At 36.6% G+C, this 144,179-nt stretch overlaps 6 protein-coding genes across 9 annotated transcripts in view; 5 read left to right on the plus strand and 1 right to left on the minus strand.

Annotated features, from left to right (window-relative positions):
* The first annotated feature begins 21,484 nt into the window (after window positions 1–21,484).
* On the plus strand, window positions 21,485–50,339 carry LOC109047816 (transcriptional repressor p66-alpha-like). 3 transcript variants are annotated; one of them, XM_042711832.1, is made up of 11 exons: window positions 21,485–21,908; window positions 40,038–40,296; window positions 45,205–45,331; window positions 45,454–45,582; window positions 45,677–45,748; window positions 46,210–46,329; window positions 46,408–46,596; window positions 47,710–47,971; window positions 48,052–48,479; window positions 48,563–48,782; window positions 50,130–50,339. In XM_042711832.1, exons 1-11 carry the CDS (start codon window positions 21,569–21,571, stop codon window positions 50,261–50,263), a joined length of 2,280 nt encoding a protein of 759 aa, XP_042567766.1. In that variant the 5' UTR covers window positions 21,485–21,568; the 3' UTR covers window positions 50,264–50,339. The 3 variants fall into 3 exon arrangements, with proteins under 3 accessions (XP_042567766.1, XP_042567768.1, XP_042567767.1); XM_042711834.1 differs by lacking the exon at window positions 21,485–21,908 and adding an exon at window positions 23,106–23,263; XM_042711833.1 differs by lacking the exon at window positions 21,485–21,908 and adding an exon at window positions 38,722–38,873.
* A 1,926-nt stretch (window positions 50,340–52,265) lies between these two features.
* On the minus strand, window positions 52,266–53,227 carry LOC109047837 (testis-specific serine/threonine-protein kinase 6-like). Its single transcript, XM_019065516.2, has one exon. It carries the CDS (start codon window positions 53,225–53,227, stop codon window positions 52,436–52,438), a length of 792 nt encoding a protein of 263 aa, XP_018921061.2. The 3' UTR covers window positions 52,266–52,435.
* A 3,749-nt stretch (window positions 53,228–56,976) lies between these two features.
* On the plus strand, window positions 56,977–92,157 carry LOC109048471 (yjeF N-terminal domain-containing 3-like). Its single transcript, XM_042711835.1, has 6 exons — window positions 56,977–57,163; window positions 82,446–82,554; window positions 87,835–87,945; window positions 89,701–89,814; window positions 89,924–90,074; window positions 91,170–92,157. Exons 1-6 carry the CDS (start codon window positions 57,105–57,107, stop codon window positions 91,364–91,366), a joined length of 741 nt encoding a protein of 246 aa, XP_042567769.1. The 5' UTR covers window positions 56,977–57,104; the 3' UTR covers window positions 91,367–92,157.
* A 1,241-nt stretch (window positions 92,158–93,398) lies between these two features.
* On the plus strand, window positions 93,399–108,867 carry LOC109057197 (cartilage intermediate layer protein 1-like). The gene is made up of 10 exons (XM_042711836.1): window positions 93,399–94,729; window positions 99,978–100,073; window positions 100,589–100,858; window positions 100,970–101,152; window positions 101,918–102,070; window positions 102,158–102,475; window positions 102,571–102,679; window positions 102,766–102,923; window positions 104,102–106,530; window positions 106,617–108,867. Exons 1-9 carry the CDS (start codon window positions 94,666–94,668, stop codon window positions 106,516–106,518), a joined length of 3,768 nt encoding a protein of 1,255 aa, XP_042567770.1. The 5' UTR covers window positions 93,399–94,665; the 3' UTR covers window positions 106,519–106,530; window positions 106,617–108,867.
* A 26,832-nt stretch (window positions 108,868–135,699) lies between these two features.
* On the plus strand, window positions 135,700–137,235 carry LOC109057200 (granzyme-like protein 1). Its single transcript, XM_019074406.2, has 5 exons — window positions 135,700–135,824; window positions 135,910–136,066; window positions 136,254–136,377; window positions 136,593–136,820; window positions 136,920–137,235. Exons 1-5 carry the CDS (start codon window positions 135,770–135,772, stop codon window positions 137,115–137,117), a joined length of 762 nt encoding a protein of 253 aa, XP_018929951.2. The 5' UTR covers window positions 135,700–135,769; the 3' UTR covers window positions 137,118–137,235.
* A 4,073-nt stretch (window positions 137,236–141,308) lies between these two features.
* Window positions 141,309–144,179, plus strand: part of LOC109067176 (granzyme-like protein 1) — a 5,579-nt gene continuing 2,708 nt past the window's right edge. The window contains exon 1 of one of the 2 annotated variants that reach the window (XM_042711839.1): window positions 141,309–141,482. In XM_042711839.1, the coding sequence (XP_042567773.1) occupies window positions 141,428–141,482 (55 nt within the window). In that variant the 5' untranslated portion in view covers window positions 141,309–141,427. Of the gene's footprint in view, window positions 141,483–141,603; window positions 141,743–144,179 lie in introns of those variants that run through there. The other variant, XM_042711840.1, reaches the window with a different exon arrangement.

Here is a 144,179-nt window from a genome sequence, read left to right on the forward strand (position 1 = left end):
TGAGAGAGCAGTTTGAATCCTTTTTCCACCTATTCAATGATGGTTTTCCATGATTTTTTTAAGGACACCACTATTCGAGAGGCTCGGAAAAGGACATGGCCTTGATTTGTAGGTGAAGGGTTTGGCACTTAACCTTCCCAGGCACTTTGTAATGGCTTTCAACATTGACAATGGCACTTGATTGGTATTAATAACATTGCAGAGAAATCGAGGACAGTGCGAGATGGAGAAGTTCCAAAAAGTTGCTCCCACAAGGCTGCAGATCCATTGGGATGTGGACAACTAAAACGTGGCCTGAACTAGATGTTAACAATTCAAAAAGTGGAGTGCTGGTGGCAGTGGATGGTTCCTGTATCCTTGGATGCTCAACGGGAACAATTTGGATTCGGTAAGCAAAGATTTCAGTAATCTGTATGCTTGGGTTAAGTAATGTTAGCTTTATGTTGTGTTGTAGTTGCTGGTTGAAGGTCCTGATTTGCATTATGTAAAACAAACAAAGTGCCAGACAATTGTATAGATACCCGTCATCCTGTCACGACTCCACTTGGTAGCGCATTCGACAAAAACGCCATCTTAAACGCTGCCCATCTGCCTAATCAAGGGCGATTATTTGGCTTCCAGATAATTGCATTTGAATATGCTTATTCCCCTTGTATATTATTGGTCGGGCCAGTAATTTATGCTGCTTTTGAAACACACAGGGCATATGTGCCTGTTTCCTTGATTGCTTGTATCCTTTTACAGTCTGTCTGTCTTTATGTTAAGCTGCGGTAGCGTTCTGTCATTCGAAATGGAAGAAAAATATGGTGTTAACACACACAAAGCATCTGATGCCTGTGCCATCTGTGACATCTGCAACTGGGTAGTCTAGCTACGTAAATCCCTCACTCGCAGGGCCCGGTTCCAGACAGCCTCCCATAATGACCTCATTAGCATGCACAGCACTCCTCACCATAGGCCCTGGTGCACTGCTGTGCCGTGGGACCCGACAATCCGCGCCCTTCACACAAACGCTTGCCGGGCAACATTGTGTTCCTCCTTACAATACAAAACTTCACACTTGTTTTATTACAATCATGTCAGAGGAGCTGAAGATCTGAAAGGGGCTTAGGCAGTTAGCCTGCATGCTCAGGGAGATGTCTGAGTACAAGTCTGTGGGGTTTTTTTTAGCTGCGCCAATAAAGTGGTTATTTGGTTGAGTCAGATTTTATTCATTTACATTTTTCTTTCAATTGACTTTAAGTTGAATGGAATGTATTAACAAAAACACACAGACCTTAAAGTCCTCAATAATTAGGGGAACTTTTGTTGTATCTGTTGTATCAGTTGGCCTTCTTCTTCTTCTTCTGCTCTTGAATCTATGGCAGCCCATAGAACTGCTTGTGGGAAAGTTGTAAATTTGGCACACTGATAGAGGACACTCTCAACATTAACCATAGCAAGTTTGGAGTCTCTAACTCAAACTCTCTAGCGCCACCACTTGTCCAAAGTTTCACTCATGTTTATGCTAATAACTTTTGAACCATAAGGCACAAAATCGATGGCGAGAATAAACAACAAAAACCAAAAATTGAAAATTTTAATTTTTATTTCTATTTTCAATATTTAAAAAAACTAAAAACTTACTTTTTCGATCTTGTCCTAGACGGTTTGTTTGATTTTCGCCAAAATTGGCTTAGATCATCTTCAGACCATGCTGGCAAAAAGTTATGGAATTCAAGTTGATTAGTCAAACTGTTCTTGAATAACTGCAAAACAAATTTGACGAAAAGCATGCAAAAATGGATTGGAGGCTGTATCTCCGCAACAGTTTGGTGTATTGAGACCAAACTTAGAGTGTGTTATAAAAAGCATGAACTGAGACTACCTGAAGTGTTTCTTGTTGCTGTGCCACCTAGTGGTCAGGAGATATGAGAAATGCATATTTTTGCATATAACTTCTGAATGGTTTGGCCAAATATCACAAAACTGACTAAACAAATGATAACCAGTTTTCCCATGTCAGCCATTTTGGATGTCTGCCATTTTGAATTTTTTTGTAAAATGCTTTTGGTGAGTGAACATATATCTGTGCTAAACTTATACTTGGCCTCACAGAGTGGCGAGTAAAATCTGAGAATTTATTAGCCATTGGCTAATATTAGACATCATTTAGTCGCCCAGAGTGAAGATTTAGTCGCATATGCACATATGATTCTATGCATAGCTTTGACATATTTACACCAAACTTTGTATGTGCCATTGTCATTTCACACTGACCACGCCACATCAATCTGGTAACAGCGCCACCTATTGGTCAAGAGTGATAAACCATTCATTAACTATTACTTAAGAAATTTCTAAAAATGCTAATAACTTTTCATTGCATTAGCCTATTGTAATGAAACTGGTCTCAAAATATTAATTGGTTCATGCCGACAGCACACATACCAATTATACCATAGTCAGCTAAACTTCCTATCCGCCATTTTGATTTATGTTGAAAACATACTTTTTCAAACTCCTTCTCAGCTGTAGGTCCAATTTTCACCAAAATCGAATCAGATCATTTTCAGACCGTGCTGACAAACAGTTATGGATTTCATGTTGATAGATGAAACCGTTTTCATACAGCGCCACTACAAATTTCAGGCTTGATGCTAAAATGACTGCTGTATCTCTGCAAAGCTTTGACATAATGACACCAAACTTTGTGTGTGCTATTATCACATCACACAGAACACAGCACAGTACATTTCATAACAGCGCCACCTATTGGTCAAAAGTGATAAGCCAATAAATCATATTACTAGTAGTTTTATATGATTTTTCAGCCGTTTGGACTTAAATTATCTTAAAATGGCCTAAATTACTCATTCCTGCAGTTGGTCTGATGCTTGCTTCTGTAGTGCTTGGCCCCATAATTGCTGCTTGCAGCTATATTTTAGCTTGAAATTGTAGCATCGTAGTAGCTGAAACCGTCTAGATCCGATTAAAATTTGTAATAGTTTGCACCAGATGGCTAAATGATTTGTAAATGTACTTACAAAAGTGTACAACCCTAAACCTAAACCTTGTAAATGTAAAAGGGAAAAAAATCATATAGCACCTTGAGCCAAGTCATAGTATCTTGCGATTTTGCCATCTCGTCTGACCATACGGAAGTACAAAAAAGGTTTTTGCAAAGATTGCGTTACAATTTTTACATGTAAGAGAAAGGAATGAGATCACTTCACCCAAATCGGCACGCCTATGCACAGGCTCAGTCTGTGGTCAGGAGAAAAAAGGGCGCTGCGTCTGGCCACTTGGTGGCGCTGCAAGCTGAAAAAAAGGGAAAAGGAAATGAAACTGCACGACCAAACAGACATGAAAACACCTGAAACGCTGGGGGATGGTAGGACCCTCCCCCGTCTGCAACGTCACCAAGCCTCGCCCCGATCGGCCCGACGGTGACTCTGCTGCGGCGGAGTAGAATAAAGTGCAAATTGCAAATTTATTTTTGGTTGTTGTTAAGGAGGACACAACATTTACTTGCTATGTTGCTCAGCAACTTAACAAATTCATATTGAATGTTCATATTTTAGCTATTTTACATATTTGAGTTCATCCAATCAGAATTTAGAGGGATCGGTTTTATATTATTAGGTTGTATTGTTTTTTTCTCTCTTTTTTTCTTTCTTATTTTGCTTTGGTTACCTTTTTAAAACTAGCCATTTGGATGCTAGTGACAATAATGTGCTGTTAGCTGTCTAGAATAATAGTTTCTCATATTGGTCATTGTTTGTGGTTCATAGGTGGGATATGTCATGTGGGTGGGGTGATTTGGTTTAAATTGGGAGGAGAGGGCAGTTAAATTTTTGGGTGAGTGGGGGGGTGGCTTATGCGTCTGTCTGTACAACTTGATGTCTAAAATGCATATTAGCAGCAGAGCTGTACGTCTGGGTCAGTCAGTCTGTGTTCGTTCCATATTTGCATATTTACAACAGCTGGGGAGCCCATATGTTTTAGCCTGAACCAGACAAAATTATATATAGCCTGACACGCTCGCAAGGCTACTGCACCCCATGGTCCCCCTAAACAAACACACACACACACACACACACACACACACACACACACACACACTGCAAATCTTGTGCCATTCAAGCTCTCTTCAAAACACACACACACACACACACACAAAAAAGGAAAACCAAAAAGCTTTTATGCTAATCGCAGCATTAGTCATGCGTGTGAGTACACTAGTGCAATTATGCATAATTCAACACAAAGCTAGGCAGGGAGGCTGAGTACAGTAAATCCTGTTAGTAGCCTGCAAAGGCGGGAAAGGAAAGGAGGGGAAGGAGGGGCGAGTGTTACGCCCATTAGGTGCCAGAAGAAAGGCCACGTTTTCACCAGGACCCAGCGATATGTTAACCTCCCACCCCTGCTGTACAGGTGTAGACTTATGGTGGACAGCACAAGATTTAGGCATCACAAGATGTTGATTTGTTGATTCGATTTGTCCTGTCTGTGCGGATACCGCAGTTAGTTTCACATTAAAGGATTAGCCACTCCAAAATTGAATTCTGTCATCATTTACTCACCCTCATGTCATTCCAAACATGTATGACTTATTTTGGTTTGAACAACTAAATGATGACGAGTTAATGATGACTAAAATTAAAACAAGTCTTTGAATTAAATTATTAGAGCTGAATTTATCTAATTTGTTCTCATAACATTTATTTCATTTCATTTTATTTTAGTTGAGCCTTTCAATTAATTCATCAATTAAATGTAATTTAAATTTAGAATTGCCTTTTTAACAACAGCTACCAGGCTTCAGCTGTTGTTCTAATAACATGAAACCATATTTTATTTTATTTTTTATCATTTTTATTTTATTTTTATTATCATGTTTTATACTTTATATTTTATTCTATTATATTCATTTTCTTTTAGAGCCTATCAATTAATTTATTAGAGCTACCTTTTTATTATCTGTTGTAACAGCTACCAGGCTTCAGTTGTTCTCACAACATGAAACCATACTCCTTCCGGCTGTCTTACATACCCACTTGTAAAGCTTTTACACTTTTACCTTGAAGGCCTGTAAGTCTTAAAACTTAATAACTGGGCTGAACTATCTCAAACGAGTGGTATCCTGGCTCCAACACTCTATCAAAATATAAAAAATGACAACATAAAAAATCCCTTCCCTGCCTGTCTGCCATAAGCTTTTCTCCAATTCCTGATTACCCTTGAAGAAAAACAGTCAGACCATTTTTTTTTTTTTTTTGCATTTCCATGAGCATATGAGAGCGTTGTGGCTCCCCTCTTTGCGGAGACGGGCTTATATGTTTAATGTTTTGATGTTAGCCATACTTCAGCGCTATCTCAATGTTATGAGGGGGATTCTATGCTCTGAGTGCCCGCTGCTTTTATTTGCTTGGTTATTGATTGAATGTGGTCCACCCACAGAAGTAATAGTTGCTAAAAGCATTTATTGGCACTGCTCAGTTCTGCCTGGGTGATATGCAGCTTTTTTATTTATTTATTTTATTCCACCTGTGATCTGAAAAGTGGCTAGCCAGGCTAAAGACTTCTAAGGGATTCTGGCAACACAATATATATATATGTGTATTCATAATATTTCATAATATTTTAAGCAGATTTACCTTTTACCACAAAGCACTCATGAACTTTTTGTATAACAACTTTTAGCATTTAGCATGCTACCATGCTGTGTTTATGGAAAAAAGACCTTAATAATTGATTTTGTTGTGAAAATGTAGCGTACTAGTGATCTGAAAAGTTAATTTCTTAATGCTTGGCATTTTAGTTGATAAAGGACACTTCCTTTTCTATTTCTTAAAGCCAGCAACCTTCTAAATGACTGTAAACGTTTTCCCGTGTGCAGGCCTATTACCAGCTCTTTTTATAATGTTTTAAGATATTTTTAAATGATAACTTTCTTTATTTGTTAAATAAAGCTGATTAGCATGTAGCATACTAGTCTAAACTGTTTTGTTCCTAATGCTTAGTATTTTAGCTGATTGATTTAAAAAAGGATATTTGTTCAGAATCACAGAACATTTTTTATGACACATCTATTTAACGTCAAAGTTTTACTCTTTATTTTGTTCTAGCGCTAATAAGCTATTTCCAAGATCAAGTACAATACATCAGCATTATCAAAAGCATAAAATTGTGCTTCACCTTGATCTAAAAAAAAAAAAAGCTACCGGCCCTTTAAAAACACTCTAGCGTTGACCACAGCTGATTACAGTTGGAGGGAAAACAGGCGTTTATCCAAGTCACTGATTATGTCATTTTTAAGCCCTCAAAACACAGCGCTGTTTGCGGAGTGTGTGGGGCACGGAATTATGAAGCGAGAAGTGGTGTGTGTGAAGGAGAGAGTGGGAAATGGGAATGGAGTGCTGTTTTTGTATGATTAAACTGTCGGCTCGGTGGCACAGGCCACGTTGAAGAGCCGGGCCTGAGATTTGACCGTAATGAAAATGCCCCCGAACTGCACCCCCCACCATTTCAAAACGTTGCTTCAGACCAGCTCGGGTCTGTCTGTACGCTGAGAAGAGAAAGGAGACGGGGAACAAGATAGACAGACAGGGAGAAGGAGAGGGAATGAGAAAGTACCGTTCCGTAGCAAATGGTTTTGTTGGTCGCACGAGATGTAGACAGATGTAGACAGAAAGTGTAAGATTGGGGTGAGGGTCTGACAAGTAACTTCAAATTAGTGTTGAATTTTTGTGTTGTACCTCATATCCTGCCATTAAAGGGATTGTTCACCCAAACTTAAAATTCTGCCATTATTTACTAACCCTCATGTTGTTCCAAACCTCTATGACAATTTCTTCTGTGGAACACAAAAGAAGATATTTGGAGAAATTTCTTTTCTTTTTTTTCTTCTTTTTTTTTTTGATGCATACAATGGAAGTCAATAAGGTCCATAATGTTGAATGGCTTCCAATAGTACTTGATAGTATCTTCTCTTGTGTTCTGAAAGTCCTACAGGTATGGACTGAATGAGGGTAAGTAAATGATGACAGAATTTTAATTTTTTGGTGAACTATCCCTTTGATGTTTTGTTCACACTGCACACAAATTCAATTTGTTTTCAATCCAGGTTTTAGGACTGATTGTCCATTTTTTTTTTTTTTGCAGATGATAAAATCTGATCTATTTGTTTGAGTTTTCCTCTGTTCTTGTTCATCATGACATCTACTGTAGTTGCAGTGTTAAACTCACAAGGAACATGAGAGAACAGAAGCAAGCCGGTTTGCACTTTCCTGCGTGTCTTGTGTCTAAAACTGCTTACTCGTTCACTACATAGTGAATACCACATAGTTCAGGAGAGAGTGATGTAAAATGAGTGTATTCAGACAGCTTCATATGAAATAACACATTTTATATGGTTTTATACAGATTTAGTGTTTTGAATGACAAAAAATTACTTCAAACGTTAGCATTCACACTGAGATACATTTTAATCTGATTTCACACCACATTTGGATCATATTAAAAAACATCAGATTTCACGTGTTTTTTGTTGTTTAGACTACACAAAACGAAACCGATTTGAGTCAACATACCAAATATATATATGTAAGCAGCATGTGCTTATGATAAACAGAACTGTATCGTTCCTTGGTGTGGATGCTAATATAGTTTTCTGTATATTTCTCGTTCTTGGTGTGAATGGGCCTTAAACGAGGAGATAATAGTACACCAAGCACAGTAAATTTTTTTCTCCCCCACAAAGACTGTCTAAATATCGTCTCGGTTGAGCGTGGGAACGAGTAAAAGTGTCAAATATTCAATCATTCGCTGGCTAGACGGCCCAGCTGCTCTATTCAGCTGCAGGTGAGGAAGGACCCTAGAGGTCAAGGTCAGGGGATTTGTTGTATGGTCAGACGTCTCGCTACACCCTGAAACGTGTTTGACTAGCAAATAAGGGGGTGCTTATTACTGTGGATTCTTTTCTGTGCAAACCTGGCAACTGTTTTTTTTTTTTTTTCTTAAAAATCTGTTAATTTACAAGATCATGAGCTTGTTTTAAAGAAGTTCACGGGAATTTATTTCTAGCATCGGTCGCAAGGAGGCATCATCGGTTTCACCGCATTTGTTCCCGCTGTCCGTCTCCTGCAGTGTAAACAATGATACCCCTTTAAGAGGAGGGCTTTTCTTCCTCTCAACATGTTTCTCCAAAGAAACCAAGTTTTTGAATAGCAAACGAAGACACCAGCCCACCCTCTGGAAGATTCCATTATTCATCTCCACCTATGCTTCATTAGCTCAGCTGAAAAAGTCCCCCCCGTGCCAACCCCCCCGTTTCCAGCATCTCAATGGATCGGTCCCCATCTTTCCCAGAGAGGCCCCTCTTCCTTGTCCTTCCCCGTTCCCCCTAATCGTCTCAGCTCGCGCTGAAATCAAGCTTAGAAACGCCGCTGTTGTGAGCCTCTCTCTTTCCTTCCCCCCTTTCCGGCTCATTCTCTCACCTAGCTCACACATGCATGCACACCCACCCACCCACTGCTTAAATCCCTATCAGCATGTCAACAAAATGTCCGCCCAGCTGGGGTTGACACTCGCTCGCCTCTGGGGCTTCACCTCCTCCTCGCTGACCCCCCTCAAGCCCTCGTGTTCATTTGTTCTATCTCTAGAGCTGCTCTCGGACTCAAGTATATGATGTTATTTTTTTTTTTAAAGAGTAATTGGTTCTTACAGAATCCAGCACTTGTGCACCTTGCCCGTTTTTAACCAAAATATGGCTGATATAATGCTGATAAATATCAATATTTTCTAAAAAGTGACTCTAAAAAATGAGAAAACTCTAGTTATTGGTATTGATCTTAAAGTGCCCCATTATGTTATTTTTAAGGTTCCTAATATAGTTTTGGGAGTTTCCTACAACAGGTTTACATGCAAAGATCAAAAAACTTTCGTTTTCTCATAATATACATTTAATTTCATCTGAATTCTCAGTGATTCATAAACAATTCGTTCGAAGGAGTTCGAAGATTCAATCTCTCTGAACCCTTCCTTTCCGTGAGCCTACTCTGCTGTGATTGGTTAGATGGTCTAGTCCTTTTTGATTGGTCTACCGCGTTCAGTGCATGCAGTAGACATTGCAGAGAATTAATTTTATACTGTTAACATGACGGAGAAATGTTCATAAAGACGCTGATGAGCTGCCATTGAGGAAAGCCACTAAAAGTGCTTGTCCTTTTTGTTTCTCCTGATAACTCAGGTTACACACCACACATTCTTTTTAGTAATCTGCCTACGTGTTCTGCACGTTATTATTACTAATATTATTATTAACAACAACAACCTTTTTACATTTGTTTAAACATTTTACAGGTGAAAATTAAGAAATATATTAGATATGAATTAACACATTTTAAATGTTTTATTTATTATTTTTATTAACAACAACAACAACAATCTTTTTATGTTTGTTTAAATATTAGACATGTACAGTATAAGTTGAGTACTGAATTATGTTTTTTTTTAAAGACATATATATGTCCTTTTATGTTATCCTGTATGTTCATGTGCATTTGCAGAAATTTGCAGTTACCATATTGGCATATTTTTGATGTTACCTGGTGTAGTCAGGTTGATTCAGTCATATTAATAGTCATAGTAATTTTGACTTGTTACCTGACAAACAATATGTTTACAGTGCACGCACATGATGCACTATTTCTGTACTTGCATTACATTCAATTTTACCTTTGTATAATATTCTGCCACATTCTGTTCTGCTCAGCAGCTCTTTTCCCATCTGGATTGTTCTGTTATGATTACATAATTATGGGATTGCAGTAAGATCGTGACACTGTGGTGAATATGTGGCTGATTCAGTCGAGATGCTGTCTGATTTGTATGTATAGTATGATTTTTTTTGGACACTGTCTTGCTCGGTGAAGTCTCAGCGGTGCTTAGTATCTGCCAGCTTAGCGCAATTTTCATGTAAATGTATTCAGATGAAGGCAAGCAGGGAGACCACCAGCTTTGCTGGATCTTGTGTACCAGAATACAGCTGTCTGTAAAAATGAGTTGCATCTCAGCAGTAGATTATGAGAAGAAGAAAATGCCTGTATTGCCAGAACAGGTCACATAAACCCCCAATAAACCGCAACTGAAAGTAATTACATTCATCTAATGCGCTGTGATCCACAGTGAATAATGAGTTTTTATGTTTTGCTCCCGGTACGTCAACTCCGTTGTTTTGCATTTCAGACAGGCACATTGCAGGCAGCCATAAGGAAGTATACAGGGGTCCTCATGCTGTAAGTGGAGAGAGAGGGGCGAGGGAGGGAGCGTGATGGTCTATCGTACAGTACTTGTTCTGTCCGAAATCTAAAGTGAATGACTAAACAGACAGCGTTTTATGTATGAAGGTTCTTTTTAAGGAAACTTGTTTCAGATAGGCATTTAAAGGTACCATAAAATCACATCTAATGAGCTAAAGAAAACACAGATGAACTTTAGAGATACGCAAGCACATATTGAGTGAAAAGAATGCTTTATGTATAGAAAATGAATCATAAGAAAAATAAATTATGGACATTTATTAATAAACTTGAAATCTGAGTATTCAGGCACATTTGAATCGGGTTTGTAAACAAAATTTCATAATTTTATTGTTGTTTCGACTACACAAATCTATGTTTACATCGGAAAATGAAACATAGGTTAAAATAAAAATATAGACATTTGTTAATGAACTTGAAATTATTGTGTTCATTATGCTTTGGTAGCCAGTACAGAAAAAAAAACAGCTTTTTTAGCACATTGATGCAGACATTTGTGTTGTTGAAACGCCAAAAATACAAATGAAATTCAATGTTTATAAACTTCATTTAAATGTGGAGTGAAATCAGATTTAAATGTGTCAGTGTGAATGCTCAGATTTCATGTAAGTTTACTAATAAATGTCCATATGTTGCAATTATGACTAAACGAGGAGAAATATCACAGATAATGGCTGTCACAGTACACCAAGCACAATAAATAGTTCTCTCCCCCACAAAGACGGTCTTAATATCATCTCAGGAAGCGACTTAGCATGGGAACGAGTAAAAGTGTCAAATATTCAGTCATTCACTGGCTAGACGGCCCAGCTGCTCTATTCAGCTGCAGGTGAGGAAGGACCCTAGAGGTCAAGATCAGGGGGGTTTGTATGGTCAGACATCTCGCTACACCCCAAAACAGATTTGACTAGCAAACAGGGGAACACACAGGATGTAAATGTGCATTTCACTGCAGACCTGGCAACCCTAGGGAAGTCTTTGCTTACATAGAGAGAGTACATAGAGAATAGTTGTTATAAAGCAGTGTTAAACAGGGGAACAACGCTCGGTATGAGCCCCCCTTTATGGAGAGAGTGGTGTCATTGGGGACTGGATGCTTTTCTCCACTGGCCTTGCCTGGTGTCTCTCTCTCATTCACCTGCTGGTCATGGTTATTTATAGCCCACATTATACCTGATTGATGCAAACAGTGATCTAGTGGCATGTATTTTACCGCCTTTCTTCTTTGAAAAACACAGCTTGCGCTTAGCATCATAATATCAATAGAATACAAACATGATATTAAATATATTTTATTTTAATACTTTTTGTTTTTACCCATTTAAGTGATTTTTATTTACATGCCAGGTCAAGACAGTTATTTCATCATAACTGTGATAAATTATTTTTAATAAAAAAAGTAAAAAAAAAAAAAATGTTTAACATGTTTTAAAATAACCATGCTAAGAAACATTATATATTAATAAAATATTTATTTTTTAAATGTGATAAGTAATTCTCTTATTCTTCTGATAATTAGGTATACATTTTAAAAACATGAATTTTTATTAATATATATTTGTATTAATGATAGATCTTGAAAAATTATACTTTATTAAAATATTATTTAACATTTAAAAATGTTAGATTATTAGAAATATTAGATTACATATTTTATTTATATGTATGTTTATTGTGTTTTTAAAATACATTAAAAACCTTTTTAATAATAATAATAATAATTAAATTATGATTTAATCTGAATGATAAATATTTAAAACATTTTTATAATTACATTTATTTCTTAAACATTTAAATAATAAATAATAACATAAACATAATATTTAAATTGTCTAGTGGCTAGTGCATGTGCTCTGACACATTAATCTGTGGCGCTCATCTGGATGGTGCAAATTCAAGTCTGGTTTACAACATTTCTAGCCATCACTTCCTTTCCTCTCTCTTGGCAGTATGTATCATTAGGCAAAAAATCCAAAACTAAATAAAAACGAATGCAGGTCATTTCAGCTGCATGATTCCCGGCTCCTCCTCTTCCCTGCAGAGTGATGCAAGTAACCAGTTAGCAAGCTATGTAAACCTTTTTCATTGAGTCCACCGGATATTTGTCAGTCCGAGCGTGAGCATATGCTTCCTTCATCCCATACGGGCCTCTTCTGCACCACCTTTATTTCATGCACCGCTCCTCATACGAGCCGATTCATGACTGAGTGATGCAGAATTATTATGCCGCCAACAGCTTGCCTCAAATAATAGGACCCAGGAGCTGCAGCAGAAGTCCAGGGGGGTTAACCAGCGCTTTCCCCCTCACCCCTCACAGTCCTGGACTCAAATCTTAATGGGCCATCAGACAGTACTGTCTGAATTGAGGACAAGGCACCCCCCTCCACAGAATCTCTGCCTTAGTCGTAGGCGTGCGTTCTCTCTGTGTGTGGGGGGTGGGGGATGGGGGGGGAAGAAGGGCGATTCCTGCCCCCACCCAAACGCTGGGTACATAAGACCATCTCCTGACGACTTTGGTGCGACGTGTCCTCCCAAACGACTCCATACGCTTGCTAGCTTAGCATCAAGCTAGCTGTTTGTTTACAGTCTGAGAATTCAAATGAATCACATTCATGACTCTCGTCCAATAAAACACGTCCTGTTTTGGACACTAGCTGGATAATGAGCATTGTATCTCAATAGTGTAAGATAAAATTGACAAACCATGGACATTTTTTTTCTTTTCCTTTTTCTCTTTTGTTTCTTTTTCATTTAATTTAGTACAATAATATTATGAATTTCATCAGAAAAATGCTGCTTACATAGCTGCAGGTATATCTGATTGCATTTTTGCAACAGAATACATATAGCATTTATAACCATTTTAAAAGGCCTTCTTATATATGTGTGTGTGTGTGTGTGTTTGTGTGTGTGTGTTTGTGTGTGTGTGTGTGTGTGTGTGTTACAATAAAATGATGGAAGCCATGTTTGATGAACATCATATCCACCCACCATGACTTTGTACCATGACCAAGCAGACTAGACGTTGCGCACTGATGATTAAGCAGGGTCAGTCGTTGAGCTGTCTGCATCTCAATCCCCAGAGGTGATATTAAGCACCCTAGACTGGAACCAACAAGCACCCCACCCCCACAGCCCTGGGGTCAATCCCAGTGCCCAGACAGTCCTTCCCCTGACCCCTGTCTGGCTCTAGGCTCGGGGTCAAACATCACGGCTGATAAAGTCTGCTTCCCCGCCCCTTCAACCTGCATGCTGGTAAACACACTCATGCTGTGGCGTGGCGGCGGGAGGGCAGCACACACTCAGCGTCATCCCCGAACACGAGACACTGAGCATCCCAGCTTCTGTGTGCTGTCAATCAATTCTCAACCCCTCCCCTCTCATCCGAGTCTGTGCTCAAGCCACACCTCATTCAGATGCTGTACAGTGAACGGCTTGGCGATTTGCAAAAAGATACTGATATGCTATAAAACATAGGCTATAATAGGAGTTTGTATTATATTTTTTTCAAATGTCATGAGTCAAACTGATACTAATTCTGTCATATTTTCTTGTGTCTCCTCAGGTTTTGGACTAAATCATGATGCCAGGATCAGCACAGACCATCACTGGAGATGTTTGTCCTTTTTTCTTTATTTAATTACTGAATGTAACTGTTTTTTAAGAAGACTGTTTGTGTTGTCCGTATCGGATCTCTCTTTTTTCATCAAGTAAGTATTATTGGACAATACAGGTAAGTTCATTGTTTGAAAAAGAACGATTGTAGAAATGTACAGTACAAAGGACAATTAATAATAATGAGACTTACTGCCAACTTAAAAACTGATTGAACTTAATCATAGATAGGTATTCAGATATATAGATGGACAGGTATTCAGAAATATATTTATATAGATTGTTACATATTCACATAGGTATATAGATATTCATATAAATGGAAAGATATTCAAATATATATTCAGATATTCATATAGATGGAGAATCAGATAGATACTCAGACAGAAATTCAGACAGATATATATATATATATATACAGTATATATATATATATATATATATATATAGAGATTAAGATTTTTACATAAAGTTTTTATTTTGTTTGCTATTGCTGTAAGCTATTCCATTAAAGTGATTCCTGCCTAACTGTCTTGTATTAAAGATAAAAAGTGCTTAATTAAATTCTTAAAAAGAAATGTTTGTTACCTGTGTGATCTTTTCTTTATTTTTATTGTTTATTTAGATCTTTTAACAGTCTTCATGAATGAGGTACATTTTGATGTAGTGTTTCAAAGCATTAGAGTCACAAACCCCAATTTCTTTTTGTTGTGAGAATAATACGTATTATAACATGTTTTATGAACTATAATATAATATAATATCCCATAATGAAACATAGCTCTTTTCAAACACCTTAAAAGCCCTGTGGTGATTTTGACCTGAACCTTCCTAAAAGGTCACAATCTTCTTAAATGCATTTAACAGTTAAAATCTTACAAATTTGACAAACTGTTGAATTGCTATTTAAAAAAAGACTGCAGTAAAAATATTATTAGCCAATGTTTATTACCAACAGTGTAATACAACCCTACCTGTTATTATTTGATATGGTGAATATCAAAATTCTACATTTTCTACATTTAAGTTTATAACACTATTACTAATTTTGGCATTTTTATTTTTTAATTGCATTTTAACATTTATATTACTGCTAGAAATGCCAATTTTTCTAGAATAGAAGTGCCAATTTTTCAAAATTGAGATTTATACATCATCTGAAAGCTGAATAAATAAGCTTTCCATTGATGTATGGTTTATTATGACTGGACAATATTTGCCCGAGATACAACTATTTGAAAATCTAGAATCTGAGGGTGCAAAAAAAAATCAAAATACTGAGAAAATCACCTTTGAAGTTGTCCAAATGAATTCTTAGCTGCACATATTACTAATCAAAAATTAAGTTTTGATATATTTACTGTAGAAAATGTATTAAATATCTTCATGGAACATGATCTTTACTGAATGTCCTAATGATTTTTGGCATAAAAGAAAAATCTATAATTTTGACCCATACAATGTTCTTTTGGCTTTTGCTAAAAATATACCCCAGCGACTTAAGACTGGTTTTGTGCTCCAGGGTCACATTTAGTAACAGGGTTGCAAACTTGCAAACCTCATACAAAATGAATAGAAAGCAAACCACCTCATTTGATCGGTCAAATGCCACCTTACCCAAAAAAGATGATTTTTGAGTTTAGTTGTGTGTCTTATTCATTAAAAGTGTCAGCTTTTGTCAAACTGAGTCAGAAACAGCGCGCTTTCGCTCAGCCATAAAGTGTTCATTACCTGAGAAGGAATCCAGTTCACTCAAACACACACACATCAGTCCTGCTTCCTATTGTTTTCCTTTAACTGTCAGCTCAAGCGCTGGTCTAGTGCGCTCCAGTGCACTTACTGAAATCTGCCCCTCGGTCACCCAGCCATACTGACCCGGGATCAGGGCCAAGCCACCCTGGCCGTGACTCAGCCGCCAGGAGGCCAGACTTTGGCCTGAAAGAAAGCGAGAAGGAGAGATTATCCTATTCTGGACCCGTCCGGCGGAGGGTATGACGGTATTGACCAGGAGGGGCCACCCATGGAGCGTCCATTGAGCCATGAGATGGCCTGATATACATGCTTACTGAGCATAGCAGATTCCCTTACTCTCAACGGGATAAACCCACACAGAACAAGCCTCTTTTGGAGAGATTAGGGTGGCAGCTCTTGTCCCCTTGTTCACCCCTCCCTCGCCCATCCTCTGCCCAGAGACAGGGCTCAAAAAGTCTGGCCGAGCAGCTCCGGTAAAACAGCTCTTGGTGGTCTGCCAAGACGTTCATTGTCTTTGTCGGGAGACGTGAGGAGGGAGTTTGGCCGTGAAGCCCTGCATCCTCTGGCTGTTGTGTCACATTACATTCAGGCTTCAAAATGTAAAAAAATGATACGAAATTGTTTAGTCACCAAAATCTGTGTTAAAACAGTACTCAATACAAACACAAAGGCATAACAATAGGAATGAATATCCTTTTGATGTTTTAGGTGTATTTAATTATCTGACAAGTTGAAATTTGTCATTAAATTACCATTTATTCTGTCACTATATGAATTTCAAAGGCGAAATAGTGTTTATTCATCTAACAACATTACAACTCAAAAAATCTACTAATTAAATATATTTTAATAATTACTACTATTTAAAACTTTACATTACAAATAATAAAACTACTGTTTATATATAGTTTACTGAATTTTTCTTTTTAATTTTTTAGTTTATTAATAATAATCATCATAATAGTTTAATTATTACAATTTGTATTTATACATGTTTTAAAATTATTATAAAATGTGGATTGTTTAAATAAATTTCAATAAAACAAGCCTTCACAAGATGAGGAAGACAAAAACAAACAAAAACTCTTCGAAAATACTGGTTTACATTTTTGTTGTGACTTCTGCTTCTTTAATCTTTGTGGTGGTTTAATAAATAAATAATGAAAAAAAAAAAAAAAAAAAAGATCTAAAAAAAAAAAAAAAAAAAAAAAAAAATATATATATATATATATATATATATATATATATATATATAAAAACACATTATTTATAAACAAAAGTGTGTGTTTCTAATGCAGTCTGTTGTGATGATTGTTTTCTGCTTATGAGATCAAAATAATTGAGGCAATTATATCACAAATCAAAGGGCTTAAAAATGAAAGAGTGAATGTCGATTTTGAGATGAATCATCAGTTAACTATATAATGGATCATAAATCAAGACGAGTGATAAAATATAAATAAATACAGAAAATAGAAATGCCTCGGTTGTTCTCACAAAATAAATAAAAAGATAATAAATAAATAAAGCAAACAAAATCATGACCTTAAAAAAAAAAAAAAAACATTTCATCCCCAGTAGAGAGAATTATTGAAATTTCAGAACTAAGATGCCCTTTGACTCGCCTGAAATAGACTTGAGAATGAACGAGAGGGCGGCTGGAGGGTCAGCGGGGGGTGTGTGCGCGTGTGTCTGCGCGCGGGGACGGGGGAGGTTACTCTGTGAACTTGAAGAGCAGTTTGTCATGCTAACCATGCTGGTCTGGAGCTATTGAATTCACACACAAGGAGCAGAACTTTCACAGGACCTCGTCTTTTTTAATGCAAAACTAGTCAGACCCCGCACCCCTGGGTTCATATACATACGTGTGTCCGTATAGGCCTTTTCTCGGCGCACTCGCGGGGAAGGGGAGGGGAACTACAACATATTTCTGAGAAACTTGATCTGGCTAGTTAATAATGTGTGTGTGGATACGTACTGGTAACTCCTTTTATTATTTACAAGTGGAACAATGTAGCACCACTTCTGGTTAATGTAGGCTATGAATTAATTTCCCTCAAATAGGAACGGCAGCATGATATTGCACGATTATATACACTATATTCACTATTGAGCAGGCCCAATGTCTTAATTGGATAATAATTAATAATAAAAAATATTTTTTTTAAAAATAAAATTAAATATGAAGTACACTATTTTTTATTAAAATTGTATTATTCATAAATTAAATACCATTCTTCCGCTACTACAAATAGTCCCTGACAAAATATAACGTTGCTATGCAGCAAATAGCGATCTGACGTGGCGTAGTGTTTCACATCATATCTATATATTGACCAATCAGAAGTCGGACCTACTGTGTTTTATAAAATTATAATGATTTCCTTATATGTTTAATTTAATCTGAAAGCTTGCATGCAGACGAACTTGAAAATATGGAATATTTTGATATTAAATGGCATGATTACATTTTATGGTCAGGGAACATTTTTATTAGCAGCAACACTTTATAAGTAAACCCCATTCTGGTTTATTCTGTGTTTTTTAAATTTTTTATTCCGTTCACCTAACCTGTTTATTTGTGAATTTATTGTCTGTTTCTTGTTAATAAATCAAATGGCATCAAACTGCATCTTTTTCTGGGATCTCGCCTGTAATCTTCAGATTGTAGATGAAGGGTCACTCTATTAGGGGCTTCAATCATGTGTAATTTAGAAAGGGGGAGTCTAAGATAATGCAGACCGCCAACATTTGAAACAATAGTACGGTGATCGCATCTGATTGGCTGAGAGGAAACCCAGGCTGCGCGCTTCTTCTAATGGAAGAACCAATCACGGTCCAGTAATGCTTTGACCCTAACCACCCGCTGATAAGTGTTGCAAAATTAACAAGACTGTAGAAACGCGGGAAAGGCGAAAAAAGGGGTAGATGCAGGTCGTGTAAAAAATTTTTTTTTTTTCCCTCTGAAATGATATTTGTCTTGTGTATGTTTGGTAATGTTTTTTTTTTTTGTTCCTTGCTTTTTTTACAAGGCTATTCATGCCTTTCCAAAATGTCGTGCGGGGCATTTTAATGTGGCAACAATTTATGGAGGTTTCTAGTGAGCGACTGCTTGTGAAGCTGCCAAAACGGCCGTAATGGACCGTCGCTCACAAACAACACACAGTGCCGCATTTGTTTTAACCAGGAAGCCATTAAGTGTGTTTTTTGTCCGTTTTCTCTCTTTGTACAGGCCTGAAGCTGAGCGCGACTTCTGCGTCTCTCAGATTTTCCTTCGTTTCGCCTTCTGTAAATTATTCACGCGTCATTTAAATACATGCAAATGAGATTTTACCCCTCGCTGGTACCTATATGGCCCCCTGTGTTGTTCTGTGGAAACGGCGGGTTTGGCCAGAAAACAAGCAGCCTGGAGGTTCAGGACAGACAGAAGTTTCTCATCTCCAGCTTCCAGCCACTGAGCTGATTAATTAACAGACCTCAGGAGAAGGTGATGTGGCACTATCACTCACAACTGAGGGGCACGAATAATTCAAGATAAACTGTACGATTCAAAACACAATCTCACAATATCTGGAGGTGGCAGAACGTTAAATAGTGATAATATGTTAAATTTTTTTTTAAGAGAACAACTTTTTTATTTTATTTTGCGTTGATACAAATATGAAATAATAATAATATTCATAAAATCTAAATTTAGACATATGTGTGTAATTATATAGTTTTATGTTTGCGTCGAAAGCCTTGAAATCAAACATTATCCTGATTTTATTATATAATATATATACATTATCCTGATTTGTATTGTAAGATATAACTTTATGTTTGCCGTCGACTCACTATAAACACGCCGCTGGAATTTGTTTCAATGCAATTTTACGAAAATACTATAAACACGCCGCTGGAATTTGTTTCAATGTATTGTAGTTAAAGGACACATATATTGTTCTGTCAAGGTCAAGTTCAGGCCAGAATAAAAGCGAGGTTTCATCAACCCTTTAAATCACTTTATTATACTGCCACCTAGTGGAGGGGGCTAAACTGACTCTCATATAATAATGTGTCCTTTCAGCTGGAGATCTTAAAATCTTTGTCAGGATTGAAAACGAGGAAAACGAGGAAAAATCGACAAAACTATAATACAACAACATAACAACATACAACTATAAATAAGACTTTAATTAGACAAAAAAGCTAGACAAAAAATCCATAAAACAATTTTGAAAGTTCTAAGTTGTGAAAATGACATGATCTAGGACCTTTATAAAGTACGTGTGTGTCAAAGTAACGACTATAAGTCTGTCCCTCGCAGACTCGTTTTCATCTGTGTTAAATTCAATATGACGTCTTACAGATAAAGGTTATTAAGCTACTTCACTCTGATATTATTAGATCCAAGATTTGGTTACAAATTAGATTAGCATTTTTTAAAACTACAATCATTAATTAGACCCTTTGCTATATATATATATATATATATATATATATATATATATATATATATATATATATATATATATATATCATCTATATATATATTTGCTGCTGCTCGATGTAAGGATACCTTAACCTTTGCTTCCACCTAGTGGTGTGAAAATAAGAGTAGAAGCACGCCATCTCTTGAAGAAAACTTCCCGAATAAAATCTTTGATAATTCTTCGATTCTTCCCCTCTACAATTTACGACCAATTAAAGCAAATTAGTGCTTCTATAAATAACTACTGTGGGAATCGTAGCAGTTGTGCATGTTGCTTATGGCATTATGTATTTCATATAACATATTTCCATTTTTTTTTTTTAAATCCATATTTTCAAAGCTTTTAATTATTAGTAATAGGCTAATTATGAACAAAAATGTTATTATTTGATTCATAGCCTATTATAGTAATATACATTGTTATTATATATAGAAAAATATATTGAATTAATTATTACTTCATTGTTTATTAATTGTCTTATTTGTTTTGTACTAAAAGCCTGGTTGTTAAACTTTTATTTTATTAATATTTCAACCAATATATAATATGTAACCCCAGCATTTAAACATCCGTTAATAACCACCATCCCATTAAAACTGTTGAATCGAAGTTTCAGATTATTGCTGCCATCTGTTTCCACTTTAAAACTGCAATGAAGATTTGAACTAATCTCTCTTGTGTTAATTATGAAATTGCATATGTTTATACAATTATATCTTTATAGGCCTAATTCTATCTTTGAATACAGCTATGTTAGTAACCATATAGTGTTGAAAATAGTTAAATAGCACGGTTAACTATTTATGAACTGAATCAGAAATACTTGTTTTCTGAAATGTAATTTAAATATATTTGAATGCAACTTTTTATATTTATTTATCGGCTTGGAGATATCAGGTTGCACATAAAAAATATGAGCTTTCATACCTCAAAACAACCAACAGATGTCACCAGATATCCAAACCTGCTAGATTGGTAGCATCATTTTATTTTATAGATTCTGATTTTATTTATTTATTTATTTATTGTTTAAATATGGCAATGTAATATAATCTTATACAATCGTTTTACTCTATGATAAAACATGTGAAAATAAATGAATTTAAATGGGGGAAATAATTTTGGATGTTGTCGTACTATGAAACCACATGAAAAACAGCTGAAAGACGATATGAAAGTTAAGTAAACCGCTTGCAAAAAGAATTCTAAAACTTTTCAAAAGCATTTAATACCCTATTTATACATTTCTATCCTTTAAAAACTATAATATACTATAAATATAAAGTTTGTACTACTGAAAATGCGCATAAAGTTTGGTTTGGAAAACAATACGACGTCTCCCTATTTCCGTTTGCCGGTGTTCTGCTTCCGGTCTGTCTAAAATCTATTTTGACATACGCACTTGAAGTGTCAAAGTTTACCATGAGCTCCGGTTCGACGTGTGCTGTATCGGGCTGCTACAACAACTCGAAAAAACTGAAGAGTTTTCAAGAAAACCTCTGTGAGGAGCATAAAAAAGTCAGGAGTGAATGTCCGTGCCCAGCGCCGTATGCCTTGCACTGTATGCCGTCAAAAGAGGAGAGGAAACAGGCCTGGCTCGCGGCTTTGAAATTAAAAAATCCTCCGAAGAGAGTTTACGTGTGTTCGTTTCATTTCGTCGATAAAAAGCCCACAGAGCTGCATCCGGATCCTGAACTCTACCTAGGTCTCAACCGCCCTCATCAAGGCAGACGAAAACAACTCCATGAAGCTGACGGACTCGGTAGGTTTATGGAATCCAATCATTTCTACATGACATACGATATAAAACGTTATTTATAAGAGCAACGAGTTCAGTTTAAGCCTGCGTTACGTATAGGACTTTTTAACGTGGTTTCTGTTACTTTTTTCAGCGCTGGTCGAGATGGACCAATCACAGTCGTTTGTGATTACGGGATAAAGTTTATATATTAAATATATATATATATTCTTTATATTTGTGCAGAAGGTTTACATTTTCACGTCGGAACTTGAAATTGTAATATATTTAAAAGATTAAGCTATTAATCCCAATAAGAAAAAAAAGTGCGATGAGACTTTCGTGAGCCATAAAGCGCCCCCTGATGGAATATAACTGTTTGGAAATCGACTAATAAAACAAAACAATAACATTCGGAAATTTATCAAATTAAGTCAGCTAAAATTGGCTAAGATTATGTTATATCTATCTATAATTTAAATAATAAAACTAAAATTAATTACAAACCATATCAATCTATCTATCTATCTATCTAATAAATTTTAATATGATATTTTAGAAATTATTCATCTATCTGTCTATCTATTATATCTATCTATCTATTTATCTATATATATAATTTATATTATTTATATATATATAATTTATTTATTTATTTATATATACACACACACATTTTTTTTTAGTGATGTAAAAATGAATTTAAATTTTGTGCATTTTTTTTCCAACCCTTATTTGATCAGGTAAGTCACTTAAAATCTAGATTCTTATTATTATGGTACGATTAACGGGTATTTTATAATTTAATTATTTTTATTTAATTAATTGTGAGTAATTTGGCCCTCCTTGGTCTTTTGGTGATTTCTTTAAGAGGTTATATTTTAATCATTGTCTTTGCTTTAATAATTTTAGGGTCATTAATCCTTTTCTGTAATTTAATATGAAATAAATTAACATTTTGTGACCATTTTATCCATAAATAGCCAAAAATAAGATTGACATCATTGCCTTTACAAAAATGTACATTGTGAGGTTTTTTAAATGACAGTAGCAATATTAACTGTAGTAACTATTGTATTTAGTCTAAAACTTTGGTTACCATAGTAAATATTTGTCAAATTAAAAGGATGCTCTTCGTCATGTTAAATCTACTCTTGATATGGGCCAGTGCGCCAGTGCGCATGCGCGGTTCGGTGACTCGGGTCCATGTGTAGGCAGCGATGATCTTTATTTGGCGACCGGAGCGGCGGCGGGCAGGGCAGATAGAGAGAGAGAGAGGGGATCCCCGGGATAGTTTTATACCAAAAATACTAGGGTAAATAACAACAACTAGACGTGTGGAGGGCCCTCGGAAGACCAATAAGGGTTTCATCTTCTCAGTAAGTTCCTACAAAGAGACATTGAGTGATAACTGGAGGTTTTCAGAGTGTTTTGACTTCACATTAGCTTCGCTAGCAACTGGACTGTTGAGTTACACACAGGATTTACAAACTTAAACCATCCGTTTCATCTAATAAATTTGACAGATTCCATCTAACTCTATCGAAACAGATGCAGTGCGATATAATAATTAACTTTAAAGGAGAAACTTGTCAGTTGTTTTCAGTTTGGGGTAAATAAACTAGTCATTTAGCTCGCCTGCTAATTGGAGTTGATGAGTTAGTCAGCATTAGCTGATGTTAGCCGGGTTAGCTAACTAGTTTTGCTTCCTCGGCACTAAACTCACCGGGCTTTATTTATTTATGAGTTGGTTTGTTGCCACTGAGCTTTACTAAGCTCAAACTCCTTTAAAAAACACAAGAAGTTAGGAAATGTTGGATTTTATCTTTAGATCATCTGATATATATATATTGTGTTTTATGATCATCATTGTGTTGTATTGGGCTAATGCAGAGAAATGTTAACAGGTTTAGGGATTTGGGTAGTTAAATTGTCCCATTTCGTCTTAATTGCTCTAAATATGTGGGCACATTTATTTTAATCATTGAACTGCCCTAAGATGCAAATTATTATTATTTTTTTTTTTTAAGATGATAAATTATGAAAAGTGTGTTTTACCTGCTCACAATTGTAACTGGTGGGAAGCTACAGAATTGAAATTGCTCAGTTGGTCAGTAAGACCTAAGAAAGTTGGAAACAATTACTTTCACTTTGTTTCATTTCATGTAACAGTACATTGAAATGTTCCTAACTGGTTTCAGTTTACATATATATATATATATATATATATATATATATATAGTATATATATATATATATATTTATAATACCTTTGACATGGACATAATTTTTCAGAGAGGGAAACTGTTATATGTACCAAATATGGTGGTGGTATCTCTATTATGACATGTATACATTACTTTCTTTCTTTTATGGACCTTTGACATGGACATAATTTTTCAGAGAGGGAAACTGGTCATGTGATATTTACACCAGCCATGTAAAAGTGTTCATGTGAAACCAAGACAGTCTGAACTTTCTTTTGCAGTGACCGTTGTTATTAGACATTTCAATGTGTCTAAAAGGGTTAAAGATTAGAGTTAGTCTGCTTATTGTGGTCATAGGTTCAATCCTGGTAACAGTTGAAAATCTTGTATGGTTCTCTGTGCTATATTTGTGAGTAGTAACACATAAGTTGTCAGTTCAGAGGTTGAGACCAAGGGCAGAGTTCAAAGTTTAGGCTAAATTTCCTGCAGTTGATTTTCCATGTTGTATCTGAATGTGATGTCATAAGTGGCATGAATTACAATATGTTTGAGGTCATAATTTTTTTTTTTTTTAAGGAAATTAATACTTTTATGTCGCAAGGATGCATTAAATTAATCAAAAGTGACAGTAAAAATCTTTCCAACCCCAATTTGTTTTGAACAGTAGTGTGTCATTGGCAAATTGCATGAGTAACAAGTATTTTGTGTTGATGACCCAAGTAAGTGCATAATTCTTTTTTTAATCTGTTCTGGTTAATATATATTGCTCTTATGTTTGAACCCACTGAATGTCCACAAACTGACCTGAAATTAATTTAGCATCTGTGTTGCTTATGAAATGCAAGTTGTTTAAATTGTGAGACTTTGGACTTAGTGTAAAAGTGTAACTGACCGTCCACTGTTTGTCAGCTTTGATGATGCATGATATCACGGTCCTGCTGAAATACTTGAGCCGTTTCTCATGGCGGAGCAGAGGTGTAGTTCAAGGTTGGACTGCATGGGTGTGGTGGCTTAAGATGTTTTGTGTGAGGGATGACTTGAGTGGCTTTTTGTAAATAAATTGGGTGGGATCAACTTGGTGTCACTAGAAACCACCAAGCATAATCATATCATGGTAGATGCAAATGCTTGGATTTTGGTCCTGCAACCAAGAAAATCCCAATATGTCGTGGCAGTATGTGCCGGGTGTTGCCGAATCCTGGCGTACCATGTTGAGTGTCTGTTAGGCAACCAGCTAAGCCACTTGGCACCTCTTAAGTGAGTCGTAACAGGCACGTCTCTCCGAATCTCATGCCACGCCAAGGACAAGCCTGAAGACCAGCTGTGTTCTCCATGAGAGATTTGTTGAACAATAATAGTTTTGTATTTAAGAATGAGGAATTAGGGACGGATGTTATATATAGTTTTAGAGATCTGTTCATCTGTACCTGAGAAACACACCAGAGCTGATGTATCTGAGATGGTGGCTGGTGGTGAACAGGAAGGGTTGGAGACTGACACATGGCCACTGCAGTCTAGCGAGATCTTTTTACTATTCGATCTCAACTTCCTGATAACGCCAGATGAGGAAAGTCACAGGAAGAAAAAAATGAAGGGCACAGTGTCTTTTTTTTTTTTTTTTTTTTTTGGAAAGACGCTCCTGTTTTGGCTGTAGTCCAAAAGTACATGCCATTGTATTAGGGTTTGAGCGTTTCACTTTCAGCTGACTGTCATTATCAGTAAGGTGTGGTTTTGTGTAGGGGTATCCTGCCAGATAATAAAACATTTATTGGTCATTGCTTTTACTGGTGTCGTCATAACCTAAATACTTAGGAAATAGTAAATAGATCTGAATAGAACATTTTCATTGCGTAGAAATTAAAGTTTTGAAATGCGATTAATTTGGATTTTTTTTGCATATTTTGTTATTGGGTTAATGTTATTAGGCATTTTTTAAATACTGGATGATTAATTATTATTGGGGATAATTTATAATCAGTTGTCTGAAGCTCAACATCAAAGCTTAATTTTGTTGAATTTCTAAAAAGATTTATTTGCTAAAAATCTGTATTTTACCCTGTATGTTATATTATTTTTAATATCATATACAATATATTGTCATATAATTCAAGGTGATGTGTAATTTTTTTTCAAGGTATAATAATTTATAGTATCCCAATTTGATATGAAGAGAAGAGGTCTTGTGGCTTAGTTTAGCATTCTGGGCAGGACTGCCTGTTTGACTGACCAATGAGAGGAGTTTGGTCATTTAGAAATTAAGTTACCTTGAAAATAGCCCAAAAGGTTTGGTGTAAAATCCATTTCTAAATTTTTTATGCAACACCCTTAATTTTGTAGACTTAAAGGGATCATTCATCCAAAAAATTGTCATCATTTACTCACCCTCAAGTTGTTCCAAACCTGTATGAGTTTCTTTCTTCTTTTGAAAAGAAAAGAAGATATTTTGAAGAATGATGGTAATCAAACAGTTGACGTAGCCATTGACTTCAATAGTATGGAGAAGGAAAAAAAACAAGTCTAATTTTGGATGAACTATCCCTTTAATATTTAATATTAGTTCATATTTGTTAGTTTTTTAGTGTTTAGAACAAGGTGTTTTTTTAGCTAATTAAAGTTAATTAGCAGTTCCTGTGATACTCAGTGTGAACCTGAGTGTAAATCCTCAGTGACTATAAGGTGGTCAATTTAAGTTCCTGAAGTTTCATTCATAATCATGATAGGAGGAGGAAAATAAAGTTATCTTGAGTAATAAACTGTATATTTATACTTCAGACATATTGTTTTTCACCAGTGCATTCAGTTGTGTAGGAAGGGGGCTTGTAATGAATCAAGAAGCTAATTCTGTGCTTTTCTAGAGTTTCTCCTGCAGTATTTTCCGCTGTGTGTCAAAGCTGGACTTTGCTGACGCGGCAACTCTGGAACTCTCTGTGTGCCGTAGTGACATGAATACACCGTTAAGGTATTCATCCAGGAGCGAAGACTTATGGGTTCTCGCATACCTCGGGACACATTGGGGCTTATTTGTTTTTCCTATATGTGCGTTTTGCCCCAGTATAGAAGAGATGTCTCTAACGATATTGTGGTCCTAGATGCAGTTCGGGTGTGTCCTTCAATGTAAGTCTGCTTGTCTTATTGTCTGCGTTGTGCAAAATGTAAATCTGATCACTTGGAAAACTAATAGCACACCTCTCCTCAACAAGCTGCACAATATGCGGTACTGTACTGTAAACAAATGAGTAAATTAATATGCAGTTGCAAAGTTCAGAATCATGTCTGAGAGAATACGCTTCAGTATCTGGTTAAAATGCCGTGCAGAACCAGGCCGTTTCCTCAATCAGTTCTTGTAGATCTGGCTCTCGGCCCGACAGACCAGAGAGATTAACTGCAGAATCTGGCTGGCATTCAAAATAAGTGCTTCAATCTAAATTAAGTCCTCAGCCGATTAGTTAAATTTGACAACGGGATTATGAAGGTGGACTGTCTGTATGGATTTGTTTATACATACTGGATTAGTAACGATCGAATACTAAGATTGTTTCAATGCATCTTGTTGCATAGTTAAATGGTCAGACATGTGATCTTTACAACTTTTCCAAGAAGGTTTTACTGTGTTTTAACAAGCTAATTAAACCACACAATATAATTAGGCTGATTTGCATTCATCCTATCCCAACCGGACATGTTTTTACATGTTCGCATGAAATCAAAATGAAAAATATTTACATTGTTAGCGCACATTCATACTCTTGCGTAAAGGGATAGTTCACCCAAAAATGAAAATTTGATGTTTATCTGCTAACCCTCAGGGCATCCAAGATGTAGGTGACTTTGTTTCTTCAGTAGAACACAAACCAAGATTTTTAACTCAAACCATTGCAGTCTATCAGTCTTATAATGTAAGTGGATGGGAATCATGGCTAAAACATTCAATAAAACTAAAAAATAAAAACATACACAAACAATACCAAATTATACCCTGTGGCTCGTGACGATACATTGATGTGTAAAGACACAAAACGATCGGTCTGTTCAAGAAACTGAACAGTATTTATATTGTTGTTGTTTTTTTACCTTTGATTCACGCAATGTCCGAACTGTTAGAACTCTCCTGAGCGCGTTCTCAGCAGCAGGTGCGTAAGGTGTCTTTTTCTTTTTGCTTTATGGCGGATCGCAGATTTATAAGTGCATTACCGCCACCTATCTCTCAAATGGACCATTGACACTTATTATAGATATTATAGATAGAGTGTCAATGGTCCATTTGAGAGATAGGTGGCAGTAATGCACTTATAAATCTGCAATGATCGGGTAAGGGGCCAAATATTAATGGGTCTGGGAGGGTGCGGATTTAATTTTGATATTATCACGGGTGACTGGTCGGATCTGGTGCTGAACTTTGGGGGTATGGGCGGGGGCGGGATCTCTAAAAATGCACCCACGCACTCACGCACGCATAAACACACACCCATAAAAAGCGAGAGAGGGAGAGAGACTATTCAGGCTTTCAATCTGTATGATAACAAACTGTTTAATTCATTAGAGAAAGGTCTATCCTAACCCAAGCCAATTGATGGTTGTATGATTGCTGAAACATATTAATATAACATAACCGAATGACAGCACTTATTAACATAACAGTCCATTGATTATCAACTGCTCACAAGGCTGTAGGACCCTAGGACATTTAAAGATTAATTAAGATTAGAACAGATTAATTCAGACATGAATATTAGGCTTAAAACACATTACGAGTTGAAACAGAATATCATAAAACACACTAGGCCTACGCGCTTAAACATATTGTGAACAGCCTGAATGACGGCACTTATGTGAAGATTAATTTTAACGTCTGTATTTATAACAATAACATATTTCATATTTTTATTAAAAAAAAATGAGCATGAATGCTCAGGAAGAAGACCGGATCGCAGTCTTTTGAGTTATTGTGAGTTATTGGCGGCACCACCCTCTGGCGTTGTCCCCCTTTCCCCTGCTGGCCTGTACTCACACTGCACTTTGCGCTCCCGGCCGGTGTTCTGTCGATCTCTGCTACCCTGTCAGATTTTGCTACCTCCCATGAAAAAGTAGGTAGTACTTATATGGGCCCGCCAAACCGAGGGGGAGCTTTTAATTGAAACGAGGGAACTAATATAGAGCCTTACACGGCCCGGCCCGGGGCTAATCAGAATTCTCTGCCCGAGTCCGACCCGAGACCGTGTCGCTGTCCTCATTACACAGTTGTTGCAGCCATTATAATAGTTTAGTTTTGGTTTTCAACGGCAAAGTGGTCCTATTTCGTTTCGATTCTTTATTGATTTAATTCAGAAATATGATTGGAATATTTTATGTTTGTTAAATTCAAGTTTGTTTGTTTTTTAAATGGTCTACAAAGCGCCCAGTGCAAGACAGTGAGTTGAGCATTTTTGATCAGTTTATCCTTCTCAAAAAAATAAATAAATAAGATTAGCGTCATAATATTTTAGGAATAAAGGCAAAATTATGATAATAAAACCAAGTTACATTGCGTGAAGTAAAAGTGAATATATATTACACCTGTATACTCCGCCAAAAAATGTATATAAAAAAAAAGTATGTGGCACCTGTCATTCTTCACATTTAACACGAAAAACTGCAATAGGCTTACTGACGATTTTTTTAACTCAGATTGATTTATTTTATTTTATCTCGTTTGTATTAAATTCTGTTTTTTTTTTTTTTCAACATGCACTCAAATATTAATTTGTTTTTATTTCGTGCTGCAAATATTAAACAGGAAAATATAATTGATTCACCGCAATATAATTGATGCCGCTTGAAAGGAGGCGAATATCTCACTACAAATTAAAGAGCATAAAAAAAAATATATTGTTTGTATTTTATCTTAAAATTGACAGAAGGCTGAGGCTTTGTGTTATAATAAAAAGTAGGGATGCACCGATCATGATTTTTCATGGCCGATTCCGATACCGATTTTTTTACAAGCAAACTGGCCGATTCCAATACCAATTTCCGAATTTTTTTTTCTTTAAGCAACAAACAAGAAAGAAGGAAAATATACATAAACAAGATGTTTATTTGGTATTCAATAGGCCAAACTAGCTTTTGACTATTGAAAACAATAACTGCAACCATCTGAAATTAACGGCAGTAACTGCACAGTAAGTAGCCTACATTCAATACAAACATAGATGGTACAGACATCAGCATTTAGCTTTTGTTTTTCAATAAGGTTGAAACTACATAGAACTGGCCTTAAATGAAAAGATTAACTGTAACCATGTGAGATTAAAGGCAACAACACAATCAACACACATTCAAGAAGATTTTTCTTAATCAGCATTCAGTATTTGTTTTAGTTTTTAAATTTGGTTTTAAATAAAAAAGGTCTTTACCAGTGAGACTAAATAAAAGTATGCTATATAAATAAATTATTTCAAAATGTTAAAATCATGTTGGTGCGAATAAAACTAAGATGCAAAGTGTTTCATTCGTCCAATTAAATAAAAAATAAATAAATAAATAAATAGGGTAATGATTCACATCTGTATTTTTTTACTGGAGCCAATGAAAAATAAATAACTATTGGCTTAAGTTAAAAAATAAAGATTTGAATCATTACCCTAAAAATGTTTAATTGGATGAATGAAACACTTTTTTTTCAGTGTGCTACAGCAGGTGAATTTTAAATCAGATTAAGTCAATGTAATTTTAAGGTAAAAAAAAAAAAATCATCGTATACAGAACTGACGTTTACCTCTGGCTTTTCAAACGTGTATGCAAGTTCTACTTTACAAAAAAAAAACGCATTTCAGTTTTGTCACAGTTTAGTCCGTTTCGTTTCTCATCCAACACGCGAGAAGTTGAGCTGAACATCCCTTCACTGTCTAGTACGCTTGTGTAGGGTGCGTACAGGTACAGTACGCTTGCGCAGCTTCAGCTCGCACAGGAAAGGGGCTCTTATTTGTGCGCCAGTACACCAGCGGCTGTTCACTTCCTGCTATCTGTGCCTCAGACATGAAGCTCTGCACTTCCAGTGCTGAACGGCTGCCCGTGTCCTGCGCACAGATTTCAAAATACTTACACACAAATGACATGATTGCGAATGATTACAATGTAGTCTGTGCACGCGGGTCGCACTTCCGGAAAAATCGGCCGAAAAAAAGAACAAAAACCGGCCGATTGCCGATCGCGTATTTTAAGCAAAAACCGTCCGGTTCCGACTTATGGCCGGTCAACCGGTGCAACCCTAATTGCAACCCTTATTGCGATTAAAATGTTACATATTATTTCCAAGCATTTATACCATAATTAAAAGCTTGTGAATAGTCACATAACGTTATTTACTTCAGAAAAATCAACATAACAGAGTCAAAAAAAAATTATATATGGGCGGTAAATGTTTATGGTTATCAACCAGTGGAATATTACATTTTATTCTTTCAACAAATAACAAATCATTTTAATGCAGCTAGCTCATAATCACGACTTAATACGTGGGAAACAGGAAGTTCCTCGCTCAGCACAGTGGAGTGCATCGTTTTGTTAACTTTGTGGCTTATTATTTTGAATCGTTTGGGACGCGGTGACACAGAAGACCATCTCACAACATATTGCTTAATAGATCTATTGCGTTTGCCGCTCATAAATGTTCACCCTGCGCGGTTAGTGCTCACACTGCATGCGTACCACACCCTAATTAAACCGAACTGCGCTCTGGCCCACCTCTTCCATCCAACCGCTTCCGAGCATGGTACGGAGCGATCAAATTAGTCAACCGAACCGGGCTTTGGGGGTCAGACGCGCTCGGGCACAGTTCACATCCTTAGAAAATAACCGCACAGCCGAATCGATATTCTGTAATTAAATCGACTAATCGAATATTCGAAAATCATGACCCATCCCTAATTTAGTTATAACTGACTTTTAGTTTGCGTTCTTAGTATTAATAATGGATTCCCTACGGTGCATTTCAATTAAAAACAGAAAACATTTTGCAAACTTCTGAAAATGTGTTTTAAAGTGCAAGTTTTGAAAACTGCATCGTTATTGTGTCCATTTAAACTGCAAAATGCTAATTTTTCAAAATGATGTCATGCGTGTGCGTATTACGTGTTCAGTCTATAGGTATGTGCATGGCCACATAGTGTTTCTATACAAAATGACTTCACCAAATAACAGGCCTGGCCTAAACGCAAAGGAAAAACGTTTCCATTTTTAGCACAGTTGTCATGTAAACATACCCTAAGACGGGATGAATTGAAAGAATTTAGAAGATTTTTTACTGTCTTATAATATTTTCTAGCATTCAACGGCATTTTAAAAATGTAACATTATTTCTGGCTAAAACAACAGTTGCTTGAATGTGTTTGGCTATAGCTACAGTGTGAATTTAAACATGCATTGTTTTCGTTTGTGATTGCAAACAGAAGTTTTACTTCTGGATTCTGTGCATTTTTTTTTTACTTTTTTTTTTCTATTTACATGACACACCATCTTGTGCCAGTATGTTCAAAAACCATCAGCTTGTATGGCTATAGCAGTCATGCTTCAAAAGAGATGTGACCTCAAATGTGACTTTTTTTTTAATGTAATGGTTTTAGCATGCTAATTCAACCATGGTGCTAAAAATATTGAAGCAAAAAAATACAAAAAAATACAAGTTGACCTCACTAATCAACAAGTCATATGTGGTGACCTTCCCTGCTAATTACTGTAAATTAAACACAATTTGGTGCTGCCCCAGTTCTGGTTATTCTTATCTACCTATTTGACTATATTAACTGATCTGAAGGCCAGTGTAGTATAAGTGTGTGCGTCAGTGTACATTTGCACTCTAGTCTGTTTGAGATCACAGAGGGGGATGGGTAGATGCGTGTGCATGCGTGTGTGTTTGTTTGTGTGTGTGTGTGTGTGTGGAGAGGGGGTGGCTGCTCGCGACTGTTTTTACAGCACAAGTTATTCTTTGTGCCCATGTGAAAAGCAATCGGCTGTACTTTCTGTGTCGTCCTGTTGCTAGGGGCCACACCAGGTGGATCTTCTGGCAGATTCAGGGTTAATGACGTCCATTTTGTTAGGTAACACCCTTGTGGCCTGATCTGTCTGTGGTGTTAAAATGGCAGTGCTTAACCCTTGATATGCAGGGCTGGAGCCGGAAGGGGCACCTTTGACTCAACCCTCTTGGCAGCCACTTCCTCATTGTTGGATGACAAGACGTGCTAGTTGTGAGAGATCCAGAGGAACATCTGTAGCACATAAGACTATGCAAACTTACCTGAAACTTTGTTTTTCAGAGCTTATCATATGATTGTTTTCAGAAACGTGTTGGTGACGCAATCAGGAAGTCCTTCTGAACTGGACAAGTTCAGTTAAAGCAACTCTACTGTCCTTCTCAGGAAACACTTAGACAGTAATCCAGTGTAGTTTGACCGGTGACTTGATTCTCATCTCTGTTTAAGGTGACTTGTGCTAAATAATAATTGGTTTTTGCCTGTCATGATTTCTTTGATAAATGTTGTGATTTTGATTTTAATCATGATTTTGACATACAGTCATAAATGCATTTAGTGTGAATTTCCTAAAGAAAACCAATAAGAGCTTTATCAAAAAGCTGTAACATCTCTCTAGAACCGACATAAGGCCAAAAAAAATCACGTGTCCAGGGATTTTTTTTTTGGCCATGCATTGGTCATAGAGCTCTTTGTAGCGGTTCCTCATCAGGTGTTGACATAGATTTGTTGCGCCAGGTTCACACGTACTCCGTCTGCAGTGTGTATACAGTAGCCTACTTTTCCGCAGTTCAGAAGCAGCACGGACTCATTTTGCTTTCGCACAGGGCACGTTTGCAGTCCACTCCTGATCAGCGGCTGTTTACCACAAACACAACATTTATCCATTATTTAACGTTGTTTCTGAAAATGCTTTTTCATTATTGTGATTCTCTTTTATCACAGTACAGTAATACAATCTTTCATAGACATATTCAGGTTTAAACTCAATAAATATAACTTTGTTTTCCTACCTCAACGAGTGCCACCTTATTATTGCCTTGTTTATCTTAAAGAGCACTTTTGCTTGTTTTAAATCTAGCCAAAAAGCTACTTGTTGACTGTGAAACAGTAGACTTTAATTTTTATTTTTATTTTCTAATTACTATATTTCCGTGTCAATCCATGTTAATTTTTACCGCGAACAACAGTGTGCAGCACAGCAGAAATAGACTCCGTGCGGAAACAATCGCTGCATGACTGCTGCAGACGCACTGCTCCAGAAGCGCACTGCCGGACCGCAATTGAATGCAGTGTGAACGCTCTGATCTGTTAAAATGGACGTGGAAAAAATATGCAATGCATACGCACCACAGACAGAGTGTGTGAACCTAGCGTTACGTCTGTATGCCCGGTCTGTTCTGTTCTCGCGCTCCATTTAGGCGTGCTGCATTCTGATTGGTTTGGATATCATACTGCGGGAGGTCAGGGGCACTGAAAATCGTGCTATAAAGCAATTTAGAAATCGCCAATTTCGATTAATCGCACAGCCCTTGATACGTAAATTCTTTTTTTTACTTGGGCCTGTAAGTAACCACCCGAGGAACCACTTTGCAACATGTTGCAGCCACTCTAGAATCAGAGATTTTAGCCTCGTTCAGACTGTCAGCCCAAATCTGATTTTTGTGCAAATCCGATTAAAATTCGATCATATTTAGATAGTCTCCATGACAACTAACTACATGAAATCCGATTTTTGCAAATCCGCTTCTAGCTACATTCATGTGTGGTTTCGAATCCTATTCAAATCGCATTCCTGGCAATCTGTTTCAGACTGACTGGTCAGATCGAATTTAGCGTAGCTATTTCACGCCCTCACGACATGTAAAACGTAAACACGTCAGACGTTTTTTGCAGAAAACATGCCAGAAACAAGCTTGCCCTTGTGAAGTGCAAGTCAAGTGGAAGAACACAATATACTGCTAGTATACGCACCTCTTTGAGTTTTGAAAGTAGCAGAGACGGCAGCACAGAATAAAGCCACACATTCCATTTCTGCCACTGCCTCACAAGATGAAATATAATGATACAGCGCAGCTGCGACAGCAAAATTTTGTCATGCCATAAGACAACATCTGTATTGTTGTTATTGTTGTTTTTAGCGTAGGCATAACAACGCAACGGAATTACCAAAGAAACCAATGCACATTCCGTAAAAATCACACACAAATTGGATATGAACAGTTGCAGCACACTGTGTGGACAGTCAGTTATTCAAATCAGATTCTGTCCAGATATGCACAAAATCTGATTTGGGCTGATAGTCTGAACGAGGCTTTAGACAAGGAAAAGTACCAGTTACATTGTCTTGTCTTCCACTTCCAGAATGAAAATTCTGTCACCATTTACTCACCCTCCACTTGTTCCAATCCTGTAGTTTCTTTCTTCTTTTAAACACAAAAAAAGATATTTTGAAAAATGTTGGTATCCGAACAGTTGATGGAAAACATTGACTTCCATAGTATATTTTTTTCCTATTATGAAAGTCAGTGGTGCCCATCAACTGTTCGGATACCAAAATTTTTCAAAATATCATCTTTTGTGTTCAAAAGAAGAAAGAAACTCATACAGGTTTGGATCAACTTGAGGGTGAGTAAATGATGAAAGAATTTTCATTCTGGAAGTGAACTCCTATAAGGGTTGACGATAAATAGATTTGATTGTTTTGTTTTATTATTATTATTTTGTTTTATTTGTAAAGTGATAAACTCACTTATTCATTCAATTCAGTTCAATTTGATATCCAATTTAAAGTAATTTAATAAGGATTCATTGACGCTTTAAAGGATTCAATAAGGTTTTTTCTTGCTCAGTTGTTCAGAAACTTGTTTTGGCAACATTTCCACTGGCCCTCCCAACACTAAAATAAAATTTAAATAAAAATATAATTTGTTTGCATAATTTTTTACATTTATTATTTTAACAATCATTTTTATATTGAATTTTTATTTTATTTTATATACATTATATTTACATTTGTGAAAACAAAAAACAATCCCATTTTAAATTTAGAATTTTTATTTATTCATTTTCACATTATATATTCCTGTACAAAGAAAGTTTCCAATAATAGCTAAAAATTATGGCTTTGAAACTTCAAGCCATAAATTTATAAACAGTTTTTCTGGTAAGGAATGGCATACATTGGCAAAACATTACTGTTTAGTTAAAAAATGTTAATTCTTATTGATGCTAAAATTCATTCTTGCCATTTCAACTAAATCTCATTTGTCGATCTGCTACATAATTTTGCCTGCCGGACAAGTTTAAAAAGTCTACAAGCAGAACTTGAAAATTAAATGTTCAAGATTGCAATCGGTCAAGTGACCATTCCTTCTGTCCCGGGCCAGCAGGTCATTCTTATTGTTGAGCAGCTGAACGTACCGATCCAGTTTGGGTTCTATTGCCACCATGCTGTGTTGTTGTATAACACAAGCAATGCCTCTTATTGTCTTGCTCGGTCTGCGCCCTAAGGGCAGTCATTACATCAGAAGACTCTTCTTCAGCAGGCCCCGTGAGGATAGTCACCGCACTCCCAGCTCGCCACAACGTGGCAAGAGCAAACATGTTTTTCACACAGCTGAGACAATCCAATACACCGCCATTGTGCTTTTAGCTTTTTAACGCATGCAGAAGTCACCGAGATTTGACTATTTGAATTGTTAGTAAACAAACAAATGCGTGACCTTCATATGACATGTGGTTTAAATGACATCACAATCTCAATCTGATTAGCACAACCCAAACACTGATCTTTAAATAATCCCTTGCAATATGTTTGTTGTTATTAAAATATTAATCTTCTTGTTTTGCGTCACACTGGTACATTTGAAGCTTCAAAATTAATATGAAAGTGCGAAATGATTTGGTTAGCAACCTTTGATTCTTTTAAAAAGGGTTTGCTTCATGTTGTCAAACCCTGTTGTTGAGAGGCATGAGTGGTGCAAGATCTGATGCCATATGCTTCCTATGACTCTTTGCAAGCCACGTGTCCACAGCTTGAGCGACAAGCATCCATTTCCTAACCAGAACAAGTGGCTTGGCATTAAGCATTATGGCATTAAGTGGTGATGCAACATTTCTTAGTTGGAGATGATTTGTGAAACAAAGTATACTTTTAAAAGACTCTTTACTGTCATATAGTTACTGTTACATTGTTCATTGGCATTTAAATACAGCAAAGACTCCTTCAAGCTAATAATTTTCTGGCTGTTGGACATGTGATGTAACTGTCGGTGTACATTGTCAGGTTTGGTGACCTACTTTCAAAGCCCTGGCCAGTCAGTGTTCATTTACATTGAAAATTATATCTGTGACCCCACCAAAAAATGTCCCTCTCAATGTCTATGCTGGTTACAGGCCTGATCAGCAGTCTTCAGTGTCACGTTTTCCTTCAGAAATCATTCTAATATGTGATTTGATGCCCAAGAAACATTTCTTATCAATGTTAAAAATGGTTGTTCTGCTCAATATCTTTATGAAAACCATGATACTTTTTATCAGGATTCTGTAGATCAGAAAGTTCAAAAGAAGAGCATTTATTTGAAACCGAAATCTTTTGCAACCTGTAATCTTTAACGTCACTGGATCAATTTAATGCATCCGTGCTGAATAAAACTAACAATTGTCATAAATATTTTCTTCGCACCAATTTGCCAGTTAAACACTGATATCAGTTCATCAGAAAATAAAGGCGACCGTTTTCATGTAATGCAAACGTTTTCAGTTTCAGCTATTTCAGTCATTTTGAGTACGTTTCACTCAAGAACACCATGGTGTTGAGTAAAATGTAATTTACTTGTATGATAGTTGTTTTACTACAGGTTTATTACCCTTTTAATTATCAGATTATTCAATAACTATTCACTAATGGCCAATACAAACAATCGACTGTGAAATAGTTGTATATAAAGTTGATAAGAGTAGTTCACTTCCAGAATGAAAATTGTCATTTACACACCCTCCATTTGTTCAAAACCTGTATGACTTTCTTTTGAAAGTATTATATTTTTCTGCTAATTACATTTCACAAATAATTACAAAAAAAAAAAACATTTTATAAATAGTATTTTATATGTAAAATGTATTCCAATTATCGTTTTCTTTAACTTACAACTTTGAAAAACTATGTTTCCACTCTAAAGTATTTCATTGCCTATAAGTTTTGAGTGCAGTCTCTAAAAATCCTTATCTGACATTCACAAACAAAAGGGAAAGTGGATCAGACCGTGAATCACATGGATCAAAAGACACTGAAACTTTCTTTTCAGAATCAAGGTTCTCAAATCCTGCAATTTGCATAAGCTTGTTTGGATCAGCATGATCAAGTTTGCTTCTATTATCTAGTCATTTGGTTTATTGACTACCTTTTATTGCCGAGTCCACTGTGGCGATTATTATTTAGTGAGCAACAAAGAGGCGGACACTTCCTCCTCATCTCTCTGAAAGACTTGTGTTTTGGAATGTGTGCGGCCCTTCCCCCCACTGGCAGAACTCCTGCGTCTGTGTGGCCACATTCGCTGCCAGTCAGTCTCTCAAGGGGTTAAAAACCTGCTTCAGTCTCTCGGCTGCGTCCGCCGACCGGTTCAAACTGGTTTTCAGGGGAAGTGCTTTATGTGTCCCATGGAATCTTGGGAAGGGTCATGTGGAGCCCCAGTGATGTCATGGCAGAGGAGAGCAGGCCTGGGTGTTGAGTCAGCTGTCTTGTTATCAGATGGCTGATATCATATGTAAGACAGGTAGGTCGGCACGTCTCGTATGTGCCTTGAGGTATCCAAATGATGGATTTGCTTCCTGTAAGTGGCTCTTGGGGTTTGCATGCATGTTTTAAATTTCACAGCCTGACACAATTCGGGTTTCTTGATTGTCTTTCCTGTGTGCTTTTATGAAATGCCAGTCTGTCTTGTACAGGTGCAATCATCATATACCTGTAGTTCTCAACCAGTGGATCGAGACCCAAAAAAGGGGCACAGATCTGTTCTGAAAGGATTAATGGGAAAAATATTTTAGTTTTATAAGGGATGAGAATCTCACATGTTCGAACAAACCCTAAAAAACAAAGTTTTATAAGGGATGAGAATCTTTTGTCATCTCGTTGACGTAAAGGCCACATGTTCGAACAAACTTTACAGTATATTGGTGCAAATTCTTCTTTGGACAGATTGTATGGTTTGCCCTCATCCTCAAAAACTATAAAGAACTACACAACGAGAAAGAAAGAAAGATCTAGGCTACAAGATAAACATGAATTCTGGCATCTGCAGTGTTTTGTGTGTTGAATTGTTGGCTGTTGGGAGCCAAGAGACACTTAGAAATTAAATGCTCAAACTATGAAGATAAGTCTTGTTGTTAAAATATAAAAAAATTTAGTGTGTTATTCTAAATTTTTCTATTTATTGATTTTGGTTTTCTTTACTTTGGTACAATAAACAAATACATCACAACAAATAGTTTTTTTTTTGTTTTTTTTTTAAATAATAGTCTTAATAGTAATAACATTTGTTATTATTTTATACAAATATTCAGTTTTAAGAATTATTTGTTTGTTTTATTGTATTATTTTTTTCTCTCTGTTACAAAAAATAATTTTGTTGTTTTAGGTTGCCACTTGATGTCCAAAGTAAAATCTGGGTCCTTGATTTTATATAATGTATTGGTGACGTATCAGTATATCTGATGGTTTCACTCAGATTGATATTACTGGCATGAGATAATTCAGAAGTTCAAATTCCATGTGAACGCCACCTAAAACAGACCTAATCAGGAGCTATACCTTGTATAATTTCTATTGATATTCCATGTTTTTTGTATCAGTGTTTGCTTGGTTTTAGTATTAAGACATTACACTAAATATAATCGGCTATCTGCCTGAATATGCATGATTCAATTGTGTTGTTTTACAGGTGAGAAGATGTCGGAAGACGCAGTGCGTCAGACACGTAGTCAAAAGCGGGCGTTGGAGCGAGATGCCCCTGCTTCAGAGGCCGACTTGAAGAGGGTCAAGCTGGAGAGAGGAGAGCTTGGAGCTGTAGATGGACTGAAAACCAAAAGCGAGCAGGCCAACAAGGTGGCTAACATCCTGCGGGCCGGGGAGGTGAAGGCCACCATCAAGGTGGAGGTGCAGACCGGCGACGAGCCCGTGGACATGAGCACATCTAAGAGGTAGGTCACAAGCTGAACATAAACGCATAATTGTTGATCTTTGATAGTAATGACCTTTGAACTGGAGAATTAGTGTGATCTTGGTCTTGCCGTTTCGCTTTTATGTTTGTGTTGAGGACACTTAACCTCACACTGCTCCGCTGAGACTTTGTGCTAGTAGCTCTGAATATAAAGCATCTGCTAAATGCAACGTCAACAAGGTATCAAGTAGATGCAGAAGAGAAGAGCCTGGACACACTGTGGTGGTGCTTTTGCTTTGCTGGTTTTTAAAAACTTAAGGTCTCTTTTAATTACCATGTGTATAATTTTTACTCGAGTTTAACTTAAATTCAATGATTTTGATTAACAGCACTGAAAATAAAATATGATGTATAAAATCAGAAACCTTACAGGAACCAAAGCATGTATACTAACTTTCTGACTCAAATAAAAAACTTCAAATAATATGATAAACATACCACTTTTCAATATCAAGCAGCATAACAAGCGGTTCTGTACAGCTAAAAATAGCTGGACATGGATGAGACTGGAAGCCAGACCCATAGATTTTTTTCAAATGGGCACAACCATTTTTACGGGAAGAAAAAGGATGATATACATGTTGTTTTATATATATGTGTGTGTATATATATATATATATATATGTATATATATATGTGTGTGTGTGTGTGTATGTATGTTCATTCATAATGCATGACTTAATAATTTATATTAAGTAATTAATGAAATAATTTATACAACTTTAATTTATTTTAGTATATAGGGTTGGTTAAAAAAAAATATTGATTTCTTGATTTTAATTGATTCTCATTTTATTCATAAATCTCAAGAATCGATTGGTCTAGCCTGTCAGATAATTAACGGAACATTGTAGTGTGCCTCCTATCCAATAACCCTCAATTAGCTTTATGATTTGTTACATTTGATATGAAACAAAGTCTCAGGTTTCAAATTCTGTCCATTTTATTACAATATTCAAATATTAAATGCCGTTTTGGCACTGTTTAATGTGGAGTGACAGATCGCTGTAGTGCCTCGGTTAGAAGCAGCAACGTGAACTGAACATCTCCTCCGCTTTAATAGCAGTTACAGCAGAAAATAACATCCAAAGGCATGCTTAAAAGAAAGAGTACAACTTTCCGAAATCAGTCTCCTGTCTCATGTAATCGCTCAATCAGTGTTTCAAACGAGGAAAGACAATAATAACTTGTAAACAATGTCACGTGACGTCACATTTACCACAGAAAACATATTCGGTGACCATGAATTCATCGGTCGGCTAAAAAATTAACTCTAGAGAGGAGCACTTTGAGGAGCACTTCTTTTAAATTGATCTTAAAATACTGAAAATGTTGCAGATGGTGGTTATTTACCATGATACTCAGTCTCCAAATGTTTGTTTGAATGTTAAACTTATTGCATGAAAAAAACTGAAGGCGATTCCTGTTTGTTTGTGAATGCATGATTAATGTACAAGACAAACAGAAGTCATGATGAACCAGAGTGGAGCTCATGATAAAGAACAAAGGAGGTGGCCTGATGCCATGTGGGATGGGGGAGGGGCAGAAAGTTGAGTTGAAAGATGTCACAATCTACAAACACGACCGTCGTATGCTCAACTTTCCCCAAAGGCCACACTCAAATATGTGCTTGCTCAGCATGTCGGTCTCCCCTCGGGTGACACTCTGCCCTGCTTAAAAAAAAAAAGAAGAAAGAAGTCCAAAGCATTTTCCGTCACACCTGAACCCTGCCTGACTTTGCAAAATGAGGCCTATGTCACAAACTGGTTTGAGCCGGCCGTTGCCATGGTTTCCACATTGGCAGGAACAGTTAAAGAAAAGGGAGGGTGTGAGTCATGTGACCAGAGGGAAATTCTTGCATCATGTGATCTTGTTGGTGCTGGTTAATACACAGGAAATGATATAAAGTAAATTCTAATGAAGTTCTGGTTGTGCGCGTCATAGGGACCTACATTAAGCTGTTAGTGATTCCTGTAAACTTGGGCATGTTGTGTTTTGACGGATGCGTTTAATTGGTCGGTTGGCTTTTAAGGAAACTCAAGTGCTGTCCAGGGATAAGTGTTGTTTCGTCCTTCCCATTTACTTGAATGGGCCATGCTTTCAGAGCACTAACCTGACCCTTCTTCCTCATCTCATCTGCTGATTGAAGGAAAGGGTACCATGCTTGTTGCCATACTTGTTGGGGAATGAATGATACTTCAAAACGTGCAGTTTTGTGTGTGTGTGTATTATTAATTCTAGGTGCAATCAGAATTATGCTTTTAGCTTAATGGCTGAAAACTTCGATCATATCCCTAGCAATGCCCTAACAACAACCTAGACCAACCACATTGCAATGCACAAAGGCCTTGTTTTGAGCACCCTAGCATCGTGTCAGCAAGCAAACATGTGAGTGTGTGAATTTTTGTGTGGTCTTACTTCTGGAGATAATCTGAATTAGCACTAATTAACACTGGGTCTTAAGAACTAGTTTGACCAGCTAGCAGTTAACAAAGGGTGATCAGTTTTACTTTTCACATTCAGATTAGACCAGTTATGACCAGCCTTGATGGAAATAAATGAGATGGCTAACTTTTTAAGTTTATGCGGCACCAGAATGACTTGTAGACGTGGAAATAAACTCTTTAGACCTAGACAAGTGTACATCCACTCAGAAAGCCCTAGCAACTCCCTAACAACTACCTAGAACATCATAGCAACCACACTGCAATGCATTAACAACTGTTTTGAGCCCCTAACATCATGTCAGAGAGCAAACACGGGACTTTGCAACTTTTTGTTATTGTGACAATCTGAATTGGTGATTTAACAATAATAATACATTTAGAATGAAAAAAATCCAGGCATAACTAGGGACCAATGTGGTTTGGAATAAATTGACTTGGAAATAAACTCTTTAAACTTAGACCATTATTACTTCTCGAGGCAGGCAGAATTACCATTTTTAACTTAAAAAAAAATTGTATTAAAGAAGTTCAGCTATATCTATGAACCAGAATGACTTGGGACAAAACTCTTTAGACTTTGACCATCGGTGTATGAATGAGTGAGTGAATGGGTGAATGTGAGGCAACTTGTAAAGCGCTTTGGATGGCCATGGGTCTGTTGAAAGCGCTATATAAATGCAGTCCATTTACCATTTACCATATTTATCCATTCAGAAAACCCTAGAAACCACCAAGTAATGCCCTAAAAACAACCTAGATCACAACAGCAACACCCTAACGTCATGTCAGCGGGCAAACACTCAAGTGGGCAACTTTTTGTGTGCTGCTACTTCTCAAAGCAATCTGAACTCCATTATAACTTGGCGGGCAATAAAAAGGAACTTTAGCCATATCTAGGTACCAGAATGACTTGGTAATCTCTTTAGATCTAGACCAGTAGGCATCCACTCAAACACCATAGCCACACACTAACAACCATTGTGGCAAACACAGCTTGCATTATCATGTAGCTGCTACAGTTGCTCCCAAGAAGCTAATTTCACTATTGACAAGTGTGTTATTGCAGTATCGCATTTAGTGAAAGACCCTTAGCCTATAAGCAGCTAAGGGCCTCTAAAAGATTTCCCAGTAGCCCTCTCTGACACTTCCCTCATGGACCCACCAGTGGCCAGAGTAGAAGCATGAAAGAGGGTTTCTTTGTGGATATGCGAGCAATCCGTCTGCAGTGAAAGTTGAGGATGGAGTACACACAATAACCTGGCCACTAGCCATCCCATCCCCCTCCTCCTCAGCCGTCCCTCAAGAGGGGGCAGTAGACCCAGTCTGGGTACAGCCCTACTGTCTTTTAGACGTGATGCTGCTGTCATATGTCTGTTGCTGATTTGCATTTGGAGCGGCTTATGTATCTAATCTGACTGTAAAATTTGTGGCGTTTTCATGTTCTGAGACCGTCTGACACTACTTGTGGCGCTTCCTTGAAGAGCAACTCCTTTATGTGTTTGATTACAAAATATGCAAACAGAGGTCTTAGGACGACCTCTTGTGGGCAGTGCAGAAAATGCTGCATTAGGTGAGGAGCAATGGGCCATTAGGATACAGTATAAACCGCATGCTGCTTTTTTATATTTGTATGCTATATAAGTGTATACACTATTGTAAATGTTAAACAGCATTAAACATTTCAATCAGTAGTACAATGCATTGTCTCATGTTTAAATCAGAAATATGATGATGATGTTAATAAATAAACAATATAAAAACAATTATGATTATATATCATAACAATTTATTATCATTATTCTTATCTATTCTTATCATTATATAAAATTAATGAAACGGTTACGTGTAAAATCCTTTGGTAATTCGAACCAAAAATTATACAAAAATACAAATAATAAAGAAAAAAAACAAATAAGAAATATAAAAAAAAAAAAAAAATAATAATAATAATAATAATAATAAACATTTATTATTATTATTATTATCATAAAATAAGTTTTTCATTTCTTGATCCAGTGTTGTGTAAAAAAAAATCAGAAGTTAATATTTAAAAAAACCCAACAACTTAAAAATCAGAACATAGAATTATTATTGTTGTTGTTGTTGTTGTTGTTATTATATCAATTCTATTTATTTTTACAGTTCTTGTGTGAAACCCCTTGGTAATATCAACTGATAAGTCAAGAGAGAGTTAATATTTAAAGTACCCAGTGCAGTGTGATTTATGTACTTCCCATGTTGGTATTTTAGTAAATTACCTACATAATTTGTCATCTGGGTATTTCACTTATACAGAAAAATTCTCATACTGTACATACTATATACTTCAGAAGTAATATGACAAATATGCAGTTCAGTCCCAGCATTTAAAGAAACAGTGTATCTTAAAAACAATCTGTTTTCAGCCTTTTCTCATGTTTTCTTTGATCTTTCTCTCTCAGTGACATAAAGAAAGAGCGACCTCCGACTCCAGATGATGTCATTGTTCTGTCGGACAATGAGCCTTCTAGTCCTTGTATGAATGGGGTCAGCTACAGTTTTAAGAAGGCAGATACTGAGATGCTAATGGTAACATTATATTTACAGATCTTTTGTACTTGATATAACAAGATCGTTTGTCAAGTAGTGTACATTCATCAGATGTCCCGTTCACTTGCTAACGTGACTCTTCTTGTCCATGTCATGTGCAGAAAAGCAGCCCGGCTGAACGTGAGCGTATCATCAAACAGCTGCAGGAAGAACTGCGTCTACAGGAGGTCAAACTGGTCCTGCTGAAGAAACTCAGACAGAGTCAGACCCAAAAAGATGTTGTGCAAAAGGTAAAAGAAAAATGTGACAGTTGGGTTTTTAGATGCAACAATAAAGACGCTTGAGATTCAAACTGACCTGGTGTTGACCCCTTCTGTTTTGCAGTCAAACAATTCTGTGGCAGCTCCACCACCTCTCGTCAGGGGCAGCATCTCGTCCACTAAAGGACCCCTACAGGTCAGTGTAAATGTGTCAAACTACACTAAACATGACCTCACTATGTTCAGGTGGTAAAGTAACCTGCGCATGCGTTTTAGCAGATTACAATATATTTTCTTCAATAAAACACACATATTAAACCAATAATTAAATATAGAGAATAAAAATATTGAACATGAATAAATTGCATTAACTAATGTTAACAAGCACAACTTTTGATTTTAATAATGAAATGTTGAGATTTACATTAACTAAGATTAATAAATGCTGTTGAAGTATTGTTAATGCGTAGTTTGTGTTAACTCAAGTAGTTAACTAATCTTAATTAATGAACCTAATCGTAAAGTTTTACCAAAAATAATAATAATATTCAGTGTCAGTGCTGTCCAGTCTGTTGCATGCTCCTGCAATAGTCTCAGTGTGTTTTTAAAAGTTGGACTGTAAAGAGCAATTAAGACTTAAATACATGTTGTTTTCAGGTCTCCAACCGAAACTCTGGGACAGTCATTCCTCCCCCTCTGGTTCGAGGTGGAACGCAGGTCTCAAAGCACGGCTCCCATAATACCGTAGTCATGCCACCCTTAGTCAGAGGCTCACAGGTATGTACTGCTGCGGCTTGATTACACCTAAAAACATTTTAATTTTGAAATGAATCTGAAATGAGATTTGTGTTATAGCCCATCACCGTGACCCCGCAGCAGATTGCGACCCTTCGGCAGCAGCAACACTCGGGTTCTGGTCCTCCTCCTCTGCTGCTGGGCGCGCGCACCTCCGTACCCACCGTACAGGTGCAGGGCCAGAGGATCATTCAGCAGGGCCTGATCCGTGTGGCCAGTGTAGCCAATGCAAACGTCCTGGTCTCACAGGTAATTTACTTTATATATCATGTTATTATATATACAATATTTATTACAATAATATTAGTAGATGCAGGAAAAGTATTTATAATGCTAAATGTTTAAAAATAATATCATAGTAGTTAGAACATTTTATTTTAATTATGTGTAATGCATTTATACATTTAAAGCTATATATATATATATATATATATATATATATAATATATATATATATATATATATATATTTAATGTTAAGTAAATATATATATGTAATGCATTTATACATTTAAAGCTACTATAACTTATTGTTTAATGTTAAGTAAACAAATGCATATTACAATATTTAGTTTTATACATTATTGTCATTTTTTGAATTTGTTATACATTATATATATATATATTTAAAAACTTAACTACTATAAAAAAAATATTACATTTTTGCTATTTTAGGATTAAAATAGTATTATTAATAATGTTTAATATTTATAAGTTGGTGTGCACTTTATAATATTATTCCATTTATAGTATTATGAACTTTTTGAACCTATTTCTTATATTATTGGCTGTGAATCGGACAATCTTAAATTGTCAACCCTGTTACCAAGTATCAATTATTAAAATTAAGTACTATTTGACTCCTCAAACTATCAAATCATCCTTTCAACTCTTCATGGACAAGTAAATGTCTCTTCTCTTTTTATCACTGTATGTCAACCCTGTTACCATCATGACTGTTGATTTAAAAAAAAAAAAAAAAAAACTATAATATTGTAAGCAATAAAGAACTATAAGCATATAGATATTCATCATATTCTTATTAACTAGGTATAGTAGCTGTATTATACATTTTATTATTATATATAATTAATTTGTATATTGTATAGGTGTATTATTTATATATGTAATGAATACATTTTTTTATTATACATGTAATATATTTATTGTAATGAAAATTACCATTGTAAGCATATAAACGTTTACAAGTAATTTAGCAAAGTAAGCGATGAACGAAGGGTTTTATGAAATAAAAAAATACTTGTAATATGAAAGATATTTTGCATATGATCAAATTTGACTGCGTTTATAAACTTGTATATAGAAGCTATTATGAACTTGCATCATGTTTTTCCATGTCCAGGCCTCCTCAACCAGTTTGAAGAGCTCTCAGTCTGGTCTGGGCAGCATCACCTCTGTCAACGCCAACGAGTCTCCTGCCAGCCGGCAGGCCGCCGCCAAGCTTGCGTTACGGAAACAGCTGGAAAAAACCCTCCTTGAGATTCCACCACCTAAACCTCCAACACCGGAGCTTAATTTCCTGCCCTCAGCAGCTAATAATGAATTCATCTACCTGGTGGGGCTGGAAATGGTGGTCCAGAACCTGCTAGATACACTGGCTAAAAGTAGGTACACCCGACCCTAACAGTGCATGTTTACAAAATATAACACTTTACCATGCTAACGTCACTTGCTTTCTTTCCAGGTAAGCAGCCACAGACAGAGTCTGCATCCACCCCGGCACCCAAGGAGCCCTTCACTTGCTCCCAGTGCCAGACGGACTTCACCTCTCGCTGGAGGCAGGAGAAGAGCAGTGGCACCATCCTGTGTGAGCAGTGCATGAGCTCCAACCAGAAGAAAGCCCTGAAGGCTGAGCACACCAGCCGCCTGAAGGCAGCCTTCGTCAAAGCCCTGCAGCAAGAGCAAGAGATCGAGCAGCGCATCCTGCAGCAGGCGGCCTCGTCCGTCTCCAAGACCACCACCACCTCATCTTCTTCCTCCTCATCCTCGCCGGTGATTAAATCCGATCACGTGCTGGTGTCGCCGCAGTACAAGCAGGTGAGCACGTCGCTGTCCCAGCAGACCAACAGGGGGATGTCTATCGGTCGATACCACACCACCACCATCAAACAGGTAATAAACACTCCTATCTTAGCTGGTATGTGTCCCATACAAGGTGTTTTCTGACTTAAGCTCAGAAAGCTTTTTCTCCTCAGACTCCAGGCCAGCTGTCCCGTAGTGTACAGCAGGCGCTGAGTGCGGGCGCACGCGGGGTGAGCCACAGCTTCTCCACATCCTCCCAGCTCCAGAATGCCGTCACGGCCGCCTCGCTGGTCAGCAGGCCAGGTAAGCACGCCGTGAGGGCAGGGGAAAAGGGCACCAGCAGCAGCAACCCAACCACCAATACCTGGAGGAAACAGAACAGCGGCACTGCAGGTAGATGATGCCTATTTAAAAAAAATAATAATAATAAATAAAAAAATTAAAAAAATATGCCTCTTTCTGTCTCCTCTTTTCCTGTATCTTCACTTTTTTTTAGTGTGTATATTGAGCTGATTGACTGCAAAAGGCAAACCTGCAAAAATGAGGCAAAAGTGCTTCTGTTAACGTGTGTAACACATTTTTCTAAACACATCAGCAAAAAGTTGAGACCAAGTTTGGCCTGTTCTAGCTTGGGTTTCCCAGTTTTCCAGAAAAAATTTGGGGGGCAAAATTAAACTGTTTATTGTTAAAACGCAACTGTTAATTATTTAAAGTTCTATACCTTTTAACTCTTCTTGAAGTACAAGAAAAAGCTTTTTATAATATTAATGTATTATTAGGTGTGTAAGAATTGGATGATCTTAAATTACCAACCCTGTTACTATTGTAACTATTGATTATTAAAATTATGTACCATCATGGACAAGTAAACGAAATACAGCTAACTATGTACAATACAACTAACTAAATGCAAATACTTTTTTTTTTTTTTTTTAATACTCATGACTCATACAATACATTAGGTGTTTAAGAAGCGTCAGTCTTAAATTGTTAACCCTGTTACCAACATTGTTGATTATTAAAATTTGGTACTATTTAATTAATTAAGAACCATCATATGACATCATCCTTTCCACTGTTCATGAACAAATTAAGCCTCTTTTCTTTTTATCACTTATTGTCAACCCTGTTACCAATCATAACGATCACTGATTAAAATTCTATACTATTAATCAGAGTGAATTTAATCAAAAACTCTTATGAAGTCATCTTTTCAACTCTTCATGGGCAAGACTCTGCTTTTATTCACTTCATCTTACATTGATTATTAGATTTGTAAGAAGTGGATGATCTTAAATGGTCCACCCTGTTGCCATTATAACTATTGATTATCTAAATTTAATTAATTTTTACTTTTCAAGGATAAGTAAATATTTATTTTTTGTTAATTAATCTTGTGTTATTAGGCATGTCAGAAGCAGAAAATCTTAAATTTCTCATCCCTGTTATCACAATTTTGTCATAGTAAACAACTGATTATTTAAATGGGTATGTATAAAAAAAAAATCATCAATTAAAAAATTTAAAAAAGCACCTTGTAGTGTCATGACCATTGCCATAAGGATAGTAATTGCTATCAACCCTGTTACCATACAACCTTGTTTTTAAAGGCATAGGTGATTTAGCTTGAAATGCAGGACATTAAAACTCTTCAGACGTTCTTTGTTCAGACAAATCTTATAGAAATTTACATAGTCATCCTTTCAAAATCATTAACCACTTCATTTTCTCCCCCAACAGGTGTCACCATGGCTTATGTCAACCCCAGTCTGTCCGTGCACAGGACGACGTCTCCGGTGGACCGTCAGCGAGAGTACCTCTTGGACATGATCCCTTCCCGCTCCATTTCCCAAACGGCAAACACATGGAAATAGTGCCCTGAATAAATCACCCGAAAATGTCTCATAATTATAATCCTGTTTTTTTGGACATGTGGTCGGTTATCCGTATCAGACAACCAGCCATAAAGCAATAATAAAAATAAAAAAAATTATTATATTTTCTCTCTCCTTTGTTCCAAGACCAGTAGTTGTACAGTCTAAGGTAAGACCCCACAGGCCAGCAAGTGTCCTAGAGGAGAACTGTACCGGGATCAGTGTTCAAGGAGACGCAAGGACCTTTTCCACAGGCCTTTGTATCTATCTACTGAATCCCTCCATTACCCAATGAGCTTTAGTGATCTAATACCCACAACTTCCAATTCTCTGCCCTCCAGGTGGAGTAATTGCTCCATTATGTGAAACTAAAGCCTTCGTTTAAAGTTTTTAGAGGCTCATGGACAGTTTTTCCACAGGAAGTGGAGGACACAGGACAGCAGAGTTCCTGCGTGACACCAGGGATTGTTCAAGGACCATCTACACGCTATGAGACCGCTTCAGCTACGTTTTCCGATCCACAGCGTCTCTTGAACAGATATGGGGAGTGTATGTTTGTGTATTTGATGTCAGTGCATTGTTTTTTTTTTTAGTTTTTTTAGCTTCACTATGGACTCATTCTACCCTTTTCAAAATGGCCTTTTTTTAAAGGCTGCAAGTTTAAGGAATTGTTATACTGTTGAGGTGGTTATACATCTGCTGGTGTAGTGTGTATTTTTAAATGCTTTGGGTTGTTTTGTTTTTTTTCCTCTGTAAGCTTATAAAAGACATTTAACCAAGAATTGTGCATCAGGGATCGTTACAGAGATGGACGTAACTAACAAAAAGCAGCAGCCGCAACAGGACTACTTCTAGACCTTCATGTTTGAGCGATATGTTTATCAGATGAGCTTGATGGTAGAGTTTTTTTTTTACAGGAACAAATGTTTATGTTGCGATTTTAGTTACCGTTGTGATGCCCCCCCAAGGCTTTCTTGTAACAGCATCTAGGTAATATTTGGATGTTGTGTTATTTATAAATGTCACCTTAGATGAAGGCTATCCTGTTTGCTCCTTCCCAAATAGTTTCAAAGCCTTGTGAATTTAAGATTGGAGTTTAGTTTATTCATGTCCTGTCTACCTTTTTAGATCCTGTTGGAAGCTGTGCCGCTTAAGTCATGGCTTAATCTTTCCTTAAAGGAAATGCTTGGGTTGAAAGAATTATTGCTTATTGAATGATTGCCTGTTAGGTGGTGGTCATGTTATTTTTTAGCATCTCTTATTTTCCTTTCAGCTGATTTGATTTGCTAGCAATAAGCTCGCTATTTTAGCTAAACAGTTATGTATGTTATACAACAGCTTGGGTCCTTAGTCACCGCAGTCCAATGAACATGTCGAGTCAGTTCTACTTCGGTCGATTTGTTTTTCCTTTTCTCGATATGATCCATTCAGTGATCTTGAATGCCTGTGGAGTGTTCCGGCCCCTGTTTCTGACTGCTGTTCTGATTACTGCCTGCTGCTGACAACTAACACCATTCCATTTCCCCTTGGGATGCTGCCGTCCTTTGTGTAGCATCTCTTTTATGAATTGTAAAAAAACAAAACAAAAAAAAAAGTTTTTTTTTTTTTCATCTGTTTCTGCTCTATCAGTTAATAATTATAATAAAAACTAATTTTAACCTGTTTGGTCTGTTGTGTGGGTGTATTTGAAGTGTGAATGTGGTTGTACATCATTTTTTGTTTATTACCATTTGAATTAAGTTATAATATGTTTAATTTTCTTAAAAAAATAGAATTAAATACATTACATTTTAAGTATATAAACAGTATAGGAAAGAATATTGAAATAAAGAACAATGAAAAATAATTTTGCCAATTTCAGTAATTTTGTAAACATCTTAATCGTTACAAATAAAATTGTTCTTCGGCCACCTTGCACTGTAGATATCAATCATCATGGGCCAATACAAAGATCAGTCAACCACTACTTTCTTATTTGAGTCATTTATTTTATAGTTTCTCCATTAATCTATTGCTATTCTGCCTCAGACTGTTCTCCCAAAACAATAAAACTGATCATTTTCCTCAGTCGTGACTGGAATTAAAATTTTAGGTCTATCCAAACAGGCAAACACTCTCAGCTGCGTGTATTTTGTAACACTGCGTTTCTTTGTATTTGCATACTTTGTTTTATTAGCTCTTGTGCTTTAAGCTCTTTCCCATCTGCAGCCACGGATGTTCTGCCACCTGTTGAATGGTTGGACGTGTGGAAGAATTGTACTGGAGCAGAGTACGGATAAAGACCCGGCTTGGTTCCTGAACACCAGCGTCATCCGGATAAACCAAAGACTTCCTTTGAAGACGGTTGAGTCGCCTCAAGTTGGTTTCATCGTATGGCATCGATCCAGTCACCATGACGTATAGAATCACCCCAAGGCTCCATATGTCATACTTCTTAGGGTCATACGGCATTCCCATGATGACTTCTGGTGGAGTGTAGGCTGCAGAACCACAGAAGGTGCGACTGAGCTCTGAAGGGTCTTGAACACAGCGGGCAAAACCAAAGTCTGTGATTTTAACTTGTTCTTCGGCCTGGACGATATCCATTTGGTGGAGGTAGTTGATGGCACTGACCATCTGAGAGAACAAGTTTTTGCTTTGGTCTTCTGGGATGCGGTTTACTTCATGTATCTTCTGAAGGAGATCTTTTGCCGCAGCTTCCATCACGATACACTTACCAGCCACCTCAATTAACTCGTACATTTGGACAATGTGGTCATGATTTACTCGTCTCAAAATCACCAGTTCCCTTGGGAGAAACTTCTGGACAAAATCCTTTGGGCTCTTTACGCGGTCCACAATTTTGATGGCCACGTTACAGTGGTGCTTCCGCGGGGTGGCGAGCTTGACTTGGGAAAAACTGCCTTCACCCATCTCGGCTATGAATTTGTAGCCCATGCCTTTCAAAACGTTATTAACAGACATTGTTTTAAATCTCAAAGGAGTTAAAAACAACCACATGAATATTTTGGCTTGAGTTTGGATCACGTTCCTCACTCGCGCTGCCAAGTATTTTGTAACATGCATTTGAATTCTACTGCATTCTGAGAGATATCAGCATTCTATTTTATGATGTCATATTAGAACATATACAAAATGGTGTCAAGGGACAACTGATGGACAAGAAGAAAGCCTCTGGTTTTTATTTGTACCCCATTAAATCCAAATTATGCTAATAGTATTTTGTTAATTTTAACAAGACTTGACTGATTGATGTGGAGAACCCTAATAATCATTTTAGAAAAGGTGTTTAAACAAGTTTTTGTCAGTTGTTGTACAGTCATGGCCAAGTTTTGGCAGTGACAAATTTTGTTTTGCAAAGTTTGCTGCTTCAGTATTTGTAGATTATTTTTCACATGTTTCTATGGTATACTGAAAAACAAAGATAAGCATATTATTAGTATTTTATTGGCAAAAAATATATAACGAGTCAGTATTTACAGTGTTGACCCTTGTTCTTCATAACCTCAGCAATTCGCTCTGGCATGCTGGATATAAGCTTCTGGGCCAAATCCTAAATGATGGCAATCCATTCTTGCCTTATTAGTTCTCAGATTTGATCACAATTTGTGGGCTTCTGCTTGTCCACTCGCCTTTTGAGGACTGACCACAGGTTCTCTATGGGATTGAGATCCGGGAGGTTTCCTGGCCACGGATCCAAAATTACAATGTAATGATCTTCGAGCCACTTCTTTATCACTCTTGCTTTGTGACATGGTGCTCCGTAATGCTGGAAAATGCACGGATCATCACCAAATTGCTCAAGGATCGTTGGAAGAAGTTGCTCTTACAGGACTTTTTGATTCCATTCTTTATTCCTGGCAGTGTTTTTGGGCAGAATTATGAGAGAACCCACTCCCTTGGTTGAAAAGCAACACCACACATGGATGGTCTCAAGATGCTTCACTGCTGGCACAACACAGGACTCATGGTAGCGTTCACCTTTTCTTCTACGAACAATCGATTATCCAGATGTCCCAAACAGTCGGAAGGGAGCTTCATCAGAGAAAATAACTTCGCAGCAGTCTTCTGCTGTCCAATCCTTGTACTTCCTGCAGAATTTCAGTCTGTCCTTGACGTTTTTCTTGGAGAGAAGTGGCTTCTTTGCTGCCCTTCTTGACACCAGGCTGTTGTCTTGGCCTCACTGTGTGTGCAGTTGTTCTCACACCAACCTGCTACCATTCCTGAGCAAGCTCTGCAGGTGACACAATTCTGTAGCTGACTCCTCAGGAGGAGACGGTCCTGGAACTTGCTGGACACTCTCTGATGTCCTGAAGACCTCTTCACTTCAGTCGAACCTCTCTCCTTGAAGTTCTTGATGATCCGGTAAATGGTTATTTTAGGTGCAATATTCTTTATATCAAACCACTTTCATGCAAAACAATTATGACTCAAAGCAATTATTACTACAAAACTATTCTTTAAAAGTAAACATAGAACTACAACCAAAAATGATTGGGAAGGGCTTCTTCCCTCCTTTTATAGCAATCAGTCTGCTCTTACAGTCTAATTAGTATGACAATGATTTGACCTGACTAGTACTCATTCACACGTCAACAAATGTAAGCTGTACAATTAGACAAATAATCAAAAAAAACAATAAATAATCACAATAAAAAAAAAGTAAATAAATAATTCCATAACCACACGTACATGGGTATTTTTATAAACAGAGTTTTTCCTTCTATTTAAAAAAAAAAAAAATCTCTGTCCACATGAAATCGCAAACGCATGCTATGAAGCACTGTCAAGAGCATGCCAAACCAACAGGTGGTGATATAATCTCAACCGTAAAGCCATGTTGGGCAATTAGAAGCCTGAAAAATGTTCAAGTAGGCGGCGATAACAGTGTATGCTCCGACGTCATAAACCAAAATCTCCGGTTTTGCTATCTACACGATAACACTGATTTTTTAAAACAAAAAACCCCGGCATTAGTGACCTGGTGCTGCATTTGCGTGTGGACGAACGACCAAACCACACAGAAAAAAACGCAGTTTTGAAAATACCTGCGTTCATGTGGATATAGGGTTTTTTTGGGGCCAATGGGTGTTAGGACCCTGGGGCCAATTAAGCGTTGTGAAGCAATTCTTTAAATGCCATCTGCATCACCTACACAAAATCTAAGTGTCTAGAAATACACTGATTTTTGTTTCATGAAGTTTTCACAAATGCTTCTGTGTAGAGCCCTTGTTGCTGGCATTTTGCGTGTGGACGAATCCGTGCGCTGAAAATTACCTGCGTCTTGGATATAGTAAATGGGTTTTTTGGGGCCAATGAAGCTCTTGGCAATTATTTAAAATGCATCTGATCACTCTACACAATAATCTAGAAACAATATGAATGAACACCACAAAAGCTTAAGCAGCACACTTTGTAAAGCACAAAATTTGTCAGTGCCAAAACTTTTGGCCATGACTGTAGAATGATGCCCTTTCCGCCCCCAAAAATAAATAACAAATAACTGAAATTATCCTAGCAGCCAGTTTCCATCTCAGAGTAATATAAAGGTAACTGTACTTTATATCTCCCAATAAGACTTTATATCTCATTATTGTTATATACTTCCTGTAAGGACTTTATCTCAGTCTTCTTACTTTAAACATTATTTTAAAATGAACATCCTCATCTCTCACATATACAATTAAACACAATCAAAGCTTATATGTAAATCAATTCACACCAATTAAAAAATATCCATATAGCACAATTCAAAATGCAAATGTCCATATGGCAGAAGTGTAAGGTAAAATTCAAGAAGCTAGTTATGTAATCAAACAGACAGTGAACACTACAGCTATGATTATCAGTGCAGTTCGTTAATAATTCTGCAACCATTTAATGATGTGCAAAGAGAGACCAGCGTTGAATATTCGAGATATTTATAGAATATGTCTCGGGAACACTCACGGAAACTAAAACAAACCTATTAGACAACAAAATCAAGATAAAAAAATACACTACTTAAAGCACATAACGTGTTATTTCGATGTCCTACTTAAAACACATAAAAGACTCATAGGATAGCATGTGCACAAATGCAACTACACTATAACACCACCTGCAGCCAAATTGATGAAAAACAGTCTCATTATAAATCTAGCATTTCAATAACAATCACACTACATGAAATCAAAACATAAGACCTCCAAAAAGCAGTATCCATCTAAACTGTAGCCATCTCGATTAATCCAGGTTTCATTAGAACACTTATATTATTGAAATTAATTAAAGCATTGCTGATTGCTCATTTTAAATGTAAATAAGACAATTCATTCATATTTATAATAAGATTAAGCGCTTTAAAATGTAATCCTGTTTGGTTTATATGTAAGCTTCATCACAATTTAAATGATTTAGTCTTATATTGGTCTCTAAAATCATTCTAAATGGTCAAATCTTGAGTATTAATACCCCACTGCATGAATATATGCATGACCAGAAGTATTACATGTATTATTATACATAAATAATGTGCCAAAGCAGTACTGTGATGAATAAGCATTTGAATTGATATAGACATATCACACTCTCGTACTGTCGGATGCTACATCTGAAAGGGATGCTGTTTGTGCTTGACTGAGCTCTCTAGCATCAGGGATGCTCAGCCAATCAGATGGTGCTCCCGGTGTCTCCCTGCTTCTTAATTGGCTGACACTTCCAGCAAGAGTAGCTGATCTACGCGTGGAGCCTGGGTTTATCAGCCAGTAAGCCTGTAGACAGAAGCAGGGCACACAGTGAGAAAATAAGCAAAAAAAGGGGGTAACTGTTGCTAGAGATAAGCACGGCTGAATCAATCAAGATGAATCACAGCTCCAACGAGAAAGAACCTGAGACCATAGAGCCACTGCGTTATCTCAGGTATGCTCTTTTTCTTCTTCTTCTTATTGTTTTTCTTAATGTGACCAAACTGGACATACAAAACCTTTTAAGACAGGTTTGTGTTTAAATGCATGTTAATAGAGATCCTAGTAAGGCTGAGTAATATTTCCACCATGCTTTCAGTCTAACTTTTATGTAAATGAGATTTGTGACACAGAAGGAGGGCTGTAATATCCAAGAAAATGCATCTAACTTAATTTCCTCCCAGCTTTCCTGTTTACAAAAATAAGACACATTGATTATTAACAACATGCTTTAATAACCTGAAAATGCGGGCGAACCGGTGGAAGGTCCGGTCCACTTAAGCTGTCTCTACAGCAGTTAGTTGGTGATTTAGACATGTCGACAAAGGTGATGTGACATTTTAGCTCCTGGATGTTGTGATGGCAACATCATGGCCAGCGATTTGCTCTTTAAACAAGCGGGAGGTTGTCTGTTTCCTCTGTTGAGGGAAATATGGCATGTGTTAGAATTGCTTTCTAAAGCATTATCAGGATATAAAAGTGTCAGTTCAGTCTAACATCTGACAAGTTGCCTCATACTCTTGTGAGGTTTAGATCTAGCAGATGTAACCTGGGAAAATATTTAAAAAATGACACAGAACAAATAGTGTTTTGATCAGAAGCCTGAGCAGCACGAGGTTTGCTTTCCATACTGGGCTTTTTGGCAAGAGAGGCCCTTGAAGCTAGCTCTTCACACCAGCCCACGGCGTTTAAAATACGGTGGTCGGCAGGAGATGAGGAAAATTATACACTTTAAGGGAGGATGGAATAATAGGATTCAAGGATTTAAGGTTTTACAGCATGGATTCAGGGGAGATTAATGTTCCTGCTGTAACTTAAAACCTTCATAGCTAATAATGTTGATTTTGCGTGGAATCCACCTAGTGTGACTGCAACAATTGGCTTTTCTATTAACCTTTTTTTTTTTTTTTTAACATTGATTTGTAGATTCGTACTGTGCACCCTGGGATTCGTATGTGTCAATGGCCCCTGTGTCCTATTTCTGACGTCAGGTATTGATGTCGAAATAAGATGGACAACATTGGGTTACAAAAATTGGATTTTCTCCATTGACAGCCATTCAAAACTAGCATTTTAATGAAAGCTCCATACAGTATCCACTAATTTCAATGCAGAAGTAAGCTATTTTTTTTGCAGGCTTCCGAATAATTCGCTGTTAATAACTTAAAGAATAACGAAGTACAGTAAACAGTAAAATGGTAAAACTGTTTTGACTATTTTTATACAGCTAACAACTGGAAGCCTCGCATATTCAAGTTGTTGTGCGTTAAAGGGGTGCTATTATGCTTTTTCACTTTTTCAACTTTAGTTAGTCTGTAATGTTGCTGTTTGAGCATAAAATAGATATGCAAAGTTACAAAGCTCAAAGTCCAGTTCAAAAGGAGATATTTTATTTAACAGAAATCACTTTTCAAAACTACAACGAAAAACTCGTTTGGACTACAAAGCATATTTTCCGGGATTTGTGATATCACAAAGATCGACGAATGGGACGAGACCTGGTTGAGCTGCACTAGAGCATGCAATGAGTGTTATCACTATGTCGGCGACATGCTAGCTTTCCCGAATCCGGGTTTAAATCATGCTCAAATTGATTTGATTTTGACGCAATATTTACACTGAAGCTCGCGGCAGGCAGCTATGGTAAGGGGCATGACATTTCCTAACTCAGGCGCCAAGTGCTGTCAATCACAACACACACTGGACCAGCTAACCAATCACAACACAGATTGGCACAGCTAACCAATCACAGCGCACTCGTATTTCAGAAGGTGGGCCTTCATTTGATACAGGAACTATTCCAGCCATTATGCCAGACTAGGGAGAGAGGTGTTGTAATAATGTAAAATATGTGAAAAATATGTTTTTCGAACAACCTAGTATGAGAGCCTGTTCTAGTACACCCCCAAAACAAAATCAAGACCTTGTAAAAGAGCATAATAGGACCCCTTTAAAAATAAGGTGAATAAAACACTAATGTCTTATTATATTATATTACATAATAAAGTTTAAAGGCTCTTAAATGTGTAAAAAAAGGACTTTTTTTTTTCTGCTGCTTTTGACATCACAGCTCAGGATAGTCGCTAGTCAAGGGCTAGCATGCACGTTTTGGGTGCGATTCAGTCAATCGCTGCTGTCATGACATCATTTCATGTTTCAAAATGATTAGTCATATGGCAGATGATTGGCTCAAAAAACATGACAGATTTCAAACTCAGAGGGTTCCTGCACCAAGCACCTCACATTCAGATGAAAAGGAATGCTAACGGCTAGTGTTCCTCACATATATGTTAAATTTGTCATTTCTTGTTTATTCAGAATTGCACACTTTTGACCCAACAGTTGCATCACATGAAGAAGATTGGAGTTAACAGGTGTTATTATGGTGTGGAAATTCTAGCTGACTACCTGCTTGTCCACCCTGTTGTGCTTCTCTACAGTCATGTGCAGCTCTGTTTCATTTCTGCTGGGCGTTGGTGTTTATTTATAGGCCAAGACTCCAAATGCAATAACGGAGCAGCCTGCATTATTTGTCGTTTGTTACCAGGCAATGCATTACTTCTAATGGTGGTACCCATTAAAGTTAGATCATGGAGGCGGAATCTCAATTTACTCAGTTTGTCAAGAGTGCAACAGAGGTGTGTGTGGGGGTTGTGATACAAGTGCAATTGGCTGAATATCTTCAGTCAGTTCAGCAGGAGTATTTTCTGACCATTTTGGGTCATCATGTATTGATGTCTAATGATCCATCGATTTACAAGTTCATAGAGGCATCCACTGTCATTTTTCTCAGCTGGTCAAGCAAAATACTGTCACACACCATCTGTCTCTTTAGCTTTGATGCCAGAAACTGTCTGATGTACCATCAATCCAGATCTATCAAACGTGATCCAGCTAGACTCAAACTCTTGAGCCCACGTGAGCACAATTATTCACTGTAACCCCTGGGCCACAGCTCAGGCCAGAGCCAAAGAGCCAAAAATCTTTTTAAGTGTGCTAATTGAATAATAAACTTAACAATAAACTATTTGAAGCTATAGAATTTAGAATTGCATGGCATAGTTTACAAAAAGAGAAATAGGCCTAGTAATATTAGTATGATAATATGCTATTCAAAATTCAAAATATAGGTTAGAAACATTGTCAGAATATTAATATTATATTGTGACATTTAAAATATTACTGTGCTATTATTGTTTTAAATGAGAAAAACATCAAAGCATCAAAAGCATTTTTAATTAAATTAAACTGCCAGTAGGTGGCGGTAAATGTCTTAACGAGTAAGTCATTGATTCATTGATTCAATTCGATTCGTTTAAACTGCTGATTCATTCAGGAATGAAGAAAATGGCTCGATTTTTGAATGCGCAATTGAATCATTGGTTCACCCGATTCGTTCAAAACACTATTCGGGACTAAAACAGCACTTGTGTGATATGTAAGGGATAATGTACATCTGTACATACATCTTGTATCAGCCTGAAGGGCTGGATGTACATTATCCCGCTTATTACATGGCTACTTGCCACATAAGTAAATAATTAGATGCAAAATATTGATTTGAGTTGAAATATTTGAACGCAAATTTTCCATGAAGACAGCAGTTGCGAGCAATTTCCCGACATTTAAGGGAAACGGTGCAGTCAAACCACTTATTACACAACATTTCACCACAAAATAATTAAGGAAATAAAATAATTAAAATGAAAATGTTTTAAAACCTTACCAGTTTGTTAGTTCTCTTATAATCCATTACAGCGTACATAACAATCGTAGCAAACTGGCAGCAGCTGCATTTGTATGAAACGAGAGCGAGTCCGCAATACCAGGATGACATAATTAAACAATTGTACACCATTTTGAATCAAGTTTTTATATTTTATTAGCTAAACAAACACAAAGCTTCCACCAAGAAAGAAATAGTTCAAGCAAGAGTACAGGGCCGACTGCTGACTACTGCCTGTGTTATTAGCTTTTACAGGTTGTTATCCAGGGATAACATACCTCGGAATGTCACGACTGACCAATCAGAATCAAGTATTCCTCAGAGCCGTGTAATAATGCTAACTATATCACATGATATAAATATGAGACAAAAACTAATTTTGCCCCAATTTGTTTCCAAATTGTTTCCCCTCAAAATCAAATCCAGTGTTTTAACGGTCGCTTAGTTTCTATTTCCGCTGGGTAGCCCTAACCATACTGAGGTGTATATCACCAAATATTGCTCTCAGATAAAACACAAACACAATTCCAATTCGATTCCAGTCTTGAAGGTCCTATGCCGGTCCCAATCCCCTCTCTCTACCCAGTACTTACCTGTCATCCATCTACTGTCCTGTTTAAATGATAAAGGAATAAAAAGCTAAAAAAATATATATAAGTTGTAAATATGGATATTTTTCTTACACAAGCGTATTACACTTTAGAAGGCCTTTATTAACGCCCTGGAGCCGTGTGGACTTCTTTTATAATGGATGGGTGCAATTTTTTGGACTTCAAATTTTAGGCTACCATCCACTCCCATTATAAAGCATGGATTAGCCTGGACATTATTTAATATAACTCCAATTGTATTCATCTGAAAGAAGAATGTCATATACACGTAGGATGGCTTGAGGGTGAGTAAATCATGCAGGAATTTTTTCCTTTTTGGGTGAACTAACCCTTTAAATACATCCATTTTTGATTAAGACACTAAAAGGGCAGAGTGGCAGATGAAGGATTTTATCTGCCACAGTAGGATTTTAATGAGGATTTTAATGTTCGTTTTTATTTTAGCCTCTTTTGCTTAGCCATCCGAGCTGGTCCACCTGAATCAGCTCATATAGAGCTATATTTACTGAGCTATAAAGAGGATATATTAATCACAAACAAAATGACTGGGTATACAACACAGCAATTTCAGTTTTACTAATTTTCACTAGTCTCTTTCACTGTTTGTTTGTCAAATCAAATCTCTATTAGGCCTATAGATCGTAGTTTATTATATGTTAATCAGGGCCAAATCTCTTAATATCACATCAATTTAGAGGTAAAGGTTGGTTCATTTTTCCTCATCTGTGTATTCTTCAGTCAATATGTTGAATGAGACTGACAGTATTTCTTTTTCTCCCTTTGACACATAGAATGTTTCATCACTGACTGTGTATTTGGGGCTGTGAGTGAGATAATGAATATCAGGGCTGTTGGATAAGATTGACAGTGCTTAGTTTTTCTCCCCCTGAGTGTTTAATGAGTGTCTTCACTGCCAAGCTGTTGCGTAATGAAGTGTCTCTATTTCTGATCGACTAGGTGAGATCTTGAAGATGGGGGAGGTGGGTTTGTTTATGTGAAAACACTTTCATGCATGCAGGCATGTGGTCCTCAAGTAACTGGGAAATTGAGCTTGATTGAGATGTCCTTGAGTCACTGTCCCTCATTTTTGTCCTTTACTTCTCTGCTTTATTTGGAAAATTGTTTAATTTCTGCTTCATAAAAATTCAAAGCCCTCGCAAGAATGCTCTACATTTCATTGATCTCATTAAATGCTAAGTTTTATTTAGAAATACATCCGATTATGGAAGCAAAGTGTGTTTGGAAAGGAATTTCATCTTAAGACCTTTTTCTTTGTGCTTTTTCTCCTGAAAACTAGCACACATTCCAGCAGGGTGGAATAAGGGTATTAGAAGGGGGGTACGGGTAATTTTAGGACTCGAGAGGTAATCACGCAGGAAACGCATCAGGTATGGGATATATAATCGGTGAGGTGTGACGCTTGGATTACAGCATGCAGTGGTGAAATATCAGCTGTTAAAAGAATCGATAGGAGCTGTTTTCACAAGCACATGGTACAATTTCCATTAGTGGAGAATAGCTGTGAGTCAGGGACTGATATATGGCCAAGTCGCCATAGAAACAGTGGGACTGCAACATATTCCTATGAAGTCAACATACATATTTGACAGCATGGCAGTTTCAGAGAGAATTAGAGATGGGAAAGGAACAGTTGACCAGTCACGATTTGAGGAAATGTGAATATGTGCTTGAGCTCTATTAATTATATGTTGAATTTAGTCAGACAGAGCAATGTCCCGCAGCCTCTTCCAGATGAAACATCCGGACTGTTCTGCTTCAGCTCAAGTTCTTTGTAAAGTTTAACGGATGTGGATGGCCAACATTTTAGCTGTTTTCTGCCACCATGCTTGTCTTAAATTGTCCCTTTTTGTTTCGCCAGAGACGGTGTAATTGGGTTCACCGTCTCGCTCAGTTGGGCTTATTACAAAGCCATTATGCTCTGGCAAAAGCTGACATTCTAGAAACCCAGAGTTATAATTTGGCCGATGTCCTCTTCTGCTCCATGAACATACTTGGTTCATAGCTCACAAATGTTGAATTTGTTTTAATTCTTAGTCTACATTTATTACATTATCTAATTTTATCAAATCAGCTGTGTATCATTCTCAGGAATAGGTGCTGTTTGCTGATAGAAAATTCCAGGATTTTGGAGACCATATGCACAATTTTATAAACCCTAATTAAAGGCAGGGTAGGTGATTTGGTTCAAAAAAAAATTTTGTTATGCTGACTAAAAGTCTCCTTACATCCCAATAGCAATCACTAAGTTAAGTGGCCTACATTTATTTATATCGTCTGTGTAAGGCGTAGGACCATAAAATGTTTGTCCAATCATATTCCTTGGTCTGAGGGCTACGATAGGCTGTCCTAACTGCCTGTCAGTGTATGTATTATTTCTGTTCGCACAGACATGATACGTCATCAGCGCATTCCATTACGCTATTGCAGACAGAGTGAGAATGGAAGGTATTATCATTGTAATATTATGTGCTTTGTACTGTAATGTTTTCTCATTGGTAAAATCAGTTCAATTCAAGTTTATTTATATAGCGCTTTTCACAAATCATTGCAAAGCAGCTTTACAGAAAATTTTAGTTTCTACATTAAATTTAGTAATAGCTTATCAATGGTGACTATCTCAAGCTGATGTCCATATTACATAAACACACGTTAAAAAACAAACATATATTAAAAATAATTTAATAAAATAGACACATAAAACAATAAACAACAAAAAATTCATTTTACAAACAAACTTACAGCAAACTTTGGTAGTTCTATATGTCTGAGGGGTTGGCATCATCTGAGGTCTTCTGAGGGGTTGGCATCATCTCTTCTCAGGTGTTTGATCATCTCAGGTCGTTGAAAGGGCTAGAAAACTAGTTAGGTGCGCAGGAGCTAAACCTTTTAGGGCCTTAAAAATAAATAGTAATATTTTGCAACTAATATGGAACTTAATAGGTAGCCAGTGCAGAATGTAAAATTGGGGTAATATGATCATATTTTCTTGACCTGGTAAGGACTCTAGCCACTGCATTTTGGACTACCTGCAGATTGTTTATTGAGGATGCAGGACAACCAGCTAGCAGTGCATTACAATAGACCAGTATAGAGGTCATGAATGCATGAACTAGCTTTCCTGCATCAGAAAAAGGTAGCATGTTCCGTAACTTTGCACTGTTTCTAAGATGGAAGAATTATGTTTTTGTAATATGGGAAATATGATTTTCAAAAGACAAGTTGCTGTCTAATAGCTATAACACCCACATTTCTGACTGTAGAGGAAGTAACTACATCTGTCTAGATGCAAATTGTAATCTATGAGATTCTATGTACTGTTTTTTGGCCCAAAAGCAATATCTGTGTCTTATCTGAATTAAATAGGAGAAAATTATTGGTCATCCAGTCTTTTAAATTTTTAAAACACCATCTTAGTTCACATAAATAATAAATATCATATTATCACAATCAAATATATAGCTGAGTATCATAAGCATAACAATGTAAACTAATTCTTTTTTTTTTTCCTAATAATATTATCAAGGGGCAACATTTATAATGAAAATAGCAGAGGGCAATGGACAGATCCTTGTGGCACTCCATACTTTACTGGATTTAATTAAGATGATTCCCCATTTAAATAGACAAAGTGATAGCGGTTGGAAAGGTAGGATCTAAACCATCTTAAATCCTGCCCTTGAATACCTGTATAGTTTTGTAATGGATCGATGATTATTGGTCTATAGTGTTGAACGCAGCACTAAGGTCAAGTAAAACTAGCAATGAGATAGAGCCTTGGTCTGATGCAAGAAGCAAGTCATTTGTAATTTTAACAAGTGCAGTTTCTGTGCTATGATGAGGCCTGAAACCTGATTGAAATTCTGCATAGATATCATTTATTTACAGGTAGGAGCACAATTGAGCAGACACAACTTTTTAAAAATTTTAGACATAAACTGAAGATTTGAAATGGGTTTGTAATTTGCCAGTTCACTTGGCTCTAGCTGTGGTTTCTTGATAAGAGGCTTAAAAACCACCAGCTTGAATGGTTTTGGGACGTGACATAAAAATAACGATGAGTTAATAATATTGAGAAGTAGTTATTCTGCTACAGGTAACAACTGTTTCAGTAATTTAGTGGGTACAGAATCTAATAAACATGTTACTGGTTTAGATGCAGTGATAAGTTTATTTAGCTCTTCCTGTGCTATAGTTGTAAAGCACTTCAGTTTTTCTTTGGGTGCAATGAAGGAAGCTGAATTACAAGACGCTGTTGATTCTACATTTGTTATTGTATTTCTGATGCTATCTATTTTATCAGTTTAGAAATTCATAAAGTCATTACTACTAAACTGTGAGGGAATATTTAGTTTGGGTTTTCTATGAATTTGCGGATACAGTATGCTCGGTCCTGGCATCTTTTAGAACCTGTCTATAGCTGTACATACTGTTTTTCCATGCAGGTCTAAAAACTTTAGTTTTTCTACATTTGTTTTCAAGATTACGAGTTTCTTTCTTGAGAGAATGGGTATTGCTGTTGTACCATGTATGTTTTTCTCTAACCTATTTTAATTTTATGAGAGCAACAGCTACAGCTTCTAATGTATTAGAGAAGATAGTGCCCATGTTGCTAGTCATTTCATCTACTTCATGTGTATTTATGGGTACAGAGAGCAGTTGAAATAAATCAGGCAGTTTATTTGTGAATCTATCTTTGGTGGTTGGAACAATAGTTCTACCCGGACGGTAACGCCGAACCATATAGTTTATATCAGTAATAGGCAGCATGCACGAAATGAAGGTAGTTGTCAGTAACATTGTCACTTTGAGGTACTACGTATATCTATATGATTAAGATCAATTCCATGCGATATAATTAAATCTAGTGTATGATTAAAACGATGAGTGGGTCTGGTTTTGTTTTGCTTGACTCCAAAAGAGTTTATTAAGTCTGTAAAGGCAAGTATTATCAACATGAATGTTAAAGTCTCCGACAATTAGCGCTTTATCAACATTAACCAATAGTTCTGAGAAGAAATCTGTAAATACTTTTAGGAATGCATATGTATACGGCCCTGGCGGTCTATACACAGTAGCCAGAGCAAGAGATAGTTGAGATTTTGTTTGTTTATCTGACAGTGTAACATTAAGCAGAAGTATTTTACTATACACTCACCTAAAGGATTATTAGGAACACCATACTAATACTGTGTTTGACCTCCTTTCGCCTTCAGAACTGCCTTAATTCTACGTGGCATTGATTAAAAATGAGCCCTTACAAGCTTTAAAAAACTGGTTTTTGTTCCTTTCGCCTTCAGAACTGCCTTAATTCTACGTGGCATTGATTCAACAAGGCAGTGCTGAAAGCATTTACTTTAGCAATGTTGGCCCAGATTGATAGGATAGCATCTTGCAGGTTGATGGAGATTTTTGGGAGGGGAGCGAATGCACATCCAGGGCACGAAGCTCCCGTTCCACCACATCCCCCAAAGATGCTCACTATTGGGTTGAGATCTGGTGATTGTGGAGAAGAGTAGAGTGTAGTGTCCTAATTTGAGTAAAGTGTAAACTCATTGCGGCATGTTCAATAAACCAATTTGAAATGATTCGAGCTTTGTGACATGGTGCATTATCCTGCTGGAAGTAGCTATCAGAGGATGGCATTCAACCCTCCACCAACGCCATTTCTCATTAGCCCCTACACTGGTGGTCATAAAAATTGCCGGATGGACATGGTCAGAAACAATGCTCAGGTAGGCCGTGGCATTTAAACGATGCCCAATTGGCACTAAGGGGCCTAAAGTGTAGTGATGACGCACATCATCGTGTGACTCTTTTACCGGGTGTTTTGAAGGCAGATCAACATTTGCGACAAAAAAATATGTGCAAACTGTAATGAAGCAGAGATCAGTTAGCTCCTCACTATCTGCGCTGAAGCTGAGATCGTTCGCCAGCTTAAATGAAAGTTAACATGCCTAGTGTTTTCGACATGTACATTACACGTCACATCATGATGTCACGTGTCATTACGGGACCTTTACGGGTTGTGTGTGAATGCATGCACAGATTCCGGGAAATAATTGCCAATGTGTATGAACCAAAATCTAACGATCCGGGAACAATTGCCGGGACACATTACCCATGTATTATCCAGAATCTCAGAGTGAAAGGGGCAATTGTGTTGCTGGTTAGCCTCTGGTTTGCCTGTGCAAGGTTATATGTTTTGGAGGAGGCATGGCTTTGGAGAGTGATTTGCAGGGAGGGTGGGATCTTATGCTTTCAAAGCTAGCTTGCTATTGCTAGCCTCTCTGAAATCAGTGATGAATACTTATCAGTGATCAGTGATGAAATTAAGTATTTCCTCCATTTACCTCCATTACTTCTTGCCTAGGGTTTCTGGGAATAAGTATATGGGAGTATATGGACAAATTACGCTGAATTTACCATTGAAAACAGTTAATCTGTGAAGAGATGAAAAGTGCTGTTGGGTTAACACATGTCTGCTTGTCTTATTAAGTGTATTTTTTTCTAAAGACAGAACAAAAAGTCTCTTAGAGGAGAAATCACTGACCTTTACCAAGCATTTAAAGCTCATCATCTGCATTTGATGTGATGTGAATCAGCCCAAGGCAGCTTGCTGTCTTGTGATCCGAATGACCGTGACTGAGGGTGAAAGGAGACCTGCTCTCGAGGCCGCTAGTGGTCTGCTGATTAGCGCTCTTGCTAATCACAGTCAACAATCAACATGTGGTGGCCTTCGGCAGCCCTGGTGTTGGGAGGAATATATTTATTTGACCCTGCTGGAGTTCTAGAAGCTGATGTCATTGATCTGTTCATCACCGCTGACCAATGCAGCACCACACAAAAGCATTTAAGATTGCAGTATAGAATACTTAAAAGTAAAATAAAAAGGAAAAATTAATGTGATCAAATGAGAACATTTCAGAAAGGTTGTGGAGGTAGTTTTAAAACATTAATATAGCATACAGTATTTATACTACAAAAGCCAGACTTAACTGAAAGTATGTATTGAGAGAAATACATTCTGTTTAATTGACAACACTTGTGGATTTTTTTTATTATACATTTTTTTTATTTACGTAAAAACGAACGAACGAGCTTACAAAGAGACTTTTTTTTTTTTAAATTGTTATTATTATTATTAAACTTAAATAAAACACAAAACGTTTACATCATGCCAGTTCTTTTTCTGTGCCTTGCGCATCAAACAGAAGCATTTAACGTTGCATTTTGGTTGTAGTAAACGACACTTAAAAGTTAATGTAATCAATAGAAAATATTTTAGAAACATTGTAAAACTAGCCTACAATATGTTTACTTAAACTAGAGTGAATGGCAGCTACATTTTGAGAAAATATAGATTTTTGGCAATTTTATGATGTTTGTGGGATTTTTTGTTTTTCTTTAAAACAAGTTATTTTTAAACCTAAATAAAACTCTACACAAACATTTGCATTACACCTGTTTTTTTGGTGATTTGTGCCTCACACAGAAGAATTTAACATTACATTTTGGTTGAAGTAAACCCCACTTAAAATAAAATGTTCAAAAATAATCAACAGAATATATTTCAGAAACATTGTGGAGTTAGCTTTAAAACGTGAATGTATTTTTACTACGAAAACCTCCAGCTACGTATTGAGGAATAAAATACATTCTGGATAATTTACAACATTTGTGGAACTTTTTTTCAAATTTTATAGCTCAAAACAAAGCTTGTGTTTTTTTTTTTCTGTAATTATTGTTGGTTTTATTTTTAAACCTAAATAAAACGCTACAAATGCTGCTTTGCGCATCATACATTGGTTGTAGTAAACTCAACTTAAGTAAAAATTACAAGTTTGATATGGTAATGAGGTCCTTAAAATGTTTTTTACAACCTGTCTACAACATTGTGAAAATTTGTCGTATTAATCCCATTAAAACCTTAAGTCAGCAACATCATGCAAAACCAGTACTGGAAGGTGTCTGCAATATATATCATTGCTGTTTGTGTTAATCACAGCAGGGTCGGGCAACAAAATCTTGGCACCTGCTGCTTGTGCTCTCCCAACAACACACATTTTTCATAATGACTCCCCTCAGTGATGTTCCGGAGATGGGAAAAAAGATATAACGCAGGGATTTGCCAGCCCTGGGCAGCCATTTTTAACTCATGTCTGTGTAAAAATTTTAGGCAAAATGGACTCATTGTTCTTGTGTGAGCCAGCAACTACATCTTGATTTCACTTTATTAGAGGTATTTGGAAAAACACACACACCCACACACACACACACAAAACAGCAATAAACAAGTTTGGCAGCAACACATAAATATCTCATAAAAGTGACAAAATGCCTCACTCCATGACCTTTGGGATATACAGTTTTGCTCGAATTAACAAATTGTGATACTTGGTTATTGCTTTGCACAGTTTAATGAGACACCAATGTGACTTCCCAAATGTATTCAAAACATGTGCAGAACAATATCTTTCCATGAAACGTACTTCTTGGGGTTTCATTCTTACATTTTTTGGCTTTATTTGATAATTACATTTGATATTTTACAATAATGTTACATAGGGCACCTGAATGAATAATAATGTTCTCCTTCTTTCCCACCTCCTCCTTTCTTTCTTTTATTCCTTCCTTGTCAGTCTCCCACTAATATCATTCTTCCTTGGTTTTAGTCCTATCCTTTCTATTCTGTCTGAAAGGTTTTCTGTCTGTAGGATTTGATTTTCTCTTCAATTACGCATGTTTTTTTTCTATTCCCGTCCTAGTTAGAGGCGTTGTTAATTATTTTTTTAATCACCATTCCTGACTGCAAAGTATATCAGCGCAGCTTGGGCATTCATTATTATAAAATATATCTTAAAACTGTATTTTGTTAAATTTTATTGTTGATATTATTTGATATTAACATTTTATTGATTGATTTATGGATTGATTTAAGGGGTCGTTTACACGACAACATTTTCAGCCAAAAACAGGATTTTTTTTTACTGTTCGTTAACACGACGACGTCGTTTTGGGGACTGAAAATGCATCTTTTTGAAAACAGGTTTCAAAGTGCAAGTTTTTGAAAACGGCATTGTTATTGTTTCCGTGTAAACACCCAATACAGGACTCTTTGAAAACGGTGAAGTCATGCCTGTGCATAGTACATGTTAGGTATGTAGACATGCACAGTAAGTGTCAATTTTAAAGGCAAGTGCGAACAAACATACACAGCAATGGCGGAGTATATGGTACTGTTGTTGCTGCTCAAGAGTTTGCTAATGCTTCTTCAGCAAAGTGTGGATTTACTTCACCAAGATTACAACCAACAGTGGAGACACATCATATAATTGTCACTTCCCTACAGGTACTGTTTACTAAAAAGGTGACAGCGCCAGCTACTGGTCTGGCATATGTAATACAGTAATTGTGGCCATTTTTGCAGACGTGTAAATGTGAATCATTTTGAAAACTTTCTCATTTATACGTGAAACTTTTTTAAAACGCAACTTTTCAGTTTTTGACTGCACCATTGTCGTGAAAAAGTAGCCTAAGATTAGCTTTGTCCTCCATCTCCATATTTTTACTAGGAAGATTTATGAGTGTTATTGTATTCATTGTATTCATTTATTTATTTGTGGCAGCAGTGCTTTTGTACATTTCAAATGGCATAAATTATGTAATATTCTCATACTAACTTAATTTGTCTCCAACTAAATGCCTTCCCCAGGATGGCATCCTAGTAACAGTGCTGGTTTAATCTCCATTAAAGATGTCTATAAAAGTTATGAATTGGACTCAGGGTGCACAATGCAATCAGATGATGGAATATGAATGTGAGCTTGTTTTTCTTTGAGATGCTCTCAAAAAGGGAACATCAGAATGCCAGACAGGAGGAACAAAGCTTTTATTCAGCACGGCTTTGTAGCGTATTTGTTTCCCGATTGAAAGACATCAGAATAGGTAAACAAGCTATGAAACTGTCTAAACTGAGATGATTTTTAATGTTTTTCTTGATGGAAATTCAAATTGCAAACATTTGAGCACACATTCTCCATGTGCCATATGGCCATATCACCATAATAAAGCTGGAGTATGATGTTGACAGCTGTCAGCATGACTAAGTTTTAGGATAAATTATGATTCTCAGAGCACCCAGATGAGGACATGGACCTCTGCCTTCATACAAATAGTTACAATATAGTTTATGGACGTCCTGGGCAAAAGGAAGAGGAGAGAACAAGAATAGGCCACTTGAGAGAGAATCTCAGAGGACACACTTTCATTGGCTGGTGTTGACAGTCCAGGTCAGGTAAGGACAGGAGCGACGCTATTGGTCAGGATGATTGAAACAATTGTTGATCCTTATTTCAGTGAGTAACACCTCAAGACAGACATTTTCACAGGTTAAGAGACATTGTCAGTGCATAAAAGGCACCCAGGCAGTTTTTTAAAATGTTTACCTTGTAAAATATTTAAATAAGTCCAGGTCTTATTTCTCCATAGAATCAAAAGGAAAAAATAAGAATTTATAATTTTGCTTCAAGGGAACATAACACACAAAAAAGTTGATTTTTCTTCATGTAAAATATAATTTCTCATTTTTTCTCATTTGGATTGTGGAGTGAAATGTGAGTTGGAAATGTTTTCGTGACATTCATATCATATTATACTACTTGAGATCTTTTGCATCATAATGACACATTTGTTGTTTGAGCAAGCCTAAGGAAAGAGCATATTAGTGTCACTGCATAAATAGCATTGGCAGATTGGGGTCAGTTATAATACATTGGCTTGCTTAGCTTGGCATGTATCTGAGATTTCCTTGAGGAAACACTTGAGGTCTGTGCGAAAATGCAGAATCTGCTCCTGCTGTCCTTTATTATGTTCTATGGTCCATTCAGTCCACTGTGTTCCAGTTCATTTTTCGAAAAAATGTGAACATCCCCTGAGAATATGAAAGGCTGCAGCATGCTAATGAAGATTATATTGCATAATTATTTTGGCTGAATTTGTGCTGCTTCTCTAAGTAAGCAATGTAATGTAATACAATCTCAGGACAATGCAATAATACATAGATTGCGAAAATCGTATGATATTGTGCTACTTCACTTCACTTACGAAACACTTTTTTGGTTGATGTTTGGGTTGTATGTTTAAGTATGAAATGCTTTTTCAAATAGTACAAAAATTATATTTTGTATAATTTCTAACAATTTCACCATCCTTTGTGAATTATGGCTTTTCATCTAAGTCACACTAACTTGTGAAAAAATAATTTGGTTAGGTTAAAGTTTTGGGTTGGATGTTTTTTCATACATTTTCTCTGCGATTTCTTACAATTTCACTATCTCATACAAATTATTACTCCTAATGAGTCTAAGTTACAAAAAGAAATCTTTGGTTAGGTTTAGTTTGTATGTTTTAGTCATACTTTTTTTGTTGTTGTACAGTTTTGCCATATTGTATGAATTATGACTTCTCATAAGATGAGAAGTTACTAAGCAAATGTATTTATTAATTTCATTAATCATTATTGTTATTTTTATTTTGTTAGAGTTAGGTTTGGGTTGTCATATATTTGTTCTGTATGATTTCTTATAAATTTTTCATCTTGAACGATTTATGATATCTCAAAAGACTAAGTTAGACTAACTTGCGAAAAAAAATTAGGTTTAGGTTGTATGTTTTAGTCATTTTTTTTTTTTTCATATGATTTTGCCATCTCGTACAAATTATGACTTCACGTGAGATGAGAAGTTTTGGGTTAGATTTCGTTTTAGGTTGTCATATATTTTTTTTCTGTATGATTTCTGACACAATTTCTGACTTTCATTGAGGTTTCATAAGTTACATTTTTTTTTTGTTTAGATATAAATTCAAGGTTGTGTGTTTTAGGCATTTTTTTTTTTTGTATGATTTTTATAAAATTTTACCATCTCATATAAATTATGACTTCTAATTCTTTGACTTAGTTATCAAATGCTCCTCGCTTCACACAAGATCACACAAAATTTTACCACTCACATACTCTGGTCTAGAAAGCTCCAATCATCGAAAAGCAGTCAAGCGTGAAAATTAATTCATATTCTAAGCATAATATTCGTCATTAGATTACACTAAAATATAACACCTTAACCTTAAGTTTTAATGATTCCACAATTAATTAATGTGATATGATTCAGTGTTTTCACGCTGCATACATCCTGCTTCATTCCAGATGGCTGTCGCAGTTGTTTTATTGCCTTAAATTAGCCTGTTAAATTACACTTCAAAAATAATCACAGGGCATTTTATTCAACAATATCTATGGCCAAACGTATCTGTTACTAATGCTGAATATTCACTTTCTTCATTTGCTGTCGAAATCCAGTTCAGCCAAGCGGTGGTTTTAATTGGGCCTGAAGGACTGTACCTGTGTTCCTATTTTCAGTCTCTCTCTCTTCCTTACATCCTTCAACCTGTCTGCAGGCACCGTCGGCTCGGTGACCTGACTTGCTCCGTTACCATGGTTTCCTCCACTTGCACAGTCTCCTGTGGTCCTCTCGCTATATCTAACTGGGCACAGTTACTTGAGAAGCTGCCAACTGGCAGAGGCCATAATTACATAAGCACATGACCGTCGAAAAAAAGTTCCACTTTGATGTAATGCTGCTGAAGGGAACTAATGGATTTAAGCCATGAATTGTGGATGCTAATAACATTTCATGGTCTCTCCATCTTTGGCAAGCCGAACTGCTGCTCAGTTCTTTATTGTCTGGCCTACTAGAACTAAACAGCCTGTGTTAAAATGTGACATCCCTTGATGGAACTTTCATTATCATGCGACATCGTATTTTACAGCAGGTGTTTGAGTAGAGCCTCCAAATGAAGTTCTCCTAAAGTCGCTCCCCAGTGCCAAATGCAGTCCATTAAAATCAAGCCTCCGTGTCACCAAAAAATGCTGCCATGGTGATGGGCAGCCGTCCCGGAGCTGATTGGCTGCCGAGCAGGCCCGTTCATGAAGAGGTCCATGCACTGCACACTCTCCGCCAGATTCCCAGAGCTCCAAAAATGGAACGGTTGATGTATTATCGTCATTTTGGAGGGGAAGTTGAGCAGCCTCAGCAATGGGTTTCAAAATTGAGTTAACAAGCCCATCTGAAGATGAGTTTATGGGTCAGCGATAGGACTTGAGATGATGCCCATGACCTGTTTATCGATTTTTTTCCAGAGAAATTACCGAAACGTGATCCTTTTTAAGGCAGTAAAGTAGCTCCTTGCTTTCATGCTTTCAAAAAACGATTTAAGCTCTGATGTAGCCTCCTGTTGTTTACCGGCTCATCTGGCCAGATGAAAGTCATTGTGCAGTGAGCTGGACAGTTTGGCCGAGGCCTGATACCATTTTCAGGTGTGCCTTGTCTTCTGGATCCCTTACACCCCAGCGGACAGTTGAAATGCACAATGAGGGAGGAATTATGGGTCAAAGATTTGGTCTTTGACCAAAGGGGAGGTAAGCGTTTGATCATGCAGAAGTCAGGAGGATGATACCTACAATATGGATGTCATTACATAACTGGCAAAAACAATTTATCATAATTCTCCTGCATTATGGAACATTATTCTTTTAATTCCTGTCAAATCATTGTCGCTTTGGCCTTCCTGTAACCAGTCCAAACACCACTGCCATAAATCCAGCACTATGGATCTTAATCTCTGAAAGTGTTCTTTCCAATGAACCATGCCAAGATGATGACGCCCTTCTAGACCTGCTGTAACCATCTGCTTTTCTTGAACACTGATTCTTGAAGCTTCTTGAATAGCAGTGTCAGTTTTTTTTTCAGAATTCAGTCTATTTGTATTAACATTTAACATAATGCGACAATTTAATGTGTAAAGCTCCTAAAATAACATTATGATAACACTATTGTAATGTCAACACATTCTCATGCAGTTTGTAACTATTTTATCATTTGGCGAATTTGTGGCTAAATCTTAAGAATTTGTATGATTCCCTTTGTTTGTTTTCATACGCTCTGTTTTCGAACCACTGACAGTTAAATTTAGAGGTGGACCTCCATGCTTGCTTTTTTCTAAAATATTTACGTTAACCGGCTAATCACAATGTACTAATTCATACAATATCGCGACCATGTAAAAAAGTTACATTTTATCGTGAGAATGGGTTTGTAATGTTGTGAATTCTAACTGCTTTAGTTTTTCGTTATTGGTGTTTTAGGACATTGCTACACAAAGAGAGTATTCATCACGCAACATTTTGACTAGCACATACCTCAAGTTCATGTGTGCCTTGTGCGTTATTTTGTCCAGATTTAAACTGTAATATTAAATCTGTAATATTTAAATCTGGACAAAAGACACAAATTCGCACCGGGCGATGCGATTGATGCAAACACGCAATATTCGCCTCGATTGCATCTTCTTTAATTCGAGCGGGAAATTTGCATGACACGTTGTCGCTCAAGCTAATCAGAGAAGAGTTTACTGACATGTCAGGTTTGATGAGTCTGGTTGTATCAGAAAATGGAGGAGAGCATGGACAATTTTTTTATTCATGCGAGTGACATGAAAAACATTTCATGAGTAGTCTAGTGTGAGTAACACAAAAATATTCTCTTTGCTTTTGGTGTGCACACACCATCCCTGCATTTCATTTGGAAGGCCTCATCCCTATGCCCTAATGCCCTTCAGAGTTTTTACCCTCCAGAGTGAGAGCTTTGAAGGGTTGAAGGGTGTAGGGGACCAAACAACGGTTTCTTGAAGTGCCCTTCTGCGTCATCATCACGTGCCCACAGAGAGGCGCCGTCATCATCAAAATCAGAATCAGAGCTTATTGCAAGGTATGTTTATACATACAAGGAATTTGTTTTAGTGACAGAAGTGCAACAGTGCAACAGAATGACAGTGACAAGACAGGACACAGATAATACAAATAATAATAATAATATAAAAATATACAATGTACAAAAAAAGCAAGACTACTGGTTTAGACGGACAATTCAGGGTTGCCAAGTCTGCGGTTTGTAAAGATGATGATACAGAATAAAGGAATAAAAATCTGTAAAAATCTGTATTTTATGTATGGAAGTGGTATGTTTTAAGTTTTGATAATTCAACTAGGGTTATTTGGCTAGTTTTGACTGGCCATTGGTCTAGTTTTCTTACTCAGATTCTGGCAGTTCTGCTTTGAGCCGTTATCTTATTGTGCAGCCGGCGCGTGTTATAGAGGTCCCTCAGGGAAATGAGTAAAATGGTTATTTATCTTTTCTATGGCACAGACTGTTGTATTGTTTGCACTATTTGTACTCAGCAGTTAAGGTCTGGAAATGTGTTTGGAAAGGTCAGGGTGGGTGTAAGGGTAGAGATGAATAGAGGAAGTAGGTCTGAAATATGGTGTGTTTATGATAAGTGGATAAATGGAAGGCAACATGGAACAATGTGAAGAGCAGACGGCATGCTCCAGCATTTGTTTATCACTTTAATACGTAGTTTGTCAAACATGGATAGGCTCAGGAAAGACATACCTCTTTGGATGTTAACAGAAGACACGTAAAATATGTTCTCTGCCATTGGGAAATAACACTTCCCTGCTCGATTTTATGTCAAACGCAGGCTAATCTTAGAATAAGAGTGCCACGTTTGATGCATATTTTATCTCCTCTCCAAACATATGTCAGGCAAGCCAGGCTCTTCTTTGCCAAGAACTGTGAAGTTGTTCCAGAACGCTGGTGTCAGCTTCATCCCACTGTTCTTTGGCGCTGAAAGTACCTTTGGAAAGCGACGTGTCCACTGACTTTTTTCTCTACATCTACCTTACTGTTCCCTTCACTTTTGTGATACTTTTTGATGAAAAATATACTTTTGATTCATTGTTCTTTTGCTCTTTTGATTCATTTTAACTCACATGGATCAAGTTTTAAACATATCCAAGGACCATTTTGTTTTGTTTTTCTCATTACTTCCAAACCATTTGCAATATTCTGTCAGCTCTGATTGGGGTGGTCCAGCATTAGTCTGGGTCAAATAGTGCCACCCTGTCCCTGGCTTTTATCTCATTAACGAGCAGGAAGTCGAGACACTCATTAGTGAGGAATCAGCAAGGGCTTGAGCATCGTCCCCTTTTAGAAGTTTTTAATTGCTTTAAGTGTAACACGAGAGTCCAGCTCCTGGATTTTCAACATCATTAGATGTTGTTTTTTGCTTCCCTTTCCATGAATCAGTTGAAATTTGAGTTTGAGTAACCTCTGTTCTTGCTGTTTAGAATTATAATCTTGAGATTGCTATAAGAGTTTTTCTGTAATTGTGATGACAGATCCTGTTGGTCACTTTCAGATCTCAAAAATCAGTGCTGTTATCGTTAACTAAAACTAATATATATATTATATAATATATATATATATATATATATATATATATATATATATTATATATATATTTGTTGTATTATTTTTTATTTATTTATTTTTATTTTTTATAATAAAATAATTAATGTAACAGTAGGTTTCATGTGTGATTTATTATTTTTATAAAAATAAAAATAAAAATCAGACAGAAATGTCACCAACAATTGTGGAGTGACGCTTAAAATCATTTTTCTATTCTATTTTTTTTCAAATGTTACATTAAATTGCAAGCAAATGCTCATAGCAGCATTCACACCAGGGCGCATATTCATCTGTCATTAAAGAGTGCATGCGACACTGTGTGAAAATGATTTTGTCAGATGTCAGCCGTGCCGAAAAGGCTATCCCTCGTCTGTAATCACATTATTGGGAGCCTGGAGGAGCTGTGCGCTAAGTTTGGTGGTTATGCAAATAGTAGTGTACTCTCCTGTTCTCCATAGTCATTATTTTTCTTTTATATCGTTTTCTCCACTCATTTCCTTTGTTAATTCGGTCCTAACTGAGAACACTGGGTTGTAAACCAGATTCTTGTCAGAAGCTGCTAAACGGCAAAACCACTGATTTAACTGAGAGAGGTGGTTATTTAGTTGTCTCGTGGTGTGCTGAGGTAATTACAGTGGTTGGAAATGAAGAAAAAGAGGGAAAATGTGGATATTGACTGAGAAGTATCCCCCATTTTGTTCTATGCTTCACACAAACATCCGTGTATCCCCTTGTAAACAGGCAAAACCATTTCAACACTCCTGCATGCGTGTTAAGCAAGCTAGCAGACTGGAGGTAAACAACCTCATTAGCCGAGTTGTCATTACAGCTGATCAGCACAATTCGCGACTCACGGATAGCGTGGCTCCTCGTGGGGAAATTAGGAAGACTCTCGGGGCGGGTGCCTGGGCTGATACTGTTGTTCATTTGACTGTGCATTCATGTGTGTATTTGCTGTAAGGGTGATCAACAACAATTAGCCCTAGCTCTATGGAATAGTAATGCTAGGGGAGACACTAATGCAAAACTATTGTCATTTTCAGGGCCTCTGTTACAAATCGGCTTTACACTCTTAAAAATAAAAGTTCTGTGGTTCATGAAGAACCTTTAACATCCCTTTCCATTCCAGTAAAGCTTCTTTCCAGTGGAATAAAGTTCTTTAGATTATTAAAATGTTCTTCAAACTAAGAAAAAATGGAACTGTTCATTGAAAGTTTCTTTGGGGAACCAAAAACGGTTCTTCTGTGGCATTGTTTGTGAAACCCCCCTTTTAGAACCTTAATTTTAATTATTTTTAAGAATTCCAATTTAAATAATCTTTCTCCCAAACCCAAAATTAATAACCATTAAAACACTCCGAAAATTCCCATTTAAAAAAATGTTCTTTAAATTTTTAAAATATTCCTCACACTAAGAAAAATAGCATTCTTTTAAGAACTGTTCAAGGTTCTTTTGGGAACCCAAATTGGTTCTTTAATGGCGTCGCTGCGAAGCCTCAGAACCTTTGTTTTTAAGACATCCCATTGCACAAATGATTCTTTAAAGTAGAAAAATATTCTTTAGATTAGATTGTTAACATGCTCTTCATACTAAGAGAAAAATGGTTTTAAGAAACTATTCACTGAAAGGTACTTTGGGCAACCAAAAATGGTTCACATATGGAATCACTGCCCCCAAAAAAACTATTGTCATTTTTCAGGGCCTCTGTTACAAATCGGCTTTACACTCTTAAAAATAAAAGTTCTGTGGTTCATGAAGAACCTTTAACATCCCTTTCCATTCCAGTAAAGCTTCTTTCCAGTGGAATAAAGTTCTTTAGATTATTAAAATGTTCTTCAAACTAACTAAGAAAAAATGGAACTGTTCATTGAAAGTTTCTTTGGGGAACCAAAAACGGTTCTTCTGTGGCATTGTTTGTGAAACCCCCCTTTTAGAACCTTAATTTTAAGAGAATACAGTTTTTTAAAATAAAGGTTCTTTGGTTCAGTGGTTCCATGAAGAACCTTTAACATCCATGGAACCTTTCCATTTCACAAAAGGTTCTTTAGATTTTTAAAATATTCCTCACACTAAGAAAAATAGCATTCTTTTAAGAACTGTTCAAGGTTCTTTTGGGAACCCAAATTGGTTCTTTAATGGCGTCGCTGCGAAGCCTCAGAACCTTTGTTTTTAAGACATTCCATTGCACAAATGATTCTTTAAAGTAGAAAAATATTCTTTAGATTAGATTGTTAACATGCTCTTCATACTAAGAGAAAATGGTTTTAAGAACTATTCACTGAAAGGTACTTTGGGCAACCAAAAATGGTTCACATATGGAATCACTGTGAAAACCCCATTCTGAAAAGTACATTTTTAAAAGTGTTAGAAACTTTCCAACATTTTCCAAAAGATTCTTTATATATATATATATATATATATATATATATATATATATATAGATATAGATATATATATATATATATATATATATATTAAATAAAAAAAAAAAAAAAGCCCTTTAGATTTTAAAATGTTCTTCACATTAAGAAAAGAATATGAAGGATTGTTTACGGAAAGATTTTTTGGGGAACCAAAATGGTTCTTCTGTGGTTAAGAGACCTAATAATATAATGCAATTTGGACTGATGGATGCTCTGGATGCTGGGAGAACAGTCTGAGCCACGCTGTCCCCTGGTGGTGAGATTCATTCATTGCAGTTTACTACAAAGAAGCCTAACAGGGATGCACTGAAATTGTTTTAATGCTTGAGAGATATTAAATGAAGGAAGATTTGTTTGCAGGCCAAACTATTTTTCTACATACAGCATAGCAAACCTTACAAGGATGAGGCTTGAGATGTCTGTACTTTATCTTGTGCCTGGAACCAGGAAATATACGGCTGTCAGGACTTCCCTGAATAGGTCGATGGGAGCGGAAATATCAAAAGTGCTAGACTCAGCTGAACTTTACAAATATCACTGTGTCACAGTACGTCAGGAAATCTCCTCCTGCAAACTCGGCTTGACGCCTGTGGAGCTCTATTGGAGACAGTAAATGCCAGAGATCGATCGATCTATCTATCTATCTATCTATCTATCTATCTATCTATCTATCTATCTATAATATATTAAATAAATATGGACTTTCTATTTCTCTTTTCTTTTTAATTTCCCCAAAATGTCAAAAACATGCATGCGAGGGGCAGGCGACAAGCTCATTATTTTTTGTTAGTAAATTATTACTCATTATTAGTTTTTCTGAAACGAGAGCGAGAATTAGATAGTGACAGAAAATTGCTTTGAACTGAAACCACATTCACTTCATGCATACAGTTGAGAGAACTCAATAATGTATAATAATTTTCAGAAATGGTTCTTTGTTCTCTTCTTGTTATCTTGGAAACATACTGGAAAAATGCCTCAGGTTAAAAAAAAAAAGAACAATAAATCAACAAGTTACAAAAGACAGAAAGGTATATAGAACACATGATAGTACTATTAAACTGCTAATTAATATCGCGAATAAGCTTTTATTTTAAAATTTTGATTTCAGTTTTAGTCATATTATTATTATGTGCTTGTGTCATTTTTTTAAATAATATTTCTATATAGATTTATTTTTATTTTACTTATAGTAATTTTTTTTTTTTACTTATTTTTTACTTATTTTAGTTAGTTGCCAATGATATATTTCTATTTTAAGTTTTTTTTATCAATTTATTGGGTGCTGGTTTTGTTCCCCAACACTTTATTACCTTTGTTATGTTGAAAATACAATCAGCCTATAAGCTTTCTTATGAATATATAGGCTTTCTTATATTGAAAATATAATAATAAGCAGCTGTATAGGGATGTATATAGCACAGAGGAATATTTAAAATAAATTAATAAATAAAAGTTGGTAGCACTTTAAAATGAGATTCGATTCGTTAATTAACTATGAACAGTTTTTACAGCATTTATTAGCATAACATATATACCAAGATTAATGTTAATTTCAATATACTGTGTTGTTCAAAAATTCATGTTCATTCATAATACATTAATGTTAGGGTTATTAGGGTTGTAATTTAGTATCAACATCCTGATAGCAGTTCTTTGTACTTCCAGCAGGGGGCTCTGATGTTACGACTATACAGTAGGTTATTGAAAGGAACCCAGTGTTTGATTCTTGAAGTAAGGGCCTGCATTTTACAGTTACCTTGGGCTCCCTGTAGCCCATATTAAACTCTCAGTAACATAAGCTCTGAGTGTGGCTAAACAAGATTTAGGCAGCGAGACACCATGCCTGGAATGCCTGGATGGCATGTCTCATACAATGTGCTCAGAATACACACTTAAACGTCAGGTGCTGTATTGCAGTCCTTGGTTTCCATGTAATCAAACCCACCCAGTTTCCATCTTGGCACTTGTTAGCATTCATGCCGAAACATAAAGCATGATTTATTTATTGTCCCCACTAGTAAGCTAATACCATGCGTGTCATGAGCTCTGTGTCAATGCAGTTTGTCTCTTTGTTTGTCTTTTATAGTAAAACGGAGGTGGCGACCATTGAGACGGAGCTCCTGAGGGACTACCGCTTTGGGCAGCAGCAGCTGATTGAAATATGGGGTCATGCTTGTGCTATTGCTGTCACAAAGGTTTGTCTGACACGTGAACATGAATTCCACTATAGTGTGAATTGGTTGTTAACACATCTGAATTCTGAATCTAATCCTGTATTCTATATACACAAGCATCACTGTGATTTACACAGCTCTCTGCGTTTAACGCTCCCAGCATCTGTCTGCATTTGTCGAACTTCAACCAATCCTCTTAAGAGACGAGGCCTTGCTGCATTTGATGATGAAAACAGCGGGAAATCTTTGATCTGGCTGTTTCTGTAGAGGGTTTGACCGCATCTGCTACTCTGGGGGGTTTCTCATGTAAATGGTTTGAAGAATGATCCAGAATAGCAATCTGCCACTTTTGCTTCGAAAAAGACCACAACAACAACAACAAAAAAGAATTTGCTTCTGTCTGTTAGTTGTAATTGTCAGATAAAAACTCAAGACTCAATTACAACACATTATTGTCAGATAAAAACTCAATTACAAGACATAAATTCGCAATATGAGAAACAAAGTGAGATTGTGAGTTGTTAGGTGATATATTCACAATTTCTGAGAGACAGTTACAAGAACTTTTTTAATTATGACAAATAGTTGCAGTTCTGAGTAAAAAGTCACATTGTGAGATATTTTTTGAGAATATGAGAAATAGTCACAATTTTAGAAAATGTCTCAATTATGAGTTACAGAAAGTCTTAATTATGAGAAATAATTGCAGTTCTAAAAAAGCTGCAGTTGTGAAATATGAAGTCACAATTTCTGTGATTTTGAGAAATATTCACAATTACAAGATATGTTACAGAAAGTTATGTTGAAAAATTCAAAGACATTCCGCAAATCCTGAGAGAAAAGTTGCAGTTGTGAAATATGAAGTCATATTGTGAAGAATAGTAAATGTACAGTTATGAGAAATAATTGCAATTACAAAAATGTCATATTTGGGTCATAATTGTGAGAAATAGGTGCAGTTCATGCAATATATTGCAAAATATAACATATAACACTTTAACATATAAAGTCGCGATTTCTAAGAAACGTTTACAACAATTACAAGCTATGTCACAGAAAGTCACAATTATGAAAAATAGTGCAAGTTCTGAGAAAAAAAGTTGCAATTGTGAAATATGGAGTCACATTGTGATATATAAAGTCACAATTTTTTTAAGTTGGCAGTTAAGAGAAATTGTCACAATTATGGCATGTCGTAATTATGATTTGCAGAAAGTTGTAATTTAAAAATATGAAGTCAAAGAGAGATTATTGATACTATGAGAAGTAACATTACAATTTTGACTCTCATAAATGTGTCCTTATTTCTAGTAGTATCAATAATGAGCCACTATAATGAGAAATAAAGGAGCAACTATCTTGTTATTTGTTTTTGGGTTTTTTACACTCTGAGACAGAAACAGGCGTCTATACAAAAGGAAGTTTTTTGGGGTCATATTATATCTTGCCTTGAGCACTAGAATCACCACCTGTCAGATTCATTCTCTTCCAAATTTGCACTTTGACTTCTCCTTAAAAATCCCTTGTGACAAATCCAATGCACCATCATCGAAGGTGTTGAAAGTCTTTCATCTGTGGCCGGCCTGCAGTCGGGCGGTCTCGGGGTCTGACGTCTCAGGGCAGCCTGAGGGTTGCGATAGAGCCAGGCCAACCCAAACCAGACTATTGCGGTCACTATTCCATCTGGATTCAGTCAGGCTGACAGGCAGCGCAGGGCTCCTCTTGACCTACCTGAGAGTCGGTTAAAGCCCCAAATTGTTTCCTGATTTGGCTTGTGTGAATATTCAACCCCTGTTAAAAAGCGTTTTACAGACTGAACCTTCTGTCCCTCCAAGGCTTCTGGTCACCAGCAGCCGCCATGGTTAGCATCAATAAAACTTCCTCTGTGAGGTCGCCATAAATTGCAGCTAAAGAAAACACGCTGGCCGGTAGCTCTGAGACAAGCATTACATCAGCACGCGTGTGTGTGTGTGTGTGCCCGCACAAGGGGGACAAAATCTTGGTTGTATTTTACCACATTGTGATTTCACAACCAAACTATCCACCGCAGTGGATGCCAAAATCAACATCATCTGTCTACATCGGGGGGATAAGTGCTTTGGTGAAGAGCTACGTCAAGGCTGATGTCTGTGATCATTCCCTGCTTTAGATATTAGGAAGTTATTTTTATCACCATGGCTCATGAAACGTTCTTTGTGTTTTCAGTGAAAAATGCGGACTGACGTTCCCTCTCATACAAAACTGTCTGTGATCTCTCTGTATTTTCTTTCTCTATTTTCTCATGACTACATAAAGCAGAATAAAAAAATAAATAAATTGAATAAAATGATAAATGAATAAAAATTATTATTACTTTTTTAAATTCTAAAAATGCTAAATGTTTTCTTTCAAGTGTAGATTAGGGTTTGGGTTAAACCGTGTCCTTTCAATTTAGTTTTTTATTTCTATTTTATTCATAATTTTTCTTTTTAGTTCAGTTATCAGTTTTTGTTGGTTTTCTCTCATTGGTAGTTTTATTTCAGTTTTGAGTTTTTTGTTTGTTTATTAGAATTTTCTTGTTTTTAGTATTTTAGGCCTGCCAGAGTTAACTTGTTTTGTTAATAACTGCTATCATTTGAAAATCATTGCATTTTAAGAATAAAAAACATGATTGACTTTTTTATGAAGATTTTTTTCCAATCGAACATTTCTCTCTGTCCATTTTATAGTACTTTTACTTTTGATTTCCATTCTATTTTTAATTTGTCTGTTTAGTTTAGTTGTCAGTTTTTGTTTGTTTTCCCTGTATCATTATTATTATTATTATTTTTTTTTTTTAGAATTTTATGTAATTTTAGGGCTGTCAAACTGGTATTATTATTATTATTACTATTTATTTATTTATTTATTTATTTTTACAGCTTTTATTTTAATTAATTCAGTATCACATATGCAACAGTTTCATATGAATTAAATGAAGACAGACAAATTACACTCTATCTGGTTCAGACACATTGTTTGTTTGTAATTTTAATTCAGTATATCCTTGGTTTGTCCTCTTATAATTATATGACATTTCTTTGTACTTTGAATCTCCTTCCTTAAATTAAAATTCCTCCTTTTAATTTAAATTTAAAAGGCATTTTCAATTCAATTCTATATTAAACACAGCCCTGGTGTTAGTGTGTGTCAGGTTGAGGGGGAAAAAAAGTGCAAGAGCAATTTGTCAAGACCTTCTCTAGAGAGCTCATTTGCTGGAAGCATGGAAGAGAAATCTAGGGGTTCAGTGGCTCCGAACAGGACCAGATCAGAGCAGCGGTCTCCAGAGTCCTGGCAGGAGTTGACACAACAGAGGATTCCAGCACAGCTGCAGCAGACCTGCAAAAGAAATGAACATTGCATCCACTGGTTACAGCTCCCAGGAACACTCCATTCCATGTCATTTTCCAGAGCAGAAGAAACAGACGGAACAGAGACAGAGAGAATGGAAATTATTTCATACAACACATACTCACATGAGTGTCATGTAAATTGATCATCCATATCTCAAGGCTGAACTTTCAAGAATAATTCAGTTTACCGTGAATATGATTTTGAGCGCTAACAAGCCGTGAAATGTTGAGAAACTAATAACAGGCAACACAATTACCAGCAACTGAATAACACCATGAGCGATATCTTAAGTAATTGGTTTTGTTTATCATTATCACTAGCTAACTGGTTTTATTGTGCATTCTGGGAATTTCTTGGTAGTGAATATTGTAGTGCACTTGATTTTGACAATGGGACAGCCATAGAAAGTGTTTCCTGGGCAGTGGACTACTTTATCTAAGGAGCGTATTGAGACGCCTTATGTTTCTCTGTAGGTTAAATAATGTCTATGCTGCTAGCAAACAGTGCAATAAAACTACAGCACAACTATTAGTAGTGTTGCAAAAACAATTTTGAAACTTAAGTGGCCGAATAACGTATTTGACAGACTATTTAGTTAAAATACTTTTTTTTATAAAAATACACAAGGACTTCTGTGCAGGGTTGTGCAAATCAGAGAATTGTTTACGTTGGAAATATTTTGAAGAGTCAACATTAATTGAGCCTAGTTTGATTTATTGCGTATTATTCCAAAGGAATAAAAAAGTTAGACTTTGTAATAATTCATCAAAATATTACAGCTTGCTCTACCGCTGAATTTTTTTTTCTTTCTGATGACATCATCAAGTCCTCTTAGTTTTAGGCCCTCCCCTCCTGTCAGATAGAAACTGCTTTTCAAAATCCAATTTAAAGAATTTTGAAAAACAGCTTAGCTACAGTCACACCACTGAAAATAGTTAACAGCTTTGCTACTTTTTGTTAGTTACTCCCAAATTCTGCCCATTATAATCAACTTCATTGACAAGCTCACTTTTGGCCAATAGGAAAATTTCCACCTCATATTCCCCTTAAAATGACAACAGATGGAGACAGATGTTAATTTTCCACACACATTCAACTTTTGTTCACCTGGCGTTGTGACTAAGACAACCAGCGATGATAATGTAATCTGAACTTCAGCAGCTCGTTAATGGAACATCCATGGCAGCTGATCATTTCTCTCCAAAGTGCCATTAGCTTCATTAGCGTCTGGCATCGTCTCTTTCTCAGAAGTCCATTTTTCATTGCTGGTTAATTGGAGATGAATATAACATGCATGCACATTACCGTAACTGTTGTTTTTACTCATTAGTCTGTTCATAAAATCATCTTTATGGTAAGATACTCATGAGGTGAATGATTAACAAATATCCTTCCAAGTTCACGGCAAAGACTTTAAAATACAAAAAATAAATTAAGTATAGACGACTATTAGTAAAACATTTGTGGTTTGATTTCCCTAAAGAGTTTTAACTTGCTCTGTGGTTCTATCAAAGCATTGCTGCTTGTTTATATTTCACAACCAGCCAGGCATAGCAACAGCTTAACCAATGGCATGCATTTGGGGTGTGGCTATCTGTTTGGCTGGCCAATAGCAGATGGAAACCTATTTGAAAACAATTAAATTCTGTTTAGTAACAGAAATTACACACCTCACCTTCAAAGACCTAGTTTTGTGAGTGTGTACACGCTTTGGAAAATCTGAACAGCGCTGGTCCAGTTTAGAATCCTGTCAGAAAGTGTGTTATTTTAAGCCTGCATCATGTGGCAATGTCTCCACATCTCTTTTCTATTGTTGCAACTGTTGCTGGGTTTTTGCAATGAACATTACCTTTCCAAATGCATATAGGACTGCAATGAGACATCTCCCTCCCTGTTTAACTGTCTCTCTCTCCCTCTGTCTCTTTCCAGGCTTTTCCTTTGAGCTCCCTGAGCAAAAAGCAGCCCACCCTGCTGGTTGTTTGTGGTCCTGAGCAGAACGGCTCCATTGGTCTGGTGTGTGCCCGCCATCTGCGCATGTTTGTAAGTATAGAGCACTGTGCCGAAGGGCACGGAGAAAGAATGGATACTGACGGGGTGCTGTATTGTTGTTTAAAGTCAACATGAAATCATAATTGAGCCAATTTACTTTCCTGGAATGCACTTTCCTGGTATTATTGTGTATGATTTATTGCATGTTCAGGGCTCAATGTTAAGGATTTTTCCTATAATTGCCCAGTCGGGCCAGTGGTAAAATTTTTTACTTTACTTTGTAATTGTTCATTAAAATGAAAGAGTTGCTTTGCATCTAAAAAAGTTTTTATTCTGATGACATCATCAAGTCCTCTTAGTTTTCAGCCCCTCCCCACCTGTCATATAGAATGAGGCATGAGGCATGTGCGAATGCTTTTATGTAGACTCTGTTTATCTTCATTGAAAGAAACATTGCATCTCATTTGTTTATTTCCACCAGGGAATAAAATTATGTAATTCTGAATTGCGAAATTTTTATACATTTTTATTTATTTGAAACAAACAGTGATATAAACTCAGAATTCTGACTTTTCCTCACAATTCTGAGTTTACGTCTGAGATTATATCTCGTAATTCTGACTTTTTTTCTATGAATTCTGAGTTTAGTATTTTTTTCCCCTTGCAGTTGCAGATTTGTATCTCACAATGCAGAATTTTCTTCTCAGAATTGCGAGTTTATGTCTTGCAGTTATAACTTTATAACTCACAATTTTGAGTTATGTCTAAAAAATGTCTAAATTGCTACATAAAACATCATAATTACCTTCATTTTTTTTTATTCTGTGGGGGAAGGGCTATTTGTTTATCAGCTATGGGGCAAAATGCTAGATATGTTATATACAACTAAGCCTAGCGGTTAGCAAATATGCTCCAACAGGTTGCAATTCAAATTTGGCTTACAAACATTTCCATTTCCTGATTTATCAGTAAAAAAGAAAACAATGAGAAAAAAATATCCAGCTCTGTGATGCTAGATTTATGGAGCATCAGTATTCATCTTATTAATGAACGTTCACTCTGTTAAAGTTATCCTTCTTTTCGTTCTGATGGAGTGAAGTTTGGCCAGTCCAGATTTGGCCAGTTTACAATATGAGATTCTTGGAACGAATAAAAAACTCTTGAGGAGAAAAAAACGAACAATAGAGGGTCATCACACGATGGCAGCTGTTTTATACATTCCCACTGTACATCTGCATGGATTCTTGTGTCCGTACCAACGTTATGTAAGAAATACATTAAGTTTAACTGCAGGATTGTAATGAACTTAACCGGCAACTTATCCAGACTGTATGGACCTGTATCCCGAGCAAATGAGGTGTTCAGAACCATAAATTTTAGTCCACATTAATCACTTCTAATGTTCTTCTGAAATTAAATTCTGAGGTAATTATGTTATGTGATTTATAAACTCAAAAATCCCCCTGCATATCCACAGTAGGACAAAATATTGCTTTAAAAACAGAAAGCTTTTATGGACACTAAGCATTAAATGTCTGGTTCACGCATGGCAATAATGCAACACATTTTCATATCTGGTTTTCAAATTAAATGACTTTTTTAAAAAATGCAAATAAAAATACACACAATAATTTTTAAATGGATTATTTCACACCTTATTTAAACGATCGTAGTTTTCAACATGTAATATTTTATATTTTCATAAAGGATTTTCATAATTTAAGACTGAAAATCAGAAAAATAAACAGAAACATGGTTTAAAATTGGCAATGCGTTAATCATCTACCTCATCTCTCTTTAATGTAGGAATATGAGCCCACCATTTTCTATCCCAAGCGTTCTTCTCAGAGTTTGCACCAGGACTTCACTGTCCAGTGTGAGAAAATGGACATCCCTTTCCTGTCCTATCTTCCGACGGAGGTAGGTGTCAATCTTGAATAATGAAGCTCAGCCCGCCAGCAGAGAGATGTCAATATGATGTTCACTCTTCTGTCAATCCTAATCGAGTCTCGTCTGACCCCACCACCAGGTCCAGCTGTTAAATGATGCCTACAATCTGGTGATCGATGCCATCATGGGACCAGAAACTGAGCACAAGGAGGTTAAAGAGCCCTACGCTGGGATGCTGGTGACTCTCAAACAGGTCAAAATACCCATCGTTAGTGTGGACGTGCCCTCAGGTATTTGCTCATTAAACACACAACCTGATGTTTTAGAGAAATTCTGCCCAATAAAAAAAAATATGTTACACTGAGTAAATACAGTAGCTACTTGCTAGGAAAAGAAAACATGTTTCATGAAAACGGTCTCAATCTGTTCAGAGGTAGGTTTTGATTATTTTTGTCGTACTCAGCTTATCAAGACTACACTGTTGGCTACATTTCTTCCTACATAGCATCCAACAAAATGTTCATTTTTACATGATCACTTACAAAATTTTGTTGTTTGAGTGTTCAGTTTCATTATTTTGCAGTTTACAGTGGTCACATTAGTGGCACAGAAATTACTTTGCCTTTAACATTAGCTAGTAGCTGTGCTCGCTAATAGCTGCTAGTTAATAAATACTGTAGATGGTTAATTAAATAATAGATAGACTTGCTGATACAATTTGTACAAGTATGTAAAATAGTCACAGTATTATGGAAAAATAGATTACTAAGACGTTCAAGGCTACTAGCTACTTAATTATGTAGAATAAGTCAAACTAAATATTTAAAAAATTAAAAGACTGTTGATACATTTTTGTATGTACGCAAATTATTGAAAAATGGATTGCTAACATGTTTGCGGCTAATAGCAACTAGCCACATAATTTCATAAAAGTCAAACTAAATACTAGGTCAAAATAAAAATAAATAAATTGTTCATACATTTTTGTAAGTTTGCGAAATGGTTTACTAACACCTCCAAGGAGTTTCGACTGATGAAATCAGATTTTTGCAGCCAATTTTTCTGATAAATGAGCTGACCAGAGACCTTAATGTGTAAATGTGTTGCAATGGACCCTGAAGTGTTTTCAAAACAGACAAATGATCAAACCAAAGAAAACTCACAGCCATTATGTCATCAGGAGACCATATTTCAAAATTGCATCTGATGGCTGACACATCGTAATGTTTGTGCTATCTTTCCACATGACAGTAGTGTGATGAATGATCTCTATGAGCCAGTTTTCCACATCTAATCTGGAAGAATATAGCTACATTACTATGTTTCAGTTAATATCCAGTGGCTGGTGATGGTGAGAAAGGATTCACTTTTCCTGTCTCTCTTGGGTTGGGATGTTGACGAACCCGCCAAAGATGGGATAAATCCAGAAGTTCTCATTTCTCTGACAGCTCCCAAAAAGTGCGCAACAGGTTTCTCGGGAAACCATTTTCTGGCGGGACGATTCCTACCCTATGACATTCAGAAAAAATTTGAACTTAATCTGCCAGAATTCCCCGGCACGGAATGTGTTATAGAACTGTAGCCATTTATACAGACCTGTATTTGGAATAACAAGAATGTTTTTCCCCTTTCGTATTTTTTAGATTTTTCTGTGGCATTCAGTTACTGACCAATATGTCTAGATACTTTGGATAGTTAAGGTGAGTTTTCTATGGAAGCTTGTTTCTGTTACGGGATGAAAATATACAAAATATAATTGCAAATGAATCTCACAATTCTGACTTTTTCTTGAAATTCTGAGTGTAGATATCTCACAATCCAGCAGTTTAAATTTGCAATTCAGAGAAAAAAAAAAAAAAAATTGTTACTTTATATCTCATAATTGCGAGTTATAATCTCACAATTCTGTTATTATATCTCGCAATTCTCATTTTTTTCTCAGAATAACTAGGAAAAAAGTCTGAATTGTGAGCTAAAAAGTCACAATTGCCTTTATTTATTTTTTATCTTGTGACAGAAACAATCTTTCAGTCCTAAGAGATGGGTTTAGAATTATTTATTAAATTTTGCTATTTTTTTTCTTAACTGTTGAGTTCTCAAAATTGCTATTTTTTGTCTTTTTAATGTTAGATAAATTCAAAGTGCATTACTCTGATAGTGCCTCCGGTCCTTATCTTTCCAGTCTTCCGGCTGGACTTTTACTCCAATTACAAATTTATTCATCTGTACTTTTTTGGAAAGGTTGTGCAGTATAAAATAATCCCAGGCTGACAGACATATATGTAAATCATTTTGTTTTTACTATGCATTGCTCAATGTACATGTGTTTTCTTAGTTCTTATAGGCCGAATGAATAAATTATCTATGTAAAAACCGAGTTTATTCATTTAGATGTCACAGTTGGGTGTTTGAAGAAACACTGGAGCTTGAAAACCCACGGATGTTATTATTTAGCCAAACCTTGGAAAATGTGCTTCAGGACCCAATATTTGGGAACAAGAGGTAGCTACAATATTCTTTAGACCATACAGTATATTATTTCTTCCCAGAGATTTATTCAAAAGTCAGGGAAAGACGTGGGTGATATAAAGGAATGTTTCTGTCTAAAGCAACAACAGTTACAGTGTGGACAGGAATACCGAAGCAGCATAATGATTCATCGCTAATGCATTATAGGCCATTTCAGGACATTGTGTAAACTCGGATATATTCATCAAAAGGTGGACATGAATTCATCCACAGATCATATTTCTTAGTCTGCCAATAAACATTTTACATTTCTGTCCACCCCACTGAAGGCCAAAAAGTATGTTTATTGTCTTTAAACACACATAGAGAGCTTCACAAAGGTAAAAAAGGCAAAAGAAGCCATATGCACTCAATATGCTGACAAAGGAAAATCTGAAAATCTGTTTAGACTGCAAATGAATTTGGGAAAATATTTTGGTCTGTGGTTTTCTTTGCAAATTTGGCTGTTTATTCTGTTTTGATATGACAATTTCCTGTAATCTACAATCTTTCTGATCCTCATTTTTTTCCCAGTCTCATTTAGTGATATTTGCTGTGCTTGTCAATGCTTTCAAAACAGCTGTGTAAACATGACTCTAAATGTTGGACGACACCATGGATTGGCGAGTGAACGCATCTTCCCGTCATGGATGTGCTGGTCATGCATGATCCTAGACAGTGGAACAGGACTGTACATGTCGCATGCATGGAAATATTTAAACTAGGTTAAACACAATTACCTATGCTAATGAACCATGAGTTAGACTTCAAAATGTTGGACTTTAACAATAAGCTTTTAGTTCGGCACTCTGGTTATACAATGTTCAGCCTTCATCATACACAGTTGAAAATGACATTAAAAAGAGATGCACAATATCAGTACCATATCTGCCATTTTGTAAACTCTTTTGAAGTTTATTAATATCAGTCCTGTTTTTACATTTAGATTATCTTTGCTGTCATCTAACATACTCTTAAAGGAATAGTTCGCCCAAATTTGAAAATGTACACATTCTCAGTTCATCCAAGATGTAGATGAGTTTGTTTCTGCATGGGAACAGATTTAGAGAAATTTAGCTTTACATCACTTGCTCACAAACGGATCCTCTGCAGTAAATGGGTGCCGTCAGAATGAGAGTCCAAACAGCTGATAAAAACATCATAATAATCCACATGACTTCAGACCATCAGTTTAATGCCTTGGGAAGTGAAAAGTTGCATGTTTGTAAGAAACAAATCCATCACTTCAAGCTGTCGCTTATGGCCAAAATATGAACAGCATATTTGTTTAGAACTGTTTTTGACTGTTTTTAACTTGTAAACTGTGCTTGATCTGTGCATATTTCTCTCCTGATTTAGATGAGATGACTGTTTCACTGGCGAAAGCAATATTATGGATAGAAGACTTTATTACATGCAGCTTTTCATTTCACAATTGATAGACTGGAGTTGTGTGGATTACTGTGATGTTTTTCTCAGCTGCTTGGACTCTCATTCTGACGGCACCCATTCACTGCAGAGGATCCATTGTTGAGTAAGTGATGTAATTCAAAATTTCTCCATATTTGTTCTGATTAAATAAGCTAATCTTTATTTTGGATGGCCTGAGGGTGAGTAAATTTTTAGTTTTGGATGAAGTCTTCCTTTAAAGAAAAACAAGACACTACACCTTCAAACAATGTGAAATAGTTATTATAGATCAGTACCTGTGATAGACATTTTTAATCTTTTGACTGTTTACAAATCCCTTTTTTTCACAATAGGTGGGTTACATTAGAGTCATTTTACTGTCTGTTGAGGCACTGAATGTTGGACGAACATTCCTGCAATGTCCAACATAGTTGCATTGTGAGTAAAATAAGAAAAATCCATTGTGAAATAAACAGATTTTTAAAAATGAAATTCATCTGCTGTCATGACTTTTACATCTTCATTTGTGGCTGAAATGATATAACGTGCTGGACATGAGCATAATAAAATGTCAAAATGTGATTTATTATCCTGCCCAAACACCCAGATCTCTGGTAATCAAGCATATCTTGATTAAAAACACAGACATGTCATTTTTCTGATGCAACATTCACCTTTCTCCTACATCTGTGTGCTCTCTTTTGTCTGTTGGAATGACATAAGAACACAGATGTTAGCGCAGTAGCCAATGGTGAGCAGGAGGGGGCTGGTCTGGACCACTCTCCACTCCATCCTGTCTTTTAAAACTCTGGGAAGTTCACGAAACTATCAGACTTGATTTTGAAGGACAAGGGAAACAAATTCATTGGTCAAGCCACTCAAGAACTTGACAAACTTTTTTTTGGTGTGTGTCTTTAATTTATTATTTGTTACCAACAGCTGCCCATCAGTGGCTGTGGCACTATGTGGGACTTCACAGTCGTGACGTTGGTGCTGTCTACCGTCTTTGTTGTGTCTCTGGCACAAGGTAATGTAAATTAAATGATCTCATAATTGTCTTAATTAGCACATGTTAGGATGTTATTCATTATGTAACATTTTGGATACAGCTGTCAGCACCTAAGACTTAGAAAAGGGGGCGAAAAAAACAGAGAGAGCTTGTTTGTTTGTGAGAGCTTTGTCAACTTACATGGCTGAAGTGATGTTTAGTAAATTACACTGCTGAATTGCTTCTGTTTGCCTCGCTGTGGTTAAATGACACTTTGAAAGGAAGGTTTTTACTAATTATGTAAATTTAGTAAGAAGAAGGTGATGAATGTGAATTTTAATATCTGCTCCAGCTGTTATTTATTGCAGTAAACAACTGCAGTATAGTGGTTGGACAAGAAAATAGAAGTGGAAATGGCACCTTATAATATTGTAAATGATGAAATTTCCTTTCAAAAGTCTTATTTAAAATAGTGAGTGTGTCACAAAGCACCATTATTTTAAACTTAAGTATTTCTGATGCTTCCCAAAAGTCTTCGTATTGGAAAAGTAAACTATGACTGTATAGGAATTCATTATTTGAATGACTGACTGTTGTGAATACTGGGAAACTGCCCACCAACCCAGACTGAAATTTGGAGCAGCACCGTTTCATCCACCGCCATTACATTCACTGTCACTCCATCTTGTCTCCGGTCCACCTCAACCTCTCCACGGAATTTATTACCTGTTTCCCAACACGTGTAGACAGCCGGCACGGAAAATAGCGCCTGACGTTGCTGAGCAAAGTCAAGGCTTTTAAAAACCTTTGGGACTAAAGTTCGGTTTTAAATAACCAGATGTCGCTCAGTCATCTGGTAATGAGCTGCAAGCCCACGTGTCTTTGCCAGTTTCATCCAGGGCACGGCGAAGCCATTTTCAACGCTCCAAAGTAAATATTGCCACTCTCTAATCTGCTCCATTCAAACGATTTATTCTCCAGATGTTTGACGTTGTTCTGAAGTTCAGCTGCCCGGTACATCAATCCCTGTTGCTTTGATATGTGAAAAAGAGGGTGGAAAGAGGGATCGGAGGTAATGTGTGAGAGGTTACACGTCTCAATTTCGCACTTTTCCGTGAGTGGTCGCTACTTGACCACTAGGACTGAATATTTAAAAATTGTTTATACAATAATAATAACAAATGTACATACATTAGTGTCCTTTGTCGTTTTGCTGTCGCTGCCAAATTATATTGAAAAAATATAACACAATTTAAGATATTTTGGATGAAAACCGAGAGGCCTGTGACTGTCCCATAGACTGCCAAGTAAATAACAGTGTCAAGGTCCATAAAAGGTATGAAAGTCGTCGTCAAAATACTCCATCTACCATCAGATGTGCAATCTGGGTTATATGAAGCGACAGGCGCAAATTTTGTAAGCGAAGAAAACAAAAATAACGACTTTATTCAGCAATTCCTTTGTTAACAGTCTTCTCTGTGTCTCTCCATATCAACGTATGCTCTTCTGTATCATCCGCACCACACAGATGCGCTGTTTCTACATGTATTTAGCCTTGATCTGAAAGAAAACAGCGCTTTGTTGACAAAGGAATTGTTGAATAAAGTCGTTATTTTTGTTTTCTTCGCTTACAAAAAGTGTTCCCGTTGCTTCATATAACCCAGATTGCACGTCTGATGGCAGATGGAGTATTGTGACGATGACTTTCATACCTTTTCTGGACCTTGACACTGTTATTTACTTGGCAGTCTATGAGAAAGTCTCAAGCCTCCCGGTTTTCATCCAAAATATCTTAAATTGTGTTCCGAAGACGAACGGAGCTTTTACCGGTTTGGAACGACATGGGGGTAAGTGATAAATGACAAAATTTTCATTTCGGGATGGAGTATCCCTTTAAAAACAAGACTTAGGCCTATAATATTTTATCTAATTTCATATTGCTTTAAGAATTTTTAGGTATTCTATTAATAGAAAACAAGGACTAATTCAAGTCTTTTAAATTAGAAATCTACTCTTTTCTGGGATATTAGTGTATTCTACATTAAAGCTGTCAACTTTCTGGATAAAACAGTTCAAAGAGAAGGAAAACCAAACCATCATTTTAAACACACACAAATCTGGCTGGGGTTTCATTATTATGCAGTGACAATGAAGCAGTTCAGTTCAGAATAATGGAGCACTGATGCATCCCACTTCAGTGCCTATGGAGCAGTCTTTGTCTAGTAATCTTCTTCTCAACCCAATCAGACAGAGCTCACCATCTTCCACTCGAGCACACCTCAGCCAGGACATGTGCCAGATGCACAAAACTACTTCCACATGTTTGCCGACGCAGGATAAACACACAGACAAAACCACTTTGGAGCCCTCATTTGCATTCATTAAAACACGATGGGATGTGGAATGCCATTTCGAGACCACTGCCTGGGCACACTGCCTTCTTAAATGAAAAGCCTCTGATTTCAAACAAATCCCTACTTGTTACCAACCTTGTATACTGCAATAAAGCCATCACAGTGTTTTTGCACTCACCCTAATACATATAAGTATGTGGGTTAGCACTATAGCGCTTTGTCAAAGGGCTTACATAACGTGCCAAAATGATTTACCTTTCATTTTCAGATAAACATGGGAAAAACTTCCAGAAAGCATAATGCCAGCTACTTTTTGGCATGTTTTTGTGTATAACCTTTTTGGAGGCTTTTATTTACAGACAGCAGAGACCAAAAAATGATTCCCGTATAAGAAGCATGTGCAGTAACTACTCCACTGCAGCTTTTATGTAGCTCTTTTATTAAAACTCAACCCTCACATGTATTTTGTTTTGCTTCTGGCTTGGGTAGCAATACTCCAAATGCACATTAAAAAGGGGGAATGTCTTATTAAAAGGCCACAGACTGTTTGCGTGAATGGATTAATTGTCTGAGAATGGCTATTGGACACTGTGCAGACTTTATGAGGTGACGCTAGAAGTCCTAAAAGGGTAATGATACTGCACTTTATATTGTGGGGTAAAACCCCTGGCAATAAGATAGGTACAAAGTAATAATGGAATTGCTGTACCAAGTTTAAATTACCCTTTTGTTTGAGAGCCATCTCCCAAAATAATCTTGGCAAGAGTGGTTTGTTATGAGAGGGCAGGGTGTCATTCTATGTTGGGAGGACACTGATATATAGAAAGGTGTATATTTTTAGATGTTGTTAACTTATAGTTTCCACTTCAAAGTAAATATGTTTTACACACTTGATCCCAATAATGCCCTGTTACTGGGTGCAGATATTACAAGGTTCCACTGAGGTCATGGACACACAGTTCTTCTGTCTTGGAATAAAGCAGACTAAAGTATGTGATGTGGTTATTGCTAATTATATTGGTGGCTTTAGTAGGTAATATAACACAGCGTGCACTGCAGTTATGTTGTGAGCCGCTTTAAATTCTCAAGCTTTTTAAAGTTGGGTGGATTCGGATTGGCTGGAAAAAAAAAAACAGTTCTGAATGTGATTCCAATTATATACAGTAGTTCTCTGTGTTGTTATCATTATAGTTGTGGTATGGACTATTCTCACTGAATTAGAACAAATTAGTTATGGATATTGTTATACTTATTGTCCATGGTGTGAACAACCTTTTAATACCATGGCTGAGCACCAGTTTGAAGAGAATAATAAGTGTAAGGATATGGTGCTAACAACTAAAAATGCACTTTATCGCCCCCTTGAGTACGGAGGTTGGTCAGTAACACCAAAATGCATGTAAATATCTACAATGGCATTGCACGCCTGTCTTTAATAATTATTATTTTTTTTCTAATTTTCCAGTTAAAACTAATTAAAAATCTTAATACAATGATTAAGAAAAATGGTAAAAAAAGATTTACAAAAAATTTTGTAACTGCATTTGTGCAGTTCCATAGTGTTTCAGGCCTTATTCTTGGCATAGTAGTGACGAATTGCATGTGAAATGCGAAGGTCTACACCTAAAGTAAAAGATCACCTAAAGATCTCCAGGTATAAATTGCCATCTAAAGGCATTACTTTGTTATTTATCGAAAAAAAAAAAAATAATCACCTCCCCACTAAAGGGGGAAACTTCATGGCCAGGAAAAAACAGAGTGGCACAATAACCAAAAACTAAGTATGGTTTTTAGAAAAGAGACCTCCAAACTACTCAAGATAAGTGTATAACTGAAATAATGACATCTCATATTCCACAATCTATACTTTGGGAATGACGCTCTTTCAGGTGATCCTACATGGTAAATCAATGCAGTGTAGAAGAGGGATATAATAACAGTAATGGTGGCTTGGAGTAAGTCCTACAGAGCTTCTATGGTGACTGACATGTCTGCGGCAAATAAGCGCTTCAATGTGTGAGTGTTGAGTAATGCCAGTAAGAATTCTCTGTCAAGACACTGTGCTGTTTCTACTTGAGGATGTTAGGCTTGGCTACATCTGTGGGACACGTCTTTTGGAAAAAAAAAAAAACTAATGACATTGGTGAATGAATCCCTCAGTCTGTGATTTCCTTATCACAGCACACTATAAGCAATCTCTGGAAAGTGGTTCAGGGATTTACCTTATGCAAGCAGGACAATTTGCACGAAGGACCGGAGACCCACTGTCCTCTGTCTGGGATGTGGGAGTGCATCTCCTTGTAATGTCTCATCTAGAAAGCATGAGACGCCATGTGTTTGTTCCCATTACTCTATCTTCTCCTTTGGGGCCCTGGCTAGTAAGTGTCTCCAGATTAGTTTGAGAATTGATGTTGGGGATCAGGCCATCGTGCATGCTCCACTTCCTTATGTGTGCAGCATCTCCTGATGTGACCAGACGGAATGGAAAAAAGATACAGTGAAGAAATGGACCAAATGTGTCCTCCTCAGGCCAATTATGAGATCAGATATCAGGTGCTAAATCAAAACTGGTTGGACATGGTTCAGAAGGGCTGTAGACGCCAATGGATGCTGAGTCAATAAAAGTAGGCCACTTGGACTCTGGTGGCACCAATACGCAAAAAAGTCAGTACTTAAATATTGAATGTCTTTTGCACACATTACATTTGCTGCAAAGTCAAGCAGGATTTTCTGATCACATTCACAGACTGCAACCTAAGGAACATGCAAGGAATAAGTTGTCATAGATCAAACAAATTTTGTGTCCAACTTTTTAAGACCAAATTTAGTTAGTCCCTGAGGAGGTCAGTGTTTCTGCAAGATTTAGTTACAGCCAACATTTCTTTGGTAGCACCTTTGTTGAGTGCGCCGTAATAAACTTTGCATTCCCACAGGACCCATCTGGGACAGCTCACATCTTCGGAGGTTGAACAAAACAGACAGAAACAGAAAGCTGGCTTACAACAGCCTAGTGGAGCCACAGACCACAGGTAGTTATGGATATCTTTACATGATCTCTTTATGCAATCAACTAATTTGTGGTGTCCTACTTGATCCAAACCGCACTGTGGACCTCTGTGTTGCTAAAAATGTGATGTAATGATTTCTAGAGTCATCTGTCTTCATTAAATGTGAGCTGTAATGATATAGCCACTGCAATGCTGAAACAATAAGACATTGACTCATGGACATGTTCTTAACTAGAGCAAGAGAATAAGTTGTCTCTTAGACAATTCAGACAGCTCTCTTTGGCTTAAATAATGTCATTCAATTCACACCTCCAGTGGGATTGCTCGATATAAAGCAACAAGCACTTTTGTAGGACATGGATTGTATTCTGTTTATGTGATGTAAAAAGCTGGACTCATCTTTTGGAGTAAACACAGCAAAATGGGCAGAAATCTGACATAATCAGGAAACTCTTGTTCTCCATCTTTGGGTCACTGGCAAGAGCATACTGTTCTTGTTAAACATCTTACTCTGATCTTTGTTTTGTGTAACCCAGGCGTAACTGAGTGGACATCCTGGTTCAATATCGACCATCCAGGAGGAAACGGCGACTACGAGAGGTTAGAAGCCATTCGCTTCTACTACCGGGAAAGGGTCTGCTCACGACCTGTAGCCATCGAGGCCCGTACCACGGACTGGGTTGAAGCTGCGGATACGGGGGAGGTGGTCCATTCCAGTCTGGAGAAGGGCTTCTGGTGCATCAATAAGGAGCAGCCATTTGGTCGCAGCTGCTCCAACTACCATGTGCGATTCCAGTGTCCACCAGGTACAATTAGTCAAGAGACAATCCATCAAAGTACAGATGTGTAAACCATATGGAGGCACATGCATTTTAACATATAAGCGTGCAAGAGTCTTCTTTGTTTTGTTTCTTAAGTCCACTCATACTGGACCGACTGGAGTGAATGGACGCCTTGCTCTGCCACCGCCTGTAACGATGTTGGCATCCAAGTCCGTCAGAGGAAATGCATGAGCACGCAACCTCTTCCACTGCTTCTTTCACCCGTCTGCGTGGGACCTCACATCGAACGGAGAGAGTGTTCAACACCACCATGTGAAGGTATATAAGGAACAAATGGAGATTTGGAGACAATATTTGGAAATTTGGAGACAGTATTTACACTTTACTGATATAATATACATTTCCTAGCCTTCATTGCCAGGTTTTACTAGCGCCTCCCCTAAAAACCACTTAAATAAACCAAAAAAGGTTTTAGTTGGTTTAAACTGGTTTAGCTGATCTCCAAATCTGGCTAAGATAGCGGTAAAATGGTTTAGGTAGGTGACCAACTGGCCCAAAGAACCCTTATGATGGTTAAAACTTTTTTTTCAGCAGCAAAACAACTGATTTTTAGAGAGCAGTGAGCTGTCATAAACTCATTGTATGCCCTTTATATCAGTTAGTCCAAATATTTGTTTTTGCCACATTTCAGAATTACCTAAATCCTTTTGACACTCAAACTCAGAATCGAGGCTTATTTTCCACTCATGATTTTCAAGAGCAATCACATCCTGCTGACAATTACATGACACAGGTGGTGCCCAATTAGCTGGCTAAACCCAAACATGTTTCAGTGTGTACAGAGCTTTGTTGTCTTTGATCATAAAATCAATGTAATCACACTGACAAAGATGTCAGAATGCAGTCTGACATTTTTGTACACTCACATATATTTAAATAGTAAAATACCACAAACAAAGAGGATTGTTTTTTCATTTGTTGGAGCCCTGGCTTTTTTTTTTTGGTTTTTTTTTTTTTCGGAAAACTTGCCACAGTGGTGATTGTTAATAAACCACTAGTTCATCCCAAATCTCACCCAAACAGCTATGTGGAGCCAATGGGATTCATGGAGTGCTTGCTCAGTTACTTGTGGGAAGGGTCGCAGGACAAGGCGTAGGACATGTCACAGATCTTCTACTAAGATTCAGTGTACAGGACGACCTGTGGAGGTTCAAAAGTGTGGAAATCCATGTCCAGGTACTGTTAATTACAAAACACACAATTTCTGAAAACCCATACATTTTTTGCTACAGTGAAATCAAAACACCTGTTTTATTTTTACAGTGGCATGCAAACGTGTCTGTCCTGGGGGACGTCCCAGTAAGGACTGCAGCTACTGTATGTGTGAGGGACAAACACTATACGGAGAGGTCTTCAGTATTACAGGCGTCCCAGTGCCAAATGCCACAGTGGCTCTGGCTAGCCAAGCCAAGGTCGTCCGTGCCCATACTGATGCCAAGGGTCAGTTCAAGATTGATGGACTGTGCACCACCCCACAGACCCGAGTGGTCATAATGAAGGACAAATTTGCACCTGTTACTCTCCCTGTTTCCAACAATAGCACTGATGAACTCTGGGTACGGGCCATCTTACGATCCTCAGGTAAGGAAAAGAAGAAAATATTGGATATGGATGTTCCCACATTGATGATTTCATGCATTGTTGCGTTGTTGGTTTCTCCATTTTATGTCTTACAGAAAAGCCATATATTGAGAAGCACCCAGAAGACAAAGTGCGTTACGAGGGACAACGTGCAACCCTTTGCTGTAGAGCAACAGGATCACCAAAACCTGACAAATATTACTGGTAAAAAACAATTATGTTCTATATAGGTTTTCTGACAAATGCCGTTAATCTTTTAGTTACAAAAAAATTATTTGTTTGATCCAAAGGTACCAAAATGGAACCTTACTGAATCGCACAATATACAAGTACGATGAAGATTTGATATTGCGGGACCTGAAACCAGAGCATTCAGGGCAATATCACTGCAAAGCAACTAGTCTGACAGGCAGCATCAAGTCTACTTCAGCTGTCCTCACTGTTTTCAGTAAGTGCAAATCCATTTTACTGTTGACCAGGGATCATTATAGTATTTTTGCAAAATGTCCCTAAAGAAGAAAAATAACCCCATTAAATATTGAGGTTTCACATGAAATATTGAAGTCTATAATGTGTAGTGACATGTGTGGTACAATATTTTATTATGTTTAAGTTGGTAGAAATTACCACATTCTAAACAAGAATGTCTGGCAAGAAGTCGTGGTGTGCAGACTAAAATCCTTAAATCCCACCCGCTCTCCATATTAAAGTGAAATCCAAGCTTGTCAATAAATCCTATTTTTTCATCCTCAGACAAGTATGCATTTCCACATTTGCACACATTGTGAAAATTCCCATGATGCTTGTTATCCAAGATATAGATTGTGAGAAATAGCCTGCCAAAACATGTGTTAAAGCAATCAGACCTAGACTTTGTCTGAGGGATCTCTTTGCTTAATCATTTTGGCATACAAAATGTGTTTTGCTGAATGAAATACTAACACCTGTCACAGCAGGGTTCTTAATGGAGGATGATTAAAGTGTTTTGTATTCACGCTTGCATTTAAACAACAGCTACAGAAGAAATGTTTTCCATAAATTAAATTTCATCAACCTCAAATAAGATTACATGGTTGCTCTCTCCAATAAGTGTCATTTTAAAGGAAACACATGGCTCTCATGAATAAATGAGCAGCATTTACAGTAGAGTGGTAATGTGACAATAATGACTGCAGTCATTAATATGGTGACACAATGAGATCATAAGTTTTAATCCGAACCAATACTTTGGCAAGTCATCAGACTTCCTTTTTAGGCTTCCAAGTTCAGTGACCCAGTTTTATTTGTTCACAGTGATCTAGTGAAATATATATTTCTAAATCATTTTTCAAGCCAAAAATGCAATAATAAAACATCTTTATAACAATATAAAAAGATAAATACAGAATTTAGTATCGTTTCAAGCATAAATCTAACAAAGTTTAGTAAGTTTTATTGCTTTAAAAAGAGGAAGAAAAATGCCAGTAGGATAAAAAAATAAATAAACCTTTTCTCTGAAATAAATTTTTCTTCTCTAGTATATTGAATATTTTACTGAAAATCAAGAACATTATTTTTGCAATGTACATAAATATTCTGTATTCTTTGAAAATGTAGCACACTGATCTCACATTTTGTATTTCACAGCTAAAGGAACACCAGCATGCAACTCAAAACCTGATTCTCACCTGATCAAATTGCCATTTGACTGCAAGCAGCCTGGAACAGACTCCAAGTTTTACAATGCAGGTCGCTGTCCACACAACAAATGCCCTGGGACGCTGGACTTTGACATGCGCTGCAGGGATGGATCTGGCTTCTGCTGTGGGGTCAAACAAATGGACACTAAAGAAATCAGCTGTGGCCGTTACACCCTGCCTATCAAGGTTGTGAGTGAGTGTGGCTGCCAGACTTGTGTGGAGCCCAAAGTTCTTGTACGGGGCAGGGTGGTGTCAGCAGACAATGATGAACCCCTGCGCTTTGGACACATTTACATAGGGAAGGAACGGATTGGTACCACAGGATATCAGGGTGGGTTCACAATCCAGGTGTCTCCAGATACACAGCGTCTTGTGGTAAACTTTGTGGATCCTTCTCAGAAGTTCATTGACACAATCAAGGTTTTTATCTTTGACAAGAGAGGAGGTGCTGTCTATCATGACGTAAAAGTGATGAGGAAGCAGGAACCTATTGATATCAATGCTGCAGAAAGCAATACCATTTACCTAGGTGAAATGAAAGATGAGGACCCCATCGGTCAACTGGTCATACCTCCAAACTCTTTCCATAAAAACACAGGGGAAGTTTACGAAGGGACTGTTAAGGCCAGTGTCACGTTCCTTGACCCACGCAACATTACCATGGCTGCTGCCGCTCCTGGTGATCTCAACTTTGTAGACAATGAAGGAGACATGCTACCTCTCAGGACATATGGAATGTTTTCAGTAGATTTCCGAGATGGGGAAAACCAAGAGGTTCTAGGAGCCGGTGCAGTCCAGGTTCTCCTTGATACGGAGCATGTAAAAATGCAGGAGCACATCCCTACAATGAAACTCTGGTCCCTTAATCCCGATACAGGCATTTGGGAGGAGGAGAGTAACTTTAAACCCACACAAAACACCATTGCTGGCAGTGGGAGAAACAAACGAGAGGAGCGCACCTTCCTGATAGGAAATATGGAAATCAGGGAGCGTAGGTTGTTCAATCTTGATGTACCTGAGAACCGCCGCTGCTATGTCAAAGTGAGGGCATACATGAACGACAAGTTCCTGCCCAGTGAGCAACTAGAAGGTGTGGTAATAAACTTGATAAACCTGGAGCCTAAGCCCGGCTACTCGTCAAATCCAAGGGCTTGGGGACGCTTTGACAGTGTGATAACAGGACCAAACGGTGCTTGTCTTCCAGCTTTCTGTGATGCTCAAAGGCCTGATGCATACACTGCTTACGTCACAGCTATAATGGGAGGTGAGGAACTGGAAGCAGCCCCCTCAATGCCAAAAATGAACCCAAACATCATTGGTGTATCTCAGCCATACTTAGGGAAGTTAGATTACCAGCGCTCAGATCATGAGGATCCAGCACTTAAGAAAACAGCTTTCCGAATCAACCTAGCCAAACCGAACCCTAACAATTTTGATGAAACAAGTGGACCGATCTATCCCTATCAGAGTTTAATTGCATGTGAAAATGCACCTGTTGATGCCAACCACTTTCGTTTTTTCCGTGTCGAAAAAGATAAATATGAGTACAATGTGGTACCCTTTCAGGAGAGTGACCTCACATCTTGGACTAGAGACTATCTTTCCTGGTGGCCAAATCCACAAGAGTTCAGGGCTTGTTACATCAAAGTTAAGATTCATGGAGCTACAGAAATCATAGTAAGGTCAAGAAACCTTGGTGGCACTCATCCTCAGACCAGAGGTCAGTTGTATGGCATAAGAGACATTCGTAGTACCCGCGACTTACACCATCCTAATACCTCTGCTGCTTGTCTTGAGTTCAAGTGCAGTGGGATGCTCTTTGATCAAGGTATTGTAGACCGGTCACTCATTTCTATCATCCCACAAGGTAACTGCCGTCGCATAGGCATCAACGGTCTCCTACAAGAGTACCTGATAAAGCATCCTCCTGTTCTTCAGAACAATGAGTCTCATGCATTCAATATGTTAGCTCCTGTTGACCCACTTGGACACAATTATGGAATATACACCGTCACAGACCAGAACCCACGTGTTGCCAAAGAGATTGCCATTGGCCGCTGCTTTGATGGAACTTCCGATGGTTTTTCCAGGGAGATGAAGTCAGATTCTGGAGTGGCACTAACATTCAGCTGCCCTAAAAGAACTGTGAATCGTGAGAGTTTATTCCAGCGCTTGCAAACAAATCCTGGCCTAACACTAACACAGATGGCACGGGAGATGAGGGAGTCCCAGGGATTGCAAGTCAGAAGAGGGTCAACCCAAATGGTGGCCTACCCTTTTGGTCAACAGGGCAGGAGCCAGAACAGCAGAGCCACAAACACTAACAGAAGGAGACCTGCAAAGAGGACACAACCAAGACAGTAGATCTTTCTTCAGGTGAGTTCTCAGAGCACACTTTTTTAAAAAAAAATAATTTTAAGATATTGATGAAAACCAAGTGCATGCTTTCCATTCTCATGCAGGATTTTCGGGTTGAAGAAAATGAAGAAAACAAAAAAATCTGCTATGGAAATCCCAAACTTGGCCAGCCGGGTGATATTAGATGCTCTGTCCTAATGGAGCAAAATCCTAACCTGATTTATCCGAATACATTTAAACTCTTTCTGCGTGTGTATGGAAAACTGTCCTCTCATACTTCCTCAAAGTTTATTTCATTAAGACATTTATTTTATGATTAGGCCAAATACTCTACAAGTCCCATACAGACTGATTTCATTTATTTATTTCAAATGTCAAAACTTGCTTATGTGGAGCGTCCTACTTTTCGATCTGTAAATATTGTCTGATCTCTAATTGATCAGTGTCTTCCATTGATGACAGGCTAAATTGGCGAGATAAGTCTGTATGGGTTGAAGTCACGTGTGACAGCTGCTAATCCTTTCATCAACAACATATTCTACTCTATTGGATGCAATGAACAAGACCCAAGGCAGCAAAGATGCTCAATCTGTCTCGCATCCTTTTACTATTGGTCTGACCAAAGCACAACTGACCCCAACCAAGAATAACTTCCCTTAACAGAACAGATCGCCAAGGTAGAATAAACAAACCTGTGGTGAGACAAAGAATAATATAATGGCCTTAACTTCAAACACAAATTAATGTTTTGTTTTGCTTTTTTAAATGCCCTCTTCATCCATTTGGCCATATGGCTGGCCTAATTAAAAGTTTTCTTTTGATATGAATTCCAACTAATACAGTACATCTCAGTGTATGATATCTAGATCTTAGTGTAAACTGTATTTTGTTTTGTTTCTGTTTGTCTCCTAAAGTGCAATAATGTGTTCCAATAATGACTTGAGAGTCCTGACAAAAAAACGTCCTATGTTATGAGCCAATCAACCATAGGTCTGTTAAAATGTTGGGCTATTCCCTCAGTAATTGCATATCTGAATATATTTTTTTTAACCTCATCCTAATGAATTTGGGTTTGCTAATCCGATTCAGCCTCCACTAATTTAGCCAACTGACAATGCAACATAAATGTAGTTGCTGTATTTTAACTCCACCCTAAAGTAACAAATATCCAGTTGTGTGATTTCAACAATTAATGGACCATAAAAACACCATATGGACCTGCATGAGCTGGACAAGTGTGTTTTTTGAGGTACATTTTGTAGGTAGCATTGCTAATAGGATTTCATTATGGTAATTCTGATTTGATTTGTCTAATCCCTTACACTTTAACTATTCTGTATTGGTTCAAAGCAGAATGTTAATTGAGTTGAGGGATTACAGTGCATGCTTTAATAGATGATGCAAAAGTTTATTGTCTGTGTATCCAAAGATGTACAGCTGGCCCAATCCAGGTAGAATATAAACAATATTAAAACAATATTCTAAAATCAAATAACAATAATTTTGATTAATTGGAAAAATCTGTCTGAATAAAAGTGAGATGAACTGAATAAAGTCTTTGGGAAATAATCCAATAGAGAAATTTACACTATAATATTGTTGCACATTTTTCTAAAATTGCAGTTGAACACAATTCTCATATTTTCTGAGCTGTCTCATAACAGACCAACAGTAATCAGACATTAACAGGACATTTTTTCCAGTCATAGAATCATGAGGAAATAAGATATATAACTCTAAAACACACAAAAAAAAAAAAAAAAAAAAAAACAAACAAACAGTAAAACACATTGCTGAATGCCAAGTACACACTTAAAATTATTTAAAAAACATTTTTTAATCTATCTCAGACAGTCTCACCTGTAAGCGATGTTAAGTCGTACATTTGTAACTTGAATAACTTTGAACTTTTGTAATTTTGTAATATATCCAGTTGGTCTTTTAGCATATCTATACTGTATATTTCTATTTCAAAGGCAAGATGGAGTTGGATATTGGATGAATATGGCCTCCAGTTAGCTTTCAAAAGTGTTTGTCCTCGCTTCAACTGTCTGGCTGGTCTCAGGGAGACTTTTCCAGGAATATCCTCTGGCAAAATGTGCATTGATAACTCTACCACTACAATACAAAATGAGAGTTGAATAGTTGCCTTTGCACCCTCGGAAATCTCTTTTCATGCTTGCTTCACAAACATTTTACATACAACAAATCCTGAAAATCTATGCAAATCATAATGTAACTTATACTGCATGAAATTTCCCATCTTGCGATCTCAAAAGCCAGTTTTATGTGTAAATTGTGGATTACAATTTCTGCCAATTTTACAAGAATGTAAATAAAGATCTCTTGTAAACATGTTCTTTTGTCACTGTTTTTATTCCATTAAACGTAAAAAAAAAAGATGTACACAAAAAGATAAACAGAAATCATAAACAGGCATCCAACAGGTTTTGTCACACATGTAAAATTTTTGAAATAATAATTAATAATACTATTAAAAAATGCAATAACCCACCATTATAAGTTATATATATATATATATATATATATATATATATATATATATTTTATTTTATTTTTTTTATCATAAGTCATTACAAAATTGTTGTCCATGTTGTCAAAACCAGTGTTTGAGCACTGCATTGCATACATTATATCTTTTTTGCATTAACATATTTAATCAAGGTAGGATAATCTCACTAATACTGATGATGATTAAATGGGAAGATTGTTCGAATTAAGAATAAATGATTATTATTTTTTTTTTTTTATCTTTAAAAAGACATCATGGAACATAAGATTAAGTGAGTCGACCAAGTAATTAATGAAATTCTCAAAAGTCACATTTTTCTAACCTTCTAGGAAGGTATCCTGAAACTCAAGAGGGCTGGATCTAGGAAGGTATAATTATGGAAAGTTTTAACCGCAAACATTCATTACGGCCCTAGAGAGAAACCCATTAACATCTTTAACGATCATGAATCTAAAACTGACTAATTAAGCCGCTGAAATATACAGCTGACTAAATGAACTGTCTGTTCTTTTAGGACCCCATTTTCCCTGAGTTCAATCAATCTTGCATATAAATTTTGCCAACTTACATTTTAAGATATTCATAACAATTCAAATAAATTATAAAATATCTAATCAAATGTCAGACAACAATGTTAATTTTACTGTCATTTGAAGCAATTTGCATACAACATTAAAGAACAATTTATATTTAATTCTTAGTGTTTATATAGAAATTGACGCAAATGTTTTTTGTTAACAACTGTTTATTGAATTTTTTACTGGAAAGATGTGACCCTGGACCACAAAACCAGTCTTAAGTGTCAATTTTTCGAAATTGAGATTTATATATCATCGGATAAGCTGTATAAATAAAAGCTGTACAAAAGCTTTCCACTGATGTATGGTTTATTAGGATCGGACAATATTTGGCCGAGATACAATTTTTTGAATATCTAGAATCTGAGGGTGCAAAAAAATCGAAATACTGAGAAAATCGCCTTTGTAGTTGTCCAAATGAATTTTTAACAATGCATATTACTAATCAAAAATCGAAATAAGACTGGTTTTGTGGTCGAAAAAATATCTTCATAGAACATGATCTTTACTTAATATTCTAATGATTTTTGGCATAAAAGAAAAATCGATAATTTTGACCCATACAGCGACTTAAGACTGGTTTTGTGGTCGAGGGTCACATATTAATATAAAACAAATAGCATCTGCACAAATTTAGAACCCACCCCAAACCTGGTAGAAAACAAATAAATAAATAAGAATAAAATAATTTTTTACAAAGATTTTAGAAAGACTGACACAACATTCAAAGCTGAATGCCATAAATTTAAAGTTTTCACATTAGATCCATGCATAAGAGAAGTTGAGAGTTCCATTGAGATAATGTCCAACAAATACACAATAGAGGTTCATCTGTCCAGTGGTTGACTAGCAATTGTTTTGCTGCCGTGAGAGCAGCTAACAGTAAACATCTTTGTTGGACGGACAGTCTTTGAAGAAAAGTAGTCATTCATGAAAAAATGACGCGGAGTCAAACATAACTCAGTACCAGCAAATATGAAGGTCCTGTTCCTTGCGAACAAAGGTTATACTTAGGATAAAATTAAACACTAATAAAAAAACTCCAAATAGTAATCAAGTCCTTGCGAACAAAGGTTATACTTAGGAGAAGATGATAGATTCATATAAAAACGTTTCATTGGATTCAAGTAAACCCTATGCAGCAATTTCCAATGAGTCATTTGGTGATTAGGGTTTTAAGAAGACAATTTAAACATACCCCATACCTGATCCGAAAATAAAACATGCACATCCTCATTAAGATCCTTAGTCCAAACAGTTGTAATAGATAAAGGTTTGTATGAATGCTCAAGAAGAAAGAGACAGATAACTGAAGCAGAGGAGGGAGATTCCTCAGAGGGAAGGATTAGTTTGCACAAAGTGTGAATAGGCAGCTGCGAGTTCAAGGGCACCCCATATGCCCACAGGGCTGATCTAATGTGCAAATACATAAAAAAGGAGGTGTCTGGCAGGTTATATTGAGTTTTAAGATTCTGGAAGGATTTTAAACCACTATCATCATAGATATCCCCCAGCGTGTTTACTTTATTATGACTCCATTGCTGACAATGAAATGGAGTACTGCCTGACAAAAGATTATTATTATGGAAAATAGGCCAGTGGCTATACCATATGGTAACTAGTTGTGAACGTCTTTCAACATCCCTCCATGTGGAGAGGAGGTGGGTTACAATGGGACCAAACCGAGATTTACACTGTCTAAGCGGAACCCCCGAAAAAACAAGATGCTTCAATTTATCAAATTGTCATAAATGTTAACAACTGCTGCACTGGGAACAGGAAAGTTTATTTAACTATAATTCTGCATCTTTTTCAAATATTACAAGGTCCAAGCAGATGTTTTAGTTTGAGGGAACTAAACATTGCTGTAACCGAGAACTTCAGTTCTCCTTGACCTGGCCGAAAGGTTGTAACGAGAGCTCACTTGCGTGCTTGACATATACATTTCCGTCCTCCAATTTCACTTCATAAACTTGTTGCTAAAGAAAGAAAAGAGAAAACTTCACATTTTGACAAAGAAATAAAACTAAGCATGCCTGCAATGCATCTGACTCTCTATTTCTGCTTGGACAGCTGTAAAAGCCAACAGCTAGGAAGGAACTTTGATATACGAGCAGCATGGTGGATGTTAACCGGTGGTAGTGTCTAATTACTGAACATTTCAAAGTGTCGAGCCCCCCAGGATGGCTGTCGTAATTATAGATTGTTTTACAGAGTCTTTGCCTTATATTGATTGGCTCGAGCTCGCTGTCACGTCCAACCACCCTATTATTTATATTCGCAACATGAGAGAACACATTTCATCTGTTAATTAAAAAAGCAGATGTTTGGCTGAATTGAAACGTGCCAAAATGAGGGCAGTTTAATTCCAAGACTTTGCAAATGTCTGTCTGTTTGGCAGCACCTACTTCTGTACCATTCTACTGATGTGCAATCCATCACTGCATGAGATAATGTTTGGTGCCACACGGAGTTAAAGTGACGGCACAACAAATGTGGTTTTAATACGTGTTTTTCAAGGACGCTGAATCACTGGCTAACTTAACTTGTTCATCTGGCTGGCTGCCTACTGCCCCTTTACTGCTGAGTAATGAAATCTGGAGTATACATTGATCTTTTAGGAGGAACATTCAGGCATCTCACTGATTAAAGAGAATGCTACTTTTATTGGAGATTCATGTAAGATGATAACAGAAAGCAAGATGGATCTTCTATCAAAACATAATCATGTCTTTCATCTGATTTAACTTCTAATCTTCTGGATTCAATACCAATGTCAGTTACCACATACAATTACTTTGACTCATTCCTTAGTTTTAAAAAACAGTGCTAGCACATGGCGGGTTTAAAGGGCAAAATGTGAAGTTCATGTTATTGTTAAAGCACTTACATTAATTCTTCCTTTAAAAAAGCTGGAAACTTTTTCATTTTTTACAGTTGGACTACTGTACCATTGGGAAAAAAATTCTAATGATTTATCAGCAATGTAATATATGTGGGTGTTGAAAAGAGGTGTCTTGGCTTAAATATTAGTTATTTTGAAGACCATTTCTGTCTTTTTGTTTCGTTGTTGGATATAAATTGCTAACAAGAAGACAAGTTTATGTGCTTCTGATTAAAGAGAACAAATTACCCACGTAACTCCAAGAAAGAGAGTACATCTTCTTGATATCCTTGTATGGAGGTTTCATTAAAACAAAGTTGAGAGATTGGACAAGAAGAGTGATTCCCTCATATTCATGTTAACATGTATAATATTTAAGCCATATTTTTGGCTAAAAACCACAATGTGTGTACTTTATTATAATGTTTACTGCCCGGTCCAGTTTACTTCCATTGTAACTGAAATTTTTGCTAAGGTAATTATTTTCTGTATGTACTGAACCTGGAACATTCCTTTGATGTCGAACAAAAAGTGTCTCACCTGTAAACCTGTACAGACGAATATATCAGTCTGCATTGTTTCTTGGACAGCTCCGGCTCAGGGCCTATTAGCCTCCAGGAAACCCTCTCATCTTCTGGAGAAGTCATCGAGGTGGGTTACACCGGGGCAGACTGGGAAAATGACCATATCATAATCTGTAGACATTTCTATGCTAATCATTAAACATGTTTTAAACATTTAACGTAAACTAAGCAATGTAACTAGGAAAAGGTGTGTTGAGATCATGCAGACTGATTATAAAAAAATAAGGTGCTTACACGGTTCTGGTAATACAAAAAAATATTCAGGATAGAAAGAAATGAAAATAAGCCTGCACTGGTGTATTACAATAAACATAACTCAGAATCAAAGAATAATCTCTCAGTGATTACAGAAACAAACAAAAAAAGAAGAAAAACAGATCAAGCTATTTCACAAAGCTATGATGTCCATCTTTGTGTTATGCAATCAGTCTCAATCAGCGATGTGTCACGCGTTTTTGTCTGTATTATTTATAACCAGCATAACTTATTAAATCAGATTTGTTCCATAAGCATAATAATAATAATAAAAAGAGTAGTAACCTGAAATGTGCATCACTTTGGACCACAATGCATCTTTGTTCTTCCGAATAAAGACTTTATTTGTGCTGATATAGTGCAGGTTGCATTTACGTTAATACAAGTTGCTTGCTGGATGCGATGTGACTGAACATCTGGTCGAGCACTATGGAAAAAGGAGCAAGGCCAGTGTCCAAAAAGCTTTGTACTGTCTCACTCGCCGCACTAATCTTTAATAGTGAGTGAGCTGAATAGACCTACTTATATGAGAAAACCATTCTGAACCCATGCTAAGACAGCTTCGCACAGCACAGCATGAACATTAAATGTAGGCTAACAGGCTCTCTGGTCAATTACATCCAAGCTCTAGAAGCTCAAAAAGCCTATTTATCATTAGAAGCACTTCACATTCTCATTCTCCTCAAATAAAGACTTTTTAAAACCCAGGTGAGCCATGCCGTTTTTTTTTTTAATCTAGCATGTGAAATAATAATAAAAAAAAACAAACAAACAAAAAAAAATTAAATAGAAATTTCAAGTAGACAATGTGAACAATGTCCTGCAGTCTGACTGTCTTCTTAATGAACTACAGAAAGATTGTTTTGATTAAGTTGTACAAAAATCTTTTATCTGGGTAGAAATATGCTATTTAAATATATTGGAATTATCTAATTGGTGGCTATATGATTGGTCATGAAATTACATGTTGCACTGAAAAAAACAAACTCACCGGTTATTAAAGGAATAGTTCACTCAAAAATGAAAATTTACTCAGCCTGAGGCCATTCCATATGTAGATTTTTTTTCTCCATTGGAAACAGATTTGAAGAAATGTAGCATTACATCATTTGTTCATCAGTGCTCTGTTGTGAATGGGTGCCGTCAGAATGAGAGTCCAAACATCACAATAATCCACAAGTAATCCAATGACCCCCAGTCTTATCAAGTAATGTCTTGTGAAGTGAAAAGCTGCATGTTTGTAATAAACAAATCCATCATTAAGACCATTGCTCCCAGCTAAAATATCCTCTGTTCGTAATATTGATTTCTCCAGTAAAAAAGGTGTCTTGTCTGAATCAGGAGAGAAATATACATAAATCAAGCACTGTTTCTAAGCAAAAAACTGTCCAAAAACAGTTCTAAACAAATATTTTGGTGGATTTTGATGTGAGAGGACTTTTTCACATGGAGGAAACATTATTACGGACTCATATTTTGGCCAGAAGCAACGGTTTGAAGTTAAAACAATAATGGATTTGTTTTGCTTTTTAAAAACGCAGCTTTTAACTTAAGATGTATTGAGAGTTTCGTCTTTAACCTAAAAAGTTGAAAAGAACATCATGTCCATATCCATTTGTCAACTATTGCGAAAGCTCAAAACAATGCAGTTTACCACAATAAATGAGGATTGTTCTGATTGTATTTAGTACAATTATTTGTTTCCCAGAATTTCCATTGTTTGAAAGAAACCAGACAAGAGACTTGCACCAGCCTTCTGGCACGCAAGCAGACTCAGTACGAGTAGAGTTTTCCATGCTTAGTACAGTTTCACACAGTGTCTCATTCTGTGTCCACACCACTTCAAGAACCAAACTCAGATCACTACAATTCTGTGAGGGAATATTTTTTTGGCATATAATGTTTAGTTAAACAGTGAGCTACATCTAAAAAATATAGGTTTGCACAGGCTCAAAATGAGACTGCAACATGATGTCATTTGTCAAACGAATGTTCCGAGCACAGCTTACCGTCAGTCTTAATATTTTAGTCATATAAACCTGTTGGCCTCCATTTAAATAGAAACAAGTTCAAACTCATTCACAGTCAAAATGACATCATCCGTCATAAAGGTCGGCTCTGAATATGCACATAACCTGTAATACTTCTCACTCTTTTTTTTCTAAATTAAACATTCAAAGGTCTGCATTTATTAATACTTTAATGGTTTTGAAAGAAGTCTCTTATGCTCATCAAAGCTGCATTTATTTGTTTAAATATAGAGTAAAAAGAGTAATATTGTTAAATGCTATTACAATTTAAAATATATATTTTCTATTTGAATACATTTTAAAATGTAATTTATTCCTGTGTTGCAAAGCTGAATTTTCAGCATCATTTCTCCAATCTTCAGTAACAGATGATTTTTCAAAAATCATTCTAATATGCTGATTTGGTATGTGTATATATATATATATTATATATACTATTAAATTAATTAGTAATTATAAATTAATACATTATACATAATTATTAATATTCTTCTTTTTTATATTATATTAAATATTATATTTATATTATATAATTTTTTTAACAGTTATATTAAAAACAAATACCTCTGCAATGACATTTCTTTAACTGCTGATTCTGGAAACAACATGTCAGTTCTGTTTCTCTTTTTCGAAAGTTCACCACTGCATGCATAGTTATAATTACATTATTTTATGAGGACTGTGATCATGATGTCATAAAACTGACATCATGCCGAGGCACAAGTCTGGCAGATAAAAATGAACACAGTGTTTTTTAGATGGTTTAAAGCTGATGATATAGCAACACAAAAATGCCAGACAGACAAAATGACTTTTTCACAGAAAAGCTCATGAGTAACTTGCCGCAGGCAAGTTGGCCTTATTGAAAATGCTCCTAATGACACAATACGGCAGCTCGGGCAAAACTTACTCAAGCTGTGCAGGAGCCAATAATGCAAAATTTGGTTGTTCCTCCAGTGTCTTTACCCTTAAAACTCTCCTAATCTTCTAGCTCAGCGCAGACACTGTGATCTCCGAAAAATGTGTTTTTCATTTATGTAAGACCTGCTGAAAGCTTCTATTACATCAGCAAAAAATCAGTCAACAGCATGGTTTGTATCCCCCCCAAATTTCTAATTTGCCGTTAGTGTGGCAGTCCAGCGGGTAAGACTGATTGAAATCTGCACAAATTATTCCCTAAAACACCTGTCCGGTGTTAAAAAAGGGTACTGGAGAATTATAGTGATATCTATTCTCCCTTTCTGCCATTACTTTTTTTTATCCAGACAAGACTGATATGCAATGGGAATTTCACAGGAAACAAAGCCCAAGTTTGAACTTGGTTTACTGCTCTGCGAGAAACAAAAGCCATTCCTTGGAGAGCCAGCTGATTAGGGTTCAATCTGGGTACGTGTGTATGTTGTCCAGAAGTTGTAATGGAAGAATTTTAAGCGTCACCCCTCAATAGACTTCCTGCTAAGTGAGGGTTTTGGATACAAAGTTCCTTGCAGAGACTTTTGGGGTTTGTTAGTCTGATCCACAGGCCAATACTTCTTTCTTTTGGAGAACCCTTGTGGATAACACAACAGGTATCATGAGACTCATACTGCAAGAAATATTTTTCTCCAAAATACATTCCAAATATATGCATATGTTGTAAAACAGTGAAGAAAATATCTTTCCATACATGAACATGTATTTTGAATCATACAAATATAAGCATACTGAAAATATGTATAAAATGGATGGACAAAAATATATAAGGAGATATAAGTAATTAAAAGTATTTATATAAATATATTTTAAAAAGTGTATTAGCAAAATTTAGCCTTTTTGTGTATTTTTTAAATATTAAATAGCCTATTATATATATATAAAAAGATACATTATAGTAAAATACAAATATATAAAAAAAAACACTTTCCACTACAGGATAAAAAAATAATAAAATAAACTAAAACTGACTTTGTATCTCACAATTTTTTTCTTGCTATTCTGAGTTGTGTTAAAATCTTGTGATTCTGCCTTTTTGTCTCATAATTAAGACTTTCTTTCTCATAATAATGAGTTTAAATCACAATTCTGACTTTATTTCTTGCAGAGTTTATATCTTCCAATTTACATTTTCTTTCTGAGAATTAAGTTTATAACATTTTTTTTTTTTGCAGTTTTGAGTTTATATCTCACCATTTAAATCAACATCTCAAAATTCTGAGTTTTTTACTACAAATTGCAAAATTTATAATGCAATATTCTGACTTTATTTCTCTCTGTTTCGAATTTGTATCTCACAATTTGAGTTTAGCTTACATCTCACAATTCAGACTATTTTTTCATATTTCTGCATTTAGATCTCAGTGTTTACTCAAACTAAACTGTGAGAAATAACAGCAGAGTTTACATCTCGCAATTCGCAAGTTAACTCAAAATTGTGAGATTTACACTAAGAACTGTAGGAAATTAATCTCAGAATGTGTCTTCATGTCAGAATGTGCTTCCACAAAAACCAGATTTTGTACGATCTGGGTGTTAAAATGTGCCAACATTTAGTACCCCATCAAGCATGAATGATGGGGCACAGCTGCTAGTGGCTGCTGGGCTGTAGTCAGGATATATTGACCGGGCCCTGGAGAAAGGAGGAAGTGTGGATGTTGATAAATGTCCTTAAGAGAGATGATGAACGCAAGCATGGAGAATATTAATTTTCGGGCCTCCCCTGACCTCTGCGTCTGCTGAAATGATCAGTGCGTCCCTGACCGATCATGTCTTCACTCATAATTATATCCAGATACAGTGCTTGTTTGTTTGGAAGAGGCTGTTATCAGAGCAGGACACATTCAGAAGATGAAAGAGGAATCAAAACACAAGCCCCTGAGCCCTGCACGTATTCCCAAAGGTGGCCAGTCCCGTTTCATCCAAAATCTTTCATCCTGGCATACATGATTCATGATTGTTATTCTGGTTTATGCGTGAAAATCTCGGCGATCAGCCCGAGCGCAATCATCTCTGTTCGTGGTAGTATTTGAAAAGATTACACGAATGAAATCACAACACAAAAATGTAAAGCTAGCTAAAAAGAAGTTGGTTTTTGGATTAGCAATTAATGCTCTCAAGGTTTGGCTGGTTAGTAGGGTCCTGTTAGCCTCTGCTGGTAGATGCCGGAACTACAGCACCAGCATTTGTGACAACTTTTACAGCATTGTCAATCAGTCAACTTTGATTTCTTTAAATGTATGCAAGTACACTAGTCACTAGAGGTCTATGACTCAAACCCCACACCCCGAACAAACCACTGTGTTATTCATGCATAACCTAAAGTTCATTAGGTTTGGGATTGTAAAAAAAAAAAAAAAAAAAACGTAAATAATAATTGCATTCATTTTTATGTAGTTTCAATTATTAAAATTTTAAACGATTTACTGAATTAGTTTTGGTTTGTAAAATAAATGTGATTTAATTAAAAAATATTTATTATTATTATTATTATTATAAATGTAATTGTTTTTTCAATAAAATAGGTACTTTGGTAAAACAAATAATAATTACATTTAATTTAATTTCTAAATTTCACACTATTTGATATTTAATTTAATTTTATTTTATTTTACAAGCCTTTGGTTGATATATAACACAAGGGTTATGTTACTTTTGGGTTAAAAGTATTTTTGGGTAAATTCAAAAAAAAAAAAATGTAAACATTTTATGTTGTCATATTAATGTTTCAATAAAATTAGGCAGTTTAATAAATTTATTTATTTATTTATTTTTTTGTCTAAAATGTAGAGTATATTAGGTTTTGGTCCGTAAAATGTTTTCATATAAATGTTTAATAAATAAAGTTAAGCACAGCCAATAATTAATTATTATAATTATTTTCTAAATTATTTATTGCTTATTCTGTTTTATCCTCACTATATTAAGATGTTTTTTAGTAAGTAAAACTGTCCGTGTTGTTGCTCTGCTTTGGCTCATGCACAAAATAAACTTGAAAGAACAGCCTTCTGTCAATCAAAATAATCTTCCATTGTGACATGACATGGTTTGCACTAAATTGAGAATGACAGGACATTAGCTTCAAAAGTTTATTTTACTTCTTCATTTGATTCCAGTGGTCTTGCCAAGCTCATTTTTCTCAGGCCTTAGACAGCTGTCAAAACAAGTCTTTCTCTGCTAAAGTTGGGCAACTTTTCGGCTAGAGCTTCTGGAAGGTTTTTTTCCCCTGCCTCAGTTAATTTTAAACCTGCATGGTGCCACAGATCATCCCAGTGAACCCCAGAGACATTGAGAGAACAATCGACCTATCTTGATCTCACACGCTTTCAGGGCTCTAAAAGCGGAGTGTTGTAAACCAGCACAAGATGAAGGAAATGACAAATGCTTCTACGGACTCTCTGATGTGGATAAATCACAAAGAGCTCCTCTCACCCGAATAGCAGTTCGTCTCTGTTGGGGGTACAAAGCAAAGCAGCCGTGATCATTTTTATAACATGCCCTGAAAAATATTGGAACCACTTCCCAGACAGTTACACCCTGTTAAATTTCCAAATAGCATTAACATATGTATGTTTTTATGCAATTCATCATTTTTGAATGAGGCACACATTTTTGAATGCAACTATTAATTGTCTTGCCCAAAGGGTGAAGTTTTACTAGTCAGCAAGGTCCTGTGAACCCCTGCCGGTAGATGTTGTAACTACACCATGTGCCTGCAAAAATCATTCTTCTCCAATGATGGCCTTTGAAAAGTATCTGTGCATTCTGATGGAATAAAATTGTATTGATATAAAATATGTTTTGCCAGGATTCCAAAAGATCTATCTATCTATATATAGATATCTCAGATTGTACTGAATCAAATAAACACTTTTTTGTGTGTACTCTAATGTGCTCATACAACTTAACTTCCTCGATAACTTTCAATGCAGCTGGGTTTGTTTTCTACCCAGCACATTTCCTTTGCATTATCAGCATCATCATTACAGGATATGCTGATAAGAAAGCATCTGAGGTTGCTGATGAGTTGAGATTGAGCACGATTTTCCCCTTGAAAAGAGCGTTTCAAAACCTTTTGATCAAAAGACTGATTTGATCCACATAATATGCTGACTAAGTGTTGGTTTCTGTTTTAACATTTTGTGTTATTATTATTCAGTAGATTCAATGAAGTCATGACTGTAATGATCTGTATAAAAAAAACGGTCAGGGTTTGTTTGGTTGCCGACATAATCTCAGACTTTGACTTTGAATTGTAAATCGTACACAAATGCCTACAACAAATGTACGTTTTATCAAATTCATTAATTAAATCATATAATTAACAAAAATATTAGTTTTACATTTTTGTTTATTTATTTTTCTATCTACTTTTGGTCTAAATGCCTTCATAGACTTTTGGCGTAAACATAAGCTGAACCTTTGGCAGTTTTTGCAAATTTACAAAACCAGCATCATCTTCATCAAAGCCTTGTGCAGTGACTGAATATATCCAGTAACTTCTCACACTGTGATGCTGCATGCTAAACGCAAATAGAACCCATAATAAATGCGACAATGATGTGTTACAAAAAGGAAATGTTTTTCCTTTATGCTCTTTGTGTACAGAAGACAACATTGTCAAAACAATCCCTGTTCACAAACGATCCCTGTTTAATTACTTTAAAATTACGGTGGCCGAGACAACACAAACAAACAAACGCGCTGCAAATAAAATTCTTTATTTGGTTATGTAGTGAGCATTTGCAGCGTGTGTGTTGTCAAATTAATGAAGTTGTTTTCTTGATTTGCTGGTGCTTTTTCTATTTGCATGTGTTTTCTGAAGTTGCAGCGCGTTGAGCTCTCTCGGCCACTGTATAAAATACTGTATTATGCATGTCAGGCCAGTAGCTGGTGATGTCACTTTGTACAAAATTTAAAACTGGTTTTGTGTTGTAGTGTGAACACTGAATATGAAGGTATTTATAAACGATGATGCATGTTTAGTGGTGTATCTATATTTATACCGGTATTTGCCTGTTATGTGCTGTTCACTTGTTTTGCTAAAGATGTTAAATATGTTACGTTGTAAAATTTTCATACTTTGTGAAAGCACCTAAAAATGCTAGTGTGGACAGAGATCATTTTGAAATGAAAAAACCTTTTTCAAATGAATCCGGATGTAGATATAGCCTAAAACTGGATGCGTTGCATTGCTCCCAAAGCACTGAATATAAATGACCAAACATTTGGCACTTTGTAACCTTTGCTTTGATGCATCCAGTGTAGACAGCCGCTTTGGCTCGTCGTGTGTTTACACAGTGTGAATCTCATACCTTTGTCTCCAATTGACATGGGAATGAAAAGCCAATAAGACAGAGGAATTCCAAACATCTGTGGTATGAATCATTAAATGACAGCACAGGGTAATGTTTCATAGTAAAAATGCTTTTTCTGGTAGTGCAAAATGCTTTACAGAGGCAACAAGTCTCTTAAAAGCAATATAAAATAATGGATTCTCCACTGTACTTCCATTGGGGCAAGAGTTGTTATTTTGGTTAAAGTTTTGGGTGCTCTGGACAGAAAGTTATGAACAAGAAGTATACCGCTGAAATCAAATACAGAAGCACTTACAGCTGGTGACGGCTTGTCGGACCAATGTCTAGCCTCAACATTATTATACTGAATTAAGCTTCCATAAACAATACGTGGCCATGTCATTTTTAAAAGTTAAACATTGCTTTTCATTTTAAGTGTAGCGTAATATTAAAAGCATTACATTTACAGACAATTCCTGAATTATTATACAGACTAAAAGGCTAATATCAGTACCAAGTAAAATACATTGTCATCTCAACAGAATCTGTGAGCTGCTCTGTCCATTACCGTCTACAGGGTAAAATTAAGTATTTTTTTCTTTGTCATCATTAAAATGGACAATCAATCTTGAAAATGGCATAAAAGTCAAAAATTCATATTTCTTTACAAGGATCATCCCAAGTATCTGTCAACACTTTGGAAAGAAGTGATTTGTTAAGAAAATATTGTCAACACGCACTGCATTTCAAAGTCTAGGATTTGTGATTTGACTGATGTATTATAATGTGAAACATTAGAGCATGCTTTCGTCCATCGTAACGGCATCGTAACACGATTAAGGGAAGTGCTAGGGAGATTTCTGCTGAGGAACTCAAGCAAATAGCATTCTTGCCATCACCAGAATCTTAGAGTCTGTCCACTGAAGGCCTCAGTCTGTTTTCTCCATCCGCTCCTTCTTATAATGACCAACACAGACTGTCTGCTTTGTCTGACCCCTCCCTGCACCCCCAACAATATTCATTCTTCTTTATTTCGTCCATATGCTTTTTACTTCCAAATATCTGCTCTTCCTCTCCAAATACCCAGAATACCTGTTCCCTGGGTTTCCCACATAAAAGACTCCATTAAGAAAACAGAAATATGGTTTTGTTTGTTTCAAATGGGAACATATTTGTGGGAAATTGAAGTCCACATTAAATATTTAAAACATTTAAAAAAGTATGTTGAGTAAATAGATTTTTCTTAGGCACTTAAGATGAGACAATGACATTCTTAGAAAAAAATAACCAAACTATTTGCAATATAAGAATGAAAATAAACTCATTTTTGTTTAACAGTAAAAATAACTCCTAAACTATATACATTTTGTTTAAGAAAAGACTTTAAGTGGAAGTACAAAGTATTTTAAAACCTCTGGGCACTTTATTACACTTAGAAATGTGTAAATATCATTCCATCAGATACAAAACAAGAGATTAAATCAAGTGGCAAACTCTGTAGTGAATGAATAGATAACTAAATATAGATGAGCTTTTCTCAGAACTAACTTGAACTAATGTTTGACAACCAGAAAATGTCCTGATATTTGGATAAACCTTCAAAATATGGCTTGATATTGTGTTATATAACACATGAAATTAATTTTTAGTGTGGCTTAAGTGTCCACATGGATTTTGGGGCCACTATAAACTCTTACAACAAAAAGTTTACATATATATATCTTACATATATAAGGTTATATATATAATATTATATATATATATATATATATATATATATATATATATATATATATTAATTCTGTTATCTGCCTTTGCTGTAAGAAGGTCACAAAAGGAAATGCTTGGTTGGGACAGAGTTTGCACAACCATCCAACAACATTATGTTATCAAACAGAATTGAACCAAAGCAGTTTTGACATTATTAGCTTGTCTCATCCACCAGTTCCCAGCATTTGAACATATATTACGATATGTGTCATTTGATGTGCTTGAGTCATACAGTCACACTGTCTTCACAGCAACCTTGGCTTGACTAGCGACAGCTTTATCCTCCATATATATAAATCCTTTACCAATCACATTCTTTTGATCCAGACAACATCTGGACAAACAATTACCCTCCTGGTACGAACAATGATAAAAGAACTGTCTAAACATATTGGCTTACATTATGAAATAATTGCCAGCGACTCCATGCAGACTTTCTAAAAATACAACACTTGATTCTCACGCCTCCAGTTACAAGCTCATGCCCACAGTCAGTCTGGTTAATAGATAAGTGATTCAAATAAACCCTACAATATATCCAGGCCCTATATCTCCATACAGCCCAGTCTCACAATGATCCAAGACTACTTAAAAAAGGGGGAAACTACAAATTACAAAGTTTAACACAAAAGAGAGCTAATTTTAGGCTGCTGTATATCTGTTGCAGGAATGAATGAGAGTTGCACATTACTTTTGAACTTTGAGCCATTATCTTGTGGTTTTGAGATGAGTGTGTTTCATCTCCATGTCTGTCTCATTAACGCTGAAACATAAGTGCAACGCTTGAAGGTTTGGCTGTTTGTCTCTTATCTCATCTCTCTCTCATATCAACCCACACCATCTAGAAGAACAACATCTGCAGGAAGATAAGGGGATGTTTTTCCTTTTTATTTTTTGCTATTTTACATTCCCCTAGTTGAGTGCGTGCGTCTCGGCACAGAGGTTGGGGTTTGTGGTGGATTCTTTGAGTCTTGCTAATTCAATAAGGTTTGGGATTATGATTGAGAATTGTTTTCCAATATGTCATTTTGGTCATCATTTGATCGATTTTTAAAACGAAGGCCTTCTTTGATGCGGGCAGACACCACATGTTTTATGGATCAAATTCAGAAGAGTAGAACATCCAAATGTTCGGCATAATTTATACCTCTCCATTCTAACATGTCGTTGATCTCTCTGTTCATGGTCTCGAGGGCTTTCTAGAAAAGCTTCATTTTGGCAAAGCCAGGAGTTTCTTTTATTGAGCATCATTATTTCCAGTGAATATAACCCTCGTCTTTGCCTTACACCACTGTCAGGTTTCGCATGCAGGTCATGAAGTTCTGCATCTTCACAGTTTAAAATTATTGGCACCATGTGATTAGTTCAATGCTAGTTCTGTTAGTTTTAATTGAAGCAAGCAGCGGAACAGATGCCGGTCCAATTTTTGTAATGGTGCAGAACTTTCTAGAAATTTTCACAGGTGAAATCTAGTCATTTCATTAGGAATGGATGCATTATGGAATTTCGTGTTAAGTCATGCAAATTTGCCATCCTTGGTTTAAAAGTGACTTCTGTGTGAGCTGTGCCTCATACATTTCTACATTATTTACATTTGATGGATGTGAAATTGCACTGAAATTTTGCTAGTTTGACTATGAAGTACTACAAAATACAGCAACTATCCTCCATATATATATATATATATATATATATTATCACAATATTATTATTTTTTTTGTTCCTCATATTTTGTTGGTTTAATGTAAAAAACAATTTCCATATATGTATCACCACAAGGTAACTTATATTTATAAGACACTTATAGGCTTTCTAGATGAAATTATAAAAGTACATTTTTCCAGCGAGGAAAAAGTTGACTTTTTGTTTTCTCTCTCACATGACTTACAGCAGCAAAGATCAGACAATCATTCTTACAGTTTGACTTCCTTGAAGTTCTTACCAGCCAGTTGGCGAGAAACTCACAAAAGCCAGTTTTTACTTAATTTGGTGCTTACAACTGTTAATTTTGGACACGGTTTACCCATTTGTAAAACCAGATGAAGCAGGTTCTCTGTTTACAGCGGCATTATTAAAGACATGAGATCATGCACAGTTGCACATTTGATCCTTGCCAGAGCTAATAAAAATGCACCTGATGTACTCATTTTGTGTTCATTTTACTCACAGTTTGTGATGGATGTCTTATCGCTCTGAAAGGGAGAGAGAGAGAGAGAGAGAGAGAGACAGAGAGAGAGAGAGAGAGAGAGAGAGAGAGAGAGAGAGAGAGAGAGACAGATCGGTGAATAAGACAAAGTGTGTCATGGTCCAGAGAAAAGTAATAAAACTGTACAAAACATTAAAAACAGTTCCCGTGCTGATAGTGCGGCCCATATATCGCTCCATCTCTGTCATAGCTTCTGAATGTTTCCCAGGTATCATATGACTAGTAAGCCGAATCTCAAATAACTGCTATGATGGCTTTTGTTCTACCCGCTTTATTGATAGAAGTACTTGTGCTGTCCAGTCTATAAAGACTGTGTCTATTCCCTGAATTGTGATGTCAAAATGTAAATTTAAAGGCACAATATGTAAAATGTTTTAATTAAAACATAAAAAAAAAACACTAGAACAGTGTTATATATTTTGCTGACTTGTGTACTTACATAATCCCAAATGTTTCGAAGAATGTTTCAATCCACAGAAATAAGCAATTTTAACTAGTGACATGGACCGTGTCCATAGTGTCATTGTGTCACTTGTTAATGACATCATAACCCCTCGATTTACGGTTTTGTTTTGTAGAAAACATGGAAACACCAAAGATGCTTTAATATGTTGTGTGTTTTAATAGACCGGTGACGACCGCACAGAGTAGCATTATAACAGAACTTTCAAACGTATCTTATATGATAAAACAGTACTGCTTTTCACCCCCATACATACACATGACCAGAAGGAGCTGAAGCGGTCAACTGTGGCGTAATAAATGCTCCGCTGCTTTCGGGCTCGTTTCGCTTTGATGGCTTTCAGTCTCACCCTGCTTCATTCTACTATGTTAATAAATCATTAACTCATCCATGAACATGATTTCTGCCCAAGTCCCGTCGGATTGCATCGGCTGTGGGGATGAAGACATCCATCCACTCCCATGATACCACACTTAGTCATGGCGTGACCAAACTACGCTAGCTGGTCTTTGTTTATTTTGCAGAATCTAGAAAAAATCTGATCGTGATTAAACCAGAAAATTGCAAAATAAATGAACAAAAACAATTTTTAAAGTTCAGGCTCCTAAACATTACATCACTTGCACCCAAAACAGCTATCATAAATGAAATGATCACAGATAATAGTTTTGATGTACTCTGACTAAGACCTGGCTAAAACCAAATAACTATATTGGTCTAAATGAGTCTACTCCACCAAGCTACTGTAATAAATATGAGCCCCGTCAGACTGGTCGTGGCAGCGGTGTTGCAACAATATACGTATAGTGATATTCTCAATGTTACTCAGAAAACAGGATACAGGTTTAAATCATTTGAAATACTTCTGCTTAATGTTACACTGTCAGATATGCAAAAGAAATCTATCGTATCTCTTGCTCTGGCTACTGTGTATAGACCACCAGGGCCGTATACAGAATTCCTAAAAGAATTTAAAGATTTCCTCTCAGACCTGTTGGTTACCGTTGATAAAGCGCTAATTGTCGGAGATTTTAACATTCACATTGATAATACAAATGATGCATTAGGACTTGCGTTTACTGACCTAATAAACTGTTTTGGAGTCAAGCAAAATGTCACCGGGCCCACTCATCGTTTAATCATACGCTAGATTTAATTATATCGCATGGAATCAATCTTAATGATATAGATATCGTACCTCAAAGTGATGATGTTACTGACCATTTCTTTGTATTGTGCATTCTGCGTATTAATGATATTAACTATATGGCTTCGCGTTATCGTCCGGGCAGAACTATTGTTCTAGCCACCAAAGACAGATTTGCAAATAACCTGCCTGATTTATCTCAACTGCTTTGTGTACCCATAAATACACATGAACTAGACGAAATGACTGGCAACACGGGGCACTATCTTCTCTAATCTATTAGAAGCTGTTGCCCCCATCAAATTGAAAAAGGTTAGAGAAAAACGTACTGTGCCATGGTATGACAGTAATACCCACTCTCTCAAGAAAGACACTCATAGACTTGAGCGCAAATGGAGAAAAACTAACTTGAAAGTTTTTAGAATTGCATGGAAAAACAGTATGTCTAGCTATAGACAGGCTCTAAAAACTGCCAGGGCTGACCATATCCACAAACTCATAGAAAATAACCAAAACAATCCAGGGTTTTTATTTAGCACAGTGCCTAGATTAACAAATAACCAGACGCCACCTGATCTAAATATTCCCTCACAGTTAAATAGTAATTACTTTATAAATTTCTTCACTGATAAAAGAGATAACATAAGAAATATAAAAACAAATGTAGATTCTACAGCGTCTAATACTTCAGCTTCATTCATCTCACCCAAAGAAAAACTGCAGTGCTTTACAACTATAGGACAGGAAGAGCTAAATTAATTTATCACTGCATCTAAACCAACAACATGTTTATTAGATCCTGTACCCACTAAATTACTGAAAGAGTTGTTATCTGTAGCAGAATAACCGCTTCTCAATATTACTGACTCGTCGTTATTTCTAGGTCACGTCCCAAAACTATTCAAGCTGGCGGTTATTAAAACTTTTATAAAGAAACCAAATTAGATCCTAGTGAACTGGCAAATTACAGACCCATTTCAAATCTTCCGTTTATGTCTAAAATTTCAGAAGAAGTTTTCTCTGCTCAATTGCGCTCCTTGTAAAATAATGGTCTCTATGAAGATGAGATTTTCATGTCATTTTTACAAATTACTTGCTTCTTGCGTCAGACCAATGCTGCATCTCATTGCTAGTTTTACTTGATCTTAGTGCTACATTCGACACCATAGATTATGACATACTCATAGATTGATTACAAAACTATACAGGTATTCAAGGGCAGGCTTTAAGATGGTTTAGATCCTACCTGTCTGATTGCTACCACTTTGTTTATTTAAATGGGAAGTCATCTCAATTATCACCAGTAAAGTATGGAGTGCCACAAGGATCTGTCCTAGGTCCTCTGCTATTTTCAATATACATGTTTCCCCATGGTAATATTATTAGAAAAAGGGGAATAGTTTCCACTGTTATGCTTATGATACTCAGATATTGAAATTATGAACTATTTTGACCAAATTAGTTTAAAAAACAATAGAAACTAAAAATAATTGTATCAAATAATACAAGTGAATTTAGGCATTACATTATTGTAAGTAATGATGTTTTTAAAGGCTCTTTACACATAGTAGCAGTTCTATTTAGAACCATATCAACCTGAGGGAGTTTTTTTTTTTTTTTTGTGCTGAAATGATGTGTTCGAGTTTAGAGTTCTTTAGCACCAAAAAGGGTTTTGCAGTGTAACAGTATAAAAAAAAAAAAAAAAAAAAAAAAAATCAATAAAAACTAATAACAAATATGAGTAACCGTAAACTATAAAATATTTTTTACTTTTACATTTTTAGATTTTAAAACAAATGTTGAATCATATTTTGATAAATTATATAAATTATATTTAAGTGTTATTAACTAAGAGATTTGACCATGTAAACTAAATTGTATTTGTTTTTACTGTTATATTTTTAGATATATTTTGTAATAAAAATTGTTAGATAGGCTATTATTAGATATTTTTAGATATTATCAAAATTAGTATATTATTATGTATAATTATACATTATTAATATATTATATGTAATTATATATAATTAACAGTTATATTAAATTATTTGTTTTAATAGTTAACCTGAGTGTTAGATGTAAAAATGGAGAAATTACCATGCATAATTAAATGCAGATAAATAAACTGTAAAAATGCAAAATGCTACCAATACATCATTCATCCTTAGTCGTGAGTGTATGCAGTGCATTAGGTTTTGAAACAGACCCAACATGACAGACTTTTTTGCAATGGTGTTGGCTTTATTTGTGGTAGCTCCGGTGACATTCACGGCACTGCACAGCTTACAACATCAGTTATGTGAATTACAGTCACCCTGAACCACGAGTCAAGGGCACACCGTGTTCTTGAAATACTCTATAATCCTGAAAAGGCACCTAATTGACTGTCTAACCAAGTGAAAATGGATATCAAACTCTGGTGTATGTATTACACCAAAAGTCATGTGTGCTGGATGAAACTAGGGTTGACTAGTGTCTAGTGTCAGTGCACTTTGGGTATGTACATACATGGCATACATGGGCTTTTAAAAATAATTGTTCATCTATTTCATTCTCAATTAAAATACCAGATATAATTTCATTGGCAAGGCGCGTATTCCCATGTTGCATATCCATCTCGTGAGAACTCAGTCTACATGCACAGTAACAGCAGGTGTTATTTGAGACAGGATGAGGGTTTAGGCAGAAATTCATTTTAATTTGGATTCTTCTAAAGCAAAAGATCCAAAATGAACGCAGTCAAATCCAAGTTAGCATTTGTAAAAACAAGGTCAAATGAACTGCCTGCTTCTTATGAAGAAACACACATAAGAAAAAGTCAATCTAGCGACATTCATCCTGTACTATCAAAACATTCACCCATTTATTAAAATTGCCTGGTTTCAGAAGATTTCACCCATGGTTGATCGTTTAATGCTAAATGAAACTTATGTTATCGTTTAATCACTGTTATTTAACTTAAAACACACATGATTTTCTGTCTTCCAAGGAAAACAAAAGGAATTAATGTGCTCCTTCAACAAAACTGTTACACACTGTCAGGCTCCAGAAGTTACAGAAACACAATAATAGTTGTCCATGTGTGCCATATTCAGACTTTCTAAAACCATATGATAGCGTTGTGTGAGGAGCTTAAGCAGTTGTCAATTAATAATGGCATAAATTGTACTGTTTAGCTCACACTAACTAGCAATATAGTGCACAAGTCGTATATATGTATGGTGCTGTCTTGCCTTTTAAAACTGCCTTGCCTCAAAATAAAGGCCTCTGCTTAGTCCTAGGACAGAAGCTGGTGATCCATTTTATGATTAATGATGAAGAAAAGGTACATTTAAACTTACAGGATAAATAATTTTCAAAAAGTCCTTTTGGGGATGCAGCAAAAGCTCAGACTAATAGCTATTTAACCACGTCTGGAAAGCATTGTCAATGCTTGTCTCATTTGGTCTCGACTGGGACAGAGATGAGCTCCATGGAGGCATACAAAGGGTCAAACAGGGTTCCCACTCTTTCATGGACACCAGATTCAAGGACTTTTTTAAAGCACCATTTATATCAAGCACCTATCAAATTCACACCCCAGCAAAGACCTCTTAACATTTCACTTACACTTAACATTTACATAAAAAATTAAGAGTAATGAGGTTTTGAATGTGAAGGTTTCATAAATTTAGACCATTTTGAGCAGTCGTGTTCAAAGGAATTTAATTAAATCCATTGAAGTCAAATACAATTTCTCAAATATTGATAAAAATATATATTCTTGCATCAAACTGTTTTTTTTTTTTTTTTTTTTTGCTTTGCTGTAATTCTTGTAAAAGATTTAAATTTGAAAGAATTTCTCAATTTTTAAAATTAATAAAAAGTGGTTAAATAGGGCTCTATGCTTACTTTTCTTTTAAAATGTAAAAAAAAAAAAAAATTAGGAACGCAGTCAAAAATTTCAGGTGCACCTTCTAATCAATAATCAAAAATTCTGATCAAATTAAAGTTATTTACAGGGAATTTAGTTTTTACACCTTTGTAATGGCATTTTCCTAACTTTATTAAAAGTATGTCATCTTTTATCTCAAATTAAAAAAGATATATTTATAAGTTTTTTAAAATTTCTAATTAAAACAACAGAATAAAATCAAGTAGAATAAGAATAAGTTACCAATCAAATGAAATCAGTATTAAAAACGCAAACACACACACACACACACACACACACACACACACACACACACACACACACACACACACACACACACACACACACACACACACACAAAAACAGTACTACAGAGGGGGCACAAAAGAACACAAAAGTGGCTTGTAGGTGTATTTTTAGACGTTTAATGAGGCTCAGAGGTGGCATGAGTGCAATTAAATTCATAAATTCATGTTGAGGTTAATGTTTAAATATAAAATTTTGAGAACATTTTAACAACCTTTAAAAATTAAATTAAACTACCAGTAGGTGGTGGCAAATCATTGAGTTTATTGCGAACTCATTCATTCATTTGATTTGTTCAATGACTAATTCATTCAGGAATGAAGCAAGTGACTGGCTTTATGAATGGGTAATTGATTCAGATTCGTTTAAAAACATACGTTCATTCATAAACGAAACATCGCTGTGTTTGCTCGGAGATGCGTAGCGGCTCAGCTGTGACTTTGTTTGAAACTATTTCCGTTGATGAAATAGAGCAAAATCAGGCAATAGTGCTGTAGACAGACAATGCAAGTCACTTAATATTAATTTCTTTTTTAATTAACTATTGCATTAAATCAATATCAGATTTGCAAACTCCCTTAATAACCACTAAAAGCTGTCGCTCACTCATCGCGATCTCACAAACTTCCATTATAATCAACAAAGCTCCCTATACACTGCACAATGAATCTCTTATTTACACCCTGTCAATACTTTGTGTGCTATAATGAGAGGATTCGTGAGATTGCAGAACTCAGTAAACGTTGTGAATAAGTTAGACACCTTTGAAGCTCCTCTGAGCGCAAACACAAATATGCTGATCGGGTCAGTTGCACTGGTGCTCATAAATATTTTTTTTTCATAGTCGCATGCAGTAGTTTTAAGTCGCAAATGCATTGCTTTCTCCATAGGTTCATGCAGGGCTGCACATCAGCTCACATCAGTCACATGCTAAGTTTTTTTTCTCGCGGTACCCCATCTCAACCCCCAATCATTAGCGCCGTTTCGTTTTTTCAGTTTTTGAAATAGCACCATTCTACTAAACATTTTTTTTTCTTCAAATTTAATTCAAGCACTTTCAAGGACTTTTATTTGTTTTCAAGTACTTTCAGGCCTTGAATCTATGTGTCTGATATTCAAGTACTTTCAAGAAGTGTGTGAACCCTGGTCAAAGACTCAGCCTCAAACATCACGCCCACAGACCGTTGGCTAAACGTCTGATGCATATGGGACACAAAAGTGGAAACACTTCAGGAGTGTTGAAGTCGTCATTGGATTGGTTGAATTCTGGAAACAAATATACCGTGACGCCAAACCCCCTCTTTAAAATAAAACCTTCAAACAAATAAACCTTGCAACAAAAACCCCTCACGAAAAAAGAAAGCCGTCGTGTTTACAACTGTGACGATGAGCGCTTATCAGGATCAACTAAAAACTGGATTTCCAAAAGTTTCTGAAATATTTAAAGTTTGCGGCATAGAATCTTTAAAATATGTCCGAGAGTCTGTTATTGTGGTGACATTTCCATGCCTCGAAACGTGACGATGAACGAAATGATTTGATTGGTTGTTTGGCATGACGGTCAAACGGACTCATGGGCGGCCCTTGGCCGATGAAATCTGCCATGAATTCCAGACCTTCAGCCGTCAGTCTGAAGGTCTGGTTACACGAGACTAGCTCTTCTGTATCAAATGACTTGCTCAAAACCACATTATCACACGTTCAGTGTGGCACGTAACACTGGTGGTGGAGGCTTTATCTGTTGATCTTCTGAGAACTGCAAAATCAACTTGACTTCATGGGAAAATGATGCATGAGCAGAGATATTGATTAGAGCTGAAAATGATGCGAGTCAAGATAGTAGGACAAACATATATGAAGTTAGGAACCAGACAACATATATCAACTGAGATCCTTCAAATCCAATAAATGTGGGTGATTTATTGCATTACACAAACCCCATCCTGGATCCTGCCCTCTCATATGCAAGAGTGGCCAGATTTCACAGTGTGTCACATGCTACCTTCTTCTTTGGAAGCACACCGTTGTCATTTCTTTTTTATTCCTAATAATCATGATTTGCGTAATGATTGATGGACTTTTTACAACTGCAATTTCATTCCCTGCTTTTATCATGACGTCTAATTGCTTAACCATCCCATAGTCAACCCCCTGGTTCTAATAAAGCTGACAGTCTGCCGGTAAATGCTCTTTCGGACACCCCCTTCTGCTCGGCCTCTCCAAACCTCCTCCTGTAATATCCATTACTGTTCGTAACTCAGTCTTCTGCGTGCAACCCATTCTCCACCATCCCTCGTTCTCAGAAACCTCTCTTGCGCTTCATTCACAATAATTATTTATTAATTATTATATAATAATGTCTTGTGGTTCAGGTATGAGAAAAATATACCTCAGTCTAGACAGAGAAAGTTTCTTAATGGGCATTCCTGTGCTACTGCTTGGCGTATTTGCATGGCTAAATCAAGCATATAGCATTACAGCCTTCAGGAACTATGTGACCACATCGCTTATATCCAAGTATTCAAAACAGCGTTTTTGTCGAATGTGCATTTTACTACATCCATAAAACACGTGTAATGAAAGCCATGAAAATGGATTTCCTGTTTTGGAGGACTCTACAAGGAGCTACAAAACTCTGGCCCAATGAACTCTCCAGCTGAACAATTATTTTTAAACAAGCATACTTGAAGGATGATCATGCAAATGCTGCCAACCTGCTAGCACAGTTTGTTGCTCAACATATTGTTTGCGTATTTATTTGCACAGGTATATGTCCTTCAGTTTATGTAACTTTTTAGTTTATTTAAAACTATACTGTACCATTTTATCACAGTAGTCGCATTACAATGCAAACTTTGAATTCAATGTGGTGACTCAATGAATAAAATATGACTGAAAATTCTTTTTTTTCCAGGTCATAGATTTTCTGGTGGATTATTCTGCTAAATATATTTTACTGTTTCTCAAGATGTTTAACCTTTTATCCAAGTGGCTTCATTGGCTGTAGACCGATGGTAGAGACTCCCTGACATAAGACTCATAATACATTAAGGCCATGTGTCCACCAAAGTGTTTTTAGCGAGTTGAAAACACCAGGCGCTGTTCTAAAAAATGCCTAGCTGGGAGCACTTGAGAGGGCTTCTGCGGCACAGCGTTTTCAGTTGAGATGCTTTGGTTGCTATGATATGGAATATCCGCTAAAGTAATATGGCAGACACTTTGCAAATTAAATGTTTCTCCAAGCATTAGTTTTCATAACAATATTGTGGTAGTCCACAAGCAAGGTGTGACGACTGGTCTGGGTGATATTAGTCCCACTCCTCCTCTACTGTGATTGGATGGCTGGGTAAAAAGTGAGAATTATGAGCACTGCATAGTGCATAACCAAAGTTGAACATTCTTCAGCTCTCAGTGGTGAGAAAAAATGCCAATCGCGTAGCGTGAAAAAAACCTCAGCACCTCATCACACTCCTGGTGTTTTAAAAAATGTGGAGCTCCCATTGAAAACAACTGAAAAAATACACTAGCCTCGGGAAAAACAGCTTTGGTGGACACGCGGCCTAACAGTTGGAGTTGTTGAAATGGGTTTGGGCTTTTAGTTAAATCCCATCATCAGCCAGAATACAAATTAACAGATGAGATCTTCAAATTAAACAAACAAGCAATATTGGGGAACACTTCAAACAGAACAACAGGGGTCTGTGGGAAAAGTGTGATGTTCAGAGCTGTACCTCTGTGAACTTTGTCTGCTTCTTAGAACTCTTGACAATTTCACTCCAAATAACACCTGTAATCTCCACCTCTGCAAGGACTCAAACAATCTTGAAAAGTCATACATAGAGGTTAAATATCAGAGAGACTCTGAAGCCACCATGTCAACAGAGACCAGAATCTCTAAAAATATTACTAAATCCGTACCACAAAGAAATCAGGATGTTCTCGGGACAAAGGGGTTTGTAAAAGTTGTACCTGATGAAGTGGTGGCTAAAAAATTACCATGAATTATGGTAGTCAAGGTACCAGAAGCAGAAAACATTAAAGGTTATGAAATTCTCACAACTATCAAGGGTCTAGTGTGAACTTTCTGATATTATCTATGATATTATTACTTGTGAAACAACGAAAGCTGATGATAATCACTGACTTGTGATCAAATCTTCTTTTAACCGCCTCTAACTTAGATCAGTGAAACTGATCTGGATGCAGAGCATGCTGCAGCTTCTGCCATTATCTTGTGGGTGTGGGTCCCTTGAATCTCTCTATAAAAGCAGAACCCAACATCTCTGTGGCACACACCAAGTGTAACTGAGCTGTCTGCAATGAGCATCCTTTGGCATATCACTTGTCTGCTACTGCTGCATTCCTGCACCCCAGGTATTCACATCCAGTTTATTTTAGTTATTACAAAAGGCTCAGAATATACTGTTGAAGAGTTTCATAAAACTAAACTAATTTTTAGGTTTCTGCATGCATGATGGTATTGTTGGCGGTAGGGTCTCTATTCCCCACAGTCGACCCTACATGGTCTACATTCGTGATAAGGTATTAAAATCAGCATGTGGTGGTTTTTTGGTAAGAGAGGATTATGTGATGACAGCTGCCCACTGTAAACAAAGGTAGGTGAAATTATCATATTTTATATTTTTACAGAAAGGTTATACTGACTGAGTGCAGATATCTAACAATAAAAAAAAAAGATTGAATTGAATCAAAAATTATGAATTTTGACATCCAAAGTGGCCATATGATCTTTTTACTGTAAATATATAAATATTATGAATAATTTTGTAAATCTTTTTTTAGTCATGTTGAGGTATTTGTGGGGGTCCATGACACCAACTTTTTACCTAACGGTATAGAGGTAGATCCCATTCCACATCCAAAATTCAATAGTGAGAGACCAGGTCATGACATCATGCTTCTAAAGGTAATATATAATGTTGAAATATTTCATCACCATCACACCTAGAAAAATGGCCTTTCAAGATAGGAAATGGTTGACATATGCAGAATATAGTTTGGCTATATAACTTTTATCACTTGTAATGAATGCATTATCTTTAAATTTCTTTAGAAAAAAAAAGCATTTAAAAAATATAGGGGTTATCGACTCAAACAAGCACTTTGCATCTTCTCTTTCAGCTTAAAACCCCAGTACCTTTGAGCAAAGTTGTGGGTACTATCAGTTTTCCAAATCCTAAGAATGAAAAAATCTCAAGGGAATGCATGGTCATGGGTTGGGGCTGGCAGAATTACAGTGACGTGTCTCCATCAAATGTGCTCAAAGAAGCAAACGTGACTCTGATAGACTCTGAAAACTGTGGCACGGCTGACACTCTGTGCACTGAGGGATCAACTGGACCAGCACGGGTATTTCAAGTGCCACCACTCACAAATTCTTATCTACTGTATGTTGTATCATTGTCAGTGCAATGTGATATACTAATAATCAAATGATGTAATCCACAGGGAGACTCTGGGGGTCCACTTGTTTGTGGAGGTGTTGCAGAGGGAATTGTATCTTTTTCTGAAACCAGGAGCAATGGATACCTCCTCATAGTATACACTCATATTTCTCACTACCTTTCATGGATTCATGATGAAATGAAACCACCGACTCAGCAGCAATCTGAAACATGGAAGGGCAAGCTGGATAAACTCATTTAGTTTTCTGGTTCAATGCAAGTTCTATCATTTATGTTTGGTGTTAGTTTTACACCAATCAGCATATGTGTGACAATAAATGTGTGTGTTTTAAAATAAAGGCTCATATGTAACACGTTCACACAAGTCTAATAAGAATGTCATTTTCTGGGTTTAAATTCTACTTGCAATGCAAAGTACTGAACAAAATACTGTAAAAAAAATGTTTTTTTTTTTTTTTTTATTGAATTCACAAGATAATAATTTAAAATGAACACCTTTCTACATCATCACCACTTTCAGCAAAATATAGCATAATCAAGAGCTAGAATCTAGACAAAAAAGTAATAAATGATTAATTGATATATATATATATATATATATATATTAATCATTTACTACTTTTTTGTCTAGATTCTAGCTCTAGCTATATATACACATACATACATAGAAAGAAAGAAATCAGCCATCTTTGAAAGAGGGGCCGTCTGACTGTCAACTACTTTGTAATCTCCACCTCTGCAAGTACTCTCGTACAAAGAGGTTCAACATTCTCACTCCCACTGACACTTGATCAGGACCCCTTGGCTTCACTTTTTAACACTCTGGGTACCCTTTTAGCATAATTTTTCAGGGTACTCCGCAGGCTAGGCCTACTCTGTTGCTTTCATTTGTATTTGTATATGATTCCTTACATGCATTTGAACTCATTTTATATACATTTATACTTTCATAGACACTGTAGATTACCTAACCCCACCCCTACCCTAAACCCAGAGCCGGTCCTAACATTTTGGGGCCCTAAACAGATTTTCAAAAGGGTGCCCCAAATCATAAGCCCCTTTCACACTGTGATTCCGGCAAATACACGGGTAATGTGTCCCGGCAATTGTACCCGGGTCGCTAGATTTTGCACTTCACACTACCAGTGATTTCCCAGAATATGTGCGTGTTCACACACAACCCATAAAGGTCCCGTAATGACACGTGATATCAGGGTGTGACGTGTAATGTACGAGTCGATAACATGAGGCACGTTAACTTTCACTTAAGTTGGCGAACGATCTCAGCTTCAGCGCGGAAGGTAAGGAACTAACTGATCTCTGCTTCTTTACAGTTTGCACATATTTTTTCGTTGCGAACGTTGATCTGCCTTTAAAACACCTGGTAAAAGAGTCGCGCGATAACGCGCGTCATCACTACGACACGGCATTAGTTCTGGCTTTTGTTCACACAGCGCTCGTTCCGGTGTTGTGCCGAATTCTTCACCCCTGCCAGATTCTGCATCCCCTCGTTGAAGTCGCTACCTGATTGCCTAATCCCAACCCCACCCCTAATCCTAACCCCTCCCCCACACCTACTCCTAAACCTACCAATACCAGGGGGTGCATAATCTGGCAGGGTGAAAATTTCGGCACTACACCGGGACTGAACCCGGCAATGTTACTAGGTCCCCGACCCGGGTTCAATCCCGAGACGTGTTTGCTTTCACACAGAAGTCGACCCGGTTATGTTCCGGCAATTTGCCGGGTCCGACGTGCAGTGTGAAAGGGGCTATACAGTTTCACCTAACCACTACCTCCCTTCCTCCAGTGTGCATATCCTACAATGACACCTTATTGTAAAGCAGTGGCATATGCAGAATTTTATTTTTGGGTGGGCCTGGGCAAAAGTGAGCAGGCACTCGTAACTAACGGACAGAGTCAAACTCAATATTGAGGTAATTTCAATCTTCTTTTCTTTAAACATATTGAAAAATAAACCGTAGAACACAGTGGAGGACATGCATTGTAAAACTACCACATCTCCGTCACCATCACGAACATGCCCACTGTCAACATATCAAACTCATTCACAATAGCCCCAATCCCTAAATATTGTTTCAGATTACAGTAGCTACAACATATCCACATACAAAACTTGAGTATCAGTTTGTATGAAAATTAAATACAGCTTTATTTATTCTGAAACAGAAATCATTTAAAATGTTATTTCTACAGTGCCTATAAAATGTATTCATACCCCTTCATGTTTTTTCATGTTTTGTTATGTTGCAGCCTTATGTTAAACTGCTTTAAATACCTTTTCTTCCCACATCAATCTACACTCCATACACCATAATGACAAAGCAAAAAACAGGTTTGTAACAACTCTGCAAATTTATTAGAAATAAAAACCTGAAATTATTCCATTGCATAAGTATTCATACCCTTTTCTGGGACAGATCAAGCATTGCGTTAGTTTAGGCAGGCCACGTCAGTCAAACTCACATCAGCTGATAGTGGGCAGTTTTGCCCAGAACAGAACCATACTGACTAACTATATGCTATATAATTGTAATAAATATACTTTGAAGAAGTGGACCTGACTGAACTGAAATTTAGATCAGCACAACTCACAATGCTTGTAGATGTTACTACACTTTGAGTGGTGTTAACCTGTGGCAAATTCATTTGAATGGGTATTATTTGGAAAGGCACACACCTCTCAATAAAAGTTCTGAAAATGCATATCAGAGCAAAAATCGAGCCCCAACTTCAAAAGAACTGCCTGTAGAGCTCAGAGACAGGATTGCATCAAGGCACACATCTGTGGAAGAGTCCATAAAAAATCTACTGCATTGAAGGTTCACAGAAGCATGTAGTCTCCATTACTCTTAGTGGAAGACTTTTGAAAAAAGAAAAAAAAACAGGACTCTTCATTGAGCAGGCCTCCTGGCCAAACTGAGCAATCGATGGAGAAGGGCTTTGGTTAGACTGGTGACCAAGAACCTAATGGTCACTCTAGTTGAGCTCCTTGATCATATGTGGAGATAGGAGAAACCTACAGAAGGACAAACATCACTGCAACACTCCACCAATCCAGCCTTTATGGCGGTATGGCCAAAACTTTATTCTCTCCTCAGTGAAGACACATAAAAATCCACTTGGAATTTGCAACAAAGCACCTAAAGAACTCGCAGATTGTGAAAAACAAGATTCTCTAGTCAGATGAATCTCAATTCCAAGCATCATGTTTGAAGGAAACCAGGCACTGCTCATCACCTGCACAGTAGCATCTCAAAAGTAAAGTGTGGCAGTAGCAGCCTCATGCTGAGGGGCTGTTTTTCAGCAGCAGTGTAGGGTCAAATATTATCAAAAACTTCTGCTTTCCTGTCCCAAACCTATCTTGAGTAACGAAAGGGCCATTTGGCATTCCTGAAGGCACAAAAGTGCTGATATCGAGCCTGTAGGAGACATGTTATTACATCGATCAGTTGCTGACTCTTTCCTTTGCTCAGCGCTGTTTCTCTTCTGGTCGGGGCTCTGCTCGTCTTTCAGATCTGACTCTTCCTTTGCTTTCTTCTCCCTCCCGTCTCTTCCCTCTCCTCCCCTCTCTCCTTCTTTCTCTCTCTCCTCAGGTAATATTTTACATACATGTTGGGTACATTAACTATATGTTTTACCCATCCTTCATCTATCTTGTAACCAATTCAAGTGTAACCATTACAAAATACTGTTATTAAACCATTTCAATTATACATTATGTGCTAATTAATCTTGATTCAAGGGTAATATTAAAATGCTGTTAAAAAGTGACGCCAAAGTGTCCTGACCAAGCATCAATCTGTGACGAGTTGGGAGTGAGAATGTGTTGGACAGTCTCTACCACCATAAGAGATGAGGACACTTGAATAAGTCATGAAGTGTCTTGAGCAACAAGGAAACACAGAGAACATTCAGTGCATAAAAACATGCACACACATTTAAGAGTTTCAGTGTACTCCAATGCCTTCCACAGTCTCCAGATCTCAAAAGAGTACCTCTGGGATTTGGAGAAAAGGCAGACTCACATCATGAATGTGCAACCTGATAAATCTGCAGCAACTGTATCATGCTATCATGTCAACAGAGACAAGACCTTCTAAAAAATATTCCAAACCCTTACTAAAGCCATGCCACAAAGAATTCAGGTTGTTCTCGGGACAAAGGGGTTTGTAAAAGTTATACCTGATCAAGATGCTATGCATAAAAAATGGCCATGAAGGTAATCAAGGTACCAGAATCTGCAAACAGTACCAGATGATGAAATTCTTTGCATCTATCAAGTCCCTAGTGTGCACTTTCTGACATTATCACCACATTGTGAGTTGTGTAACAACGAAAGTTGATGATAATCACTGACCTTTGATCAACTCCTCCTTTATATGCTGTTAGATCAGTGAAACTAATCTGGATGCAGAGCATGCTGCAGCTTCTGCCAATATCTTCCGGGTGTGGTTCCCTTGAATCTCTCTATAAAAGCAGAACCCAACATCTTAGTGGTGCAAACCGAGTGTAACTGAGCTGTGTACAATGAGCATCCTTTGGCATATCACTTGTCTGCTACTGCTGCGTTCCTGCAGCCCAGGTAATCACATCTAGTCTACTTCAGTAGAACAGGCTCACTGTGTTCCCAGAAGATGCTGTTGAATAGTTTTTCATAGAACTAAACTCTTTTTTTTTTTTTTTAGGTTTCTTCCATGCATGATGGCATTATTGGTGGTAAGTTTCCATTCCCCACAGTCGACCCTACATGGTCTACATTCGTGACAAGATATCAAAAGTAGCATGTGGTGGTTTTTTGGTAAGAGAGGATTATGTGATGACAGCTGCCCACTGTAAAGAAAGGTATGTGAAATTATCCTATTTTAGCATTTTCAGTCAGAAAATCATGAATCTGAAAGGGTATACAAACTAAGTGCAGGCACTTAATGTCTAAGGTTTTTGAACCTTACACACCTGCTGTCAAGTCCAGTATTCGTCCTTACTGTCTTCACTATATTTGTTGTCTTTCCTTCTTTTTCCTATTTCAGTCCTCTTTTCCTAAAATTTATCTATATTCCTCTTGTCTCAGCTCACCTCTGAAGCATTTCTCCTCTGCTACATTAGCTCTCCATCTATTCTTCCTTCACCACCCATTCCCAATCTCTTGGTCCCCTCCCTATCATTTCACCCTCTCTTTTACCCTTTCTCCTTTTTACTCACTAACTCTTCAAATTGTGTAGTAAAACACAATTTTACCCTTATTTCTTTCCTTTTCACATCCTCTACGGTCCTCTTCCGTAGGTATTTTTCACCCCTTCCTTTCCTCCTATCTCCCTTCCCCTTCTCCTCATCCTTCCTAAATACCTACTCCTTACCCGTACTCTCTATCTCCTCTTATTTTCTACATTAATTCTCTCCCCTACTTCTCTATCTTTTGCCCCACAAAAAGCCCTACCTTTCAGCCCCTCTAACACTTATTTCTTCTTTCCTCACTTCAATATTACCCCGTATGATTACAGTAGCTACAACATAATCTCACCTACAACACTTGCGTATCAGTTTGTATGAACAATTAAATTACATCTTTATTTATACTGAAACAGAGAATCATTTAATAATGTTATTTCCTACGTGCCTTATAAAAATGTATTCATACCCCATCTATGTTTTTTTCATGTTTTGTTATGTTGCAAGCCTTATTTTAACTGCTTTAAATCCCTTTCTTGTCCCACATCAATCTACACTCCATATCCCCATCCGACCAAATGCAAAAACAGGTTTGTAACAACTTTGCAAATTTATTAGAAAAAAAAAAAAAAAAACTGAAATTATTCCATTTCATAAGTATTCATACCTTTTCTGGGACAGATCAATTCATTGCGTTTAGTTTAGGCAGGCCAACTCAGTCAAACTCACATCAGCTGATAGTGGGGAGTTTTGCCCAGAACCAGAACCATACTGACTAACTATATGCTATATAATTGTAATAAATATACTTTGAAGAAGTGGACCTGACTGAACTGAAATTTAGATCAGGAGCATTCATACTGCTTGTAGATGTTACTACACTTTGAGTGGTGTTAACCTGTGGCAAATTCATTTGAATGGGTATTATTTGGAAAGGCACACACCTCTCAATAAAAGTTCTGAAAATGCATATCAGAGCAAAAATCGAGCCCCAATAGTTCAAACAAGAACTGCCTGTAGAGCTCAGAGACAGGATTGCATCAAGGCACACATCTGTGGAAGAGTCCATAAAAAATCTACTGCATTGAAGGTTCACAGAAGCATGTAGTCTCCATTACTCTTAGTGGAAGACTTTTGAAAAAAGAAAAAAAAAACAGGACTCTTCATTGAGCAGGCCTCCTGGCCAAACTGAGCAATCGATGGAGAAGGGCTTTGGTTAGAACTGGTGACCAAAAACCAATGGTCCCCCTATTTGAGCTCCTTATTCATATGTGGAGATAGGAGAAACCTACAGAAGGACAAACATCACTGCAACACTCCACCAATCCAGCCTTTATGGCGGTATGGCCAAACTTTATCCTCTCCTCAGTGAAGACACATAAAAATCCACTTGGAATTTGCAACAAAGCACCTAAAGAACTCTCAGATTGTGAAAAACAAGATTCTCTAGTCAGATGAACCTCAATTCCAAGCATCATGTTTGGAGGAAACCAGGCACTGCTCATCACCTGCACAGTAGCATCTCAAAAGTAAAGTGTGGCAGTAGCAGCCTCATGCTGAGGGGCTGTTTTTCAGCAGCAGTGTAGGGTCAAATATTATCAAAAACTTCTGCTTTCCTGTCCCAAACCTATCTTGAGTAACGAAAGGGCCATTTGGCATTCCTGAAGGCACAAAAGTGCTGATATCGATCAAGGCCTGTAGGCCGACATGTGTATCGGGGGTCATTGCTCACAGCTTTTTCACAGTGGGCGAATCTGTAATCTGCAGATTGTTCAGTCTGAATGTTTCACATTTGGTTTTTTAGTCACATGGTCAAGGAAGAGACAAAAGAAGACTGTAACTGTTGCTCTGTCTCTTTCAGTTGCTGACTCTTTCCTTTGCTAGCGCTCTCTTCTCGGGGCTCTGCCGTCTCTCCCTCTTTTTACTCACTCTCTGCATCTCCCCCTCTCTCTTTCTCTCTCAGGTAATATTTTACATACATGTTGGGTACATTAACTATATGTTTTACCATCCTTCATCTATCTTGTAACCAATTCAAGTGTAACCATTACAAAATACTGTTATTAAACCATTTCAATTATACATTATGTGCTAATTAATCTTGATTCAAGGG

The sequence above is a fragment of the Cyprinus carpio genome, chromosome A22 (genome assembly GCF_018340385.1).
Source record: "Cyprinus carpio isolate SPL01 chromosome A22, ASM1834038v1, whole genome shotgun sequence".
Lineage (NCBI taxonomy): Eukaryota > Metazoa > Chordata > Actinopteri > Cypriniformes > Cyprinidae > Cyprinus > Cyprinus carpio.

Excerpts from the sequence above, each read along its gene's own strand:
- LOC109047816 (XM_042711832.1), top strand. The coding sequence starts at position 21,569 with ATGAGCTCCGGTTCGACGTGTGCTGTATCGGGCTGCTACAACAACTCG. Across the intron at positions 45,749-46,209 it reads CCACTAAAGGACCCCTACAG|GTCTCCAACCGAAACTCTGG; the intron begins GTCAGTGTAAAT and ends TGTTGTTTTCAG. Across the intron at positions 48,480-48,562 it reads ACACCACCACCATCAAACAG|ACTCCAGGCCAGCTGTCCCG; the intron begins GTAATAAACACT and ends TTTTCTCCTCAG.
- LOC109047837 (XM_019065516.2), bottom strand. The coding sequence starts at position 53,227 with ATGTCTGTTAATAACGTTTTGAAAGGCATGGGCTACAAATTCATAGCC.
- LOC109048471 (XM_042711835.1), top strand. The coding sequence starts at position 57,105 with ATGAATCACAGCTCCAACGAGAAAGAACCTGAGACCATAGAGCCACTG. Across the intron at positions 89,815-89,923 it reads TGTCCTATCTTCCGACGGAG|GTCCAGCTGTTAAATGATGC; the intron begins GTAGGTGTCAAT and ends CCCCACCACCAG. Across the intron at positions 90,075-91,169 it reads TAGTGTGGACGTGCCCTCAG|GTTGGGATGTTGACGAACCC; the intron begins GTATTTGCTCAT and ends TGTCTCTCTTGG.
- LOC109057197 (XM_042711836.1), top strand. The coding sequence starts at position 94,666 with ATGTGGGACTTCACAGTCGTGACGTTGGTGCTGTCTACCGTCTTTGTT. Across the intron at positions 100,074-100,588 it reads AGTGGAGCCACAGACCACAG|GCGTAACTGAGTGGACATCC; the intron begins GTAGTTATGGAT and ends TGTGTAACCCAG. Across the intron at positions 102,680-102,765 it reads AAACCTGACAAATATTACTG|GTACCAAAATGGAACCTTAC; the intron begins GTAAAAAACAAT and ends TTTGATCCAAAG.
- LOC109057200 (XM_019074406.2), top strand. The coding sequence starts at position 135,770 with ATGAGCATCCTTTGGCATATCACTTGTCTGCTACTGCTGCATTCCTGC. Across the intron at positions 136,067-136,253 it reads GCTGCCCACTGTAAACAAAG|TCATGTTGAGGTATTTGTGG; the intron begins GTAGGTGAAATT and ends ATCTTTTTTTAG. Across the intron at positions 136,821-136,919 it reads GATCAACTGGACCAGCACGG|GGAGACTCTGGGGGTCCACT; the intron begins GTATTTCAAGTG and ends TGTAATCCACAG.